General features: G+C 40.0%; 3 protein-coding genes across 6 annotated transcripts in view; 1 reads left to right on the plus strand and 2 right to left on the minus strand.

Annotated features, from left to right (window-relative positions):
• The first annotated feature begins 267 nt into the window (after positions 1 to 267).
• NFKB1 (nuclear factor kappa B subunit 1) lies at positions 268 to 58,466 on the plus strand. 2 transcript variants are annotated; one of them, XM_058025378.1, is made up of 24 exons: positions 268 to 341; positions 11,584 to 11,636; positions 12,734 to 12,818; positions 20,013 to 20,053; positions 22,370 to 22,468; positions 29,555 to 29,703; positions 31,214 to 31,377; positions 32,126 to 32,284; positions 33,898 to 34,002; positions 35,854 to 35,945; positions 36,505 to 36,643; positions 39,102 to 39,224; positions 40,163 to 40,249; positions 41,149 to 41,346; positions 44,422 to 44,563; positions 47,680 to 47,794; positions 49,774 to 49,975; positions 51,638 to 51,807; positions 52,642 to 52,744; positions 53,630 to 53,757; positions 54,571 to 54,637; positions 54,944 to 55,116; positions 55,251 to 55,428; positions 57,029 to 58,466. In XM_058025378.1, the coding sequence occupies exons 2-24, from the start codon at positions 11,592 to 11,594 to the stop codon at positions 57,214 to 57,216; spliced, it is 2,952 nt and encodes a 983-aa protein (XP_057881361.1). In that variant the 5' UTR covers positions 268 to 341; positions 11,584 to 11,591; the 3' UTR covers positions 57,217 to 58,466. The 2 variants fall into 2 exon arrangements, with proteins under 2 accessions (XP_057881361.1, XP_057881362.1); XM_058025379.1 differs by having other exon boundaries at positions 41,152 to 41,346.
• Positions 58,467 to 63,019: 4,553 nt separating this feature from the next.
• MANBA (mannosidase beta) lies at positions 63,020 to 116,912 on the minus strand. Of its 3 annotated transcripts, none has more exons than XM_058025381.1 (17): positions 115,568 to 116,912; positions 99,313 to 99,407; positions 98,716 to 98,821; positions 96,644 to 96,814; positions 93,883 to 94,006; positions 91,300 to 91,475; positions 88,572 to 88,682; positions 83,414 to 83,565; positions 82,191 to 82,308; positions 80,015 to 80,101; positions 79,350 to 79,517; positions 77,186 to 77,404; positions 75,801 to 75,965; positions 73,964 to 74,108; positions 67,493 to 67,635; positions 65,520 to 65,777; positions 63,020 to 63,313 (listed from the first exon to the last, which is right to left on the minus strand). In XM_058025381.1, the coding sequence occupies exons 2-17, from the start codon at positions 99,378 to 99,380 to the stop codon at positions 63,089 to 63,091; spliced, it is 2,436 nt and encodes an 811-aa protein (XP_057881364.1). In that variant the 5' UTR covers positions 99,381 to 99,407; positions 115,568 to 116,912; the 3' UTR covers positions 63,020 to 63,088. The 3 variants fall into 3 exon arrangements, with proteins under 3 accessions (XP_057881364.1, XP_057881363.1, XP_057881365.1); XM_058025380.1 differs by lacking the exon at positions 115,568 to 116,912 and adding an exon at positions 109,319 to 109,514; XM_058025382.1 differs by lacking the exon at positions 115,568 to 116,912 and adding an exon at positions 109,029 to 109,095.
• Positions 116,913 to 121,788: 4,876 nt separating this feature from the next.
• The window catches only part of UBE2D3 (ubiquitin conjugating enzyme E2 D3), a 22,646-nt gene continuing 255 nt past the window's right edge, over positions 121,789 to 144,179 (minus strand). The window contains exons 1-7 of the mRNA XM_058024513.1: positions 144,028 to 144,179; positions 129,879 to 129,942; positions 129,763 to 129,794; positions 127,247 to 127,324; positions 126,320 to 126,425; positions 124,885 to 124,978; positions 121,789 to 123,303 (exon numbers count right to left, since the gene is read on the minus strand). The exon at positions 144,028 to 144,179 is cut by the window's right edge and continues 255 nt beyond it. Of these exons, the coding sequence (XP_057880496.1) occupies positions 123,258 to 123,303; positions 124,885 to 124,978; positions 126,320 to 126,425; positions 127,247 to 127,324; positions 129,763 to 129,794; positions 129,879 to 129,942; positions 144,028 to 144,051 (444 nt within the window). The 5' untranslated portion in view covers positions 144,052 to 144,179 and the 3' untranslated portion in view covers positions 121,789 to 123,257. The remainder of the gene's footprint in view (positions 123,304 to 124,884; positions 124,979 to 126,319; positions 126,426 to 127,246; positions 127,325 to 129,762; positions 129,795 to 129,878; positions 129,943 to 144,027) is intronic.

The raw sequence follows: 144,179 nt of genomic DNA on the forward strand, positions 1-144,179 counted from the left end.
CGGCAGGAGCTCCCCGGCTCCTTCTCCGCCGCGGCCGCGCCTCCTCCAGCCCCGGCGGCCGCCGCTGCCGCCCGGCCCCGCCCGCGCGGCCCTCGGCGCTGCCGGAGCGTCAGCGGGAATTTCCAGCCAGGAAGTGCGGCGGGCCGGGGGCAGGGGCGGAGGCTGCGCAGGCCGGTGCCGGGCGGGTGCCCTCGCCGGTGGGGCGGGCGGGAGGGAAGGAAGGAGGGGGAAAGTCCGCGCGGAGCCGGGAGGCGGGCGGCACGCTGTGTTACATGGCGCGGCGCTGAGGGACCGCCGGCGGCACAGCGCGACGAGGAGGAGGCGCCGCCAGCTCTGCCCCGGTGAGCCCCAGGCGGCCCCTGGCCCGCCGCTCGCTGCCTTCTTTCTCCCCTGTCTCCGCGTCCTCACCGCCTGGCTGCGCTCCCTCTGTCCCGCATAAGCGGGGCGGGACCCGGCATTTCGCTGGGCTGGGCACCCCCGGAGCTCCGGTGTGCCGCGGGAGGCTGTGCCCGCTCCAGCCCCGCGCCTGTGCCCTCGGCGCCGGCAGGGATTGCCGCGGCTGTCGCCTGCAGCCAGCCCGGGGAGCGGGCGGGATGCCGGCTGTGCTGCTGCTGTGTTACCGGGGTCTTCCTGGCCAGGGAAGGGGTGTCCCTGACAGCAAAGTGAACGAAATTTGCAAGCCCAGCCTGTGGCGTTCGCACAGCGGGTACTCGTAGGCAAAGGAGGTGCTGCTTTTGTCGCTTTTGGTTTCGAAGGTGACACACACGTACGTGCTGAGCCCGGGACGCGGCCGGGGCCGGCAGTGCGGGTGGTCACCACGAAAACGCGGGTTGGTACCGGCAGCTCTGGGTGACCTGGCCTCGGGTGCTGCCCGAGAGTGCCGCAGAGTGTGTTAAAAGGTACGAAATAGTGAGGGTTTAAAGGTAATTTAGTTGCAAGTGGTGAAACCGAAAAGTTCTCGTCGCGACGGGGAGTATTATTGCACTGATTTATCGGTTACATTTGACCTTGAAACCCAAGAATATCGAACTTCTCATCTTCACAATTATTTTTTTTTTCATATATTGGTGCTTTCTGCTTTGATGGTAACTTTGGTGAAGGAGCGCTATTGACTTATTTTCCGTGAATGTGAATCGGAGTATTGTTTCTGTGACATGAGGTATGTGCTCTTGGGCCATTATCATCATGTGTGTACGGCTGCGTATTTTCAAAATAAGTACATCTCAGTGCCTGTGAGCATTTGGGGAATAAGACTTTGGATGCAAGGGATCATCTGCTGCATTTCAACTTCCTGTCTTAAAATGCTCAAAATCTTTGCTTAAGAATAACGTTGTAAAGGAAATACAGATTATTGTTATCATGATTTTTTTAAAGGGTTTTAAAGTGCTGATTACATTTGGCATGCTTTGTGCTTCAGAAGTCCTCTTTTCACTTACTCTGTTCACAGAGAAAAGTGGATGAATTCTTTATTCTATCGCCTTGTGCCTTACGTGCTGCAGGGTGCTGCCACCAGAGCTGTCAAGCTCACGGAACAGGGTTGAAAATAGAGCACTTCGATTTTATTGACCTCTGGAGTCTCTCTGCTATGTTCTGTGCGGTATCAACTTTTGAAGTAGTATTTCAGTCAAAGCATTTCTGTTCTTTCATGAAAGAAAGTAGCTGCCCGTTCTAGGAAAGCGTTAACCAAGACGTCATTCTAAGACAGCATCCTGTCTGCAATGTTTTGTAATCTACAGAAATTACTACAGTTTATGAGAAAATGAAAGAGAAAAAATAGCCTGCAACTGTCCAGAAACAGATGCTCTGTTCCGTAATTTTCCCTGGCCCGAGGATTTAGCTAACAGTTACGCTGAAATACTGTTGTCAGGATGTGCCACAGTGCGGAGATTTCAGAGAATCTCAGGGCTGAAATCTGTGCAAGATATGTTAAAGAACTTAATTTGAAATACGAAACAGAAGGGAAAAAGCTTTTTTTCATTCCATCCTTTGTCCCCTTTATAAAGAAAGGTCAGTCAGTGGCAGAGTCATCAGTTTCTCATGCAAGATATGAATACATTTTGAGTTAAGATTATAAAACAGAACAGCTTTATATCACTTTGCATTGTGTTGTATGCTTTTAAAAAACAGTGTTGTAACAGATTAACTTCCTATCTGTATTTACTTTGTTCCGGCAACACCTTGGTAATGTTTTTGTAGTATTTATTTTTAAATCAGAAGAGTTTGCTGGATATAAGTGCTGGGACAGAGAAAAGGAGTAAGAGGGAGAGAGAGTGGTGTTTCATTTATGTGCACATTTGAAGATATCCTGCTTCATTTGTTGAAAAATAGCAGTTTTGGTTGTTTCTCTGTTACCGTGTATTTTACTTTTGAAAATTAATTTAAATAATAAATGTAAGTTTATTTTAAAATTTTACTTCCAAAAATTCAATGATAAATTTAATTTACTTTTTCCTTGAGGTGGCATTATGTGACTTCAATAATAGATACTTACAAATAAATATTATTGACATAAATTTATTAATTAATAGATTTTTGAGTTTCCTTTTCATTGCTGCCTTTTCCAAAACCTTCCCATGCCATTTTCTCAATGAACACGTGCAAACTCCAGAAATATGTTCAGTTAGCAATTCATATTATTGTGCATATTGCTGACTCTGGAAGGACAGGAACTAAGTTTGAAGGCCTCTGAGTCTTTACTATAGAAGGTGCTTGTAACACAAAGTAGATGTTCATTTTTGAAGTTGCAAAGATACAGTGAAAGACAATATATCTTTTACTGACTTACAGTTGGCTTTTTGATATAGCTAGTGCTGAGAAAATTCACCTGGGAAAATTCAGAGATGTTGGTTAATTCTCCTGTGTTTTCATAGATTGCTTCAAACTGTGCTTGCTAAAATACTTCCACCTTTCAGTGCTGTGTGTGTTTGCCAACTCTAAGTTCAAAAGTGTCAGTCATAAAGAAAGTTGTTACTTGTTTATGTAAGCAACTAATGAAAACTCTACAGATAGTTAAAAATCCTTTTCTTTCAACATACTGATAGCTTTCTTTTGGTTCTCTGACAAAATAACACAGCTATTATAAAACAAAGAGAAGATAATGAATGTTTCAGGCAGGTAATGAAAAAGCAATTCCAGGGTTTGGTCACTTTTAGCTCTGACAGGTATTTTAGAAGTGGAAGTTGTAATTTGATGTCCTTTAAATAAGCTGTGAACCTTTTATGAAGTTCTGTGTTGATAAGATCGTAATTATGGTTGTCATTAACTGTGCCCTTAGGTCAGTCAGGCACTAAGTTTGCATCTAACTTTGAGCATAGAAATAATTCGGTGAATCTTCTTCAGTGCTTTCATTTGAACGTGTATTTTGATGAAGCACCGTTGACAGTTTCAAAAGTAAGGCCTTAAAAGTTGTTTCAAGTTATTATGGTCTCAAGGTAAAATCCTTTGTTTAGCACTTAGGTGGAGCTGACAGATCACGTGCAGGGAGGAAGCTTCTGCTCCAAGCATTATTTCAGCCTTTCAACTCCTGTGTTCTTCTGAAAAGCAGGGGCAGGTAGATACACTTTTTTCCCCCCTTCATTTCAAATAAAATAAAAAAAAACCTGAAATACCCCCACGTTTCATTGTGTCCTCCAAGCAAACTGTCAGCAGATCAAGAGCAAAGTAGGACTGAGTTGTGTGGTTTGGGTTTGTTTGGTTTTTTTTTTTTTTTTTGCTTGGGTTTGGCTTTATTTTTTTGTTTCTTCTAGAGGTCGTGTTTCCATCCGCTTAGACTCGGGCAGATTTTAGCGCACAAATAAAGTATAAACAAAGGAAGCAGGTGGGTTTTTGGTCTTATTAGTTTAATCCAAGTGAGTTTTGTTGTGTCATTGGTTACTGTACAACACTGGGACTGCAGGAGTTTTGCAATTTCTTTGGAAAAAGCAAAAAACTAAACATTAGTTACCCACTCTGCATCTGTAATTTGTAAGCCGGGTATGACTGTGATTGTGCTGGACTCAGCTCTCCCTGTTTGGTTCCCCTTACTGGTGCTGTTTAAGCAGTTGATTCTGACACATTACGATTGCAGTGGCTGTTCAGAACCAAAAGGACGCTGAGAATCCCTTAGTTCACCTTTGTGATTGCAGTGGAAGCAGCCCTGGCTATTTTCTGCTTATTAAGCGAGGGACTGTGTCTTCAGTGGGCGCCCAGAGCCCGTGTGACTGTACCTGGTGAGACAGCAAACTTTGTGTGAGATGCACTTCTGCAGCTGGGGGTTACGTGTGCTTGGCTTCTCAGAAACACTGTTCTTCCCGTGCCCCCTCTGCCCCTGCCAGAAGGGAAAAAAAAAATATAGGGACAGGTTTGCAGCCTAATATTAATGATTCATTACACTTCAGGCTTATTAAATGGGTGTGTATGGCTTCTTAAGTTAAAATTTGACTTTGATGAACAGCTTTTAGAGGAGCTAGAGCTATTTGCAAAGAACATTCAGTGATTGATTTTAATCTGGGGGTTAAAAGTACCAGCATTTTAACATCATATTCAGGAGTTCAAGTAACATTAGCACCCCACATGGCTAAAGTACAATGTAGTTACTACAGCTGTTTTTCTGTGTTGAACCCTCAGTATTTTTACATCTACTTAGCATTATACATGTACCAGAATATGTTTGCCATATGTTTGAATACTGTTTATCCCTTTGGTTTAAGTTGCTTTGAATGTGTTTTAACAAAAACATTCTAACTTTATTCCAACAATATCATGGAAAAACAGTTTGTATGTTTATGGCATTTTAGTATTTCCTCTTGACATATTAATTCACTACTTTGATACTTGGGAAAGGAATAAAACAAAAATTCTGTTTGCAAACATAGCTAATGGAATATCTTTTAGGTAGTCCAGTTACTCTTTGACAAGGAATTTTTCTTACACTGTGATTTTTTTTTTCTTCAGATTTAGTTGATACATGCTATAATAAATTTGGTTCTAGGTTTCATAAAATAATTATGCACCCAACAATTCTGATTTAGAGCACCACACTTGTGAAATCTCAAGTACTTGTGATTTATTTAATTTCCAAAATATTCTGTACTTTTTGTGCTGTTTTCAAGTAATGCATCTGCTCATGACTGAAAATACTTGAAAATTTTAACTTCAGCAATTAAAAAAATTCTAAAATACATAAACACAACTGCCAGGTCCCACCCAACAGGAAATAATAAGCAAGCTTAATTAGTCACAAGAGGAGGCAATTTGGGTTGTTATATTAGAAAAACAAACAGTGTCATTTAGGGTTATGTAGTGTTATTGCAGCTGCAACAGTGTGTGGATGACAAAAACTCTGCAGAGGAAATTAGAATCTTTGATCAAAATGTCTCTCTGAACAAACATTGCACTTGTATATGAGAAATTGCACTCAAATCTTTGTTGAGAGATTACACATCTTTGAAGTACCAGAAGGAATGTGAAAAATACAACTTCCTTATGCCACTTTTGTGAAAATTGAGTGTTGTTTCCTTAAAACAGCTCCCTACACCCCCCAGGTATTGAAGTCCTAGCTGGGAGAAGAAATAGTAGTAAACATTTTGACATTTGAAGGCAAATTTCAAATCTATTTCATTACTGACTTTAATCCCTTCAAAATAACATAATAGATGTGGCTTTGTCAACATGAGCAAGTTAACAACAATTTCTTGTGTTTTTGAACGTATTTTTCTTTAATGTTTGTCCTGAAAACATCTATGCCAATATTGTGGGTGAAAGTATGCATGATGTTCCCCTTAATATTTGGGTTCTGTTTACTTTGTATAATACAGAATACATTAGCTCTTTCTCATCTCTTACTTTGAATTCAGGGTTTTGTGCTCTGGAGCTGAATAACTGGGTTCCAAGGGAAAGGAAGGGCTGGTTGGAGTGCAGAGGTGGCCAGAAGCGAGGTGAAAGGGGTGGCAGCATCCTGGCTGGCTTCGAGGGGACTGCAGTGGTGAAAGGTTGAAAGTGAACAGCGTGGATCCTGTCTGTGCTTTGTCAGAGCAGATCCTGCTCTGGCCTCCAGCCAAAATCATCTCAGCAGCTCTTGTCCTGCTGCCAGCCCTGACCCAGCAACCCAGAGAGTCTATTGCACAATACCTTTTCCCAGCATCTCTGTTTGGGAAATGCAAATCTCTGAAACAATTGTCCCTATACAGATACAGATTATGTTTTGCAAAGGATGGAAGACTGAGGCTCAAGGATGGATAGTTGCCGCCTAAAGTTAAGGAAGCAACAGCAGGTTAAACTCATTGTCCTGTCTGTACAATACAGCACTTACTGTTTCTACCTCAGTACTTCATAGTTGGTACAGGAATTCTGAAAACTTGGTGGTGTTCCTAAAAATACAGTTCTCTATAATGAGATCATCCACCACACTTCATAGCCCTGATGTAGTAAAAATATACTTACAATATATGAAAGAGACACATCTTTGCTTCATTTTCATCCTTATTCCTCTCTATTTTTAGTAAGCAAAATAAACAGGCTAAGAGTATAACCACACTGAATTTAATTCATTTCATTCAGTGTCCTGTTAAAGAAGTTTATTTTTAACAGGTAAATTCCAGTGAAAGCCAGGCTAAAGAGAAAAAGCACGCTGCTAGAAAACTTTCAGGAAAAATTGTTCTTTCAGTTTATCAAGCTGGTTGAGGTGTAGTAGTTGAGTTTCCTATTGTGAGGCTTGCATTCTGAATCCCAGTCTTGAAAGGTGAGAACAGGATGATGTAAAACATGTCATGAACTAAGAGATGGTTTAAATAAATTTCCTTATGGAAGAACATCCATCACGCTAATTTCAGTTCTCAAGTGCAATGAAGTGGGTGATAAAGATCATGTTTGTCTGTAGAAAGGGAGAAGTCACATTCCAAGTTTTTAGGGATTGGACTGGATGCTGGTGTCAAAAAGAAGAAGGGTTCACCTCATGCTTAAAATTCAGGCTGAAAGTTGAAGAGAAGTAAAGGGAAGGATCTGTACCCTTGAAAAATCAGGGGGGCTGAAAACAGTTGAATAGGGAAATTTGATTTTTAAAAGGTAAACAGACACAGTGAATGTGGGAGAATAACAGGGAAGAGCTCTGAAATCAAATGATTGAGATAAGAGAAATGAGAATTCTTGTTCGTGGATTACAGCATTCCTACATTAATTATGTTGTTTTCATTCTAAATGGCTGCTCCTTTTGAAGCTTTAGAACAAATACTTATAATACAATAAATCATGTTCTTCCAGCTGTGCCACTTGTACCTTGTATCATTTGGTTGTTAAGGAGGAGCAGTGGTGCAAAGTACCTGCCATTAGGTTTGCTTGGTTGTTTGGTGCAACAGAGTCATCTCCTGTATGTGTATACATGACTTCCTAGGTTTTTTCTCTTTTTCTTTCTATTTAAACCGTTTTCACAATGGCAATTGACCTGCTGTGAAGGGGAAGGAATATGTATGCACATGCACACACATCCCACACTTATTCTCAGAAGGTGTAATTGTGTGGGTTTGGGCAAGTTTAGCTGGATTTTATGTTTTCCTGTTGCACTAGGAGCTACATGAAGTTTCTTCACTGACCTTTGAATTTTCACACTTATAAATACTGTGAATTTAAATGTCTAGCTTCCTGTGCCCCATTATCTGAAAAACTTTAGACAATCTCCAGGGTGGAGACTGCTGTGATTAATTGTGGTCTGCAGTTGTTGGGGTATTTTTTATTGTAGATTCTAGTTTGCAGTACAATTTGTAGGAATTGGAGGAATATGCAGGAAGCAGGCATCTATAATAACATGAACTTCCACAAAGCAGCTTTGTTCCAGTCATCTTCAAATGAGAGAGGTGGCAATCTCTTACCCATAAAACAGCTCATGTAATGAGAGAATGAGCAGAGCTGCTCGAGGTAGATGCTAATCTTACCACCTGATGCAAATGGGAAAGGTGCTTAGAAACTGGAGCAGTAAGGGAAGAGGCCAATTAGAGGTCACACAGGTAGTGCTAGGATCTATTTTTCTGTGTCTTTTTGGGGTTTTGATCATGTGACTTTGTGGATTTGCATCAATTTTCATGTAAGAGGAAGTGTATGGATTTGTGAACTTAATAAATCCTAAGGACACAAGTGGTTATTTGAAGGTAGGGCTCCCAGAACACTTTTGCTATCTGTTTGGCTTTGGAGAGGGCAAAACATAGTGAAACTGTCATTTAGAATGTTTTCAGCGTTTCATAGTGTTTTCACTCATGTGGAAGGGTTATTTTAAACAGCTGGGTTAATCTTTGTCTAAGCCCTGATAAGGCAATTAAGTGTGAGTTTACATACACAAAGGTGTATGTTTGCACATCTAAATTATAATCTGTTCATAATAAACTGGCTTAACATTCAGGCCAGAGAAATGTCTGTAACCCCTCCCTCAAGCAGTGGAGCTGATCTGAACGTGAAAGATCTCAAGTTAAGAGGCATCTGCACTTATGATGTGAGAGAGGTTGTGTTTAGTACCTGGTTAGGCATTCATTAGTACCTAGCTACTACAGCTGACTGGGTGCTATGTCAGTAGTTACCTTGCTGCTTCCAAGGGTCATGTTCATGGAATAATGAAGTAGTTTGGGTTGGAAGGGACCTCAAAGATCATCTAGTCCCAACCCCCCCAAATTCCCTGGGTGGAGACACCTTCTGCTACCATAAATTTTCCAAATTGCTCCAAGCCCCATCCAACCTGACCCTTCTAGGCATAGGGCAGCCACAGCTTGTCTGGGCCACCCTCACAGTGGAGGATTTCTTCCTTATATCCAATCTAATTCCACCCTCTGTCAGTTTAAAGTCATTCCCCCTCATCCTGTCCTTGTGAAAAGTCCCTCTCCAGCTTTCCTGGAGGCCCTCCTCAGGTACTGGAAGGTGCTTTAAGGTTTCCCTGAAGCCTTTTCTTCTCCAGGCTGAACAGCCCAGCTCTCCCAGCCTGTCTGCAGGAGAGGTGCTCCAGCACTCTGAGCATCTTCATGGCCTCCTCTGGACAGACTCCAGCAGGTCCCTGTGTTCCTGGTGCTGAATAGCCCAGAGCTGAACATAGCACTGCAGGGGGAACATCTTTAAAGGCTGTTGTTTTGGTGTCACTATGTTCACTGCATCAGCCAAAAAGCCAGAAATTACCGTTTTTAAAAGGTGAAACTGAAGGGCTGATTCAGATGGATGTAGGGTTTTTTTTTTTCCTAAATAAATTCTAATTTTTACATCAAAATACTTTAAGTGAAAAGTTTTCAGAAGTAATGCCTCTGCGCTGTTTTTCCACTTTTGGAAAGTCACGTATTGTAGAAATGTAGGTGTGACCAGAAGTGTGGCAGGTGTGAGGACACTGCCCCCAGAGTTCTGCTGGAGGGAGAGAGGTGCAGCCTGAGGAGCTAGAATAGGGCAAAGAAAATAGAGCCTACTATTATATTTATCCTGTGGCTTGCAGAAGAAGCTGTGAGATGCTTTGTTTGAAAGTTTGGCAAAGTATATGTATATATAAAAGAAAAAAAAAAAAATATATATAGCGAACAGGCAAGTGGGCAGATACCATTCATGTTAGCTCCTCAGAATATTTTGTTTTTCTGAACAAGCATGTTTACCATGTCATCTGGTACCTTCAAGATTTTGGAACACAATTTTGCATATGTGACTGATGAAATTTTAAGTATTTAAATATGGGACATCACAAAACAAGATTTTTAGGACTAATTTTTATTCTGTTTATGCCGAAGAAATTTGGCATTTGCACTCAGTTACCTAATCAGGGTGTAACAAGAGGGTGGGTATTTTCTGACACTTTGTAAGAAAAAGCTGGCTATTGAGGTCTTCAGATTGTTTTCTGTAATAGCTACACCTTTCAGTAAGAAGTTTTTGACAAAATATCTTACAAGCTATTTCAGTGATTTAAGTAACTTGTCAGTTGGTGATAATGTTATTTATATTTTTCTATGGAACAGAAGGCAAATAAAAACATCTTAGTAAATTTCATTGTATCCTGAAGGTTTTATCACGCTATGTATTTTGACTTTTTCCATAAAGTTGAATAATAACAATGGCGAAAGGTTGATGAAAATAATGCTTTGTGGAATGTGCCTATGAGCTAATGCGATTGACTGGTGTTTTTTATCTTGCTGAAATCCTGTTGTATTAGGTGATGAAGTACAGCATGGGTGACATTGGCTGCTTGTTATATCTGTTATTAATTTTTTACTGAAATCTTATGATCAGTTATTTGATATTTGAACAAAAACTATGAATAAATATTGCCCTGTAAATATTTCTAAAATCGATTTACAGTCAGGTGGGTACTTTATTTTCTAGTCTGAAAAGCAGTTGTACCCACATAAACATCTTTTTCATTGAAGTCATCTGTGCATTAAGTGTCTCCTATTTCTCCATTTTATTTTTATTTACATTTTCTACTTTGTGGGGTGACTTGTCTTTGGAGATTGCTAACAAGCAGAGTTGAGCCTCCATCAAGGTGAAGTGCCCAAGTATTCCAATTTTCCTTCTGATAATTGCCTTTCTCGTTCCTGTAGGAGGTACATGGTGACTCAGTTTTTCTTTGATGACTTACTGATCTCTTGCACCTCTCTTTGGTAGTGCAGTAGTTTTCACAGTTCTCTTTGCTGGAAAACATGGCTCGTGTTCACTGTGGTGGAATATGAGGGCCAGTGACCTGTTTCTGTCTTCTGTTAGTTATTAACCTTATTTAGTGCCTGTTGAATGCAGACATGACTCTCTTGAAATAGCCCTACTGTTATTTTCAGATACTCCCTTGGAGAGCCTTATTTAGTGAGCTCAGCATAGGTGAAATTGTAAATTCTTTTAGTAACATCTACATGAAAGGAAGTAACACTAATAGTAATATCTTCTAACAGACCTAATAAATTCCTCAGAAAATTCACAGGTTCTGCTACTGGCCCACTACTGGTCCCAGTAAAACTAACCAAGCTAAACTTTTCCAGTGTCCAGAATTCACATGTAGACCTGTGAGAAAGAGTTGTGATGGATGCTGTGCATTGTCATTGTCAGCACAGAGTTGTTGTGTATGCTAAGCACTTGTGGAACCCTGGAAATAAAGGTGTCCAAAATTAGTCAATAATAGAATCCTGGTTTTATTTTTTTTTTTATACTATATGTTCTTTCTTGGGCATCTTTATTTGCATTTAGTAATACTTCATAAGAAAACTGTTAGAGTTCATTCATGAATGCTCATAATGTTAATTTTATTGTGTACAAATGAAGAGTTCTGCTATTTCTATGGTAATGATGTTGCCTAAAGTCTAATGGCAGAATAGTCTGAGCAAGGACAGAACCAGTTCCTGATATTAAGAAATTTTGACTTCTGGACTTTGACTGTAATTTTTAATTTCTTGGCAATAGGCATGGAATATCCTAGCTGTAGCCTATCTTGTCCTTACATTGCCTCTTCCAAATAATGAGGAATTTTAGAAGTATTTTAGAAATCATTAATTTTATGAGTAAAATAAAAAGTGTCAGAGATTGGGCATTCAACTCTGAATGCTTTCCAGGCTTCTCTATTGCTCTACATTGGGAAAAAAAATGGGAGTTCTAATCATGTTTTTTGTGTTTCAGGACTTAAAATGGCAGCAGAAGATTCCTATATTATGGGAGTAAATGATCCCCAAGTAAGTGAATTTCTGTGTTTTCAGTATCCCTGTATCCTCTCCTAGCTGTCTGTTTAGGCCTTCTCTCCTATTGTCTTGTCATTTTCTAGACTTTATGTGGACATGGAAAATCATTCTGCATTGGCAGAAATCAGGGCTTTTTTCCCTAAGGTGGTTTTTATGTGACCTGTAAAGTGCCTTCACTAGTTAAAATGGCTGAAATGGGAAGGAAATTTAGGCCTGCTGAATTGATCAATTGAAAAAAAAACCCCTTATTTTTATGCCCTGCATGCCTGTGACACTTGCTCTGGAATTTCTTCTGTGGTCGACATTGGAGTATTTCTGAAAATAAAACCCCTTCTGTCCTAAATGGCCCTTTTGTTTAAATTTTTGTGATGTTGGCATTGACAGTGATCACTAAAATGTTCCTTCACTCACACAGATCCACAGGCCTAGCTCTTCAGGAGCTCTTCCTGATCTTCTTAGATCATTCCATAAATTACTTGGACTGTGAGGAAGGTGTGTGGGTGAAAAGTTTAAGTGAAGAACAGGTCATTTCTATTCACCTTAATTTTCAAAAAGCAACTGTTTTCTCCTTTATGCTTGCTTCACTTTGGAAAAAGATAGATTTATACCTGACAACAATTACAGTAAGTTAAGACATATCAGAGTTAAAAAAAAAAACAAACAACAAAAACACACTTGCATTAGAGCTTGTCAATATATTTACATAATGAATGTAGTCTGGTGGGGTTTAATCAGAGAAATGGAAATGAAAACTCACAGGTTCTTAGCAAGGCCTTGGGCAATATTTTCAGAATTTACTGCATAAGCTCTTTAGGATTTATAGCTGTTAGTGCAGGTAAGCAAAATGGGTGCTTAGAAACTGTGCTGAGGTTGGTGTGGTCTCGTGATTCTGGTGAAACTTGGGTCAGTGCTGTCAACTCTGCTTGCAGTGCTGTTGCCAGCAAAACTAAAATTGCTATAAAATGTTTGTGTAATTCAGCAAGGTGTTTGCAGTCTCAATATTTGCAAAGAACTTTAAAGTGCTTTGCTGAGAGATGTTTTATGCAACTGTGTATATATGTAATGATGAAGAGTACTTTCTTTCAATATAGATGTTTGCAGTGGATCAGTTCATGGGAATGAATGCTTTATTTAACAGTACCAATTACATCACTGCAGACTTACCACTACGAACAGGTAGGAACCCTTAATATTTGATGGTGCCATTGTCCTGCTGATTCTTCTGCTTTGTTTTCTTTCGAGGAGTTCTTTTCAGAGCCTTTTTTGTTTACCAACTTGTGTGTCATACTAGTAGATTACAAGTTGTCAACTAGTTTTTTTATTACATTTTTTTGCATCTTTCTTCCCCTCGCAAAACTTTCAGCAGTGAGACAAATCTGATTTTCTTGTGGCTTGTACAGAAACTGAAAGTTTCAGCAGTTTCCCAGGTGAAACCAGGACAGTGACCAAAAAGCTTTGAGTGACCCAATTTTATAAGTTTCTTTGTTGAGGCTTTTTTCTGAATTTGAACCTTCAACAAGTTGCATGTTGCTATTGCCAGTTTGCTGACTGCACCATGTGCTTCTTTTCCTTTTGAATGCTGTTGCATTAGTTGTAGTAGTTCTTAAGGTGCTTGTTTTTCAGTAATAAAATGCAGAGAATATTAACTTCCTGTACCATTCAAATGGTACGACTTCTCTGTTTCCTGTGAAATGGCAGTGTGGTATTAGAAGCACCTGACAATTTCCTGAACAATAACACTAGTTTGAAAGCTCAGACAAATTTTGCAACAAACCACTGAAAATAAGCAAATAGTATTCTGCAAAGGTCTGATTGATAAGCAGCTCTTACAGTATGCTTCCAGAACAGTAAGAACAATTGCAAGTTTTTTATAGCTCAGTTAGTATCAGCTGCTTGATCAACCTTGGTCTGGTTTTGCTTATTAAAGTTCTTTATGAATATTACTTCTTGCATGAATTTGGAAAACTCTTTTCTCCTGCTTAGTCTGTTAGAACAACTGATACAAAAGGAAGAAGGAAATAAATTTTAATTTAAAATTAGGAATTTTTTCTCAAAATACAGCTCCAGTATAGCCGTTCAAGTCTTTTACCATCATAACTTTCTCTTATCTGTTTGACTGTTGTATTAGGATGTAGCTGGTGCCTCATGTATTGCAAATTACTCTCTTTGGTTGAAAGTGCAAACCACTTCTGATTGCAGTGTTTGATACACTTCACAGCAGTGAAGGTGTTAAGGGTAGAATGATACAAGCATTTAACGTTTTCCTTCACCGGTAAAATTCCATCCTAAAGTAACAATAAAGGCTGCTTATAGAATAAAAAATAAAGCAGGCTAACTGTTCTAGTGTTTTCTTAAAAGAGTAGTAGCAAGAAAGGATCAAAAGATAATTTTGTTTCAAGAGAAAATGTTCTCATGAGCAAAGCTCGTGATAAATAGGGAAAAACATCCAGCAAATGAATGTTGCAATCATTTGTTTACAGTGTATTTTTATTAAGGCAGATAAGATTATTCAGTAAGGTTCATCTGTGTTGTATTAAAGGGCTTGTGCATTATAGACCAAGGGATTTTTTCTCCCAGCTTCTTTTGAACAAATAAGGTTGTTGAAATTTCCCTGTAATGAGCTCTTTTACCTGCACCTTTTGAGCTTACTCTGTATTCTTCATGGCAGACTCATTCCATACAAATTATCAGATATATAAAGCTAATTTTCAGATAACTATAATCTAAAGTAGAAAACAGCTGTTTTCAAAAACATGTCAGGGAGTCAAGGATTCACTGAGTTCTGCAGCCACAGAAAACTCTTACTGGGCTAAGTATGGCTTTGTCCTTAATTTGAAAAATTGCTTCAAAAAAGGCTTTTTTATTTATAAGTTCAACTGCTCTTGTCTACTGCTGCAGTATAGGTGGCAAGTTCCTTGTGCACAAAATGGGATTCAGTAACAGATCATGGATTTCATGTTACCGCAAACAAAAAGTTAATGAAAAAAAATTCAGAAAGGGTTGGTCATTTCAGCTGCTTCTCATGATGCTACAGTTGGTTTGTTTGTTTCTTGAACAGTATCCCAATAATGTTTATTTCCTCCCCTTCTTGAAAATATGCTGCATTGTTACTGTGGACTGGCCCTTCAGTTAAAAGATAATATAATAATTTTTATATTCTACTTTAGTGGTTTTCAGGCAGAGACTAATTATTTCTTTCTACTCAGCAAAGTCAGTTTAAAAAGTCATGTGGGGTTTTCCAGAAGTACTTCCAATTGAGATATGGAGAGAGTGAAATAAAAGGATTTTTCTCAAGGACAGATGGATGATTAAGGCAGGAAGAAGAAAAAGGCATGAATTGTTCCTCATGATCTGGCTATGGTGCCTATATCTTTCAGTCTGTGCATCCATAAAGGCCAATGTCAGACCCATTACATGGGAGACAGGTTTAATGTGTAACCGTGGATTGCTGTGTCGTGCCAGCGGGGCTGAATCAACAAGCAGCTGGGGAATTTGGGGACTTTCTGGTGATAGATGTTCTGCTGCCACATTAATGTTTACAGTAATAGTAGGAAACCTTTGAGATGGTGGGGCACTGATTTTCTCAACATCATTGTCAATGCTCGAGTGTCTTTGCTTCTTTTCCTCTCTCGTATGTCTGTTTTGAATAAAAATTAGGTTTTTTTGTTACTTTGGCTCTAAAGTTACAGTAGTTATGTGGATCAAGGTTTACCAGCAGAAAAGGCAGTACCTCGTGAAACCAGCCTCTTCTTTGGCTTGCTGGCAAGTATCCTGCCTTTGATTAGGTAGGTTAGGTACTGACCCTTAGTGGCATTGGGGATGGAGGGAGCATTAAGCACAGCATGTATTTACATAGACTAAAAGCAGATGCACAGCAGTGGCACGTCCACTGTGTAGTAGAGAAACAGAGATGCCTTTGGATAGGAAGGAGAGGAAATGGGCAGAGCTCTGAGCTAAGGGGTTTGTAATTTTGGATGTTCTGTACTCCCTCGTGATGATCCAAGGCCATCTACAGCCATGTAACATGCCCCAGTTAGAGGTGGGTTTGGGAATTGTGTAGTTGTTCTGGCTTTGAGAGGCTCTGGTCTAACTAGCTCTTGGCATTAAGGTGGTGTGTTTTTAAAACTTTGAAGTTGAAGCAGAGTTATTAGGAGCTGAGCAGTATTGCCTGGAGGCTGCTAAAATTAATTTTCTGCTGTTTCTTTAACCTCCTTTGTCCAACTCTCTGTGACACTTGCTGTGAAAAATGAGGTTTTAGAGGGAAAAAGAAGGCACTTATATTTTTCTTTCATATTTTTTTAAAGAGAGATAATGTTGGAGGTTCAAGGAAACTAGACCACCACCAAAAATGAGATGAGTGTTCATTTTCCCTGTTCCACAGTAGTGGCCGTAGTCCTCAGGAGCTTGGGCAGACTTCCATACAGTTTCTGGTGTTTTTCTAGAACCCCTGTGCTCATGTTTGGAAGAGTGAACCAAGGGAAGATGTTAAACAAAGTTTCATGTGCCATTTGCTTTAAACATCATGCTTTGAACACCGAAGAGTTGGGATTCAAGAGAGTATACCTGTGCAAGGGAATCCCTCAGGGGTAGGACATGTAAATGCTACAAGAGGCCTTCAGGAAGGATAAGGCACTAGGTCTCCAGTCTGAGCTTTTAGCAGCAAGGTACCACTGCCAGGATGGGCACAAGAGAGTTTATGTGGGACTTAACAATCCATACCTACAGGCTATGAGCATATCCATCCACATCCACAGAGAAAACAGCAATTACAAGGGTGAGATGCCTGTTCTGGTGGCCCACCAGCAGAGAGGATGTGAGGGATGATGCTTGTTCACAGGTTGTTGCAGGTTACATTGAATGGTTTTAGGTACTCAGAAAGCTGTTAGACACAGGATCCCACTAGTCTAAGAGAGTTGCCAGGCCTGCAGAGATATCCCACCAACCTCAGAGACCTCTTTTTCCTTGAGTTTGCTATGGTGGGAAGAAGGAATCAAGGGAGAGCCTAGGATGGGTGCTCCTTTGGAAGTGTGTGTGTAGGGTGAGGCCTGTCAAGAGGAAGAAAGAATGCAAGTGGTGGGAGTGTCAAGGGGCAGGAGGGCCTCTGACTCAGGCAGGAAGGAAAATGAAGAAACTTGGCAGTTGAGAAGACGTGGGGAAGTGGGACTGTGACTCAGAGTGGAGTGGGATGCGAATCGCTCTGTGGCAAGCGAGGCAAGAAGACAGAAAAAGAAGCCCTGAAGCCTGGCCAGGATGTGGCAAAACCCCTCCAGGCTGGAGGACTGCATGTTGTGGTTCTTGGCCTCCCAGCTGCAGCAGTGCCAGGCAAAGCACCAGGGAAACTCCTGTCAAAACCTGGCTCTTGGCAGCCGTGAGAGCCCTGCCTGTGTTAGCGCCAGCTCCATGATCGTGTCCTTCAGCCTCTCTGTAGGGCAAAAGTAGAACATAAGCTATGCATTAAGTAATGTTCCTTCTTGTGGCTGTTCAACATTTAACAGGGGGTTGCTCCTTAAACAAGAACTTAAAGCAAGCACCTTCCAGGCTGGAGCAAAGGATCATCACAAATCTCATCATTTTTAGTTCCCCTTACAAGGTGTTCATCTTCAGGTTCCTGCTTTTTGTCTGTTGAGACAAAGACAGGCCTACTGATAGAAACAAAATATTAGAAACTGCTGTGTGCAAAACACTAAACGTGTTTTCTTTTCCCCATGGGAGAGGATGACAGAAAGAAGGAATCACACATAGCCAGTGTTTGGCTGTGTAATGTGCCTCTGGAAAGTATTCAGAGTTCAGTGAAAACAGCTATATGAGACCTTTCACTAATAAAATCCTTTTTATAATCAAAACAATATGCCATTTATGCATGGATCTTTCCTTGAACATTGCTGGTTTATTTTTAAGTAGCATTTCAGATATTATGAGGTGCTTTGCATTAGAATGCCTTCTCTGTACTGTTATTTGTGTCTGGTTCAGATGCTATACCAGAGAATTACTTAGCCACTGTTAAAAAAAAAAGGAAAATCTTTAGTCATGGAACCCAAAGGTTAAAATAAGACCTCACAAAACTGTTTTAAGTACATTGCTATGTTATTTGCATAATGTGGCTTAATGATAACAGACATCTGATTTGGCTTTGTACATTTACACTGCTTCTTTTTTGCACTTTTCTAGTGCTGGTATATAAAGCATGATTTTTTTAATCAGCATATTTGTATGCTTTTTAAAACCTTTTTTTCCAAGAGGTCAGAATAACCACAGTCCTAAGTTTTCAATTTTCCTGAGTTTTCACAAGGAAAACCATTTCAGTGGTATGAAGCATTTTTCTTTAGTTTTCCAATGTGCCAAGATAGTGTATATGCCTCTCTTAGGAGTTTGAATTTCCTTATTCTGAGGAAAAGCTGTAACTTGAGTGTGATGTGTCCTGGGAGACTTCTGCAGCCATTTAGCCATTGGATAAAGACACTTCTTTTCTGGCTAATGTTTGAGAGAAAGCAATAGTATTTTGTGCTAACCCAACAGGTATGTCTTGAAAATGAATTCCTAAGAGGAGAAGAGCCAAAGAACAATTACTTGGCAGATCATGTCCTGGAGGCTTGGTTGAAAGTTGAACTACACACTGTTGTATTTTAGGTGCATTATTTCTGCCAATGCCCGGAAAATACATGGCTTCTGGATTGTTAAAATATAACTTTACCGGTGCCTAAAGCATGAAGAGAGTTAGAGGGCTGTGAAAAGAGGTTTTAAATTTAAGTGCTGATACATTGCTTAAACCTAACTCAGCTAATTTTGACTCTGTTACAGACAAAAATTGAAACACAAGGCCAAAGCTAAATATTACTCTGCATCTTTTAAAGTTCCTGAGGTCCAAACTGTTTTTCCTGCTTTGTAATGCAGGATTATGTGTATATGGTCTTGAGGCATTTGTTTTCCACGACTTCAGGAAGCACCGTTTACTTTTTCAAAGCAAAGTACAATTGATGCACTTGAGAATGAATTTATCTTTAAATGTGCATTTGTTGTGACTGCTAATATTTGCAATATAACTTTGACATGAAGTTAGTTCAGTTGCTGAGTCAGCTAACTGCTGTAGCAGAATACTAATTTCATCTATTGTGTATTTTTTCAAACTTTCATGTTGAGAGAAGCTTGTTCAGTAAAGATCTGTGCTTGACTCCTTGGCATTAATACCTTTAGCAGAGTAGAACTGATAATACAGAAATCCAACAGGAATATGGCTGGAAAAATATTACTTAGTTATTCCCAGTGAAGCTGTCATTTGGGGTCTACTTTGAAAACAGGTATTTTAGCATTGAAATACAAATCATCTTGACTGCTTAGCAAGAGAGAGGAAAGTAATCATAGCTCTTGGAACTGTTGTTTTGAGACTCATCAGTGGCTTGCATTTTAAGAGGTGTTTAACAGCCATCCACACAGAGAACTTTCCTTCTTGATGTAAATAATCTAAATTATCAGAGTTGATCATTGATCAGGTGATGAGTGCTTAACTCTGGTGGCACTGAATTCTCATTGGATTTAGGGCCTACTCAAAAGCTATATAAACTGGTGAATTTTGCATGAGGTTTATAGTAGGAAGTTAACCTCTGTATGAGAATGAAAGTTGTTTAATGAAGCCTTCTTTAAAAGACATAAATAGAATTTTAGTAGGACATAATCCTATGTATTGGCACCATGCTCAATCAAAAGAGAGTCTGTATTTGTAGTCAAATTGAGTGTATTCAGTGTTTTTAGAGGCCCAGCAGAACACTCTATTTAAAAGTGTATCTGAAATTATTAAAAGAATGTAAATTGTTTAGTCTTCTCAATTCCAGGATTTTTTTTAAAGCAGTTCTGACTGTTCGGGGCGTGTTGAGACAGCTTGAATTCCTCCTGTATTCCCATGCCTCAGAGCTTCCCATTGGCTGTCTCCTGACTTTCAAAAGCCCCTATTGTGTAGGAAGCCCTGGGGCCAAAAGCTGGTGAGTGTAGTCTCTAGAGCCCAAGGGGTTTAAATACAGAAGTTAACCTTAGCTCAAGAAGCCAGGCTGCTGTCAGTGGCAAGGGAACGATCCTATTCTTATTCACCATTGCAAGTTTTAACTGAGTGATCAGTTGTCCATTTAGGCTCTCTGAGTAAAATTAACTTTTTTTACTTAATCTTCCTCTTCTTATACTACTGATCTTTAGTTGGGAGTAACAGACTGACACACAATTAAATAATTTATTGAAATTTAAGTTCAGAAGAGACTTAGACGTTTTCAAAATTTTTATCTCAAGTAATTCAAGGACAGTATCTTACCCCTACAACCTATATATTCATTATAGCAATGGAAATATAATTTCTATTAATACTTTTCTTTCTTTCTTTTATTTTAGCAGATGGACCGTATCTTCAAATCATAGAACAGCCAAAACAGGTAAGAACAAGACTACATTTTGAAAATGTCCAAGGTAGCTGTATTACTACATTCAGCTTTGAATAAACTTATGACTTAAGTAAAAAAGAGTACAGAAAAGTCTGAGCTCTCAGAACAAATGTGGCACTTGAAATGAGGAGTTTTAACTCTTACTTTTGTAGTTAAAGCATTTCCTGTTTTGTTCTGTGTTCTTTATCTCTTTCTGGAAGTGTCATAATACAAAAAACCAATCCTAAGTGTTTTAAAAATATGCCTTGCTAAGTATAGATTCTTCATCTTAGAAGTGGCTGTTTCAGTACCCCAGTATTTGGAAACATAAACTAGTAGATCAAACACAGAAGATTTTTAGGATTTATTTCATAGTTTTTGAAATACAAGAAGTTAAAAATAAAAACACTTAATTCCCAAGTTGCAGGAACTTCTGACTTGTGTTTTGTTGTTGTAAAGAAATGCAGTTGTCCTTTGAGATTATTTTTGTTATGGTTGTCTGTTTTGAATAATCAAAGAAAAATGAAGATAAGTACTCCAATGAAACTTTTTTTTCTGTTAGGTAGCAAACAGTGACCTATGCTCCTCTAACTGCAGAGAAATCATTTCAATGCACTGGTTAGTTTTCATGCAACTGATGTGCAACTAATTGCTGGGTGAAGATTGCCCTGAAGTGTGCCTGGGTATAGTTCCCCTTTGGCTGGTGGCACCAGCTATTGCAAGGATTCCTCCTGAAGCTGTTATAGTATGGAGGTGCCTTTTCTGTCTGTCCCAGTGAATTCACCAAAATCCTCCCTTATAGAGCCGTTCAGTAAATAGGGGAATACAGTGGCTAAAAGCTGTCCCATCCTCCTCTTGGTCTTCTGCAGAACCATATTGCAATCCATTCTTCCTGGCAGGAGGCAGTGGAGAACACTGGTTTCAATCACACACCAAAGACATTTTTGTGCTGGAGCGTCCCTCCAGGAATAGGGCTCTTCATCACAGCACTGAGTGGAACAGCAGTGTACTGTGAACTCTTGGAAGAATATGCTGCATCTTCCTCATTGTTTTGAGTTCATCCCAAATCAGGCCATGCCTGCAGTGCACAGTCCATAAGGAGAAACCTTTGTTCCCACGTGTGACTTGTCAGCAAGGGGCTCCTCTCGTGGGGTACCCATATGGGAAGCTGGGCAGGGGCTTATAGCAGGGTGGTGAGGGTGATCCATCAGCAGAGTGATGGGTGCTGACTGCAGAGGGTGATCTGCCTTTCACAGAGGTTGCTTTGCCTTTTGATCAACACACAGAACTCTGGGTCACTCAGTTCACCGTAGAAAGACAATTGGTTAGGTCTGAATAAAAGTCATAAAAGTTTACATTTGCTTGGTAAACAAGTTCTTAGCTTTAGTGAGATAGGTACTGAAGCTTCTGCTTATGGAGTAATTTTAAGGCATGTTGTTCACTTTCAGCTAATACAGACTTTGAATTCAGAGTGGTCTACTACTAGAAAGAAGCTGAATGGTTCTTGGAAAAGGCTACAACATTAACTGGTGCTATTTGGACACTGGGACCCCTATATAAGATGGAAATTTTGCCAGAACTTGTAGGCTTGGAGAGTAGATCTGAAAGCAAAATTGAGGAATACATTAAATATATTGTTAAGTAGAATTAGTTACCAGACACCTTCACTTAAGAGTTGCATCTTTCATGGTTTATTGATTGCCATGTAAAATAAAGGGGATATTCAACAATGGAGTTGATGGAGAGCTGTGTTCTGGACTGGTTTTCAATATCCTGCAGTTCTCTAAAGTATATTCAGATATCTATTTATAGACATCTGTAGCTGAGATGAAAAACAGCCAGAGTCCCCTGAAGCTTTCGTGCTGTTTCTGGATTTCACTCAGAGATTCGGCTTTCATATGTTTTTCCCAGCAGGAGGAAGTGTTTCTGTTTCATCCCTGTACTTTCATTTATGGTACTTGGGCTTCCTTATTATTTGTTTCGATTTTGTCTACTTAGCAGTCTTGGGAGAGAGTATCTGGTCTTGCATTCTCTACATGTGAATTTTTATCCTATTTTAAGAGTATAAGTAGTTCTCTGTTTCAAAGTATCTTCACTTAACCAAAAGAAAAATATGAGGTTGCTGCTGAGCGTTAAAATGAAAATAGAAGAGGTTCTCGAGGGCTGCAGTTCAGCGATGCTTTGTTAACCAGCATTTCATGAATGAACAATTGTAACTTTTCCATTTGGGCAAGCCTTGTTTGTGGGTGTGTTCATCTCTGTGTGTGCTGTTTCTCTTTTGGCTCTGTTTCTGTACAGCTTTCAAGTTTCTTTTCCTTCGTTCCACAGAGGGGATTTCGTTTCCGATACGTGTGTGAAGGGCCTTCGCACGGTGGACTTCCTGGTGCTTCTAGTGAAAAGAACAAAAAATCATACCCTCAGGTCAAAGTAAGGACATAAAACATTAATGCTGCAAAGTCAATGCCAGTGTCGTCATATGCGTGTGTATAGGGCCTTATTGCATAGCAACATACATTTGTATGAAGTTGCTCAAGACAGACTACATTTCAATCCCGACGTTCACATTTGATTTTGACAATAAAGTTGTCCTAAGATGTGTGGGTTTGTTTTGGCACTGTTTTAATCTGCCAGCAGTTGAACAGTAAGTTATCTGCACCTACTACCTCACTGCCATTGTGCAGACTAATGGAGCTCTTCCTTAAGGTACAGTTTTAGCAAGGCTTGAGCTGCTCTGTTGCTCCATTTCCATTGCAAAGCATGAGTCTGTTTAGTTATTCCATTTCACTCTAGGATGCTATATGCCAAGTTTTCCTTTTTTTCCTGTTCATGTTACTCCTTATTCAATATCAATATCTAACATATCAACTCCTTATTCCTTTCTTAGGAACTTAATTCCTTTAAAGTAACGTAGAACCTCTGATTTTAATAGGAACAATGTTATGTTCAGGTGTTCACTGAACTTTTTTGTGGGTTTGTTTTTTTCCCTCTGGAAAAGAAAAATTAAAATATGTTAATCAAAGAAATGTTCTATGGAGGCTTAGTATGAAGATTAGAAAAGTGATTAATCTTTCTGGGACTGGAGGATTGTATTTGCCTATGTTTCTTGCAGGCAAATTTTTTTTCTGTGGAAGTGTGGAAGACCTACACTGTGTCTTTTCAGTATTTTTAACTTAAAAGCAAGCCTTGGTCTTCTTAGTACATTACATATTTGAACTGATGCACTACAAATTCTCATGAGGAGCAGGGTTAATGTATTCTAATACTGGTGTTATTTCTTAATATATTCTAATCCTGGTGCTCTCTTATGCCTTTATGGGGAAAGAAGGGGAGGGAAGAGTGGTAAGCAATAAACCTCTGCCTTGGTGTGTGCCACTCCTGGTTGTTCTCCTCAGTGTGTGTGTGTAGTTTGTCTGCAGTTCGTGGGAAAGGCTGGAGTTTGGAACAGTTGCATCTCCTAATGAACCAGTGTAAGCATAACATCATGGAAAATAATCAGCACTGGCTGAGGTAGCCTAGGCTGATAGTTTTGTGAATTGAGAAGAAGCTGGGAAAGCTGATTTCATATAGCCTTGCAAAACTCTTAGGAAAAATTACTAGCCCAGGCAAATTATCTACTTGCTTTTTTCTTTCCTGTTTTGACAGTAATGATGAACCAATGAATGTAATTTCACTGGAATGTTCAGATATAAAATCATTTACTTCAGTTGAGCCAGATCTTTGGATTCTGATCCAATCTGCAATGATAATAATACAAGTGATACTTTATAAAGGTGTGGTAGGTCACACAATAGCATGACAAGGAGTTAAACGGGAAATGGAATTTCTCCTTGAGTAAACTAGAAAGCAAAATGTTCTTTGGCTTTCCATCAAACCTTCTAATTTCATTGATCATCACTTTTTAATTTCATCTATAGCTTACACACACACACACAGATCCCTTCCCTTCCCTCCCATCCCACTGTGTGCATCTGGGTTTTTTTCCCCAGTACAAATCCCCACATGGCAACACCTGCTGGGAGAGGCTGGCAAGGGAACACAAGTAAATTCCTCAAGGCCATGGCTTGTTAGTGCCTGTTCTTGATTCAAGTGGTGCCAGGAAAGACAGAAGTGTTTCACACCTTTTCCTGTAAGTCTTTTCTGTGTTTTGTCAGAATGTACTCACTTTGGCTTAAATGAGCAGAGCACAATTGAAAATTGCAATTTTTTTGTTGCGTTTGGGTTTTTTGTTTTGGTTTGGTTTTATAAATTTTATTTTTATTTTTTGGTGGTTTTTTTTTACTCTCATGCCAATGTTTTCACTATAAGACGACAGTAGTTGATCACAGTGCAGTGAAAGGACAGTAGCATGAGCTTTGGCTGTACTGTAAAAAAAGGAAGTTTTGTGACAGATCTTTAAACCCTTGGCCATGGTGTGGTCAGCGCAGCTCACACTGGGATCTGCTTTGTGAGAGTTTGGCCAACTCTCTCAAAATTACTAGTACCTACCATGGATGTCCTGAAAATAGACATCCTCTGCGGGCAAAAAACCATTGCAGTCTCCCTGCTCTGTTTTCATAGGATCATGGATTGGAGGCCAAAACGAAAACACATTTATGGGATGTGACCTCTTGCATAATGTGGACTGTTCAATTTCACCCTTTTTTTTTTTCCTCCCTGCACTGTCACTAACTCGTAACTAAGCTGGAACACATCAAGACATATCTCTCACATAAAGGCTAGCGTTTTGAAGACTTTGCTATGTCTCTAAGCAAGGTATTTTGGTATTTAATTGCATGTTTAACCTCTCCCTCTGCAGTATATTAGTAGATGGTGTAGGTCAGGAGTTAATGTAGCAGTTCTGCAATGCCAGTCTTTACACTTGAAACAAATTTGCACTGGTCAGCAAGGTGGAATTGGAGTAAAACCTCTTGTTTAATGGAACAGTCCTGACTAATGGAGTCTAGATAACATCAAAATCTAGATCCCATAATATCAAAAATGAGATTCATTTATCTTAATGATTTGTGGACTTACATTCCGTTGCTTAGCCCTGTCTTTGCTAAGAGTAATCCTAATATGTAGAAAACATCTTGCATATTCAGAGGATTCTATATAACTTTGTGTGTTATTATGGAGAGCAGAGAAGTTGTAGATAATAAAGATGTTACAATGAAGTTATGTTTCATGATTGCAACTTAAAATTCTTCATTTAAATTTCATTTTCACTCACTTAGTGTAAGTAACACAGCACTGGAAAATTCTACTGTCTAGAACAGTTGAAACCAAAGCTTATTCATGAACTGCTTATTAATCATTACTATTTTATCCAGAGGAAAAAGCAATCAGTAGTATAAAAAGAAAGGATAAACCAGCAAAGTCTAATATTATCACCAGCATACTTAACTATCTAAAGTATTTTTATTTATAATTTGCTTGGGTTTCATATATTTGAAAAAATGTCAGAAAACTCATGCAGAAAATTTCCACTGTCCTTCCACATTCATCATGTGTGCCCTGATCTTGCATGCTGCTGTTAGTCTGGGCAGTTCCATGATTTACACTGAAGTGCTTGTTCCACTTCTAGGTGTGACAAGAACTTGCTGAAAACAGCAGAGTGAAGGAAATGTCCTGAATTTTCATCTCCTCGGGGGCAAATCTACGTGGGTGGCTGCAGTCTGTAGTTCAGTGTTCTTTGTGAGCTGGATGTAAATGAGCTCCAGCCCGGAGTTCAGAGGTGTGCCTGAGCTAAAGAACACCATCTCTCTGCACTAGAGTTTGGGCACAGAGCTCTTTGGCTTGTGAACTGGAGCTGCACACCACTTAGGCAGCCCTGGACCCAGGCACACCAACAGAACTGCCCAGCCAGTCTGTCCTGGGGCTATTCCAAATTATACCTCAGTCTGGAGATAAGAGTTCTTCTTAAAATCTGGGATTTCAGCACGTTTACTTCGAGTTCAGGAGGAGAATTTATGGAAAATTACTTTGCTGATGAGCCTTGGTGACAAAAGGAGCATATTTATTTGCTTTTCCCCCTGTCTCCAATAGGAATTAAATGTAAAGTGATATAGACTGCTGATTACAAGTCCAAAAAATCACCCAACAACTGAAATAAGGAAAAAACATGAGACAAGAATAAGCAGACTCTTTGGTATAAATCTTTACCCCTCTTAAAAAGCTACTGAATCAAATTCAGTGAGATTTGAGCTTTTTACTGGTAAGGCTGATTTAGCTAAATATGAGGCACTGAATCACTTTAGAAGCTCCGTATTTTTGCCATTAGAGTGACCTCAGAGTCAGAGGATCAGATCTTCAGCTCCCATTGGTTTAAATTACTCTACATGGCTTTTTCTTAAGCCTTTTAAATAAGTACTCAGCTGCCTACATGATTTGTACCACATCTGAATATTTTGTGTTTAATTAGCAACTGAAAAAAGAGAGATACTGCTCTGTAAAAACAAGCTGTTCATAAAGAGTGAGTGATTCCTCATCTTTGGAACACTTCTTGTACAAGGCTACGTGCCTAGGACAGCAGTAGTGACACTCTGAAGGACAGGCAGGGCTGGAGCTGCAGTTTTTCAACAAAAGGATTGGAAGGAGAAATAGGTGCTTTTGTAATGCTGGTGTTGTAGGTTTAATGTGGCTTTTTCCATCATTTGCTCCTGTTGTTGACCAATTAGTTTCGTTTCTTGCTTGTAAGAGTAACTGGAAAAAAACATCTTTGAAGTATGAAAATGTTCTTATAAAGTTGTTGTAAAGTTTTGGAACCTATAAAAATTGGCTGGGATCTGGATTGCAGGAGGACATGAAATAACTGAAAAAAACTTTCTACTCTTGTTTTGAAACTGACTCAATTTCGAGTTCACAGGATCCTGTTAATCTTTCAGACAAATCTCTCAAACAGAAAGAGCTGATAAATGTAAGCCTGCAGCCTTTTAACTTTATCAGATCAATTGAATGCTGCTTCAGATACAGGATGTAATCAAGTATTACAGCTATACTCTACCCAGGAACTCCTTCTTTTATTTTTTCCCTTCACCTTTAATTTTAAGTTCAATAGCTGTTTTCTGGATCACAGCTCTGATTTTGAGCCATACAGCATCCCCATGCTATCTCCTCCTCATGCTGAGTCTGTTTTTGTGTCAAAACCATAATCCCTCTTCAGCATTGTAACATACCTTCTACCTTTTCAGGCCTTTGACAGGGTTTCATAAGTGCAAACCTGGTAGTTACTTTTATGCCTTAGTGCCAGAATTGATTTAAAATTATTCTGAAATTATGGCGTGATTCAAGGACATTGAAAAGTTATTTCAGACTTAATTTATGGTACATAAGGATATTTAACCACTCAGACTATTTTCCTGGGCACCAAGTTTACCCCAAGTGACTCAAAATCAAGAAGGAAAGTCTGTCTATAAGAAATAAAGTTAGGAGATGTTCAGAGACATTATGTCCCCTTTGCAGCATTGGGCATCAGACTGGATGACAAAAATAGTCCTTTCTTGCCTTATGACCTACATAAGGTATTACGTTTTAGGAGCCCTTTTGTTTTTCCCCTGGGAGGGAGAGACTGCAAAGATCATGCTGAGCTGAGTAACAGGGCAGATTGCAATCTGGTTACCACTGCAGTTCTGTGCTGAGCTTTCAGGGGCTGGAAAGTCCTTGTGTGCAGCAGTCCTGCCTCCAGTTTCACTGTGGTTTCTACAGCTGATGGAGGATTGTCTTGAACTTTTCTGATGTGACACCAGAGCATCGATGTTATTCATAGTGAATATAGCACTGCAGATGTGCTGGGAGCTTTGTAGTAGGGAAAGGCTTATTGAGTGAGAAGTAAAATGAAAAGAATTATTTTAAAGCTACCTTTTTGAAAAGTTAATTGTAGCAGTGGTGGTGACATACTGTAACACTGAATGCGTGGTTTTTATTTTCAGATGACGTTGTGAAAGGTACATAAATATTTTCTCCCTGCTGGTAAATGACAGAAATAGTCCAGCAGTGATTATCCTGCATCTCTGTACTGTTTCAGTCCAGATTTCAATGTGGAAACAGGAGGGAAGCATCAGCCCTCTGTCTTGTATTTTAGAAACTGCCACTTGTAAAATGCACATTACTGCAGCATTATACAGTTAACTAGCAGGAGTGGGTAATGAGAGGGCTTTTGCACACCTGCTCCTCCTGGAACTACTTTTTCATAGTTGGGATTTTTTTTTTTTGCTTTCAGCAGTGAATAGGAAGGCAGGGAGGGCACGAACTGTACATATGCAAAGTGTTTCAGCTGTGATGGAATGGGTTCAAGAGAGGGGTTAACTGGAGTGAAGGAAGCTAGTAGGACTCAGTAATGGGTGAAATCGAGGCAATCCCTCGCTATCAGCATTTTATCAACAATATAACCTTAAATATTCAGTTCATCACTGATTCATCACTTTAATGTTTATCGTGATCCTTTAATGCCTTGGTTGATTAGATCTATATGCTGCTATAATACAAAGAACTTGGCCTAAGGCAAATTAGAAGAAAAATTAGAGGAGGAGGGGGAAAAGCCCAACATTGATAAAAGGGTTAATTAAGTGAATTGGAAGGGAAGGTAATGTTTGCTTTTTAAAAAGTGGGGTAATTTTATGTTCAGCATAATTTGAAAGTGGTGCATAACCCACAACAGCCTTGGAGTATTACTGCCTTGGAGTGAGGAAAGAAAATAAAGTTCTAAATAATATATGTAAAGCAAATAACTTACCAGTATGGTATGTTATTAGTAATTTTAGATGTGTTTTTGAGGCATTGTTTTTTATTAAAAGCTGTTTAAAATGTATGGTGATTAGAAACTGTGCAAAGGGAAAAAAAAAGCTTTGTAGGCTTTCAGAGTTGGGTATATGCTAGAAAGCACACAGTTTATCATGGTTCTAGTCCAGCAAAATCCTAGGTTGGAATTTATGGCATATCCTTGTGTACACTTAAGGGAGATATTTACTGGACTGAGTAATACGTCTTGATGAAGTACATGAGCTAACAAAATGCCTGTTAATATAGAATTTATTCAGTGTAAAATCTACCTGAGGAGTCCAATATTGTAATGCGGCCAAAATGTTTTCTAACAATCATAATGTTTAAAAGTAATTTTCAAAGTCTTTCTGAATTGGGCAAAACAGTGCAGGGTTTTTAGTTTCATTTTCTATATGCTTCTGAATGGGTAACAATACTTATTGTGAATTCAATGTACTGATTGAAACTTAAGGAGAGCAGTGTGGACTAAATGGCCAGAATGTAAAAGTGAGATTCATGTTTTAAGAAACAGATGAGTCTTTCCTTTAACTTTTTTGGTCAGTACTTCTGCCAATTGCATATCAAGTTCAATTGCAAAAGAGATGATCTGGTACAGTTAGTTTGCCATTTGTATTTCATGAGGAAATGCATACACATTTCTCCCATGTAAACTTGATTGTACTTAACTGACAGAAAATGCTCACCTGGAATCATCACTTGTTTCATTTTAAAAAAACAGTAAGCAAACCATCCCACTTTCTTCATATTTATTTACAGATCTGCAATTATGTTGGACCTGCAAAAGTAATTGTCCAGTTAGTAACTAACGGGAAATATGTCCACTTGCACGCTCACAGCCTGGTGGGTAAATTCTGTGAAGATGGAGTGTGCACGGTTCTCGCAGGACCCAAGGACATGGTTGTTGGGTAAGTCTGGGAGCTCCTCTGCAAACCTCAGCTCTGGGGGGAGCATGAGGACTCTAAAAAGCAATACAGAAATACTCCTGAGAGGCAGCTCTGGGGAGCACTCGTCTCCACGCTCTGATCTCTGGGTTTTTTTATATCATAAAAAAGAAAATTCAATGGGGTTTTTGTTCACCTTTTTAGAATTTTCCCTAAGCAAGCTAAATTTATTTAAGTAACTAATTTTTTACTTAGAATTTTTATAGTTTTAATCTCTTGGTGTGCAGTCTAAATTTGTCTTGTAAGTCCATTCTTTAAAATGCAAGGAGGTTTGATCAGAGAAGAGACTAAAATTAGTGTTATCATTTTGTCACCTCTTTGGTCAATATTTTACTTCTATTGAAACCTGTCAATAGAAATGTGATGGAAAGCATTAAGAAAATAGGATTAGTAAATTTGAAATTAATGCAGGACGGGTATAAACATGAAAATACTGCATAAGTCAAAATTGTAAAGTTTAAAGCAGAAAGATTATAGTGAAATTGCAGTTGGCCTGTTCTTGTTTAATTTGAAAGAATAATTGTTTATATCAGTAAATGGAGGTGAAGCTCCCAACCGTGTTTTGAGGCTTAGATCAGGTTTCATGCTGGCTGTGAGTTTTAGTTCTGTGATCTCAAGAATGTCTTTGTTGGTGAAGATGATGAAGTTTAAAAAGCTGAGAAGGTTGGGAGAGAGAGATTCTTTTAAACTGTAACTTTTGATGTCCAAGCCCAGTGCACTGACTTTACCGTGCACAACAATTTAAATAGCTTTATTTCAAATGCTCCTTTTCATCTTGAAAAGTTTGGCTCATTTTCTAACCTGTCTTGTTTTTCATCAGATGTTTAGAACCAGCTTTCCTGTCCTCACTTGACCCCCATGAAAATTGAGTTATTGTCTTGTTTTCATACTTCCAAATCTAATTGATTTTTCAATATGCCAGCAGATTTTTACAAAAACACACCTTGTATTTTGGATATTTTTATTCAAATAGATACCCAAACTATCTTGCAGAATGACCAGAGCCTTCCTTAAAACATTTTATTTGTAAAATACCGCACTGTTTTCAGCTTCTTAGCTTGCTCTCCAAACCATTTTCAACAGATGGAGCATACTCTGAGCAGTTGCTCTGCTTAACAGACACATAGAATGACATATTAATGTCATTGCCAACACACAGCAAACAAAGTGTGACTACCAGATTTTCCAACATTTTGTAAGTTGCTTTCCCAGTGGAAGTCTGAAACCTGACAGATTACTGTTTATGCCATAGGAAAGTGCACCTACATGATTGCTGTCATAGAATGGTGCACATTTTACATGTTTTGTCATCTCGGCTGAATTTTTCTGGATGGAAAATTCTCCTTCAAACACTAATAGGGTCTAAGTAAACCTGTAGAGTCCTTCTGTAGACTTGGGTTGTGTAATTGCCTCTGGTAAGAGAAAGGCTGCCTGTAAGTCTGGCCTAAAGCATTCCCCAATCAAAATTTGGCAGGTTTGCAAATCTTGGAATACTTCATGTCACGAAGAAGAAAGTGTTTGAAACTCTGGAAACACGCATGATAGATGCTTGCAAGAAGGGATACAACCCAGGACTCCTGGTGCATCCAGAACTCAGCTATCTTCAGGCAGAAGGCTGTGAAGACAGGCAGCTAACTGGTATGTGACAATGATGGCCTGGTTTTAATTGGTGTTTTATTAAAAACAGGCTGAGCTTCTGAAAACACAGATTCCTAGCTGGAAAAAGACCTTGTGTAGGACAACAGCCAATGTCTATGTGCATTGTTGCTGTGTTTTAGGGAATCTGAAAGGAGTCTGCTGTCAATGCATGCATGAGAATGGAGAAACTTCCTTCCACAGCTGCCTGTACCAACCTCTGCACCTGTATTCCATTGCTATTCTGTTGAAGAAGCTCTTAAATAGAGTAATTTTGCATTATTGTAGCAAGACATGATATCCTTAATTAACTTAGGGACCTCCTTTTGAGAGCACTGTTTCATTCCACTGCATTTCACCCATATTGCTCTAAAACCTGTGGTCTGCATTGCTTTCAGGCACTGCATAGAGGGGCCAGCTGTCTTTCCATCACTCTTAACACCAGGAATTCAGGTGTCCTTAGGGGTGGCTTCCTCCCTTTTCACAACCTTTATAAACTGAGAGCAGAAAGTAGTAATTTTCTGGCTTTTAATTATATAACTTAAGTAAGATCTGAAGCACAAACTGCCAGATGAACGCAGTACAATTTGAATAGCTGCTCCACGCTACTTAGAAAGGGAAAACCCAATGGATGCTAAACGTAAAGGAAGACATTTCCTCCCTATCCATGCCTTTGGAGGTTTGTTTCTTCTCTCTGTTTTGTTAAGGATGCCCTACCCCTTGTGTTAACTCCTCTGTCTGTGAATTCCAGAACGGGAGAGGGAAATCATCCGCCAGGCAGCCATCCAGCAGACCAAGGAGATGGATCTCAGCGTGGTGCGGCTCATGTTCACGGCCTTCCTTCCCGACAGCAACGGCAGCTTCACGCGCAAGCTGGATCCCGTCATATCCGATGCAATATATGACAGCAGTAAGTATATTTGGCTTTAATCACTTCTTTAATCAGGGGCAGGCTCTTGTACACACAGAAATGACAGGTAGATATTGCTGTACATAGACTCATCCAGCCCTGCCTGCCTGGTATTTGATGAAAAACAAGTAAGTAGCCCATGGATAATTAGCCCCATGTCTGTCGATGTACATACAGTGTCATGCTGGTTTTAATAGACGGTGATGCAAGCTATAGAGGAAGATTTTATTTTGCTGTTAGCATGTTTAATCCTGCCACTTTTATTATGAGGATTTTGTAAGTTCTTTTTATATCCATAAGAAGGGCTTGAATTTTACAGAGTTTTCAGTTGCTTTCTGTGACAAAGCGTTATTACACGAGATGTGAGGAAAACAATCACTTTGCTTCTATCTTTGTTGAGAATTTGACGCCTTTCAGTTTTGCAGACCATCTGCTTGTCCATATTTTAAAAGGTAGTGCAACCATTTCCTTTAGATCTGTCAGTATTTTTAGAGCATTCCTCTATTTGTCTTTTTTCTAAGAGAATTTTTTCACTTCATGTTTTCCCCTATGCTGTTAAATTATAGTGACTCATCTTACTTGAACCCTTTCTGCTGCCTGAATTTTCCTTCCTGAGGCTGTGGCATCCCATGTTCTTGATAGTAATTCTGTAATGACTCAGGAAAAGTACCTTTTTTTTCCTTTGTGCATCAGTCATGTCTATATTATTGCTTTTTAAGGACAAAGTCTAGATCAAAATGTACTAAATGCAACTCTTCTGCTATAGTCTGTGCCTTGCTGTTAATTGGGCAATGTAGGTCAAAAATCTTGTCCTAAACTAAGGAGATAAACAAAGGTGACATTTTGTATGCATGTTTCTGCTGTTGTAAGTTGCCACACAGAGGTCAGTTACTAGTTTCAGATCTCCCGAGGTGAATTCTTGATTGCTAATTTCAGAAGATCTTTCTTGGGTTTTGTTTGGGGTTTTTTTTGGATACTTCATTGATATTGACCATTCAAGTCTTCACAGAACAGACATAACCTATGGTAGCATAACTTGCCTGTCACAACTGCTTTCACTTATCAGATGATATTTCTGTCTTGAGGACCAACAGTTGTCTGTAGATGCCTCTACTAGGATCTGTGGAGGTGGGCTTTTTTATCACTGTCCAGTACACTGGCCAAAACCTGGCATGCTTTCGAGTAAGCCACAGTGTCAAGCAAAGCACTGTAGATAGCAAGAAGCAGCTCTCAGGAGTGTCACTCTGTCAGAAAGCAGGGAGGAAAAAGTTGCATTCTCTTGTACGGCCCTGCTGTCAGAAAATGACTACTACTGCAGGGTGCTGGATGCAGGTCACTGCTGGGTTACCTTGCTAGTGCAGTAATTGTGCTGCAGTGGCTGGGACCTTATTTTGTAGTTCACAGTTCAGTCAAAGCTTAGGAGATACGAGATTGTCTTTCATATGGAAAGCCCTTGATTTATTAATATTTAAAAAAACACAGACAAATTCAGGTAGGTTGTATTGGAAGCTTGTCTTTCTATTGCATTTCTGTGTGTTGTGCTTGGTTGTGTTTTTTGAAGTCTAAATCTGTTACAAAAGTAAGCAGGTTTTTTTCATCTTCCCTTTCAACAGAAGCTCCCAATGCCTCCAACCTAAAAATTGTAAGAATGGACAGAACAGCAGGGTGTGTGACAGGAGGGGAAGAGATTTACCTGCTCTGTGACAAGGTTCAGAAAGGTAAGAGTCATGAGTGAGGCACACCAGAGTCATTGTGAGGCACACCAGAGTGCATCTGGAGTGCACTAAAGCCTCCTGTGCTCTCTTTAGTGTTGTCCCACTCCAATAGTGCAGCGGGATTTGTAAGCACTCAGCCTTTCTGGAAGTCAACGCAGCAGTCCAGAGATTTAATAAATCAAAAAAGTCTATTGCAAAGCAAATTCAGTTTTTCTTGATCATCTCTGTTCTTCTCAAGTTTCTGCCCTTGCATGTGTTTTGGAATTTTGAGGGGTGGTGGGTGCTGGGTGTGATGTTCAACTCCATTAACTCACACCTGCTCTGAATTATTCTAAAGGTCCTGATTTATTATTAAGTTCCTGATTGTGAAGAGTAAGTATGAGTATTCTCATGGATGGGAGCTGAAGGTGTTCAGTACTGCTACTAATAACTTCATTTTTATGTACACACTTATGGTAGAGGTTACTCAGTGTAAACAGATACTTCTGACAGGTTCATTTTCAGTCTCTGCTCATGTGAGACTGTGAGAATTCAGCAGTGTGGAAGCAGTGTGGACACTTTGGTTTTTATTGGAAGATAATGGTTAAATGTGGTTTGTTATATTTGGGCTAAGTAAAAAAGAAAAAAATATGGGAGTGAGGGAGATCCTTTGTATTTTTCAGCTAGAAGTAGTACTTGGGACACCCTGGTGTAGATTACATGGTAGAGTGGGTGCCTTCTTCTCATCTACTTGGAAACAGTCCCTGCTCATATTGTTAAAACCACTTTGACATTTTGCATTGGTGCAAGCTGTCGTTTTCCATCTCTCTTTCTTCTAAATGCCCTTCTACCATTTAGGGAAGAGGGAAAGCTTTGGGGGCTTTTAGGGACTTTGAAAGAACTATTTTCCTTTAATAGTGCATCTCCCCTCTGCCATTGGGAGGACTGAGATAAAACGCAACTCTTACGCACAAAATAAATAAATAAATGTCTGACTCAGTGGAAGCCCTGAGGTGGGGTTTCCCCTCAGCCAGACTGGGGTTTCCCCTGACCTCACTGCCTTCAGAAACCTCCTGCCTGAAGGAACTTGAGCATGCAGGACAGCGGGACTGGAAGTGGTGGTTCACAGTCTTGAGACTAGCAGGTGGGGCACCTGCAGGGGAAGCAGTGTGTCTGCTGCAGAAGCCTGTCCTGCATCAGTCACCCTAAGAGACAATAGGCTTTTTCTGGCTTTTTCTCATGGGAGTGCTGTGGAAGGAATTTACTGGTGAGATGCTTTTCCTAAAAACATAAATAAATAAATAGAAAGAGAATGAAAGAAGAGTTGTTCAGAGGAGCAGAAGCCAAATGCCATGTTTCTGGCCTGTGCTGTTGGAGGGTGAAGGATCCCCGCTGCCGGCTCACACCTCCCCAGTCTCTGAGCTGCAGCTCCACCGTGGCACTCTGCCAGCAGCAAGCGGAACTTGAACTGTGGCACTTCAGGTTTTGCTACAGTTTTTTGAACTGAAACTGTTGGAGGAGAGAGGGTGGTTTCTACATTTCATGCTTCAAGTTCTCCCCTCCTTACATGTTTGTTCCAAATAAGGCTCCTCTGGAATGTTTTATAACCCTAGAATAGGAAGATGATGTGAACCTAGTTCTCTTTTTACAGCTCAGTAAATAGCAACTAGAGTGAAGTCATTAGGATTAGGCTGATGTAAATTTGATGTTAAAAATGTGTTTTTTCTGCTGTTTTCATAAAACAGATAAAGATAATTGATGTATTGTGTAGTATTTTCATCCAAGAAGTAAGCATTTTGATACTTATCTGAAATAACCATAGCCAAAGGTTAAACAAATGCACAAACATCCCAGTGTTACTTTCATTCTTTGCAGATGATATTCAGATACGTTTCTATGAAGAGGATGAGAATGGTGGTATGTGGGAAGGCTTTGGAGATTTCTCTCCTACAGATGTACATAGACAGGTAAGTAACAGAGCGTTTGTCCTTTGTTAATGATTCTCCTACCTCTGTAAGCTAGGATTATATTATAGTTTGTAAATTATGTAAAAGCATCTGTATCCCATACTGACCTCCTCTTTGAGTCATTGCTTTCTAACAAAAAGACATCTGTTAGATGACTGAGACTACAGTGCAAGGATATTAGGAGAAAGGCCCATTGCTTTAACATGCACCCCCTGTAAAATGGGATAAGACATATAAACAGCTCTGAGAACTCCTGTGAACACGCTGAGAAAGCCACAGAAGAGATGCTAAAGGATGAGGGGGCAAACAGTGTAGTACTGACATATGGGATGTGGCAGCACTTAGCATGGCAGTTCTGTCTTTCCCAAAAGGCTTTAGGAGTCAATCTCAGAAGTGAAACTGAAAGCTAAAATGGAATGTTATTGTTGTAACAGCCCTTTGCTCTGAGCTTTGCCTCCTGAGCCGTAAACCAACGCCTTCAAAATAGTGCAGATGCAAAAGCCAAGTTGTCAAAAGCCATGCTGTGTGACAGATATGCTTGTCTTTGTTTCCTTCACAGTTTGCTATTGTGTTCAAAACACCCAAATACCGAGATGTCAATATCACAAAGCCAGCATCTGTATTTGTACAACTGCGTAGGAAATCTGATCTAGAAACAAGCGAACCAAAGCCTTTTCTCTACTATCCAGAAATCAAAGGTAACTCATTAAACCCGTTCTACAGATTGGGAAGGGAAACTGTAGGGTCCCTAGGAATGCTTTTAATAAGATAGAACTGGTTGGGTGAGGAATTTTTGGTTTTAGCTGTTATTTTTAGAAAATGTATTTGCCTCCTTGTTTTGGACAGAGTCAATATGCAGTGTGGTAGGTTTATAATGTGTTTTGTAGGTGGTGGTGTAGGACTGGTAGGCAGTAAATCCGTGCATATTTTCCGAGTGAGGCTTGTTCCTTGCAGATTCCCTATATGCACTCATGCCTGTCCATACAGTAGATGGCACTCTTCCTCTGAGTTTCTGCCAAATAATACCTGAAGAGATTTTACTGTCAGTACTCTCAGTTGAAACCTGAAACCACAACCTGTTTGGTGTCTGGTGGAAAAGGCACATATTTTATAGTTCTCACCCTTTACCATCATGCCAATGTCACTGATGTTTCTGTATTGTTCAATTGCCTGTACTAGTTTAGTAAGCCCTAGATATTTCTTGTGCAAGCAGGGAAAATGCTATTTCAATCTCTTGTTTAAAATTTTAGTTGCTTAGAAGAAGTAGAAGAATTGGTATTGGATCTGCTTCCTAAATTAGTAGTTAAAAGAAGTTTAATCAGTAGATCTGTGCTCTTTGAAGTCTGTATTTCAAGTGTTGGGAATGACATTGGTAGTCAAGCTTTTAAATATCAATAATGTTGATGATATGGAAATGCCTTGAGGCCCAAGTCATAATTGGTGTTTCATTGTATTAAGATTATCTTTCTGCTTAGGAGTTACCTGCCTGCAGGTTACACTACTGAATTCTAACCTTGAATGTTTTCTGTGCCTAAAGTAGAGCTGTGTTGAAATAAATTCCCTGTCAGAGTGTCTAAAATAAATGTGCATTAGTGGTGAGAGACTCAGGACAGCTGAGGTGGGCGTGGTGGTGGTCCAAGTGAGTCTACTTCACAACTCACAGAATAAAGTAGCACAAAGCATGAATTCACAAAAGCTTCCAGAGTTGCCAGAGGATTTCTTCTTGGTAATGATTTCAGGAACCTCTCGCACAAGTGTTAAGGGAAGTGAAGTGTTCAGCTGCAGAGCAAAATTGCCAGACTTGAAGCAAACCTCTTTTATGTGCCTCTTAATTGAGTAAAATTAATTCAACATTGTGTGCATTTTCAGATCCCCTATACAGCCTCATCAAGAAATTACCATTTAGGAACCATTTATATAACCCTTGTTGCAAATGTTCCCACAAACTTAGACCCATGTATGTTGATTTTTTTGTGTTTCTCTGACTAGATTGCTCTCTAGGGTTTTCTCTTCCCGTCAGTGTGAGTATGCCTGATGTGTGCATGCATACATACTTACACATCATGTGTACCTGGAAACAATGCACGTGGCTTTGTCAGTGTACTGGCTCATGTGTTCAGCTGTCTCATCTGATGCACTGACTGGTGTCATGCATTTCATGCCATAACTGTGCATGAAATTTCTTTTTGTCATATGGCTGTTGAAAACTACTAGATGGTTTAATGAGCAAATGATATTTTGTTCTTTTCTCAACATTTCTACTGGATTTTAACCCATGTAATGTTTGCATCCCTATTTTTGTAGCTCTTCATGACATTTTCACTTTCCCCAGTCACTGGGATAGTCCTTTTAAACTTTGTGGTTTGTTTTCCAGAGGTACTAAGTCTTATTTTGTATTTACACTATAAAATAAGTTTAGGCTTTTCTTTTCTCCTGCTGCTCAGCATGGTTTGACAGTAATATGTCTCTGCCTGAAAATAAGTTGTCTTTGTTCTAGTGGCTGTTACGGTATTTTAAGTAAATTATTTCAAGCAAGCAGAGTTTTCACCATTTCTTGCCATCCCTTAAACAAAAGTTGAAAAGGCACTGCAGGTACTCTGCACTGTTGAAACTCAAAAGTGCCTTGTGATCCTCTGATAAGGCTCCATTTCTGAAGCAGATTTGCTTGGAAGAAGAGCCTGTGCTTATATTCCCCAAAGGCAAATTTTCTTCAACAAATTTGGTGTTTGGAGCACTTGCTGATTCATGACTTGGCTTAGACACTGAAGAATTTTGGGGCCACTGATCTGCAGGGCTCTCAGTACATGAGACACTTTTGAAGGAAGCTCTGAGCCCCTCAAGACATCCCCATATGTGTCCCCTGAGTCTGAGCACAAGGCAGTGACGTGGCTGAAGAGACCAAGCCAGGCCCAAGCTGTGCTGCTGGTCCGACTGTGGACTTGGCACTGGCTTGTTCTCAGAAGAATTCTCTCTGCTCCAGTATGTACAAAGATTTTGTGCTGTTTGGAGCTTGAGGAAGGTTGACTCTTCTACCACACTCTGCATTGTCCTTAGTCCTAGTAACTGTAGTGATGCTTTCTGTATGCACACCCTGTGTGTGCTGTGCCTGCCACCAGCAGGACTGACTCCCTGTTCTCTCTGTTCCTTCCATCCCAGATAAAGAAGAAGTGCAAAGGAAACGGCAGAAGCTCATGCCCAACTTCTCCGATGGCTATGGTGGGGGCAGTGGCACTGGAGGTGGTGGCATGTATGGAGGGGCAGGTGGTGGTGCTGGCTCTGGTAAGGCAGCAGTTTTGGGCAAAGAGGGAAAAGGGCTCTCCTTTGAGAGCAGGACAGATGTTTATGCTGACTTTTAAGATGTAAAGAGGATTTTGTCTCCTAGGTGTATTAGACCTGACTGTTGCCTTTATTGTCTTCACTGTTACTCAGTTCAGTCAAGCATCTCCTTATTCTAAACACTTCATCATCCTGTTTGCCTTCCCACTTTGGGAGCTTTGTGGCATCCTAGGGCCTTGGAGGTGCTGAAATTCATGAGACAGCTCAGTTCACTATCATTGTGGGTGTCTAAACTTAAACAGGTTTTGAACTGTTTCTTGGACCTCAATTGGAATTCGGCAAATTAATTCAGTACAAAGAACTGTTAAAAAATTGGAGATGCTCTTTAGTAAATTTTCTACTGTGCTTTATCTGTTGAAGTCAGAGTATATCTCATATGCAGGATTGTGAGAGCATTGCTTTAGTTCTTGCAGCTGAGCATTAAAAATTTTTAGGTCAGCAAATGTCACCTGAACCACAACCCTTTTTTTAGAGCAGGGAGTAGAGCAGCATTTTTCAAATTGCTACATGTGTTGCTGGCAGCACATGTGTAGCATAACACCAGAATACAAATATGTTGTAATCACAAAGATTCAAAAGCACAGAGGCAGCTTGTGATGTCTCTGTTGCGTTTCAGAGGAAAGACATAGCAATACTACATTTGTGTGGTGTTGTGGATGTTGGGGTAGACAGTGTCACTAGCAAACCACCTAGAATTTCTTTAGATTTTTGAAGGGGTAGGGGAAAGCTCATCTTTAGCCTGGAAAATTAATTGCATGGAATAAAGCAGAAGGTACAAAGAAAACAAAAATTCAGTTCTTTAGGTTCATTGTTCTTTTTGATGGATGTAATCATTTTTAGGATGTAATTCTATTGATTCTTAATCTTTCTCCATTCTCTAGGGTTCAGTTTTCCTTCATATGGATACTCTGCTTTTGGAGGGATGCATTTCCCTGGCGCAACCAAGTCCAATGCTGGCATGAAACATGGTAACAGCATAAATGCCTTTTTTCCAACAGTTGAATTGAGTTTGACCTGTATTTTTTTCTACAGTATGATCCAAAGTGTCAGGCAGGTCTAGCAAAGTGTGCTGGAGAGGGCCTCTTCTCAAACCTCTGACAGCAGAGGGGTTTGTGTAGCTTATACTGCCCTGCTTCTCCTTTTTCCTCTCCAAGTGTAGTTTCTTTTTACTGTGCAGTCCTGAGAAGCAGTGACCAAAACCCCTCCACGTGCTTCTGTATTCGGTGTATTGTTTCAAGCAGCAGCCCTCTTGCTTGCTTGAATGTGCTAATTACAAATGACCCAAGGACTAGACCACAGAAAATGTATCTTCCTGTGTTGCCACAGTCTGGTATTACCGTGTAGCCCAGAGAAATCAATAGAAAAGATTAAGTTAATAATAAGGATACTCTTGGCTTCCTAAAATAGGAAGGTAATTTCAGATGTACGTGTTGATTACTCTGTAGATATTTCCAGAGTCTCGGGTATGAATTTGCTGTTAGAAAAAAAAATATGTCTGAATAATTCCACTGGATTTTGTGTGAGTACTTCAGTACTCACAATCTTGTACCATGAAAAGAGAGGTAGATCTGTTGTAATATATAAAAGTTTATTTCTAAATTAGAGGCTGTCAAAGACTTAACATCACTTTAGGGCAGTCACATCACTGTGTCTGTCCATGTGTGTTGGCATCTGGAATATCATTATTCATGAGTTTAGTGATAAGTTTTAGATTGAAGTAAAGATTGAAGTAAAGATTGAAGTAAAGTGAAGATTGAAGTAAACTTTTGTGTTCATTTTTCAGGGTTTGGTTTTGTCTAGTTGAGTTTTACCATTTGTATTAAAAAAAGCAATGGTACTGAACATTAATTATTCTACTTTTTATTAGAAGGTCTATCAAATTGCACAGCTGAACAAGACAGAAAGAGCTGTGATAAACAAAATGACCAATGGGGCATGAAATGTGATGTGAAGATGGAAGCTGTGGAGAGCACTGAGAGCAGAACATCTGCTGTTCATAAGAAAAAGGAGGATTCTGGTTTTTCCTGTAAGACTGAAGTGAGCGAAGCAGATTGCAGGTGGCAGGGTAAGTGAGCAAATAAATCTGTTTAGGGTAAATCAAACTGAAGTACTGCAAAGCAATCAGTAAAGGTTTGGAAACTCCAAAAATGTCTGTTCTCAGAACATGAAAATTCCCCAAGATCTAAGGTCCATCCCTATACCTAGTTCTGTAGATAACCTTCCACCTTTCTATTGCCACTGGACACTTAAGCTTCTGCTGGTCATGCAAGGAGATGAGACAGCTTTGCCTGCTGGACATGTTAACACTGCCTTTGAATAAACTTGTGTGAGGAAGGAAGCTGCAAGCAGTGAAGGCACAGGGAATATAATTCAGCAGTTGATATTTGGCTTTTGATATTTGAGAGACTTTAGTGGATGAGTTAATGGATGTTAGCGACTTGCAGTAGGTCTTCCCTGCAACACTGTTGAACTGTGTGCAAAGTATCATTATTGGTTTGAATTTAAAATGTAAAGGTACCTGTTTACATTTGGCAAGTACACAGTGAAATAACTGCAGTAGCAAAGTGTTATACATCAAACTAATGCCTAAAAATTTTTGCTTTTTATGTATTTTTCATATATTTGTAGCTTTGTAGACCATTAATATGTGGTTTTACAGTCCCTGGTATTTCTCCTACCCTTTCTCTTAGATTTTAGAGGAATAAGCTAACCTTCTAACACACTTCTGAAGTACTGTTTAGTCTTATTTTCAAGTAGAGGGCCTACAGAAAGAACATTTTGTTTTCCAATCAGAATCTTAGAAGACATAAAAGAAGTGGGGTAAAGAAGCCCTGGACCAACTCCACTGGTGCAGTACCTGGGGGAAAAACTTCCTAAGCAACTGCTCTCCTAATTGGACAATGTTTGTTATATAGGATAATTTGTTAAACTTAAAAAAACTGTAGAAATCTGTTCCTGGGTGTGCCCATAGCCCATAACTATGCACACACCTGGAAGCTTCTAATAAAGAACTGTTTTTTTTATCTTACCATTTTAATACTGTTGTAAGGGGGTTTGTCTTTTTATTTCAGGCAACAAAGTGAAAGGAGGAGGAAGGGAAGGGTAGTCATCAGAACTGGTTTAGCAGCAGAGTTCTAAAATATATAAAGACTGCAAATCACCCTTTCCCAGACAGCAAGATGTGCATTTCCTGGATTGTTTTGTTGTTTTTGGTTTTTTTTGAACAGTTGATGGACATTTTTGAAGGATTTGAGTAATCATGTTTAGCATTAAAAAAAAATAGTAGTTGGACTAGAGAGACACGGTATAGGTAAGAATTGAGCACAAAGGAATTTCTTGGTTCTGGTTTTTACCAAGTGCAATATGATCTAGACCACTTTTGTTATTCCCTGGATCAGGGAGGGAGCACATTTCCTTGTGTGTGTCAGCCCTGACTGACACTTGCTATTAACAGCTCTAGAAACTTGTGCCTTGAGAATCCAGAGGAGTGGCACAGGAGATGGGCTGTAGTTGTAAACACCTCCAAGGTGGAGCTTCTTGTGGTCTGAGAACAGATGATGCTGAAGCAACCTGCTGTTTGTAGTTTTGGTTGTGATAAGTCCTGTGACTGGTTCAGAGAACAAAATCTTGTGCTGATAAGAAGTAGCAGCAATGTACATTTAGCTGTCATGAGGGAGGGATCTGAATTGTTTACTTGTTTTCCAAACAATTGAGATTGTAGGCAGGAAGCTGACCTTTTTTTTAATCCATTGTAATGGAATGAAAGGAGGCAATTTCTAGCTCCAGATTATACAAAGAATTGGTGCAGAAGAACAGGCTCCATAAAATAGCTACTGCAGGCTAGATTATTTGGTTATTAGACTAAAAGGTACATATAATATTTTGAAGGCTATCTTTCCTGTGTGTTTAATATGGAAAACCAGGGAATTTGAACATGCAGTTCTTAGATCTTTGAAAATACGTATAATGAGAAAAGACTGAACTGCTTAACACCCTTTAACCTGAATATGTATCCTGAATATAATACATTTAGTGTTAAGAAGTAAATAGCAAATATAAATCCATCAGCCCAGGCAAATAGTGCAGGAGCCACAGGGATGTACTGGCCAGAAAAATAAGCACCATGGACAGCTGAGTAAGTCTTTGCCTTACAGCAGTGATGTGTTCCTGTTTATCAGGGACACACTTCTGACCTGGTTAAATGCCTGGTTTTGTGTAGCTGGAAATCCTGGCTATTGTCTCACATGGGGATGTGTGCTTTAAATGACACAGTCTGTTGTACTTGTTTGCACTTTGTAATTCCCAGCCTTACAAGGTTTTATGGAAGAATGAAACTGTTTAAAATACCGGCTGGTTTCAGATGATACTGTCTCTCAGAATGACGCTGTAGTTTCAGAGCTCATCTGTTTCATTTTCACTAGTTTCTTGCTGATACAGAACCACAGAAGTATTGACAGAGCAGCTAGAGTTGCTTTTATCCGCAAATGAGTTTCTTTTCTCCCATTTCTCCCTTTTGCCTCCCCACCATGACAACTTCTCTTTTTGAAATCTCAGTGGGGGCTGCCCATTTTATAATTCTAAAATCAGGAAACAAGTACTAACCATTGCAAAAAGTGAAATGTCTTAAACAGAAGAACACACTCTCTGTGTTACTGCTGTGCAGGCTATACTGCATGATTTGAGTTGGAGAAGGAGTGCAAAGCCCTGCATTTATTCCATAGCTTTTCTCTGAGCTTCTCTGCATTGTTTGATGGGTCACTTAGGCTTCCCGTGCCTCAGCTTCCTCAAGGAAAAATGACTGAGACTTGCAAGTTCCAGATCCAATTTCTGCTCCTTTTGTCTCATTTCACACAACTGCACATCAGTGCTGTTAATTCAGTGCCAGTCAAACCAGAGGGAACTTCCAGATTTGACTGTTCTCAGGGTTCCTGCTGCCTGAATGTTCAGCATGCACCTAGTTTTGCTTCCCAGGCATTTGTTCTCTCTGTCCTTACCTCTCAGAAGTAATTAGCAACCATCTCAGTGAAGCAGTGAATAATGCTTGGTGCTGTATTTCTGTGACAGCACAAGTGCCTGTCAAAAGTAGGTGGTGTTCCAAGGAAAAGAAGTGAGCTGATGAAGAGGAAACTTTGTGTTGCAGATGCCCTGTTCCTGGAGAAGGCCCTGCAGCTTGCCAGGCGCCACTGCAACGCTCTCTTCGATTACGCCGTAACCGGAGACGTGAAGATGCTGCTGGCGGCTCAGCGCCATCTCACCGCTGTCCAGGATGACAACGGGGACAAGTGAGTTGGCCCCACTGCACTTGCTGGGTTGAAACCAATGGGTTTGGGGGCAGAATGGTGCAGTCAATTTGTTCTGTCCCTCGTGGGTGCCAATCGCTGATGGCGCCACTTCTCCTTTCTGCTCTTTGGGAGAGGTACAGCTGTGATTTAGACACTTTTGTTTCATTTGCAAAGAAGTCATGTACACCATAAATGTCATTGATCAGTACCTATCAGAAAATAATCTGGTCATTGAGGGTATGTTGAGCATGCTGTGAGTTTGAGTTTCTTTGCCCTTTTTTACTTAAAATCTTGACTGAGCATGAGTTGCTGTGCTTGCAGTGAGTTTATGGGGATCCTCAGCTTGGTGCTGAAGGAGAGGGCCCTGCTTTTTATTCCATGCAAGTCCCTAAGTCTTCATAGGATGCTTCAAGTAAGAGATGCACCAGGAGAAACTATAGCTGGAGGGTCCATACTGCATTTCTCCTACTGACATCAAGTTCTTTCCAGAGGACATTATTTTGCTCTTGCTTATGTCTGTACTGTACTGTTGTCTTCCAAGGGATTGCACAGATGCTTGTGGCAGACTCAGCTGCTAATATTTGCAGATAAGTCTTTTAATAATGTGAACTGGACTGGAAATTCGCTTTGTTACTTAACAGCCATGAAGGTTCTGTGGAACTCAGAGTGAAGTACTGCGAGGAACTAATGATCAGTAGTTATTTAAAATGAAATTCAGCAAAAGGGCTCTGAACAAATGCAAAGATAATCTCTTGCATAAGCAAAGTGACACTATCACATCCTTACTTTTCAGCTGGCAGGCCCTGTGCAATCACCTACATGTCCTTAAATTGTAGTGTTTTGACCAGTAGAAGCCAGATAAGGCTCAAGGTGTCTAGCTAGAAGGAAAATTTCAAGTGACTGAGACCTGTATCCCACTGTTCAATTACTCTGAGAAAGGCTACCACTTTCACTCCATTTTCAGTGAAAACAGGCTTCAGATTACAGAGAGAGGACTGCACAATCAGAGAGAGCTACTTTACAAGCTTTGCTTTCCAACTGAAAACCTACTGTCTGCTTTGAGATAAGCAGGAATATGAAGGAGGTGGGACCTAGCAACAAAATCTACAAGTGCTATGGACAGTACAGCTTCTGTGTTTAAGCAAAAAAAGGGGGGACTTAGAGGAGTATTGAGCAAGTAGGCCCTGCATTTAAATACCAAAAAGGTGCTCCTCCAATTGCAGGGCATTTTACCTAAGTTAAAATACTTTTTAGAATTATAATAAATAGTTGTTTTCTTGCTGAATCAAGAAATACCTGCAAGTATGTGAGGCTCAAGTTCACATTGCCTTTCTCCTGAGATGGATTTATTCTGTGAGCATAATACATATCTGTATTACTTCACAACTTTTTGATAAAGCAAAGCTTTGGTGATTGTCTTCCAGCTCTCTTGGGGGAGAAGAAAAAGGTCAAAATTAATTAATAAATTGCCCTGGTTTGCACTTTAATAATTAAAATTATATGGCAACTAGAAAGTTTTTGATTAAGCCTTTCAGAAAACTTGGCTGTCAACAATTTATGGCCTTGAGACAGAACCCAGAAATCTGTGATTAGTGTATATTTACAGTGGACACTCAGTAACACTGGCTGTGACTGTATTTATACCAGTACCATTGCTCTGTAGATATCTGATGGCTCTGCAGTGGTGCTCAAATGCATCTTTTCATGCAGGAATGTTTAAGAAATGGAACTGACCTTTTGTGGTCTAGTCAGCAGCATCACACATAATGGTAGGGTAAAATTAAAATATTTGCTGCTGAAATGAGAACAAAAGTAGAAGAACAAATGTGTTTGGAGATCTGGAAATAAAATGTCAGCATGGTACAGAGCAGGATGAAAAGCATCTGTCAGAGCAGAGGAACAGCACTTTTCCAGTAATGGTGAGACTGTTTGTAGATCACAGGGGAGCTGAAGGAGGGAAGGTGCCATGATACTTCCAGCAGCAGTATATAGAATCAGCAAAAAATGCCCTTTAAGGATGAATTTGGTTTGTAAATTTCTTTTCCTGTTTTAAAGGAAAAATTTAAATTTCTTTTCCTATTTTAAAAAATATCTTCTGGTTTTGACTGCTCTCTGTCTCAATTTCTGGATGACTCCTTGCCCTGAATGGCATGGAACTTCCTTTTTATTTTTCTGACAAAAGTGTAAATCTGAGACTGTTCAGGTGTTTCTGGAGTGGCATAACAGACACACCACATGTCCTGTGCTGATATTTTGTGTCAGCAGCAACTTACTCAAAGATGAGTCTAGAAGGTGTGCCAACGAAGGGCTTGGCAGGGTATGTTCCAAAACAAAGGGCATGATTTTCAAATGAAGTCCTGAGGTAGCAAGGCAAATGGAGTTCTGTGGGCCAGGAGTCATGGATTCATAACCTGCTCTTTCCTGGTGCCATGTAGCTTGTCCAGCCCTCACTGGTGGTGAGGGACCTGCCTTTGGAGAAGAAGGGCCATTGCATTAACCCAGTAGAAGTAAAGTGACTTGCTGTGCAGTCACTCATGTCTCAAAACAGGTGCTTATTTGGCATGATGCCTCTGGCCACTGTTGCAGATCCTGTGGTTGTTAGTCACTGGGCCTGAGTCCTTAGTCATTTTTCGGTTTGAAAACAAAATAAAGAAAAACCCACAGATCTGGGGAAACCCGTAAGGGAAAATCTGCTTTGGTAGCAGAAAGGCTTGTGGAAATTCTGCAGGAAGGTTTTCACAGTAAAAAGTGTTTATCTGCTGCATAATTCAAAATATGAAAAAAACAGTAAACCAGCAGAGAATCTGAGGATTTCTGAAATAATTCTTTTGTGACACACATTTTGTATATTAGCCTAGTAGTTAAGTAATGCTGAGGGCCAGCAAAAGCCATCCTGAGTTTGCTTTGGTGATCGAGGGGTTAAACAGTTACCTCCTGACCTTTTTGTTTGTGTTGGGATTCATTTTAGGTCTTGATAGGTAGTGTTGGAATCATTATTTCTAATAGTCAAGTGTTTATATCAGAATGCATTCAGATCTACAGCAAAGCCTGGAAACTTTTGTAATGAGTTTGAAAACAGTGTAAATTTGTTAATCTGTTTTTTGGTTTTGTTTCAGTGTCCTTCATTTAGCAATTATCCACCTTCACACTGAGCTGGTGAAAAACCTCTTGGAAGTGATGCCCCGTTTGAATTACAATAACATCATTAACATGAGAAATGACCTCTATCAGGTGAGCAGTTGTGGGGGTATAAGTGTTGCTGATTGTTTAGCCAGTAAAAAAGAAACTGCACAACTTGCTGTCGGTGGGAAGAGATCAGACTGATGCAAACAAGTTTAGAAAGAAGAATATACTGGGAGGTTGAGGAGGAAAGAGAGCATGTTGTCACTGGTTTAGTCCATAATTCTCTTGATATTTCTGGTAACAGAAATGTCTCCATGGGCTAACTGTGGAACAGGCCAAAAAGAGTGAATTCTTCAGTTCATGGCTTCACTATCTGGCTTCTCTGTCACTAAACCAGAGATGTGGATTACAGTGTGCCAGCTCTGGACTCCTCTAACCTTTCTGACACTGCTTAACTTGGGATCATGAGTCAGTTCCTGCATCATCAGTTATCTGTAGGCACATGTGGAAGCCATAATAACCTCTGCCATTCCTACAGCCCAGATTGTATTTGTGCCCATCACATGAGCACCAAGATTTCCCTTTCATTTCTGCAGTAACTGAGAAAAGCCCATCCTCTTGTCTTTAACCTAGGAGGAAAAGAACTGGCAGGCACAGTTCTGTCTCCTCAGCTATAGTCTGGCCCGTTTGCATTGTAATTCAAGTTCTGAAAAGAGCTGTGGGAACTTGCCTGGAAAAGAATCTCTTATAAAGAGATTGTGCATGCCATTGAGCAGCACTCTGACACTTGTGTCATTTGCTTCGCTGTGAACAGTAAAGGCAGGTTTTAATTCCGTATAGGTAGTCCCAGGAGGTTTATTTTGACTTGGTTTCCTTCACATTTTTATGTTCTTATAAAGTAAGTTTGAAATGTGGAGGCTGCTGATAGTAAGCAGAAGATTCTGAATTGAATTCTGTGCCCTGTGCTTAACAGAAACAGGAAGCAAAGCTGGGCTCTACACCGTAAATAAATCCCTGACCTGATCCCTAATAAATACAGAACCTCTGCAGCTCTCCCTTCCTTCAACTCAAACCTTAAGCCATTGACAGAAGAGAATGTAGGCTTGGGCTAGAATTTCCCTTCTCTGCAGACATTCTGAAAGCTGACATATACCTTACAGATGCAGTAATTAATTGCAAATGTGTTGATAGATGTATTGACAAACACAAGCTTATTGTGCAGAGCTGGAATTAGTCTTTATTTTTGAAGTCCTCTGTCAAGATAATCTAGATATGGAATCTTACTCAATTTTTAAATTATTTTAGTATTGGAATTACCATTTTCCAGACCTCATTAGAATGCTTACTGTTTAAATACATGCATACGTATGTTCAGTGTGATACTGCTCAGAACTGACAAGAATGCAGTATGCAACCAACCTCTGGAAGGTCCCAAAACCTCTCAGCCTGAGCACTGCTCAGTGCTGCAGGTGCACAGAAATGGGGAATGTGCAGATGGGATCAGCTACTTCAACACACATGGCATAAATGCACAATTGTTCTGCAGCTTGACAAGTGCACAGAACCTGCAGGATGTTCTTCTATTCTGTGCAGCCATAAGGAACTCCTATGCCCATGGCTGCAAATCTCTGATTCAGGAGCAAAATGAAAGCATGGTTCATTACTAAAGGATTTGAGTAGCGCCTGGAAAGCACGTGTGCTCCCACTGTGGCATGAACTTGGTGATGGGGCAGCCATAGAAGCAGGCTTGCAGTGTGTGGGGGGCACAGGGATGATCTCATTTCCCAGGTCCCTTGCACTGCAATGCTCAAATAGCCAGGTCAGTGCCCTGGCTTACAGAGCAGGCAGCATCTTTGTTCCTCCCGAAGTCCAGCGGCTGACACTGGCATGGCAGCTTTTATTTCCAGTACGTAGAAACCCTATTTGTAGTATTCAGTAGAAAAGAAGCTACACCACTCCAAAGCCAACTAAAATCTTGCATATGCGTACAATCTTCTCACACTAGGAGCTTTTATGGGTTTCAGAGATTTCTGTACAAGTGATATAGCTTTGTTTATCTTCTCATGGCTTCCTTCTGTCACTTGCAGACCCCCCTGCACCTGGCAGTAATCACAAAGCAGGCAAAGGTGGTGGAAGACTTGCTGAAGGCTGGAGCAGATGTCAGCCTTCTGGATCGCCATGGCAATTCTGTCTTACATTTAGCTGCTACTGAAGGAGATGACAAGATTTTGAGTCTACTCCTCAGGCACGAGAAGGTATCTCCCATGGTCAACCTCCCCAATGCTGAAGGTATGGAAAGATAATGGCTTATGTTATACCCTTCCCTACTAGACAAACACACCACAATTCCTGCCAACACTGTGCTGCTACATAGGTAGATACAGACCCTGAAAATAACATCTTTCCCCATTTTGCATATGCTGCCCTTGGCACAGATGAGAGAACACAGGCGAGTCAGTTTTCTGGTTATACAGAACAGGAAGATTGGTAATGGTCACATGACACAGCATGGATTTGATTTTTGTCCCTGTACATTCTCTTCAATATCACAGAACCTCAAGCACTTGTGTTCCATCTTGTTCCTTATGCCACCCTTGGTTTTTTTAAAAAATCCCCCTGGAAGAAAATGTTTCCTCCTGCCCGGTGAATGAAATCCCCTTAGAAATAGTTTCTGCACTAGTATTGAGTTTCATATCTGGAACTTTGTGACCATCCAGAATTAGAGCCTGTAAAATAACCACAAAGAGACAGTTCTCCCATTTTTCAGTGTGCAGGGGACTTCAATCCAGTACTCCTGATCTAATAGATTGTAAAACGTCTGACCTAAAAATGTCGTCATGAATTCAAAAAACTGTGTTCAGTTCTTCAGGAAGAGAGGTTTTTTGGTTGAGTGTTGGTTGGGTTTTTAAAAAAAGGCTTTATTATTATCTTTCTGGTGCAGGTATTCTTGAGGTGTCAGGTCACTGTGACCTTACAGGAGGATGATACTAAAATATACCAGTTACTCTCCAAACCATTTTCTAGAAGAGATGTTCAGTGGCAGATGGGGCCAATGTGGGGTACCTACTTGTTTGACACCAAGATGCAGATTTTCTTTTTAAGGCTATTTTCTTGAGGCAAAAAGATGCTCTAGGTGAGCTCTGTAGTTCCTGCCTTCTGTTCCACCTTGTAATTTGATTTTTTTTCCTTCCATGGTTTTGACTCTCCAAGTTCCAATTTATGCACAAAGAATGTATTTATTGACACCATCAACTTCATCCTGAGCCTCCACCTGGAGTACTTCCTTAGGGTCTGGGGCCCCCAACATAAATAAGAAGGACATGGGCTTGTTGGAGCAGGGCCAGAGGAGGGCATGAAGATGTTCACAGGTCTGTAACACCTCTCCTCTGCAGACAGGCTGGAAGAGCTGAGAATGGACAAGAAAAGGCTCCAAGGAGACCTTACAGCACCTTCCAGTACCTAAAGGGGACCTACAGGAAAGCTGGAGAGAGGTGTTTTATGAGGATGCGTAGGGATGGCACAAGGGAAAGTGGCTTTAAGCTGACAGAGGGTGGGTTTAGATTAGATCTAAGACAGAAATGCCTCACTGTGAGGATGGAACTGTGAGGATGGTGAGACACTAGAACAGGTTGCCCAGAGAAGTTGTGGATGCCTCATTCCTGAAAGTAGGTTCAAGGCCGGGATGGGTCTTTGAGCAGCTTGGTCTGGTGGAGGGTGTCCCTGCCCACAGCAGGAGTGGGGTGGAACTAGATGATCTTTGAAGTCCTTTCCAACCCTAAAAATTCTATGATTCGGTCATCTTTTATTGTATAAGCAGGCAAAATATGTTACTTCTGCTCAGATAAGTACAGTAAGTCATTTTACAGTTTTCTCACTTTGAAACTCATTACTCTGACATTTCTGAATTTTACAATATTAATGTAGATGAGGGATGGGTTTTGTTTTGTGTAGGTCTCAGTGCAATTCACATGGTGGTGATGGCAAATAGCATGTCCTGCCTCAAACAGCTGATTGCTGCTGGAGTTAACGTCAATGCTCAGGAACAAAAATCTGGACGAACTGCATTGCATTTGGCTGTTGAACAAGAGAACATCCCCTTGGCAGGCTGCCTTTTGCTTGAGGTAAAGGCAGAATTTCTTTCTTCCAGGTCTTTTCAATTACATGTTTAAAAGCTGTTGACAATCCCAGAATGCTTCAGAATGACAGAAGTAAGGGGGGAGGGTCCTGTTTATTGACCAGATTACTTGAACTGATATAGTGGCAAAGTTACTGATAATGTTACTGTTTTGTTCAGCACTGCTGGTGAAGCTTTTGCCCAAGTTGAGGAATTTAGAGTTTGTGACCCTAACCTGACTGCATATGCCATGTATAATTTGCACTGAGTAAGGCTGGCAGGCACTGAAGTTACCATGAACAAGTTCATCCCTTCTTCTGTCTAAAGTAGAACAGGTATAGAGTTGTGCAGAGAAATGTAGTTGTGTAATCTGTAAATATTTATCTTATCATAACACCTTGATCCTGGTATCTTAATTCTACACACCCCAGCTGGCTGTGTAGCTTTCCTCTGTGCTCATGCATGGATGTACCACCAGCCTGGCTGTTCTGATGAGCAGCAGGAGGGCAGGATTCTCTGCACACCACTCCCACCCCAAAGGCCATGGGCAAGCAGATGGCAGAAGTTTTACAGGGGATGCAAAGTGGCTTTTATCTACCTGACCTATTTGGAGATATACCCTGTGCCTCCTGCTCTATCACTGGAGCACACTACCACTCTATGCATGTAGACAGTTGTGGTTCCTTTCTAACTCCTTCTTTTCAGGCAACAGTTAGAGTTTTTATGCTACCACACACAGAATGGTGCTTACTTGCACAGTAGCAGTGTTAATGCTGACATGAGCCTCTGCAGCTGTACGGTACAGATTTTTTTTCTTTTTTGCCATTCAACAAAATCTTAGGGTGATGCAGATGTGGACAGCACTACATATGATGGGACAACTCCACTTCACATCGCAGCTGGAAGGGGCTCCACAAAATTGGCAGCAGTTCTCAAAGCAGCAGGTATGGAAATAGATCTTTGCTGGAGACTTCTCTTTCACAGTGACAATTCAAGTTAAAAGGCTGCAAAGCAGAATGAATTTGTTTAAATGTGTGGAGGAAGTCAGATGTTAAAGCAAGAAGGTCTGAATTTCCTCAGAAAGTCCTGCTCTGAGGTGCTGTACTAATCACTCTTCAGCACCATCTAATGGCTGGAAAGGCAAACTATGTTGGTCCAAAAAATTCTCGAGAGGACTTTGGGAAGTTTCTTGAGTATCTTTTGTAGCTTTTATAGCTGAAGAAGCAGAGAACAGATCTTTTTATGTATCTGGGATAAGTGTTGGACTGCTTTAGAAAGAAAAAGCCAAAAAAAATTACCATCACTGAAGCATGAGCTTGTAGTGTCTCCTACTGCTGTCGCTTGGGAAGAATTAGGTTGGAGTATTTACTGGAACATTTTATCAATTGTACTTAAACCTAGTTTTTCTCCTTTGAAACAGAAACCCAAGCCTCCCATTGCTGAGACTGCCTGCTTGGTCTTTTAAAAAACACCCTCACTTTCTCTGACACTAAAAAGCAGCACCACACCATCCCTTCATCACATACATGCTGTGCTGTGTGAGGCAACATGGGACTGGGAGTCAGCTGATACAACCAGAGCTCTTTCTCTGGGCCCTAAGGCTCAGCTTATCAGTTTTTTTCCCTCTTTATAATGGAGAGTAGCATTGTACAGAGATGTGACAGCATTTAAATGTAACTGAAAAAAAGAGCCACTTGCTAGCTTAATATAAAGTATCAGTCACCTGGAGTAAATTAGCTGATTTGCCATTCAGTACATAGAAAACATATTTTAAATATTATTGAGAAGCAACTTGAAGCCCTTTTCCCACCCCCCTCCTTGTTTTTCAGGTGCCAATCCTCACATTGAGAACTTTGAGCCATTGTTTGATCTAGACTCTGTGAAAGATGATGATGATGATGATGATGAAGGGATTGTGCCTGGAACAACACCACTGGATATGGCAGCCACGTCTGAGGTATGTGGTCTGTTTTCTCTTTTAGCTTTTTGTTGTTTTTTTTCTAATTATAAAGGATAGGTCAGCTCTCTCAGACAGCTCCTTTCATTGCATCCAAAATTACTGCAATTAATTCGATGAATTTGCCATCAAAAATTAAGCTAATTCAGCCATACAACTCCCCTGATGAAACAGCATTGGAAGAAAGCTCCACTGAACTAAGGCAGCTGAACAGAAATGACCAGGCAGTTCTTGAAGCAGTTGCTCTAGAGTCTTCAGTGGGAAAGTATTTACCTGGGTGGGCAGCTTGTGTTTGAAGGCCCATTCTCCAAGGGGTTTCTTTGCTGAGTGTTCTTCAGAACTGCAGCCTGTGTGAGGTGGGAAAATGCACTTCTGTGTTCTACCCCAACAGTGACTGAGCTGATTATTGTGCATGTGGCTTGGTGTGAATGTAAAGGATAAGCAGTCAGCATCTCTGCTCATCTGGAGCTGGGGAGTGGTACCAAGCTTAGGTGAAAATCTAACCCAGGCTGTTTTAAATGACTGGTTGCAGCAGCAGGCAGCTGCTCCTTGCCTAGTCTCTGCTACTGCCAAGACTTCCTCTGTGTCTTGAAAATAGTTGCCAGATGACCCAGCTTAAAATAAAGGGAGATTAACTTCTCAAGATTTCTCCCTAAAGTTTAGCACAGGTTTTTGTACAGTATCCTTAGTCATACTGAGCCTGGGAGAGAAAAAGAATGCTGATTTACAGATGGAATTTTATAGAAGACTGCTGAGACTTAATGGACACTAACCAGATTTCTGCTAAATACTGACTTTATTGTATTCTCTTAGGTGTATGACATATTAAATGGCAAACCCTATGAGTCAGCAGAGGTTTTGGAGGACTTACTCACACAAGGTAACACCTATAAAGACTTGACAATATCCCTCTAGTAGTTGAGTACTGAAAGAGTAGTGGCAGAAGACATTGCCCTGCTTGTAACTGAGCTGCTGAGAGAGATGATGTGCCCTCCCACCCCCTGACTCATACAATGAGCATGATCCCCTTAACATGTCTCAAGGACAAGGAGTACATTTGCAGTATTGCAGCAATACATTTGTAAATGCTGGGATTGAACTCTCAGTTTGGCTTTGTTTCTGCTTAAAAATGAACTGGTGCATGTTTTGTATAAATAATAAACTAACGTATTTCTCTGTTCCCCAGGACATTTGAGAGAGCTGAATGAGAATTCCAAGATGCAGCTTTACAAACTATTGGAATTGCCTGATCCAACCAAAAACTGGTCCATCCTAGCACAAAAACTGGGTCTTGGCATACTTAATAATGCCTTCAGGTTGAGCCCTTCCCCATCGAAGACCCTGCTGGATAACTATGAGGTAATGTGCTGTAACAGGTTATAAAGAACATTGATACACGTAGAGAGCCTTGTTCTCCTGCACAGTGAGACAGTGCAGCCCTGCAGTTTTAGCCAGCCTGGATCATGCTGAGTGTCTGATGTCTGCTCTTTCAGGTGTCTGGTGGTACAGTTCAAGAGCTGATCGCTGCTTTGAGACAGATGGATCACACAGAAGCCATAGAAATAATTCAGGAAGCACTGTCCATCTCACACAGACCGCCTCCCCTGGAGGACAGCACAGCAAAATCTCTTCCATTATCATCACCACTCACCTTTGCAAATGGAGAGACAGGTAAAACTGACAGCAAAATATGAACAGCTTTATTTAAGATTTTTTTCAGTTTTCCCTCTCCACTCTATCTAGGACTGTTAGGATTGCACACCTTCTTGCACACACTGCTTCACCTACTTACTGGTTCCAGAAATATTTTACTGCAGTGTGACTCCTGTCATCATAGATATCTGCTAGACATAGAAGAGAGAGGAAAAATTAATCACTTGAATCAGCATGCCTGCATGACAGCATTCATTCTACTGCTGCCCTTTGCTAAAACCAGACACCTGCCATTTGCTAATGGTAATGCCTTGGATGTACTGGGAATATAGGCAATTATCTCTGCTTTTGACTTCCCCCCCCCGCCGGATAAACAAAAATGTTTTGGGCTCCTAAACTTTTTGGCAAGACTTCAGTATTAAATTTCTCCTTCCACAATGTGTAGCACTCCAAAATGGCCCAGTGTTCTGTAGGCAAAGAAACTGGGGATGGCTTAGGTTACACAGGACCTCAAGGAGTCCTGCTGGCCAACTATCTGCTCAGAGCAGGGCCAGTGGAACATGACAAGACGTTGCCCATGTTATGTCCAGTTGAGTTCTGAGCACCTTCAATGACAGAGGTTCTACAGTGGTTTTGGGAAGGGAACTCTTCTAAGAGAGATCATGAGAAGTTTGCTATCAGGGCTGTTCAGTCATTGCCTGGCCAGGTTTAGTAACAAAAATGTTTGTTTTTTCCTGTTCAAACACTGCTAGTGCTGCCTGTAGCCAAATGTGGAAACTTACACCCTGTGTAAAAACATTGTAGGTATTTCTAGTAAGAAAAAAGAAACACCACAGTCACTCCATTCCAATCTAACATTGCCAGTTTATTCTCTATGGAAAACTGTTTGGTCAGTCATGGAATAAACCTTCACACCCACCCAAAAAAGTGCTTGTACACATACTGCCCCTTTAGATTCATCTTGAAGGGTAAGAGGGGTTCTGCTCCCTCTGCAACATAGAGGGCATCTCACAGTTTAAGATGTTTGCTTAGAAGAACAAGACTGAACTCTTAAGGTACCAGCACTGTTTTAGCCACACTGATCCCACATCGTACCTTCAGTTCCAGCTTACAGTCAGGCACTCCTTCTGTGGATCCTGCCCAGGTGATGAATGCTACTGACTTGTTCCTATTTTGGGGTCACTTACTAGATGAAAGCTCTCAAAAAGAAATCTGTAAGTTGAAATAACGTGAATTAGAAGTTTTAGGAGCCTCATCCTGGAGTTGCACACTTGCACAGAGTGTGACTCGGAGAACCAGAGAACCTTTTGCCCTGTCATCACCACAGTTGGGCAGAGTCCTGACCCAACTGCAGTGACAGAATTAGTGTCAGTAGAGCACCAGGCTTCTCATCCCATCCAACCTCCAACTGCAAGCTGATCTCTGCCAGTAGTACATCAGATCACATGCTTTGGTGGCCTGAAAACAGTCAGTACAGCTTTTCCTATTACAATACCTCATGTTAGATCTATTTTCCTATTGAAGAGCTTGACCCTGTTGCTTTATATGCCTTAGGCTTTTTTCAAAGCAACCTTGCTCAAGCCACACAAATGATGTTTTCCTTTTCTCTGTCCCTCAGGTGAGCTCTACAACAGCAGATTCCAAGACCCTGAAAGTGTGTGTGACAGTGGTGTGGAGACCTCCTTCCGCAAGCTGAGCTTCACCTACTCAGACTCTCTGAGCAGCAAGTCCTCACTAACACTTGGCAAAATGGCCCTGGGCTGTGGACATCAAAGCTCAGGGCAAAGCAATTACATAGCTGACTAGTAATCTTCAGTTGGCAAGATGCAGTTCCAGGAAGAAATGGGACATTTCAAATTACATCAGTGTCATCCTGGCCAGAGGGAAGGGAGCTCACAACCAAAAGTACACTGGAAGAATCTCACCTGAACAAATGGCAACTGCAGCATGTGACTCCTAGCCACTGCTTCCCTCCTCAAGTACATTTAATTGTGTTCATTTACAAGCCATTTACAACAACCAGGGCTCCACTGCTGCAATAATACACAGGTCTGGATGCTGTCAAAGACTTACTGAACTTCCCTGGTCTGTGAGGATTTTCTTTTACAGATGAAAAAGAAGTTGTTAATGCATAATACAAACTTACTAAAGAGGTTAAGCCAGGAGCAATCAGAGGATACAGGTTCTAGCTGCTCTCTTCATAATTTTTGCAGCACAGTTGCATGCAAACAGCTTATAAAATAGCTGGCAAAGAAAAATCATTACTTTAATCACAACAGAGACAACTTAGCGAAAAAAGAGAATCCTAAAAGAATCTTGTATATTTCAAATAATGTATTTAAACTTAACTTTGGTGCCTCCTATTCAAAAATTTTTCAAGTTTGGCATTTTCCTACTTGTAAATAGTTTTTTTTATATCTGTTCCTTTTTGAAAAAGCGTGCTTTTTAAATGCTTATTTTTATTTTACTTTTATAATAAAACCCCAAAATTAATGCTCCTGTCTGTGCCTGCTGTGATTCTTACATTACTTTTCAAGTAGAGGTATTGAAGATTTAGCATCTCTATTTTAGGCATCGATACAAGATCATGCTGATTTCCAAGCACTAAAATGAAAGGTTGCAAGCCACCTGTCTTAAGCCTGACGTATCTTTTATGGAGGGAGAGCAGGACCATCAGCTACTGCTGAGCATCTGTACTTTGAGATTAAGGCCTCTTCTTTTAGTTCTTATTATGGCAGCAGAGAATCATTTACACTGAAACCAACTATTTAGTGTTTCAGCAAATTTCTGATGAGACAGCTCTCCTTTGGGCTATCTAGAATCTCCTGTAGTAACTGTGCTCATGAGCAGTGTTTCTTCTTGTCTGACATCAATTCTGAGATGGTGAGTGTCCTGTTATTGATGTTGGCACAACTAAACAGAACAGGCATCAGAGTTCATGATAAAAAAAAACAGGAGGGGCACTGTACCACTGTCACTTACCTCTAGCCAACTTTTTTGGCACAAAGAAGGAGCGTTGACAGGGTGGTTCTTGGCTCAGCTCAGTCTTCAGTAACCTGGGTGTCACTCCTGAGAAAATGAATCAAAATAAACCTTGAAAATGGTTATGTTTAGAGTGGTAGCTGCTGTAATCAATTAAATGATGAGTAACGAAAAAAAACTTGTGAATTTATTTTATAATCTGGCTGAATTACTGAGAATGTAAATTACTTCCAGAGAAGAAGATTAAAAGTGCCATTCATTCGTTCTTTCAGTTCTTGTATGTATAATCATCCAGGCAGTGTCTAAGGCATATAGATTTTTGTTCAATTAATGTACTTCTCCAGTGTTCTCTTTGTATTCCAGCTCTAATAGAAACAGGCAAAAGTTCTTCTATTTCCAGGAGTGGAGGGGCTTTTTGGGCCCCAGGAGAGCTGCTGTTCAAGTAAAACACACCTTCTGCTTCCAAAGAATTTCCAGCACAGCTCAGGGGGCTGGCAGAGATTTTTACTGAGGTTTCTACAATGCTGCAGGTCACTAGGGCACCCTGGCTGTTATGCACAACTTTTAGCTTTAGTTCTGACCAGCTCTGCTTTTAACCACCAGGAGACACCTGGATCTGTATTTCCTTAAAGCACTTTGTGACCAGATGTTGCATAATAGCTGTTTATCAGGTTAGTGATCATGCACAGCAGGTTCCCTAGGCCCTATGTATGGAAGTGCTTTAAATGGCAGCCTGGCAGCTTCTCAGTTTCATTGTATTTAATAAAAAAGACTTTAATCTTTTTTGGTTTTTTCCCCTTTTTTAGAGATAGAAAATTGTTGCTGAGCACATCTGTTTACACCTGGCTTATAGAGAGAAACCTCCAAACTTAATCTGTGTGTGCAGTGGAATAGAGCTTGCTCTGTTATTCTGCTACTCTGCTGCAGTAATAAACAGAAAATTGTTGAAAGCAGCAAAAGTTGTAACAACAGATCTCTTCAGATGTTCTCTGCATTTGATATGAAATGAAAGATTCAGAAAGTTCAACTGCCCTTGATTTTAGATTAGCTGCTACGGTTGTATGTTTCCTGGCATCATCTTGGCATGTATGTACAAACTTGGCAATCACTGGAAGACCTAGGCAGCATTCTGAGATTCTATGGACTGCAGGAGGATAAGAATCTTACCTACATGTAGTGGTGTATGAACTGCCTTTTCTCCCTTGCCTGGAAAGTAAAACGCTTTTTTCACACATTTAAGAAAAAAGAGCCACTCTTCTTGCTTCCCCCAAGTAAAGTGACAGGAATGCTGGTGCCCATTTGCTAGTTTATGGTCAATACTCACTCACCATCCACAGCTTCTGGTGTTTCTGGGTGATCATGCCTTGAAATAAAGCAGTTCTAGAGGCCAATGGTCAGTCCAAACTTTTGCTGGCTCCAAAAGACTCCTACAGGAAAAGACAACACAAGTTAATTACCAAGGAGTTGATTTCCTCCTTTCAGCATTATGAAGCAGCCTGATGTCCCACTTAGACCCAGGCTGGAGTATGTTTTTCCATGGCCTCATTTAAATCAAACTACTATAGAATTTTTTAGCCATCCAGTCACCCTTGCCATATGCACAATGCAGAAGAGCACTAGTTCAGGTATTACAGGTCTCTGCTGACTGACTACTTCTTACAGAGATGGCCTTTTTTCATTTAAGTTTTGGTTTTCCACACTAATTGAATTAATTGGGGGTTTTGTTTTGCTACCTTATAATATCTGACTGGAAAGCAAGGTTATGTAAACACAACTCTTGGACTGAAACCTGTCCTAAAAACTTCAAACCATGAATTCCTGGTATCCTAAGTGGGTAAGAAAGAAAACAATGATTCTGACAATAAAAAGGCTGGCTTGTAAGCTTCAAACCCCAGCTCTCCTGTACTGAAAATAAGAAACCCACTGGCCCATCTCTCTGCTCCTGACACTGGTTCAAGTTAATGAAAAGGTCTCTGCTACACATCTCCAAAACCAAAAGGGAACTAACTAACAGAAGTAAAAGTACTGAGAAAGATGTGCTTCAAGGCAGAATATTTGTCCAGACCACAAGGTATGCAAACAGCAGGTAACAAGAAAGACTAACTATGAACACTTACTTAGAGAGCAATTTTTAGATACATTTGCATGCTTCTTTCCTGGAGAAAATGCAGAACTTGAAAAAGCTTCCAAGGACACGCTCCAGTAAACTGGAGCAAAATAAGTCTTCCTTGTGTGGCAGGAAGTACAAACAGCTGCCCTCCAAAGCTCAAAACGGCCTCTGCAAGCCCAGAATGTGTTCACAGCTAAATCCCAGCCAGAGAATGGTTTTAGGACAACAGATCAGCCAACACCATACAGTGTTCTTCCCAAACCTGCCTTCAAGTTCTGTTCTGGAAGGGCATTTGTCATGGCTGTGGGGCACTCTGGCTGCTGCTTTTGCCATCAGTGGAGAACAGCCCAGAGGGGCCCAGGAGCAAACAAAGGCCATGAGCACAAGAGAATTCCCTGGTCCTTAACAAGACATTGCAAGGAAGTACCCTGAAGGAACACTGACAGGGCCAGTCCCCTCTGCTGCTGCCACCAACAATGTAATGGCACTGAGGACAAGCATCACAGCTACCAAATGCTGTCCTAAGGCTCCTGCTGCCAAACCCCCATCAGACAGAACTGGCAATACAGGTTACAGCTGCTGCAGCTGTAACAACACGCAGCTGGCAAGATGGATGTGTTGACAGGAGTACAGGCTACCAGTGCTGCCTTCCTATCTCTGCCCAGATCTGAGACAAAGGCAGAACAATGTAACCAATACAGCACAGGATGGCACTGCCAAAGTAACAATGGTTAACCAAAGTACACCTTACAGCCACTGCTGCACGGTGAGAAAACAGCTTCTATAAACACACACCTACTACAACACCAGGAAACCAAAAGAACATATTAAGGATATTAAAACAATAATGGAAGTCAACCTTCCCCTTTAAATTCTGTTTTGAGTTCAAGCATTTGGCTTAAGCAATTGGTAATCTTTCACAATGGCACCTAGTGATGAATTAAAGATTTTCATTGAGAAAGAATGGACCTACTACTTAGGGAGCTCCTGACCTTCAAAAACAGCAATAATTTTTAAAATATCCCAAACCTTGCTATGTCAATCTGGTAACTGCAGAAAGCAACAGGGAAAAAAACGTAATAGAATGCTGTTATGTTTAACTGGTAGACTTTATTTGCACAGCCTTCATCACTTATTAATCATGTACCACATCATTTCTTTTCAAGATTTTGCCTAAAAATTGTGACAGGCTAGATGAGGTCACAGTTATCCAAATTAATAATTAATGAATGGGTTTTGCTTCTAGCAATCCAGAAGTTTTTCTACATATCTTAAACTTCACTCATTTGCTGAGATGAACAAATATCACTGACCTCCAGATAGGTCTCTTGATTGTCTCTAAACAAGTGATTCCTCCAAAGTTTTATTTATTTAACACTGTTAAGTGCCATTTTGAAATTCTATCTAGATGTTGCTGGAAGAGACATTTCTCCATCAATGTAAAAGAAAGACATCAACAGACTTGCCCCCTTCCTAATACACTGCAGCAGTATATATTAATCATATTTTCTCTACATTTGTTCTTTCTTACCTTATGTTGACTTTACTGCTGCTTTGATTCCACCTTGATTCCAGGACACCAAAAAAACTGAAGGATTTTTCTGGTATTGTTGGCCCATGATGCCTCTCAGAACAGCTTTTTCATTTCCTTTCTCAGCGCCTGCATTTGTTAAGTTTTACTCATGACTGTCATTTTCCCTATCTATTTTACAAAATCTATTAACATTGGCACATACACATCCTTATTTTGATTGTTTTCATGTCTTCTTTTAACTAGGACTTGTTTTGAACCAGATGCAACTGCAGTTAGTTGTTTTGGTGACCCAATAAAGCATCTGTAAGAAACTCTCATTAATCATTTCCCTTTCATCTCTAAGTTTTTCCTCTCGCTCAGGAGTATGTCAGCTTTGGTTAAGACCAAAGTATCAACATGCTCATTAAAACTGTGATCACAACTCAAACTGAGTCTGAGTTCTCCAGTGGAACACACAGCTGCTGCCCCCACACGTGCCCCAGACCCCCCACACCACCAGTGAGCAATGCCCACGTGCTGCTTTTACAACAGCGATGGACATCAGTGGCAGAGCTCCTTCAAACTCCACCTACTGCCATGCTGATTCTGCTTTGCAAGAAAATTAATATTTGCTTGGGTGGACAGAGAATCCTTGTGAAACACCAGCAAGACCCCAGCTGCATTCCAAACCAAGGCTGACAGACAAGCCAAATGTTTAGCAACCTGCCCATGGAGTGGCTGGAGGCAGTCCCAGCTTCACTCCCTATCCTTCTCCCTTGCTCTCAGCATACACCTTGCTGGTATCCTAAACTGAATTTCCACTTACAGCATAGTGAAACTAGGGAAAAAATATGGATGTGTTTTCAATACACCACATATATTATATGTAAGCTTTGCTGTTGGTATCTTTACAAAGAACCAGCAGTTACAATTCACAAGACAGGAAGACACAGTATATTCTTTAGCCAGTTCAAAGTGCACGTCACTTCAGAGAAATGAAATTGCAATGAAATTCTTCTAATTTTTATTTCTCCTCCTGTTTCACTCTTTATCTAGAATGAAATGAAGTATTCTCAGACAACATCCAGTAGAGAGGTCAAAATTAGTGAACTTTTTAGCTCTTCAACACTAGTAGGTTCCCAAGGATAAAACACAACTGTTTTCTTCTTTTCAGTCATAAGGAAACCATTATCACTAAATCTGCCTTTTATACTCCCTACATCCAAAGTAACAAAAGGAGCAATTGCAGTGGTCTGAAGAACAAATATATAAATGCCATCTTGTTGGGACACAGAGGCCTGAAAGAGAAATAAAAAATATGTATTATTAAAAAAATACATGTCAAAGAAGACTCCAGTTACACCCAAACTGGGAAAGACCTGCATACCAGTAGGCTGAACAATCACATCTCATCAAAAGTAGTATTCTTCATATCTAAGAATCATGTAAAAACTGCAAATGTCACTAGAGCCTTCCTACAGAATACTACAGACTGGAAAAATGCCAAGAAATATTATCACTTTGCCATCTTCTTATGAGAATAACTGAGTAAATGGTAATCTGAGTTCTACATAGTACTGGTATCCTGTACTTACTGCAGTGAAAGAGATTTGTCCTTTCACCAACACTTCACTCAACTTACCAGTTCACATCTGCTAAAAGAGCTTGCCTTTCAATTATATACAGAACAGAAATACACAAAAGACAAAGATGGTAAAAATCCCAGTAAGACAGAAAGACATCTCATCTTAATGCATCATGGCAGTAAAGCCCTCATACTTAATTTAGTTATATATTACAAAAAAATTGTAAAATGTAAGGTCAAGGTATAATGTTTTGTATTAAGTTCCATCAGCACTTAAATCTCAGAGAGGCCTTAAATCCCAGCCAGGATGCATTCTCATGCAGCACTCCCCATTCACCACAATGAAAGATTATGCTACATAGCTTTCAAATACCAGTTAACTATCTATAAAAAGAAGACAAATTACAGTCAGTACAGGCATCATGTTCTGCTTACAAGAAAAGCAATGCTATTCATTTTTAAGAAAAAGCACACATCCTCTACACATTTTGTTTCTTGAAGTAATACTAATGCTTCTGATGCTTTTTAAAAGCAATGCTAGGAACTGTAGCTCTTGGATTAGCAATGTACTTGAAAGCCTAGCTTTCTAGTTAGTTAATTAGTAACTAAGTATAGACATACCAGCTTCTCCCAACACAGTCATTTTTTTAATCACAGCTGCATTTCTTAAAATGACCACTTTGCATTTATCCTTGCTAGCTATCCTTATTAGTTAGTATTGCAAAGACAACACCGTTACAAGATAAAGGAATGAAATTTTCCAAAAATGCTCCAGTTGCAGAACTTTTCTTATTGATATCATCCATAAACCAAAAACCCAAACCAAAATAAACAAAAAACCTCCCCACAGCATGACTCAGACTGTAGATTGTACCACCAGATGAAAAAAAAAAAATTAAAACAGGCTGATTTCTTTTCTTTGTACACTCAGGAGGCAGGCTGTGCTGTTGTGAAAGAGATAAGAGAAAATCTGGCCCATTTTCTTTTTGTAAAGCAATTATGCTGGTCCAGGTTCAAAGAGATTAGACCTCTATTCCCTCCTTGTTCAGTTTAGCACTAAAGAGCAAAGCTGCAGTTTGAAAGCCAAATGTGAGAACACAAAGGTCCCCATCCTGCACATCTGATGATTAGGAATTTTCCAATAAGCTGTACATGCTAAGAAGTGAGGTTTAATAAAACATGTGTGCACCACACACACAGGGCATGCAAGCTCTCTATATATACAGCAAGCTTGCTAGGAGCAGAAGAAATCTAGGAAAAAAGAGCAAATTGACTAAATGACAATGTTATACAACACTAATGGGTTTTTTGCCTGTTTAGGAGACTGACACACTTGCCAGCTATTAAGAATAATCACTATTATGCAAATCAGAACCCTTACTGGAGGATAGGGATTTGAAAGAGGAGGAAAGGAGCATGCAATACTGCAATTTTGTGTGTTAGCAATGTTCCACTGATGTGACAGTGTGAGCACCTCCAGAGGAAATACTGCTGACAATAATGCACTCCATACTCAACTGAACTAGGATCACCTCATCCTGACATACAGCGCTGTCTGCAAGCCAGAATACTTGTCATGATGCTATTTGCTGTCTAGGGACAAAAAGAAAGAAAGGAGCAATGCTGCAAGGGGGAGGAAAATCTAAACAAATGAAAGGGAGATTTCATTCTTTAAAACAGAACAAAGCTCAGACAAAAAAATCATGAAAAAACAAACAACCCCCCCAGCAGTCTTATTCGGATACACATATAGTGACACCAGAAAAAAATCTGGTTTTGAACTCAACCTGGAAGCCAGAATAGCAAAAAACAAGGAGAAACAACATTCAGTGGAATCAGACACTGCACAGCCAGCAAACAACCCAAGCCAGTAGGATTAGCAAAACCAAATACAGTAATTTAGCATGATTGATGCTTACACTAAGCTGGGTCTTCTCTAATCCCACAGCATCCTTGAGTGATGAAAGGAAGTAATGGTTCCTAGGACTCTGGAGCCCATCTTCTCCCACGAGACAGAAAGTAATCACACAGCTTTCCCTGGTACAATTTCTGCATCTTCCCAGAAGGTCACAGATGGGCTCCTTGTAGATGGGGACAGCACTCTGTGCTTTAACAGTCACACCTTCTTTGGCAAGGGTGCACACGGGCTCCAAAGAGCTCCAGGCGTGCACTGTGACCTATCAAGCACATAGAGAGAGCACAAAGCTTAGAAGAAGGGCTACATTTCTGAAAACAATGCAGCATCCTAGATTTCAGATTGCTCATTACAATAGATGTTTTTCTGACAGCACCAGCTGATTTCCACCTAGCAAGAAACCACACAATAGATATAGCATATAAATAAGATCATTCTAAAATCCTAACAAGAGGTCCATTTCAAACAGTCTGGAGCTGCTCTTGATCTGCAAGACTTTTCTTTTCTCCAGGCTCCTTGAGAGGAAGAGATTGCCAATTCCTACCAAGGAAGTGCTGGAAATGGAATTATTGAGTGACTAATTTGTTGACTCTTTTTCCTCCCTTCCTGAATTAAAAAAAAACTCAGAGGATTTTTATGAGATTGCTCAGCATTATCTGATGTAACCCAACTGGGTATACTAGAATTTCTGCTTAATCACTCTTAAACAGAAGTGAGCTCCATCATCTTAAAAGGGATCATGAAGGGTATATTAATATAGCAAAATACATTCCCAAACATCTTACATGCATTATGAATAAACCCTTTTTAAAAGGGCATAATTTGGAAATTAAGTACTTAATGAGAATTAAAACATTCTGTTTCATAAATTTTTGGTTAGTTTTAGCCTTAACAGGAGTGTGCAGTCAGGAATAGATCTTAACTCCTTTCAAGAGTTCCAAATCTTCTTGAAGTGCAATACACAGTATTCATCAGAACTATTCTACTGCCAACACTTCTCTGGTGCTATCAGAAAATCTGAATTTATGTCTGTTAGAATAACTCAGACCAGAAATGAACAATTGCACTAAGTGCAGTCCTACTCCAAGAACTGACTATCCAGAAACTACAACCATATTCTGTAGCATAATTTACTCTACATAAGCAACCTTATAAATCTGAAAATTCATGGAAGCCCACCAGACAGAGCAATGATCTAGGAGCTGACACACTCATACTACTAGTGAGTCATTCCAGGTCTCAAGGTCTGTTTTTCCATCCTTCACACTGTTTTCACATGGGATATATTTTATGTCAGGAGCTGTATCTCATAGTGGAAAATGGTCCCTAAATTCATCTGGGGTCTGGCTGCCATATGATTAATAGCAACAAAATGTAACAAGCTGAAAAGGAAGACTGCTGTCTACAAGAAAACACAGCAGTCCAAATAGTGACTTAAAAATCCTATCAGTTTCTATAGCATTATCAGAGAACAGTTAAGGCATCAATTGCAAAGTGGTGCCATGCATAGGTGACCTTCCAATCAAAGATGTGCTGTTCATATTTCAGAAGATAATCCAGTCCTTTTTCCCAAAGCTGTATAGTTTGAGTACTGGTAAGCAATGGTACAATCCCTTTATTCCCCTCTACTTAATCAGGTTATCTAGTTCTAACACCAGGGAAGAGTTTTGTTAAGTAGTGAGGTACCATTTTTCACACTTTGTTCTATTTAACCATCAATCCCTTTAAGATTTCAACAGAATAGTTCATTTCAGCCTCATACCTATAGGCTATAAGCAAAGCAATTCCTTCTTCTGTGAAGCACTGCACACTACTTTAATAAAGAATAGTGTTGCCCCTAAGATTAAAGACTAGAGTTGCATCTCACAGTGTTTGAGCAGGGCCTTTCTGAAGCTTGTCTGTACAAGGACCTGCTTGTTTCAGCTTCTCACATTTCTGCAGGAGGCACACAAGAGTGGTGAGGTAGGTGCCACTTACCCTCAAAGTCACCTTGTGGTCCTCATGAAGATCTGAGACACCATAAATGTGCAACATCCCTTTGTCTTCATAGGCCACAGGCAGCAGTGGTGCAAAGAAGTTCTGGGCAAAATAATGGAGGAGTTTCCACTTACCACCATACTCTAAAAATGGTTAAAAAGAATAAAGAATGAAACTGAATCCAAGATTGCCTTGTCACACACTCCCTGTATGTGCTTTCTGGTCCTGCTATTGGCAATGCAACATCCCCCTCCATCCTTATTCATCTCTATCAAGTGCAAAGAATGACTGAAAGTACTCTTGCTTCCTTCCAGGCAAGGCTCTGCCCTGGAAAAGATCTGATGCTCTTTCAAGCTTTGAGCTTTCCCCAAAGTTTACATTTTTCTCTGTCTCTGTCCTATCACTGCTACACTGTCATTCAGTTAAAGGAAGCCTTGAACACGAGTGACAAGGCTGACACAGCATATCCCACATAAACCAAGCAGCTGGAGCATGTGTGCTGTTGAGAATCCAGACAAACACACTGGCATTGCCACAGACTATCACTACTATAAAAAGAGACAAGGTACTTATACAAAGGGCTCTCTTCCCTTTTTTCAGTCCTCCTTTCAGTTCTTCCTTAGAGGACATCAGTAACAATAAAGACAAAAATAAGTTCCCAAACCAAAGACAACTGTGAGCTTGGCAAAACAAATTTGCCAGGATCTAGAGACACCACCTCCTCCATGAAAATTAGTATTCATGACAGGCACATGACAAACAGTTCACACTGCTTCTTTTATGGAAAGCTGTACCTCATTACTTTTAATACTTTGAAAATCTGTCATTAAACTGGAAAAACCATCAAACTCTGCATCCTCTCCAAAAAAAGCACTTTTGTTTTCTTGCTTTGCAACACTGTCATGTAACCATTTTGAAAGAGAAGTTGCATCCATTTCTTCCTCTATTAACATTCCATCTAGTACCCACTATCTGCATTTTAAGTTTGCCCTTGCTCAACCATTATCCAGTCACTGAAATGGCATGAAAAAGAAGCAGCAAGTCAGCTGCACCATCTCACAAGGAAAGAAAAGTTAGATACAGGTTTCATTCTTGTTTCTGGGTGTTTATACAACAAGTTTAAAGCTGATGTATGCTTTATGATGTATGAAGAATATTTTCAGTGAAATGTGTTTGTTGTAAATCTTAGTAATCACTCTCTCAGTCAGTTTTGGTTCTTGTACAAAGCTCTTAGTCCATTCAAACATCTCCTAATTAAAGACTTATCTAGCATAGTCTTAAAAGGGTTGCTGTGGCTTTCCCAGGGGGACTTGAACAGGCTTTGTCTGCACTCCACATAGACATGAATGAACTTTGTGAAGAATAAGTGCATTAGCTCCAGTTTAGCACCTTACACATCACCTTGTTCTCAGCAAGTTCACAGCCAGCGAGCTTGGAAAACAACAAGAGAAGCTCATATCTGCCCGGAAAACCCACACAAGATTGAACTGTGCTATGAGATCAGTCTGTTGCCAGCAAAGACACCACTGGCATTCAAGTTAATTGCACTGAAGCAAACCAAAGAGATAAGCTGGAGGAAAACTTCTGGAGAAGCAGCTGCATTTCTTCAAAACAGTCAATAAACTGAACATACTCAGTATATTGGTGCTTCTCAGTATAGAACTATAGAACTATTTATGATGGAAAAGATCTCTAGGATCAAATTCAACTGTTCACCTGCCAAGTGCACCTCTGAACCACGTCCCTAAGTTCCCATGCCATACCTGTATATCTTGTAAAATACCTCTAGGGACGGTGATTCCACCACTTCCCTGGGCAGCCTGCTCCAATGTTTGACAACACCTTCAGTGAAGAATTTTTTCCTACGATCGAATTTAAACCTGCACTGGCAGAGCTTGATGCCATTTCCTCTTATCCTGTCATTTGTTAATGAAGAAAAGGGGCTGACCCCCACCTTGCTATGACCTCAATTCAGGTAGCTGGAGAAATCAATAAGGGCTGTGTGGGTGTGTGTGTGTGTGTCCCAGCCTCCTTTCCTCCAAGCTAAACACCCCCAGCTCCCTCAGCTACTTTCCACAAGCCTTCTGCTCCACACCCTTCCCCTGCTCCATTTCCCTTCTCTGGACATGCTCCAGCACCTCAATGCCATTCTTGTAGTAAGGGGCTCAGGGCTGAACACAGAATTTGAGGTGCAGCCTCAACAGGGCTGAGTACAGGGGGACAAATCCCTTCCCTACTCTTCCTGGCTGCAGACACAAGCCAGGATGCCCTTGGCCTTCCTGGCCCCCTGAGCACACCCTGGCCCATGTTCAGCTGCTGTCACCAGCATCCCGGGTCCTTTCCCACTGGGCAGCTCCCCAGGCACTCTGTCCCTGCCTGTGGCACTGCCTGGGGCTGCTGTGACCCAAGTGCAGGACTTGGCACCTAGCCTTGTTGAGCCTCATTCAACTGGCCTCAGCTCATTGATCCAGCCAGTCCAGATCTTCCTGCAGAGCCTTACTGCCACTCCCACCCAACTAGGTGTTGATTGCAAACTGGCTGAGGGAACAGTTGAACCCTTTGGTCAGATCCTTGATAAAGACATTAAGCAGAGCTGGCCCCAGTACTGAGCCCTGGGAAATCCCAGTAGCGACCTGCAGTCATCTGGGTGTGAATCCACTCACCACCACACCTGGCCTGGCCTTCCAGCCAGATTGTTTTCATGGTGAACAGTGCAGCCATCCATATCATGAGCAGCCAGTTTCTCCAGGAGAATGTTGTGGGAAATGGCATTCAGGCTTTATTAAAGTCTAGGCAGACAACACCACAGCCTCTCCTCATCCACCAACTGCATCAGCTTGCCATAGAGGGAGATCAGGTTGGTCAAGCGGGACCTGCCTTTCAAAAACCTGCGCTGGCTGGGTCTGATCCCCTGGTGATATGAACAAAGGCATGTTCTGGCACTCCAAGGACACTTCCTGACAGAAAACACTGGTGGTTTAAAGAATAAAAGTACCAAAAATAGGCGGTGCTAACAAATTACTCTTCAGTCATTAAACTTGAGAAGATGGGAGATTCAGACTGGGGATGGATTATCTGAAACAGAGTAAACAAGGGGGCAGTATCGGATCCAACAAACAAAAGCTATGGGCCTTGTATGAGAAATGGGCAGGGAGAGTCTGGGAGGGGTTGAAATCTCTAAAGCCCTCAGGACTGCTACAAGACTTACTGGAATTTCAATTGTCAATTAATTAAATTGCCAATGCAACAGATGTTGCTAAGTGCAGAATCCAGGCAAAGCCCACCACAAGCTTAGACAAGTTACCCAGCATGGTCTGAGGTTTCAGTGCCTGTTGACTTGAATTTTTTTCCTGAGCTTAATTGACATAATGAAAATCTAGGCTTCAGCTGTCTTATATATGGAAATGGAAAATGCAATCAATGTAGAGCAGTTTCTGCTACTTAGTGTAATAGAAAATCCTATTTCTTTTTGAATGGGTCCTTCTCAACCTCTGCTGTGCCTTGATTTCCAGCTGGATTACACAGCCACACTGCAGAGGGAAAGAGAGGAAGTTTGCTACCAAGGCAGCAGAGATCCTCAAAAACCTTTACAGTGAAGACAACACACTCAGAGTCAACATGGCATCAGACTTCCACAGGAAAACCCAAGCAAACAAAATCCCCAGCCAAGAAACAAAATCAAACAAACCACACACTTTAAAGTTTACACCATTTCAAAACCCACTCTACTACTTCAACATCCATTGTTTTGGAATGTTTCAAAACATCATTAGCCTGCTTAACTCAAATCAGCTTTGAATACTGGTACTTCCCTTTCCAAAAAATCTAGAGCCATTTTAAAAAACGAAAACTCAACTGCTGCAGTAGTTTCACACAGTAAGTGTGACTTTTCCAGCAACAGGATCTTAATATTACATTTGTCAAAGTAACTTCAGACAGCAAGGAAAACTGAAGCTAATTTAAAAGCCCGTATTTTTCAGTTCTTCTGTTGTCTTGATTTCCATAGGACCAGAAGTACATTCCTTTCTTTAAAAACAGGGAAATTGCATATCAAATACACCACGAACACACACCCAAAAATGGATGTAAAAATTTTGGAGGTCAGGAAGTTATCATGAGAAACCTCTGAGTTTAAACTTTCCTATTACAGACATGCATGCTCAAAGGCAACAGTCAAAAGTTCTTTAAAATAGCCCTGGGGTGGTTTTCTCCTCCTCCCACATTTAAAGAAATTCTTACAGAAATCCAAGTTCCTCAATTTTTCTTGACAATAACAAGGGAATTGCACTCTGTGGTATTAAACTTCAGACAGGAATTCAGAATCAGGTTTGTCATGAGACGCCAATACCCTTTTTTCTGACTCTTCCCTGACGCCTTCTACACTGATGGCAGGAGTGCAAATAAACAGATCTCCCTGAAATGATTTTAAATTAATCACTTCACACCATTAAATGCAACCTGAGAAACATGCTGCTAGTTCTTTCCTCACCTCGGCGTCATGAATTCAGATCAATTCTTCTTCACAACAGTCTGTACCAGGGCTCACCAGGGGCTCTAAATATTGAACCTGCAATAAAAGCCAGTTACCTGCTCAAGGGAATCTCAAGACTACTGAGTTGGGTACCTCACAGTGACATTTGTCTGGGAGTGTCACAGCACTCCACCAAAACACACTGCAGAGATGCTGAAGCATCCAACATGGCACAGCCAGCTTCGCAGCTAGGTGCTAACAGTCAGAACCCCGTTGTGATCAAAGCTTTTTACTTCTGAGCTGAAGCCAGAAGCACTGTGACACAAGTGCTGTGCTGTGTTTTCATTCAACCCAAGCAAGTCAAAAGGATAAACATTTGCTACCTTCTTCCTTCCCCACCACGTGCAAACGTTTCTGCTTTGTACCGGAAATTATGTAAACCCCACCATGACTTTCTGCAAAGCAACAGATTTAAATAAAAGCATTCATTGGTGATACTACTGTGCCACCTAACAAGATGCAGAAATGTGTTTTTGAAGTGCAAATAAAACTAATTTCTCCCAAGTCTTGCATAATTTCAGCCATTAGCATTTCAAAATCCCTCTACCACACTGCCTAATTAAATGAATATTAAACCTTTCCCCATCTCACTGAGGGAATACAACAAAACAAAAGGACAGCTGTATCTCTGCTGAGCTTCTTTCTTCTAAACTTCAACAACATATGAATAATTCAAGTATTTGATAAATATTCTACGGTGATGTCATTTCTGTACTCAAAAAGACATTTATGGTCTCCACAACCATTACATCTATCAATACACCTGTCTTGACAAAGGGACACTTTCCAAGCATCTTTTTCTCTTGAGGCACTTAAAACCTACGAGCATCACTTATTGCTAGAATCATAAAAGTGAACATTGTGATATTCCATTTCCTAATACAAGTCTAGAAAGTCCAGAAAGAGGAGCATCATAGCTGGACCACTGCCTTTGCATTTAAATAAATTAGCCTCTTTCTTCTACTGGTTTTTGCTTTGTTGTTGCAGCTATTTTGTTTGCACTAATCAAAAAAAGAAAAAAATAAAAAGAACAGAAAGGGAGAGGGACAAACATCTCCCAGAAAAAGAGAGGGAGGATGGTGTGGGCTAATTTTTTCCCAAAACCAGGTCAAATTGCATTTTATTCCAAGGGCACACCAAGACTGTCCATTGACAGTCTTTTTTTTTTCTTATCTTTTTCTAGTTTGTTCGTATTTTTTTACACATGAAATGCTTAAATAAAAATTTTCAAAACCAAAATATGTGAGAAATAACTAAAGTTGAAAGAGAATCCACCCAAGTCCTATACAGCTGCCACAGGACACCTCCATTTCAAAACAACTCCTAGACAAAATGTTTGGAACATAAAACACAGCCACTTCCCTCATGCCACACTTGCCTCATTCCTCCCCTATTTCTTACTGTCTATGTGATTGATATCTTTTTACGTATGATTAGTTTTGTGTTCTAAGAGGAAAAAAATATGTGTAAATAGCATATTAACATATATGCTATTTATGTGTTAATATGCTATTTACACATATTTAATAACTTAGTCATGAGGAGTGATTCACCTCACCTGACACTAAGTTAGACATCAAATCTCAGCCAGCTCTATAAAAAGCTCCTCAGAAGCTACGCTGGGTGAGCGGTATCTTATGAAGTTCTATGAAAATCAAATTCATCATGGAGAAGATAATTCACCCCAGTTCTGAGACAGTTAAGGACAATGAATCACACTTGGAGATATCCATCTCTCCCCCAGCTGACTAGAGAAGAAATCTAGATGTTCCATTTTTACATCATAAATCCCATCTGTAATACATTTCTAAAGGATGGACAAAAATATGATCAAAGTGCCCAAGAGACAGAGCAGAGCTGTATTTCCTATTCTGATACTTCCAGATGAGGAAAACACAACTGGCAGCTGGTGCTTTTTACCAGACTGCCACAAAACTTACCCAAGGAAGCCCACGAAGGTGCCTGCCAAATGTCATTGAGTTGCCAGTACAGAGCTCCCATGGTGTGTCCTTCTCCATTGATTATTTCACTCTGACTAAAACGATAGAATTCAGTTTCTGTCTTTATACACTGAGCCTGCATCACCTTGGTCAACAAAGAGATAAAAATTATTTTTGGCATATTGGATTTTACTTTTTTTTCAAAACATGTGTGAATATATTGATACACAACAGAGACTTCACAGCAACAGCACAAAACTTTAAACTTGAGCCCTGAGGAGTATCCACCTGCACTGCAGGAACACTGCTGAAAAGAGATCTATTCCTAGCAGCTCCCAACAGCTTTGCAAGCAGTTACCTTCAAGAATCTCATGTGGGGCTACTTCCATACAGTGAGAATGGTCTTTGAAAGGCAAATCAAAGACAAGGAAAATAATATGAAATTTAAAATAAGTATTTTTTTAAACATTAATTTAAATAGCCCCCTCCTGAGTTGCAAAATGATGTTAAGCTGCATTTCCTTCAGTATACATTACCTTTGTGTCTAAATCCCTACATTCTCAACTCACATTCTCACTATACAGTCAAAACTGTGCATCAGAAAAGCAACCTTTTTACAGTTGCACTCCCACTCCTTTTCTCCTTCTTCATGACATCTAAAAACCACTTTTCAGAATTTTTCATTGGCCAAGTTCTCAATGGGTGCTAAACAGATTGATATGTTCTTCACACAGTTTATTATTAGGCTGGGGAAATATAAAGAAATTATTAAAATAAAGTTAAAGCCTTAAAGGTAAAGATATTACTTCTAGTTAACCACTAAAGCAAGTTTGCTTTCTTTATCCTTTTTGCTATCCTTATTTTGGTATTAAATTGTTTCACCTGTTAATAAGGCCTTGACAGACTTGGCCTTACAGAAACTCTCCAAGCTTTTTTTGAGTCCAGACCTCATGGTGAAAGCTTTACCCCTAGTTTCAATTTCACAGCATCATCTATCCTTTTTCCCTTGTCAAGAGTGCCAGAAATGCTCAAGCAATTTTGCTTTTATATAAAACCTGCTGACAGCAGCTCTCAAACATTAGAAACTTAGTGAGTGTGCAGTTACTTCTATCACGAGTGTTTCTAAAATTCTGGAAACACACCAAAAATTAACAGCACTTTCAATTTGCATAATAGCATTAGAAAGTTACTTAGCATCTTTTAAAAATTGCACAGAATAAAGAAGCAAGCATGATGTTGAATTACTCTGAATGAAAAGCAAAATACATGCTTCTGATTTGAAAAAAACTCAAAATATATTTACTAAAATATCAATATTTGAGTCCATAACAAAGTAAAATTCTCTGGTTAATAGAGAACTACATTCTTTGGAAAAAATACTGCTTCCAAAGCTTATGTTTTCCATGTGGGAAGAATCAAAGCAGTGAGCCTACAAGGGCCACATGAAGAGCAAAACATCCCCACCCTGGAAAAGGGAGTAACATGCAGCACTGGGAATAATCTTGTACCATGGAAGCCCAGCACACCCCTGCATCCTCCCCAGCTACGTGAGCCCAGCTGGGGAGAAGGACCAAGGCAGCACATACTTTCAGACACTTTCTCCCAGTTTCTGGGTAATTCCCTGATTATTTCAGCCCTTCTATCATGGGAACTGGAGTCTCTCTACAATTAAAGAGAGACAAGCTAGCTCCAAACCAAACTGGACTCTCCAGTTCTTCAGAATGGAAACTTTCTGTATGATGGAACACTCCTGAAGGGACCAGGCCCAGCTCTAACAGCTGACAGAATTTAATGGAACAAGTACTGACAGCTACTTCTACGGAAGAATCACTATTACCTGAGTGAGGTAAATCATATCCTTGAACTGCTTTACAGGATCTGGGCACTGGGGAAGTTTGAAATGACGGCCAATCTCTTGAAGCATCTGAATATTGCCACCTTCATGGTGCTGCCGATGGACAGAAAAATTGCTTGTGTAGGACCAATCCTCAGGGGAGGAAACCTTTAAAAAACACAAAAATAAGGTATCTGTATGAAAAGGTAGAATATACATTTAATGACAGCCAGGATATTGAGGAAAGGATATCCATTACAGCCTACTGATATCATCCAAAACCTTAACACTGGTAGTATATTTCTACAGTGCCTCATGCAGTCATGCAAAGATTTTTAATCACTAACACCCTTTGCTTACATTCCTTGTACAAATAAATGAAAACACACATTGCCATTCAACTCAGAAGAGCAACTTTTGGCATTTAACTGTCCTAAGGTTTGGGTTGGCCAAGGGACCTCAGAGTTTTGCTTGCATTCATAGTAAATCAGAAACACCCAACATTAATATGGAAGAATGTAATCTAGTCAAACACATTGAGGTATAAAAGTTATGTAAGTCAGTAGGGGTATAAATTCTAATAATACGTCTATACATTTTCAAAACTTGCCTCTGATAACAAATTATCATAAACCAGCTTTTTTCAACTACAGACAACAACAAGCATAACTCATTAAGTTATTATTGCCAAGTTTTCATTGTAATTACTCTCTCTAAACAATCTTATCTAAATTTGTTTCTTTTTAGGCTGGATTGAATAATTTTTATTGTTATTCATATAGATGAATGTTCTGATAATGCTTCAGATAATAGGCTTTGCCCAGCAAATTGAAAGAAACATTGTGAACTCCTTTTGCTTGCATGCATGAATATCAACATCTCTCCCTGGACAAACGGACAAACATCATGGTATGTCTCTGCTCCACTTTGACAAATAAGACAGAACATAGAATACCTAAATTTAATGGAGACAAAACCAAATCTTCTTACATGCAATACATTAAGAAAAAGATTATTTAAATGAAAGAAACTGGTAAATACATAGAAATCAAAACATTTTAAAATCCAGCACAATTCACCTTTTGTCATATCTCTCCTCTCCTCTATACATTAAACAGAATTACTACCAGAAATAACAGTTTCATAATAGTCTCTCATCCAAACCAAGTCCCTCTTGCAACATCAAGGTAAGTATATTGAACACCAAGGAGGGAAACAGAATGGTTCCATCCCCGTCCTCCCCAGGCACACACCTCTATCCCACTTATGCCATACCATGCCTAACAACACATTACTATGGTTTGGATGCAGAAGTTTTTGGGAAGAGACTCATTGCCCTCACTAAATGAGAGCAAAGGGGACAGCAAGGTGTGGAAGCCCAGCCTTACCTTTTCAATGGTACTGAAGGAAGGCCAGGACTGAAATCCATACTCTGAAGCAAAACGAGTTTTAGGATACATTGTCCAGTTCCAGCAGTCACGACTGTAGTCATAGAAGTGTGTGTCACCATAATGGGTGTCGTAAGGATTCCGGGAGAGCCAGCCTTCTTTGACTGACTCCAAGCCATTGGTGGGACTGGATGTCACAAAAGGACGACTCTTATCTTCCTGGGATATAAAAAAAACAAAACAAAACAAAAATACAACCCCTTTACAAAGTGACTGACGTTTACCATCTGAATGCATAGACTATTTTTTGAAAAGAGGGGCTTGGGGGCACAGAGACCATATTTTTTCCAAATTTCTGAGTCACCACCTAGGGAACATTCCCTTTTTATGTCCTAACATTCATCATCTTTACTTACTTAATTAGCTTCTTACTTATGTTCTTGGAGGACAGCTGGGCATGATTCTGCTTGCTCTGCTCTTCTGAGGGATTCTCTCCTCACATCAAGAGATTTTCTATCTTTATATGCCTCTAAATTTTTAATGAAGGCTATTTAAAGTGTGCCTTGTGAAATATATACTCAAGGAACATTAATATTGGAATACTATGACTTCTTTATGGAAAATTATTACTTTTGCAGTGTTTTTACAGGAAAAAGGCCATGATTTTCTCCTTTCTTATTAAACAGTCACCTAATTTTAGTCCTAACAAATCCAAGGTGTTCTGCTTTTAATGCTTGCATGGTATCATTACAGGTTATTGTCATTTTAGCCGGCTCTGCATGCTAAGATAGATGAGATTACAATAAGGGTTACATTTTAGATTGTTCAGAGCTGCCTTTATTTACAGTCTCAGAAGCCTTAGAATACTAAATCTTTTAACAATAGTCGGCAAAGTACTGAAGGAATCCTTTTGCAGGTATAATTCATTCAACACCCTACTTCTAGTAAGACAGAGGCTTAAGCGTAGTTACCAGTAACAAGTTACTGCAATTGACTGGAACACAGCAATGCACTCAGACATTTGCCCCATTTTAAGAAACAATCCTGTTTCCCACATCATCTTTCTTTTTTTCTTGGTGTGAGTAATTAATAATTAACTGAAACAATTTACTGTAGGAAATCCTGGATTCCCTGAAGTCTTTAGCTCAAAGGTAGAAGTCTTCAAGTTACCAAGTCCACCACTACTGGTAGTTACAGGTTTCCTCAGCTGGCTTGTATTATGCAGGACCTGAAGTTATCTCCCTCTATGGTTCCTTTTTGCACTCAGAATAGCTATTCTATAGATTTAAAATAAAAATGGGTCCATCTTGGATGGCAATGCTGCACAAGTACGAAGCCAGAACACCTCACTTTGTTGCACATACACATACCCAACTCATGTAGCTAATCACAAAAACACCACAGCACACCTTTACACACAGCTCAGTACAGAAATCTAGAATCTCCTCTTCTAAGAGGATAAATAAACCTTTAAAAACCTGTGCAAAATCACACTAGACTTCATTAAGGATGCCAGGTGTTTGTGGACTGCATACTTGCAGTTAAAATTTTATATCAAAAGATTTTTCTTTGCCTTCATATTCTGTAGAATAGCAATATTTTGTTTGCAAAATCAATACAATGACTACACAGCATGAGTTCAACGCTTAGCATCACTTTTGCTTTACCTGCTTAGAACAAAAAATATTCGGTCACATACTGAAGAAGTAACATCTTTATCGATTTTTTTCAACTGCTATTAAAAGATCTGAGGGCTGTTGAATGCTTTTCACAGTATTCTTCAACAAAATTAGATAAAGAAAATCTGAGCATTGAGATTAATTAATTAATGGGCAAGCTGATTTTTGTCCACTAGAAGTGAAGGCATCCATGGACATACTAAAAGCAGGAAGGAAAAAAGAAATAAGATCTACTACACTTTCAGGTCTTACTTTACACATCATAAAATGTTAAAGACAGGTAATTTTTAAAATATTTTTTTTTATTTGGAGAATAACTTTTGAGTTTAGACAGTTATTTAGAAGAGCTTGGAAAGAGCAATTTTTCAAAATGCTCTTCCTCATCTCTTAAAAGGATTAAAAGAAAAAAGGGAAATCCCAGCTTGCTCAAACATTAAAACCTTTTTCCAAACCATATCCTCCTGGAGTTTCTTGAGATTACTTACACGAAGAACTATTTCACGTATGTTCTTCACATAAAGGGTCACATAGTCTTTGATATAGACTCCTATGTCAGGATAAGGTATGGAGAACCAGTTGCTTGCAATTGCTGCTTCATTTTCATTGTTACCACTCCACAGAATAATTGATGGATGAGATTTTAAACGTCGCATCTGAAATACAACTTACAGTTTCAGAAGTCAAGTAAAACTATTTATCTTAACAATGAACTTTTTTAAAATAATCACTTTACTACTAGTTGAATTACAAGTCCACATGTATATTATATTACACACACTAAGCTTACAATTCCCTTTTATTGCCACATGGTTCACTATTCCCTCCGTTTGCCACCAGCCTCAAAGTTTTGTAATATACACTTTCAGAAGGGAAAATTTCTAATATGCTGGCATACATCTGTCTTATGCACGTATGTACCATGGACCTCTACTCAGCCATGTGTGCAGGATAAATTCTGTGTAGTCTTCTTGACTGAACTCATGCAAGCAGTCAGAGGAGTTCAATAAGATTTAGCAATGTTACATTTTGTGTCTGCTGCATAAAGGTACACTAACAAAAACATCAAAACAACTATTTTTGGAAATCTAACTTACACAGTCAATGAAAAATAGATAATGTGAAATAGAGCTTTGACACATGGATAAAATACCTGATGAGTAACTTCTGCTCTTACGGATTCTAAAAAATTCTGGCTGGTTGGATATAGTGCACACGCGAACATGAAATCCTGCCAAATCTACAAGGGAAAGGAAAGATTAAAAAAAACTGTCAGCAAGTTACTTTACATACTTGAAAAATATATGGCTATTGGGATGCACTGTCCTTTGTTCAGACAGAAAACAAATCACATTGACCATGGGGCTCAACTATGTGCATACTCCACTGTGGTTATCCTCAATATCAGGGTTACAAAATATTTACCCTTAGGAATCAGCTCCTGACAGCCTACATTGAGGAGAGGAATATTGCTCAGTAGATGAAGTTCTGTGAGTTTCAACAGAATAATCAGATATTGAACATGTAGCAATTTGCAGCTGAACAGAACAATTTCATATTTATTTACTATTCTCACAGGTGTAACACCAAATCCCCACTACTTAATGAGAAGAGACAATAATTCTTCTTATGTGGCACTGAGCACACTTAACAGACCTTAATGTGTACTTGTTGAGAAAACATCTCCATACAAAATTATCTAAAAACCAGCAAATCTTACCCAGTAAGAGGGGCAGAAACAAGCTAGATGTTCTAAAAACACAGTGATCTTTCTCTTCAAAGAAAGATCAAGTAGATACTACTAGAGAACAGCAAGCCTTTCAATTCAAGAAGAATAAACTCCATTTGTACCTTGCAGCAGAATTACAAAAATGGGAACGGAAGCCCAATGAGATGGATAAGATTTCTTGTTTACTGTTTTGTTTTTTAAATTGCCTTTTTAATAACCTTGAGGCTCCTTCTAGTCTGTCTAAAATATTAAGGAAAAGAGCTCTAGGAAGGAGCACTTTAACCCAAAGGGGTCTGTAGGAGACTCCACTTTTCTAACACTGTGTTACATATTGAGAGACAGAGACCAGCTCCTCATAGAATTTCATTTTCATTGCAGTGAGAATATGCTTTTCCAAGGCTCTTTTCAGCACACATTCCCTAAGGAAACTGAAGATAAAGAATAGGACAGTGGGGGATAATGGAACCATTAATAATTGTTACAATCCTAACACTGTACAGAAAAAGCAAAGCTATTGCTGCAGAATCACTCATAATCCTTTAGTGACTGTTGGTGTCAAAACTCTCTATTGAAAGAAACTTTCTCACTATTTCTGTCAGTGAGCTATCACTGGTTTTCCTTAAGCACAGTTTGACTCCAATGGACTTTCAAGCCTTTACAAGATCATCAGAAGAAACAAAACCAAAAGCATCCCCCACCGCCCCTCCTGAAAAAGAGTCTGATTTTCTGCATTTACTTGCTATTTTGGCTGTTAAATAGGATCTAAATCTTGCACTGAGCACTGTACAGACACAGATCTATGTGGCCTACTTAAGGAGCGTAGTGTTAAAAATTGAAGAACTGTAAGTGCTCAGAAGCCTTGAAAATCAGGACACTCATTCAGATCACTAAAATAGATGCAACTTTTTTTTTTTGCAAGCACACCCATCTGAAAGCAGCAAGGTATGAATTCTGTTTCCCTGCTTCTTATGGTGTAGACTAAGACCAAACACACTTGTCAGGATTTTTAATACCAGATGCAACTTGGCCTTCATTCATCTAGTCACTACTTCATAAAAACTTATTAATACATGCTTATATAATCAAAGGTACTCATCCAGGATTAGTGATTGCAGCAGGTGTTCACCTTACAGCTACATTTATATTCAATTATAGTTTGTTCAAAATGGCCCCTTGGATAATGCCTTCCATGTTTGTCCTTGGACCAAATGAGAAGTTTGAACCAAAACTGCCCAACCCTTTTCAGCTATTGCTAAAAAGAAGAAAATGCTTTTAAAAGAAATAAAATCCTTTTCCAAAACTGAGATGAGCATAGCCACCCTCTTCCTAATGGTGACCTTCTACAATAAAGTCTCCAAAATATCACTTCCAGATTCAGTCTCTGTAATCAGAAACCATTAAAATTACAAAGAACTTAAAGAAGCCCAATGAGTCAACCAAAAAATCAGGTTAATCTGACCTCGTGTTGATACTCTATAGTGTCCTTTGGAAAGATGGTTAGAACTTACGTATTAATTCTCTTTTTTTAAATTTGAAGTGGATTTTCATTTACAAGTTCTTGTCAGTTTTTAAATAATTATTCTGTGTTTATTATTTTTACCATTATTCCTATTTCATCACAAATATCGTAAAATTCATCTTGTTCATATACTCCTCCTCCCCAAACCCGAAGGGCATTCATGTTAGCATCTGCTGCAGACTTCAAGAGTAGCCTTAGTCTGTCAAATACAAAAAGGAGATATACAAGTTTTGTGAAGTTCTATTAGTTAAGAATTTCTAAGGTTATACAAAAAACGAAGAAATTAATGCCCCTATCAAAAAAACCACCCAAATCTACATCATTAGCAGGCAATCTATGACTTATAACTCTAACAAAAAATAGCAAAATACTCTGGTTTCTAAACTTGCATGTCTGGACAGAGCTCTCAAAAAGCAATTTTTTGCATAGAAAAATCACTTGATCCTGTTAACACTTAGAAAATAGATGGAGTGACACATGTGTAAGTGCTTTTACAGAAGTTTTGGCAGGACCAAATTTAGAAATACTATGTTTTATTAATCATGTTAGTCTTTTCTCCTCTGATATTACTTGCTTTGTATGTAAATTCCTTGAATTCAAATTCTCTTTAAACACAATCAGGAATGTATATCCTCTTCCTGAGTTCCATAATGCATAGAGAGAATAGGGGAGTGAGAGGGTAAGGAGAAATACTGAGACTGGGAATCTCATTTTAAGGGTTTTAGGCTTCATTTTTCCTTAAATCATACTGGTAGCCTCTAAACTGCATGTGAATGCATGCAGCAGCATGCCCTGTTGAGCTGGCTCCCCAATATCCCAGAGTAAAGCTTAGACCAAGTACAGGACAGCCCCATCCCACCTGAATCTCTGTGGTGCTGAGCACTGAAATCCAAGTAGCCTAGATGAGATCAGGAGAAGGGGAGAGGCTGCCATGCACCTACATAACCCTGCATGATATGGGTTAGAACATGGATGAAGTGCACATCCTCTGACTACCAATGGATGTGTCCAGACAGGGTCAAACAGCCTGAGGATCATCCCTAAAAATACCCAAAAGGCCAGTAACTATGAACTGCAAGCAAACACATTCCCATCAGCAATTGCACCTACATGCCTTGAACATCACTCATATCTGTTCATGTTAATTAACCCTAATTCTGTAGCCTCTCCTCCCACCCACAACAATTAGTGTTCTACTTTGAAAGTTTTACCCACCAAAGCCAACCTTTGATAAAGGGTGTAGAGAGAATCAGGAGGAGGAAAACATTATCCTTTATCCTTAGAGAACATCAAATGTGGCTTACGTGTCAGAGGTCACTCTGTCCTGGAAAGAATCTGCTGGAATCCAGTTTGAGCCCTTAATAAAAATGGGTCGGCCATTGATTCTGAAGTAGAAACTCAGGCCTGGTGAGCCAGGAATAGGCTCCTGAATAAGTTCTACTGTCCGAAAATAGACCTGTGAAGACATGAAACTTAGATTTAAAGCTGACAAAAAAGGAATTAAAACTACATAAAGAAAATCATTACAAAAGGGATGTACAACTGAACAGTAACAGCTCAGAATTTGTCAAGGAGTCAAAAGACACGGACTCATCTCTAAATTCCTGCTTGCTGAAAACACTCTGTAACAGTACTAGAAAGCATTCTTTCAATAAGCCTGTTCACTTTTTAAAGTTGCTAGCATATTAAGAGAGAGAAAGAGAAAGCATGAGCAAACAACAGTACATGTGCAGACATGTATGTAAGAGACAGGTGAAGTTTGGTTTTTGCAGAGTTCAGTCAAAAGTCCAGCAAGAGGAATGCAGGGGTTCCACCAGATCAGAAGCATCATGTGATCTGCAATTTTCTCTACCAGGAGACTGCAGCAGCTCAGTTTTAAGTCTTGTCCCTGAATAGCCAGAATGAGATTCACATAGTACAAGCAAGATCTTCTTTTACTTCTCTGAAATGACACTTTTTAAATAGATATAACACTTACAGAGAAAAAAACACCCATGCAAACACAAATGCCACTTTGCAAGTGAAAGGCCCTCTGGCCATCACAGCTGTGTAGGAACAGCATGATCAGCAATAATGACTCAGAGTGACCAGTTCAGCTAAATAAACACTTACTGTGAGTAAAGTATTAAAGATAAAGCACATCTCAAGTAGAAGCCGAGGCCAAACTTTTACAGCTGCTCTTTCAGCCTAATACATGGCATTGTGACGCTGAAACAAGAAAACCTTCCTTTCTCCTGATGCAGATGGAATTAAAGCTCCCAGGAAATAGTTCCAGACGATTTCTAGGACTTCACTACAAGCAACAATACTGCTCTGAGGGGTATCCTGACTGCACTGACACAAACAGCCATGAGGGAGCAGTTAATGCACTGCAACAGCACTGACCCCTTATTTGTGCAGTGCTTTCCCCGCCCGCCATATCAGCTCCTGCACACCTCCAAACTCTTCCAGAAAACAGCTCTTTCAGGGACACTTTAAACATCTTCTCCTGTACCCCTGTTCCAGTTCAATTTCCTTAAGTCAGGAAGAAAACACATTTTCTTTATTGCACCCGTTGCTCATTATCATAGGGAGAAAACTGGAAAATTAAATAAAGGGAAGGAAAGCTCACAGTAAATTTTAGCCAAAACAGGCTTGAGTCAGAAGGGCAGGAAACAAATTTTTTCTAAACTACTCCTAAGATAGCAACCACTCCTCTCTCAGATGACTATTTGCTTTACCTTTTCAAAAGGTCAGTTTGTAGAGTACAGCCTGTTCTCCCTCAGCTTCAGCTGAGGCAAGTATATGTCACTAAACCAGGCTAAAATTAACCTAGTTAAGTGCAAATGATACACCTGTCTTTAATACAAAATGCAACTCTCTATTTCACACACCAGACATGGTTGTTATTCAAAAGGGAAATGATTAATCCCACTACGGGACTGCATTTTCTGAACATTCAGCTTTTCAAAAGTCACACATATAGACAGAAAACTATTTCTAACAGTAGGGAGGAAAAAGGAAATCACCACTTTTTGATTCCCTTTTGGTGCCTCTAAGTTAAGTGGACAATTATTAATCAAACACCTGGACAGAGACAATGCATGTGACAAACCAGATGCATTAGCAGAGGTGACAGATCACTAAGCTCAACCTAAACAGCTCTGCATCATGGCAGCAACCATTCCTAGATTTTTGCAGACCTAGTTTAACAGGAGAAGTTGAATTTAAACAATAACCAAAGTTTCATGCAATTTTCACAGTTACTCTAACTCCTGAAGGCTACAGGAGAGAAACTACAGTATGTGAAAAAGTTCTGACCTTCCTACACTGAATTCAACTACTTGGAGAAAAACTCCTCAGTCTCCATTGTGGCTCTATTTTTACGGCACGTTGCAGTTGGAGCTGCCAAAGTATTTGGGATGTCATCTTAAGGAATCTGATCAGGCAGGTAGGGACTATCTCAGAGTGCATTTGTAATGGAGCATTTATATTACTAACAGAAGTAATGAGACATTGCTTTATTCCTGCTCAAGTGAACTGATGCAAGTGGCCAAGGCAACCTGACAGGCTGAAACACTCAGCCAGGACCACCCAGACAGCAGGAGCAAGAGAAAAAGCTCCTTAGCCTCAGCTCACATTCCCAGGCCCCCAAGATTCAGCACAACTCCACTGCTCCCCCGGGGCCCAGCTGGTAACAGCACATCTTCCTGTTCCTAATACAGCTTCCTTCTGCCTTGGGGAGGTGAAAGAAGGGCAGTGGGAGACAACCAGCATCTGGCAAGCTTGGTTACGTGCCCTCCTGGCTACCAAGACCTTGGCCACCCTTAAATCTGTCTGATAGAGCTTGCTGCCTGAGGGCTGAGCATTTCTCTCAGCCTTGGGGCACACACGAGGAGCTCTCGAGCCACCACAGACCAATCAGCTAGTTCTGAGCATAATTATGAAACAGATACCTACCTTTTTAAAGCACATACAAAGGCTTTGTACACAGTTAAGTGACCTTTGGATCACATTTGGCATTCCCATATTTAGCAGTAGGAAAAGTAATAAGGATGAAGATGCCTAGAGCTGAACTAAGATCACAGAACAACCCAGCGACCTAACAAATTAGAACACAGCATGAAAGTGGTGTGAAAACTACAAAGCCAGAAAGAAAAGACTTCTGGAAGTCATGCTAAAATGCCTGAGGGGAAAAGAGTGTGTAAAGGGATGGAGGGAAAGACTGTCGGAGGCCAAGATTTTAAAAGTACAAAAATAGCCTTAAAAACCAAAAACCTCCGTGTAAAATGCTGGAGAAATGAGCACACAGAAAGATGGGGAAATAGAACTGAAAAGCAAACAAATGCTTCATGGGGCAATGAAAGAGGTAATAATTGTGGGGATGGCAAGAAATAAGCAACTTATCAATAGCAAACAGGACCCTCCATCAAGAAAACCAATGTCACTGTGAGATATGACTTTGCTTCATGTTATCCTGAGAAACAAACTCTAGAACAAAATATTCAAATGGAAAACCAAGCCAAAACCAAACCACATCCTATCCCAGATGCTGGCTTTTATTCTGCTTTGGTTTTCTGCTGCTCCGAACAGGAATGAGTAAGTACTTCTCTGAGCCAAAGAGATTCCCAGCACTGCTGGCTAGAGCTCTATAGAGCTCCTGCAAGTACATACTGGAAGGCCACCCAGAAACATTCCCAAAGGATTGGTTAAAGTTTTGAAGACTACTCTAGCATGTCAGAACCCAGAAAGTAGTTCAACTTTGGAGTAGCCAAATCTGACATAAGATCAAGCTGTGCTTTCTCACATGTACAGTTCTCATGCTTCAGTTTTTTCCTGTCCAAAGTTAAGTAGATACTCATAGGGACACAAACCACTTGTGAAATGCCTCACCTCTGCTTTTTTTCTGGGGGGGGGGAATATGCTAGTAGGAAATTTATTCTTCCTGAATACAGTCAGTACAACATGGACAACAGAACTGACAACAAAACAACTTTCAGGAACATTAATCCCTGATTGTATCTCCTGAACTACTCAAAGTTCTTATTAAGCTATATGAATGTTGCTGTTCAGTCCTGCTGACATGAGAGAAAATTATGCTACAACATGAAAAAACTGCATACAGAGCCTTTTTCCACTCATACAGCTCTGACTGGGGGTGATGGTGTGTGTGTACACGTGTGTCTGTCAGAAACCAAGACAGAGATTCACAGAACATGGGAAGGATGACCAGACTTCACACTGTAAGCTGTAAAGGCTTCATATGCTGGTTAATTCACTATGCCCCCTATGTGGTGCATTTGGGGATTTTTCCCCCCCTCTTTCCCCTTAAGGAAAAAAAACAAAGAGGCTTCTGTTGTAGACCGCAAAGTCCCCATGATCTCATGCCACAGAGCTCTATGAAATATTCTGACACAAGCACCCAAATGGAAATTATTAGCTTTCCTATCATTGTGTAATTTTCACATAGTAACAGAATTTTCCTTTTTAGAGGGTTTATAGTTGTATTTCCTACCACCAGTTTTTCCAAGCAACACATGCTGTGTTTACTTGGTGTGGGTTTTTTAATTGTTTCAAAATTAGAACACTAATCATAGCAAATTATTATTATGACTTCATAATCAAACTAGGGGCTAGTCCTATAAAGATACAACACCAGAAGCTACTAGTTTTCCTAAGTTTTTTTCACACTAACAAATGTTACAGCAAATAGCAGTTCAGATGCCTGGTGACCAGATTAGTTTTTAATAAAGCAGTACACACCAGAAACATCTAATAAAGGCATACATTTATGTGGTTGTTAACACATGTTCATGACATAAGGAGGCCAGTCTAATCTCTAAGATTTTTATTTCTAATGGACAATTGGAAATTACCTCCTCTAGGCTCCTTAGTAAAACCAAACAGATAATTACACAGCCAGTGTGTTAGGGGAACCCTTATGCAAAAACACCCAAATATTACTTTTATGGTAGTATTTAAGACCTTATCTTTTCTTAAGCCTGAAGCACATCTAGCACATTCTAATAAATAATCGTATGTTAGGTTTTTAGGAATGTGTCCATCCCATAAATTTTTACAAACTGAAATTAGCAAAAAAAATCTCAGTAATAAACCTTTGCATAATGTTACAGAAATCTAAAAGGGTTTTTCAGTGCATGATACAAAACCAAGAGCATGGTATATGAAGTTCAGAAGTGCTGTTTTCTTTTCATAAGCTAGAAAACTTAAGAAGTGAACACGTTTTCTCTTCTGAGGTTTCTGGTTAACTGTAAACCATCTTGCAACCTCAAGTAAATGCATCCACATAAAGTGAGAGTACCAGAAAAGAGGTAGCCAACACACTGTGACATTAAAAAAAACTTCATTTCTCATTAGCATTTTCACATGCATATTACGACTGAGCATAACTTTTTGTTATGCAGAGCAGATGTCCTAACACCAACAGTGCAATGCCAGATGCAATTAAACTTTAGGGCTCACCTTTGAAAACTTCTCAATCTGGCATCCTGCCTCCATCATGAAAGTTGTTGTCATGTTGTATCCAGTTTGCTTTCCATGTCCATTTGGCCACCAAGCCTCCACTGCAGCACTCTTGAACACACAAGGGAGAAAGCCTGAGCAATAGGTATAACAAGAGGTATCAAATGCACCTGGGCTCAGGTATCTTTGAGTGAATTACCACAAGCCTAACGAGGTTTTGTGCTTCAGCTGAGACATGCTAACACTCTCTCCAGCTGCAGCTCTGAGGTAGAAATCATTTAAAGAGAGAAGTGTGATTGTGTGATTTCTTCTGCTCAAGTCCAGGCTATCACTTCATTTTGTGTTCACAACAGGCCATGAGCACACCTGGACATGCAGGCACACATCCAGCACTCCTCAGCTGAGGTACACTGACACACTATTCCTCCAAACCCCAAATATCTGTGTCAGCAGCAGCCATTGTTCACTGAGCTCTGTATCATACACCTCCTCTCATTGATCCTTTTACCTATCCCATGCAATATTCAATATACAGCAGTAACACTTTTCAACTGTGATTTTGGTATTATATGACCATAATGACTGCTTCACTTATGTCAAGCTTTTAAGTCAAATTCTTTCATTAATTTGGTAATTTTCTGATTTGTCTCTATATGTTTCCTAATCACATCATTAGTACTCCATAATTTTTACAAACATGAAATATAATCTCTAAGATGACAGAATATTTATCTTCACTCTAGCAGCCTTCTTCTGCTGCTCATTCCTGTTGTCAGCATTTGCCAGTTAAGTACATAACACAAAAATTGTGGAAAGAAAGCAATAATGCATGCAACCAAACAATGGAGGGATCAGCACTGAATTTAGTCATGAAAGGAGTATCTCAATCTTTTCAAATAAATTGAGGCCAGAAAACAGCCCAACAATATGTTTTGCTGCGGCTATACTTGGACACAACCACGAATATATCATGAATATATCTTTCAGCTTCTCTGATAGAGAATTCTCACAGCCGCTGGTGAGGAAGTTCTGATCTCTGTGCTGCATGGATACAAACCGAAGCACAGGCTCAGAGAGAGCCTCGACAACAAGGGAGCGTTCGCAGCTGCCTGGAACGACTGGATGTCTCATTGGCCACTGATGATGTCACCCCTCTGCTCGCCACTAGCTGATAAGCAAAATGCTGTCGCGTTGGCAGCACAGCACTCTGCGTGGCAACCGCAGGAAGGCTGATACACATCTCTGCGATATGCACCACTCGAACACCTACTGACTCCACAACGTAATCTGCAATAAGCTCTTCAGTAAAAATACATTTCTGGTGAGGTCTCAGTATCTAACACGCACCACACAAGTCTGTGTACAGAGTAAGTGCTCTGTTAGCCTCACCAATACATTTCAGGGCTTCTCATAAAATCAGCTGATGTGAATTCATGCAGCAAAGCCTTTTGTGCACAAAGAATAATGAAACACTGCTGCCTCTGCTCTGAAGGAAGTGCTTCCTTCCAGACTTGCAGTTGCACTATACTAACAAATTTCTTCTGAGGCTGGGACAACTAAATAGGCAAAAATAATTTTTGAAGTTTCACTTTGCAGTGCCAGTTTAATGTAATCCGTTAAAAAGACTAAGCAGAGACTCATGGTTGCTTTAAATGAAACTGGGTATGAGTAATTGCTCATGTAACTTGCATATCAGATGACAACAGTAAAAAAACTGTATGTTTCTATACTTCTTGTGTCAAAATAAAACAAAGCACATAAGCACACAAGTCACAGAGTGTGCACACTGGAACATAAATACCCTGCTTGCTCTCTCTCCATGCAAACAGCTGACAAGTGAACTCAAGAACACACACAGACAATGCAGTCAAACAGGCAAAACAGATGCAGCATTACACAGCAGTGCAGAAAAACAGCAGAGCCAGTAAAATATAGAAGAGCTTGAGGGCAGACCCTTTAGTGCTACTAACTGCCAGTATGGTCAAAAGCCCCAAATTCCTGCTCACAGCACATCACCCACCCACAAATGTGTGTCCTGCAGCACTGAAGCTCCCGTGGAGAACTTCATCAGGTGTGGCTCCTGCTGCACCTGCCAAGGCTCCCACTCTGCCCACTGGCTGGAGCCTGATTTTTTAATTGAGTTTGCTCCTCATTAGAGCACCTTCTACCAGTCAAAAATTCCTCCTGAGATTTGCCTATCGAAAGGACTATAAGCAAATGTAAGGGGTATTATTCCACAAAAATTTTCTTTTGTTTTTATTTACCTGAAAGTAAATAAATATCTACTAAGAGGCTCGAGGAATGCTTCCTCTCTCTCCTGGGAGAATCCTATGTATTGTAGTATGTTCTGGTCCCAATCAGTCCCAGTAAACAGTAGCATGTGAGATACCTGCTGCCAGTTGAAGTGAAGTGACACAGGGTACCCAAAGGTTATTTACCAAAATAACTCAACAAAGGTCATTCAACAGTGGCCAGTGATTGTGTGACCTTTTTCTAAGGCTTTATCACCTTTTGGCAGTGAGCTACATAGCTTCACAGACATCAGATTTTAGAAAGGAAAAGAACTGCTCTCCTACCCTGTAAGGGATACAGAACTGTTGTTAAAAGTCAGGAAGACACTAAGGAATGGGAAGGAGGCCTAAAACTGGCATGGAGGCAGAAAGTCACGCTGGAAACCAGGGGGAACATTTTGCAGCTGAACTAGCTCTCCACACACACACCTCTTTACCTTGTTGATGTTTACATGCAGCACAATGCTGCCTTCTCCAGGTTGAAGCTTCACACTGAACGATTGCTGCGTTTGTAACTTGGGAATGTTCACAGTCACAAGACCTGCGATTGGCTTGGAGCTGACTACACCAAAAATAGACTCGACTTCAAGACACCACTGCTGAGCACTCTTTACTAAGAGAAGAGGGAGAAAAAAATGGGAATTTAAGAATTATGTTTATATGCCTATTAGTTAACTCTTTCATTAAAGAAAAAATTCAAAAACTAAGATTAAATTTAACAATTTTCAGGCTGTGTCTGAACCAGCTTACATGGTTAATCTGCTTATTTAGTGTATTTGACATCCGAGTCCAATGGAACAGAACAATGCAGTATGATTTTTATTTTTTAACTCTTCTTTTAATTCAAAAGCCATGCAGGCTTTTTTCAGAGCTCTGTACAAAAGTCAGAGACCTTGACTCCAGTCACTTCATTAGGAAGGAATTTTTTCCCACCAATTCCCATAGACATTGTATTTGCTTTTAGTCAGCACTCATATGAACATGGCACTCTTTGGGAAAGATTGTAATCACAAGCCAGTACAATCACTTTTGTCAATGAAACAAAAACAGTATTAACAGAAAACGAGCTGAATTCATCCCAGACTCACAGGACAAAATGAATGGAGTTACACTGGGGATGAATTGGGCCCACTGTGTCTAGACTTGACAGGCTATATCTTTATGTCCGTTCTCCCACCCATGTGTTGTGAAAGAAACAAGTTAATGACTTCCCTGAGATCTCTCTGAAGTTACCACAGAGCATCCTCTCTTTTACAGACCTTACTGAATAAGGAGAGGCAGGGTCAAGGGTACTCAAGATCTATGTGTAAATTTCCCACTAACTTCAACAGTTGAATTGCCTAGCTACTAACACAGCCTGGCTAATCCTATACTTCAAATATTGCAGATTAACATAAAAGCAAAAGCAAACAAAACAGAAAACAAGGAGAACTAGAAATAAGACACATTTTGTATACTCAAATTACTAATAACTTTGCTTTCTCTTTTCATTTATATAGTCTAGCTCTCCTTGCTTCACAAGAGAAAGAGAGCTCACTCCAAAAAACAAAGAATTGCATTCAGCCCTGGTGTGATTTTCACTGTTTTTCACAGAATGAAGAGCAATGATTGAGTTCCCAAGTTTATATTACACCCAGCATTACTCAGTGAAGACCAATTCTCTGAAATATGGAAAAGGTTTAAAAGTACCCACCCCACAAAGGTCAGACATTACAGTGCATTCTTCCTCCCTTACAAAAGCATATAGAAATTCCAACCCACTCCTAACTGCCTGAACTGTGGGGTCTAGACAGAGAAACCAAGAACAATGAATCTTTCACAGACTCAGTGGTCAAAAGGCTATGACACTAAATCTGATGAACAATAAAAGTACATATGCAGCTTAAATTCAGGTTGTTCATTTACTCTTTCTTTTTCAAATGTTATTATGTTTGAATACTAACAAGCTCCTGCTCTGGTTCCAAGCCACTCTCTGCTGAAGGAAAGAGGTTTGCTCTCTTCACTTACCCAGAGAGCAAGACTTTACCTACCAGAAGGGGGAGTTGTGGGAATGTGGGAGGGACCAGAAAAGATTTTTACTGTAACGAAATTTCAGAAAACACACAGTCTGTGCTGGGGCTTTCCATGGAAATTCCAATCACGTCAACTCTATTTAGGACCTGCAGCTATTTCAGGATGCTTTAAAAACAGCCATGGAGTGATGTCTTCCTCTTTTATTCATACACAACAAATCTATTCCCAAGAGCCAAAATTCAGCCCACTGCAGAGGACCCACGTGCTAGCCTATACTCCACTGGGTCAACAGGCAGTGAAAAAAGCATGTGGGTGGTCTCAACCAGGCATATCACCATTTGCAGAAAGTTTCAGGGGAAAATTAACTACTTCTGCACAGCTGCAATGATCTTCAGGACAAAGGAGAGGAAAATCAGAGACCACTGCAAGAGAGGAAACCGGTTTGGTAAGTTAGGTACAAGAATGCAGGAGGTTATCCTCTCCAATTGCAGCTTGAACAATTATCCTTGCCTAGCACAACTTGCTTTTTTCTCTCAGACTTCATGTTGTGTCCTGAAAACTCAGCACTCTTCGAACTCTACTCACTGTGCATTTGTCCTTCCAACACAAAACCAAATTCCCATAGCAGCTCTGCCTTTGTTTGAAATGAAAGTGAGATGAAATAAATGAGACATATTTACAGGGAGTCTTGGTGAAAACACATGCCATTAGAAAGGAATTTTTTCAAAATCAAAGAAGAGGTGCTAATCTCAATTATACTACATTTATTTCTGCAGTTATTCAGGATTTTAAGCAAAAAAATATTCTGAATTCTAACATTTTTAACAGTTATTGTTTGTATTGAAGTACTGTTTCAATACCTAATAAAGGTGTGTTCTGGAAAGAACTACACACAAAGTCATAAAAACCCATAGAACATTTCCTTCCTGACAGTTCATTTGGCTTACCAATAAAATGGTTTGTATTCTAAAGGTGAAACCAATAACAAGACAAAATAAGAGACTTACCAAAGAGAGGAGTTATAGAAAAATAAATCAGGTGATAATGGTTATAGGCCTCAATCCTAACATCTTTCCAGATTCCTTGAGTGGGAAAAGAAGGGCCCCAATCCCAACTAAATGAGCATTGCTCCTGGAAAACAGAATGATTATGTTACACATGCCTGTTGTTCACATAGACATTGATGCCCTGCCAGAAATAGACATTTGCTATCTGGGAATAAAATATTGACATGCACTGAAAGAATTTTTCCAGTTTCCATAAATCCAGAAGATCCTACAGTATTTTTTCTTACTTCATAACCAGAACTTTGCTGCTACTACCTGTATTATACAAAAAATTAAATTTTGTATTAAATGTCCAAGTATGGAGAAATTTTGTATTACCAAAAGAGCAAAACAACACTTAGTGCATGGCTAGAAAAACACCAACAAGACCCCAAACAGTAAAGATCAAAAAAACAATCCAGGAGATTATTCTCAATTCCGTTGTGAATTATCTTTGTTTGTAATGTCAGTATTTAATTGTATATACCTAAAAGACTAACAAAGCAGAAAACTGACAATTAGAAATGTTACAGTATTCTAGAAGAAAAGTATCAAATTAAAAACCATACATGAAATAGTTTATCTCCTATTTTTAGTTTTAACACCACTGAGTAACACAAGGAAAGAAATGGATATGTCTGGAGTATTTGTGTAGTTCAGTCATGTTCACTGTTTCTCCCCTTTTTATAGTTCTCTTATACAAAAACAAAGGGAACAAAAACACGGTTGAGAAGTAGCTTAGTTCTGGTACTAACATCAGAATAACTGTCAGAATTATAAAATGCTGCTCAGGCAGAGAAGTACGTACACTAATTTCCATTTAGCTGTTTTCAAACCTGGTCAGACCTCTACTTAACAAATCCCTTGACAACATCTATTCAGCTGCCCTCCAAGTTTCACACAGCCCCAGCCCCCAAAGCAAATACAATAGATCTCCTAAAGTCTTGTACAGTGACACACAGTTCTAAATTTAGAGACTAATAACTTACAGCCAAGGCATACTAATTTGGGCAAACCACATTGCACAAGCCTGGCCTATCCCTTGCACTGCCAGTCAGCCTCCCTGTCTATCAAACTGCAAAACAGCCTTCCAGGAAGCAAACACTCCACCTGCTTCAAACAGAAAACCAGGGATAACATATTCTTAGAAAACATGTCCAATTGGAAATAATTTTCCCATTATAAAAAATAAACAAATGAATCACTGACAGGTTTCACTAAAAACACTGCAGAGACTGCTATCAAAAACAGTATGTCACTAGAACAATATGCCTGTATCACTGGGGTACATTAGCAGTGACAGGTTTGTGTTCTGCCACAAATTCCTACTCAGATTTAGATAAGTTTACTGCACTTAATACTGCACCTGAAATGTGTAAATAGCTCTCCATTACTTTCAGATGGGAAGCAACCAGCTTATAGCAATGTCCTGGTATGTTTGTTTAGTTTTAGATGTGACATAGCTGCTGTTGTTGACAATACTTGGAAACTGCTCCAGAAATTTCCAGAAACATTTTGAATTCCAAGTACAATCAAAAAATTCATTTGAGGAAAAAGCACTAGGGTACTTTCTAACAAATTTAAAGGTATAGATCAGTGAGGCATAAAATCATTCCAGGTCTCTTTTGCTCTATAAATAAGACTACAGTTGTGTAAGTGCACTATTCCTTCCAAGGCTCTCCTCGCACTGGTTTCGGAGAAACACAGTGGACTCAGAAGAACTATTAAATTTTCTAAAATGTAAAGAAAATTAAAGTAGCAGCAAGCAGAAATAAATACAGCATCTTAATCCTAAAGGATCTTTCCAGGACAACATGGAGTCCATGTTTACATTAATAAATTTTAAAGGAAATTATATCCAAGTTTAAATACCAGATTTACAGAATCCTAGTCATTTTTGAGGAAACTCCAGAAGGACTTTATTAGAGAGTTTGCAAATAATTATCAAGAAAGGTATTTAAGAGAAAACAAATATGCAAAAACACCCAAAAAGAGAAATTAGAAAATAAGATCATCTAGACGTTGCCTCTATCTGCTGCAAAGCTATCAGAAATACATGAGATGCTACTCAAATGATATATTGCCCTGAGTTGTTATAACACAAAGAAGCCATATCTTAAATCAAAGTTTCTAAGTCTCATTCATTTATATTACACTGTTGTTTCCATTGAATATGTACATATAAGTCACACTTGACAACACTAATAAGATGAGAACAGGTTCCCTGTTAGGTAACACTTCTTGGGACATGCCAGAGCTGCCCAGGATAAATAGCACAGCACATAAGCAACAGCAAACACTCAAAAAGCTACTTGGATGAGATTTTTACAGCCTTGGCTATAACACACTGGTATTTGCAACAGTGATTTCTATTGTCAGCATACATTGCTAAACCCACCCAGTGGATCAAAATGGAATGACTACACATTTCCCAATGCTATCCCGCCCTCTTAGCAGCAAGTCTCCTTGCTGACTCTTTGATGAAAACAGCCTTTTAAACATTCTTATCACTTAGATATGAAGCCTGGCCTTCTCACGCCTCCTGTATTGTCAACATACAAAAGCACAGGTTTCTAGGGGGGATGGGAGAAGGAAGCTGCAATGAAAAATATGCCCTGCTTATAAAACAACATTGCAGGTTTCAGAATACAACTGTAAGGACAGCTTGTGGTGCATTCCTCTTTCCCAGCCTGAAGCCAGAGACAGACAATTCTGCCCGTACCTTTCTGATGAAATTAACGTGGCACTCTCCTTTCTGCACAGGTGGAGGGCACGCCGGGGGGATGCTGTGTCCTTTGTGACATCTGCTCTGCTCCGCTGCGTACGAAACAGCTGACAAGAAACGGACCTCAACGCAATTGACCTCCTGGATCACACTGCTAATATCAAAGCTCTAGGACAAAACACAGAACAAAACCATTACAGTGCTGACATTTATCTATGAGATTTATAATCACTATTACATGGGGATTTTAATACCATACATATATTATTCAAAAGCTTTTGAAATACAGTCTCAGCATGCTCTGGTTTTGAAAGAAAAGATGTTTCTGGGCAAACTGCTTTCTTCACATCAAGCTCTCATCGCAAGCTGCAGCACTTTGCTTGCACAGAGAAGTACTTGAAGGACAAGGACAGCAAGAGAATCTTTACCCTCATTCCTCATCCAGAACCCATCTGCATCTTTGGAAAGACACCTTATTCCAACTCAGAGAGCTGCTCCATACAGGAGTGCTTCCAGCTCACACTGTGCTGCCAGCTCAACCACCACAAGGCACTGACCTGCCTAGTCCATGAATGCTGCAAAGCTGTAGCTCATTCCCCAAAATGGAATGAGTTGCATTCTAATCCCCCAAATGCAAGACACACATTCTACATCAGCACCAAAGGAAGCATTTGGGGGCTTCCTCGCCAGGTCACAAAATCCCCTTCAGTGTGGCTGGAGAACAGAAGAAATGTTCCATTTCAGAATTATCCTCTGCTATCACGACAATGTGGTTCCAATGGCTAATACCCATTTATTCCTCAGAGTGCACATTTGTGAAAAGCCAAGTCTTGGCTATTTTTCTTTAATTTGGGAGCAACCCAGCTAGAATCACTTATTCCTGTAGCATACAGCAGGACATCAGAAAGCAAATAGCATTCCCCAGTCCAGAGCCTTCAGAGAGTCCTTCCTGAAGATGTTGTTGCCATGTGGAACAGGTGAACAAGGCACAAGCCTGGGTCACAGTAACCCCGGACTCAATTTAATGCAGTATATGATGGTTTTACAGTGAAGGCCATTCCATGAATTGTTACAATCTGATACAAAATGAAGTTGCAGAAATATGGACAAAATAATACCACTTTTCTGACTTTCAGAGCCTGCTACTGACAAGCCTTTAGATACTCTCCAAACAGTAAATAATTACAATTTCATAAAAACTGTATGAAATTTTTGATTTCACTGATGGTAAAAGTAAGACAAAGAGAAACTAAGTGGTTTGTCCTAGGTTACACAGACCCAGGTGGCAGAATGCCTTATGTCTCAGTCCAGTGCTTCTGCAATAAAACTTGCCAGAATGGTAAATGCTGAGATATGGAGACACCAGATTTCATGTGTAATTCAGTTATTCCACTATCAATCTTCCTTTAACTCTTCAGATTTTTTGATTAAGATAAAAGCAAGAAATGTTCCTTTTGTTATTACCAGAATAATTTTGTATTTTAAAGCTATAAAATTAGTTTGAATGTTTTTGCCACTCTCAAGATCATTCCATACTGAATACTCTCATGCTGACATAAGCAAAGCTCAAAAACCCAAGACAAGGTTACCCAAAGTACCATATTCAAAATAAACCACCCTCTTTAAAAGCCAAAAGCATGAAACATATACACAGGCTTTACAGCACATGCATTTTCATTGCAGTATTTACATGTAAACCATTCTAATACCAATTTGTAAGCAGATTTACAGCTAATAAAACAGATTTAAGATTATGTTTTCTTGAAGCTGGGACAGATCCCAAGAAGCAAGACATATTATATTATTAGCTGAATTGATCCTCTTGCATTGGTCCTCTCATTTAGGACAAGGCACATTCACCTCTAGATATGACCCAGTTGCTAGTGAAAAGGTAAGTACACTTCCCTTCCTCACATTTACCTGATTACACATGCAGTCCTCAAGTCAACAGTTTCTGCATCCAAGCACTTACTTTTATGGGTAGGTGAATGCACTGGAAGTGCTCAGAACAAAAGGGCTTTGAAGAAAGCAGAGAAGCAGAAATAAACAGAAACAAACACATTACTTACGTATCTGGTGAACATGTTGTCTGTTCTCCCGAGAGTGACATTGTTGAGCAGGATCTGTGCTACTGTATCTACTCCCTCAAAAACCAAATTCACTTTCTGCCACTTTCTACAAAAGAAAACATACATGTGAAAAACTGTCAGAGTACCTAGAGTTAAAAACAAACAGGGCACAGACAATGTAAAAATGTGTATCACTATTATACCAGCAGTTGCTTCAGCTACTTTTGACTCAGTGTAGCTACACTGTACCTTTAAATAGTCAAACTAAGATGATAGCTGAAGTAGCTCAAATCAGCATGTTCAAGCACACATCAGGTTCACACACCCACCAGATATTAGATGGGATAGCTTTCAATTAGCCTAAGTACTATCTTTTTTTCAGCTGACAATTCATAAGTAAATTTTAACAATCAATTTAAACAAAAAAAAGAAAAAAGCAACAATTGAAATGTTCTGTAGCAACAGCTTTGCAGCTGCATATGATTGCATAATTTAACAGATACAAAAGTATTAAGCAGATTTTGAGTGGATGGATTAACTTGCAATTCTGCATGAAAGATGGCACAGAACTATTTTAGACATATCTTTACTGCATACCTGATGTCAAAAGGAGTTTTGAACGTCCTGCTGTAAGTCCAGTTATCTAGTGAGATCCATCTGTACATCACATCATTAAATCTGTAGTATGGATCCTAGTAACAGACCAACAAAAAGAAAATTACATTATTTATTTAGTTATAGTGTTACTACATTAAAAGCATCACAATATCCATTAGATGAACACTTATTTCAGTCAGTCTGCAAATGCAAAATCAGGACCTCATTTAGTCCTGATACTCCTTTTCATCCTTAAAATTTACTGTAAAAGCAAAGCTTTAGTAATATTTGACTTTATTTATATAGCTCAAAACCCTGTCTGCTATAATCACTCAAACTACAAGTAGCAGGATTTGTTTTTACAGAAGAAATTACTGGTCTGGAAATTAACCAATAAATCCAGAGAGCCTGTGACTTAATGAGAGGAGAAGAAATATGATCACCCTCATAATTATGGAGAAAGTAAGACTAATAGGATTTTAAAAGGCAGAGAAACAGCATTTTAGGCCTCTAGGGACAGCAGCAAACAAATCTCTAGTTTAAAGTTATTGCAAATAATCCAGTTGTTCCTTGTCAGCTGGACTCGCTGTGGTAAGGATAAATTAAATTCTTGTGTGTAGAGGGGTGGAGAAAGAGAAGAAGGAGAAGCAACACCATTCTGATTTTGGTAAAAATTAGTACTTTTGAGAATAGTATTGCATTTACACCAAAGGTGTCCTTCTCCCTTTAACCACACTACCTAGTAACAACAGAAGCACAGTAGGTCTGAGCTACGTCCTCAGCCTTTCTGGTTTCATGCTGTATTTATTACCTTACAGTGGGTCACCATGTCCCTCACCCAGCTTAAAGGACCTGACACCCCACAGCCTCACACCTCACACAAAGGCAGCAAAAAGGTCCCATCCCTGTCACAGAGCACACAGGCAGTGTCCCATCCCTGTCAGAGAGCACACAGGCAGTGTCCCATCCCTGTCACAGAGCACACAGGCAGTGTCCCATCCCTGTCACACAGCACACAGGCAGTGTCCCATCCCTGTCAGTGCACACAGGCAGCATCCCATCCCTGTCACACAGCACACAGGCAGTGTCCCATCCCTGTCGCAGAGCACACAGGCAGTGTCCCATCCCTGTCACACAGCACACAGGCAGTGTCCCATCCCTGTCAGTGCACACAGGCAGCATCCCATCCCTGTCACAGAGCACACAGGCAGTGTCCCATCCCTGTCACACAGCACACAGACAGTGTCCCATCCCTGTCGCAGAGCACACAGGCAGTGTCCCATCCCTGTCACAGAGCACACAGACAGTGTCCCATCCCTGTCAGAGCACACAGACAGTGTCCCATCCCTGTCACAGAGCACACAGGCAGTGTCCCATCCCTGTCAGAGAGCACACAGGCAGTGTCCCATCCCTGTCACACAGCACACAGGCAGTGTCCCATCCCTGTCACAGAGCACACAGACAGTGTCCCATCCCTGTCAGAGAGCACACAGGCAGTGTCCCATCCCTGTCACACAGCACACAGGCAGTGTCCCATCCCTGTCAGAGCACACAGGCAGTGTCCCATCCCTGTCACACAGCACACAGGCAGTGTCCCATCCCTGTCACACAGCACACAGACAGTGTCCCATCCCTGTCACAGAGCACACAGGCAGTGTCCCATCCCCTGTCACACAGCACACAGGCAGTGTCCCATCCCTGTCACACAGCACACAGGCAGTGTCCCATCCCTGTCACACAGCACACAGGCAGTGTCCCATCCCCTGTCAGAGCACACAGACAGTGTCCCATCCCTGTCAGAGCACACAGGCAGTGTCCCATCCCTGTCAGAGCACACAGGCAGTGTCCCATCCCTGTCACACAGCACACAGGCAGTGTCCCATCCCTGTCACAGAGCACACAGGCAGTGTCCCATCCCCTGTCACACAGCACACAGGCAGTGTCCCATCCCTGTCACAGAGCACACAGGCAGTGTCCCATTCCTGTCACACAGCACACAGGCAGTGTCCCATCCCTGTCACACAGCACACAGGCAGTGTCCCATCCCTGTCACACAGCACACAGGCAGTGTCCCATCCCCTGTCAGAGCACACAGACAGTGTCCCATCCCTGTCAGAGCACACAGGCAGTGTCCCATCCCTGTCAGAGCACACAGGCAGTGTCCCATCCCTGTCACAGAGCACACAGACAGTGTCCCATCCCTGTCACACAGCACACAGGCAGTGTCCCATCCCTGTCACAGAGCACACAGGCAGTGTCCCATCCCTGTCAGAGCACACAGACAGTGTCCCATCCCTGTCAGTGCACACAGGCAGTGTCCCATCCCTGTCACAGAGCACACAGGCAGTGTCCCATCCCTGTCAGTGCACACAGGCAGTGTCCCATCCCTGTCACACAGCACACAGGCAGTGTCCCATCCCCGTCACACAGCACACAGGCAGTGTCCCATCCCTGTCACAGTGCCAGTACCCGGGTCCCAGCCTGGCAGCCCCTGCAGGGCTGAGCTGCTGCCCCAGACAAAGGCCAGTCTCTTCTGGCCTGCATGACTCAACCCAGCTCAGAGAGAGGGGAGCTGTGTTAGGGTTTGCTTTGACAGGAGTGTTCTAACAGCACCAACACACTTAACTACCCACCCTGGATATTCTCAGTCACACTGAAGAAAATCTGCCCAGCTTTTTGTTTTTCTTTCCTACTTGCTGGAACTTAATTTTTCTCCCTATTTCAGGAGTCGGTATGCATAGTTACAACATTTGGAATTTGAAGTCTTCTGAAAAAAAATGGTCTTGTACCTCATATTTGTTTTACAACTAACAGGGTCAGGCTCCATAATAAACACATGAACCTATTTTCATAGCAGAACAAAATCATAACATCTAAGTGACTCTCCTCAGCAGCACAGACCCTTCTGGAGTCCTACAGGAATACAAACACCATTCCTTGAGTTTATACAGAGAGAAAGGTGTCACCCTGCTTCTACATGCCATGCTCTACCAAATTTCTTTCTACAAGGGAAGGGTCAAAAAGGAAAAGCCTTGTCACCTGAGTAAAACTGTGGCTTCTGTATTGATAATACAGTGTATTCTCTAAAAGTTGAGTCATCATGAGGTTACAGGACTATCACTGAATTTTAAGACATTTATTCCATTACTTTTGGTGAATATATCTCAGACTTTTATTGAGATGCAAAAGTTAAAGCCAAGAAATGCATATTAATATGCAAAATTTAGGCTCACAAAAGAAACTTCACTGAGATTATGGTACTGAGATAATGAGAGGCTAGCATAGAATGTCAGAGACCATGAAACCCCACAATATGTACTTTAAAAAGCACATTTTTTAACAACGGTCTTGCTTTAACATTATATACAATCTTATATATATTTACATATGCATACATATTCGTATTTAACATTACATACTATTTTATTTCACATTATGCTTGGAAAAATGTGCATGTGAAATTTCAATATTTGCCACTTGTATGTGTGAAATATTTAACAAAAGTGAGAGGAAAGTTGCAAATGCACTACCAAGAGCAGACTGTAAAGCCATTTGATTAACGGTCAAACAATCAACACCAGCGCCTCGGCAAAGATGCACAAAAGAAACCTGCACCATTTCTCCCACAAAAGCACAGATACCAAGATGCTAATGAACAAAGTCCTGACTTCTGGAAAATACAAAACTGGCTGTCTAGCAGGAGAAATGCAGGGATATTTTATGAGAGGCAGAAATCATTGCCAAATGGGCTCCTACAGGAGCTTACAGAGTGACATGATTAAATCTCAGAATATACTACAGATCCTTTTTCCTGAAGGAGCTTTCTTCTTTACTAGTCTACAGCCTTCAAACTTCAAGAAATGCACTGACTGCTAAAATAGGTGTCATAGAACTGCAAATTAGCCCTTCTGACTCACAGGCCCTTTTAGATGGAAAGCTCACAGTTCCGTGTACCTTCATGTACAAGTTAACAGTTTGCTGATATCATTGCTACCTAACCATAGCACAGCTCATATATCACATAAAAGCTGTTAAATGCTAATAGCTGGTCAGCCATTTTAACCATGACAGATGTTGAGTGTTGTAAAATCAGTTGTGGCAACGTTCAAGCAATGCTTTTAAGACAATTCTCAAGGTTCAGGAGAAATGCATGATCAAAACAAAGTCCTCTAAGAAAGCAGAATTACTTTGCCAATACACTTGTGAGGTTATTGACTTTTCCATTATTAAATACAACTGTTCTGAGTGCTGGAAGATGTAATCATGTAAGTCAAATTATTTGGATTTCTCTGAAACGGAATTTCATCCCACATTAAATCATTTCACATCAAAATGAAAGGCTTAGTTCAGAAAAGTGCATGCAAAAAAAAAATACAAATTTAAACCACTTAAAGGCACAGGAAGAAATTGAAAGATGGTAGGAAATAGGCTGCACATCTATTAAATACACTTCACATTCAATAGCTCACCAACTCAGTATGTTCCTGGAAGCAATTCATAGAGGGGTGGAGTCAACTATAGCTATTTTTAGATCCCACCAAACAAAACAGCCTTGCATTTTCCTGCTCCCTGCAATTTGGGGGAAAAATCTGAAGTACTCAAGCTGCCTGCCTGTTTGTTCCCTGCTCCCAGACTCAACGCTGCAAGCAAGCAGGAAATCACCTCCTAAGAGGAGGTTAAAAGCTCTGCTACAGAGCATCAAAAGGAAGCAATTTCCAGGTCGGCTAGCAGGACATCAGCAGGACTTCAAAGGCACTGGCAGCACTACAGTGAAGGACCTGCCAGTGCCCAGATGGAAGCTTCTCCTTGCAATGACTTTAAGGGGATATTGAAAAGCCACGGCGATGTAAGCCAAGAGCTTCTCCTGTTAAGCAGGAAATGGATGAGATATGAAAATATGAGAAGTGAGGCTCCAAGCCCAAGGGAGCGAGCAAGTGGGCATACCCTGGCTCAAAGAAAGGACATCTCCTGGTCACCCAGGAGCCAGGAGTTCTGAGGGGCATGGCACAAACACCTGAATGACACCAGCGTCAGCTGTACCCAGGTGGAAGATCTGCATGAAGTAAAACCAAATTTAATAAAGAGGAAAAAAAACAGATTCCTTTGCCTTACCCTGCTTTTGTTACGGTCTAATTTGAAGTCACCTTACATGCTCTTGTCTCATAAATTAACTCTGCTGATATTTTATCAAGGACACCATAAGAAAATTCTGATGGTGTAACTACCAGAATAAAATTTGTAAGTGATGTTTCATGATTTACAGTTTAATGATTCTGCTCTGGGCAACTTCAGATGAAAGCTAAGTAGTTCATATTTACTTATCTATACCCGTGTGCTCCTTGACATCACAAGTGATAGCAGTCAGGACATTTATATAATTTTCACAGCTTGAAGTCAGGCTGAACTAACAGCAGTGATGAATGGATCGTACTCTCGGAGCGTGAGTTTGGAAGTTCCTCCTAAAGTAACTACATTTCAGCAGCTGCTCTCAGAAAGCAATAAACTGAATGTCACTGCCAATGTTCAAGATGTGTCACAGCAGACCACTAGGCCAAATATGACTAAAGAGTTCATACAGTAATACCCACTGCTTAATATTACTTGAATACTTGGATGTATTTAACAGACCACTATAAATCTTACCTCTTAAAATCACAAGCTTTTGAAAGAAAAAATAAAATGTTCTTTAATATTTATGCTAAGTTTTACTAAGGGTTTTGAATGTTTGCACACGTGTTCTCACAGTTCAGCAGAGCACCTGTAATTCACTGAAAAATAATATAATCATCAACTATGCCAACAATGAATGCCACCTAACCTGAACAGAACCAAGGGATACCAAATGGAATTGTTACCTGGCTTGTTCCAAAAAAAAAAATCTAAGTTGTGATGAAGTGTCAGAAAATACACAACAGCATATTTTCTACAAATGCAGAAACCACACCACTTTCCAGAAATGTAGAGCTACCAGCTATTAGTACATAAACTCCTGTCTCTTCTAGTAAGTTTTGATATCCAAGTATGACCAAGAACACTGTTAGCTTCTCTATCAAGTGTATGCCCTTGTCTAACAGGCCAGAACATGCAGTGTTACCCAGCCCCTATTTCAGTACCACACTTGCAGACCTCTCATAATACTCCATACAAGTCTTAGTGACAACTAATAAAACAGAACAGCCTTATGTATAAATGCAAATGGCTGTCATATGAGAAAATCCAGCTACAACAGCCATATTCCTCAGAACTGGAAATTTACAGGAGTCACCTGCCAGCAAGAAATGGCATCGTGCAGAACCTGGACAGTATGTGGTAGAGGAGGCTTATTTGCAGCACACAGACTTAATAAGCAATTTACCTGTGGGTACATATGGCTCACCAGAACTGTGCCTGAAAGAAAATACTACACTGATGGTGGTCAAAAGCAAAACTTCCAGACAAAATGGTTTTGGCAAATCTTTTCCTGGAGCTGCAGGGTTAGTAAAAGATTCAGTGCAAGTTTGTAAAATGTCTGCATTCAAAACAAAGCCTTGCTCTAACTTTATGCAAGTGACTATTCTCATGTGCATTTCTCATGTGTTTTTTAATTTTACATGTAAATAGTAGTAAGAGCTACAGTGTCTTAATAAAATGCTATTAAAACAATCCAGCCAAACACATACTCTGATGCAATCTCCTGGCCCTGGAGCTTTTATCATAGTTAATCCAGCATTTGAACTACACTGATTGAATATGAAAGAAAATAATACTTTGGTAAGAAACTCAAGAGTCTTCCCCAAGAGCATTTTTTGAGCCACGTGCATTTGGTGCATTCAGAAAGACGTGTTTGTCCAATGTATATTTTATGAGCCAGGATAAAGATATCTCTAGAACAAATGCTAAGGGGATCCAGAGAGATGAGTAATGAACCCTCAGCATCAGAGAGATGTTTTTCAATTCAAGTGTATGGCTTGCACAGCAGATTAAAGTAAGGCTAAAGACATGCAATCAGCTAGAGCATCCCTGTGCAAAAACAGTTTGTGTGTCGACCTAAATTTGAAATGAACCACACAATGATAAATAAATTGCTTGCAGCCTAGTCTTGCAATCTAAGCCACGTTCTGAAGGCTTAATATTCATCAGCTTACCCCTGCTGCCCTCCTTCCCCTCGTTGTGAGGTGCCCACTAAGCTACATTGCTGGGGTAGGCCCTTCCAAATTCTGCTTTGAATTTCTGTTCCGGGTGCTAACCCATTGATAATCTCACAGGTACAAAAGCAAAGGATGCAGTGAGATTTGCCACTTGCAAGTGACACAGAAAAACAGCATGTAGATTTCACCAGGTCGCTGAACATAGGGGTCCTGCTATCTAGAATGATTTTGTTCTCCTATTTCCTGGTACAGCTTTTCAGATGAATCTCCACTTTTGATTACAAGCTGGGTTACTGATCTAGTGACATCTTCTGTAAGATGAATAAATATCCTATATTTCATTGCAAAGAGCAAAAAGAGCAAATGAAAAAAAAAATACCTAAGACCAAAACTTGTATTTAGGCATCTATAATAAATCTCCTGCTTCTATACTTGACACAACACCAAAAAGGGCTGATTTCCAGAGATAATGAACTCTGAAAAAGTGAAACAAATAGTGCTCTATGCCTCTACAATTAGGGCAGCGTGCATGCTTTTGTATAAATAGGAATATAGGAACATGATTTTAGGCACCTGCGCTTGAAAACCTTGGGTCACGTTCACTGCAGTGAAGAAACCTCAGGACAAACAGCTGAGTCCCCCTCTGGAGCATGAAGCCTCACACTGCAATAATGAATGATGTCACTGACTCCCTCCAAGAGTCAAACAACCCAGGCTTGCTGCTTTGTAGAACGCAAAGCATTTAACACCACCTGAAATAGATTTCAAATCTGCTAAGGTTGCTCTGCTGTTTTGGGAAGCATTGATCTGCATTCTATCTTTTAAACAAAAATGAGATTTTTAAAACAATTTAGTTATCCAAGTGCAAATTTGCATGAATGCTTCTTTCTGTAAACTGAGCTTTGCTAAAATAAGAATGGGTTTAAGCTGGCCTTGAGTTACCTGTACACAGCTATACATAGAAACAGGCTACCTCATTATTCTGAGCTTGGAACTAGCCAGACACCAGCTGGGTCCAGTCCAGAGATCAAGCAACCCCACTAGTGAACCATTTTGATTAACTCAGCACTTCAACAGCAGCATCACCAACTTGGCAACAGCTTCCAGTCCACCAGCTGTACCAGCACGTGTTTGGAGCAAGTTCTTACTTGTATTCAAGTAAACGTGTTCTAAGTGACCACAACCAACCATCATGGATTTAATTAGCCAAGCACCCACTGCTGCCCAGCTGGCTGACTAAGCTCTCATGCCTCTGTCCAGGCTTGGATTCTGCCCAGGCACATGAGAGTTCATGATCCTCATTTCCAAATATACTGCTAAATTACAGGTCAGTTTGCAGCAATGCATTTAAATTAGCAATCACATCTTCTCACTTTGTAAGTGTACTTAGTGTGAGTAGTTAAATGTGAGTCTTTCATTACATCACTGTCTTGTGTGCCTGAGTCAGTGCATTGGTCACAGTTTCTCCTGATGATTATTCACACTTCTTGCAGGAACACCTCCCAGCACAGCCAAACATGACATCCCAGATGTCCAGGTCACCTCGAGCACTTCTGCATCAGAGAAACCAGCACAGTTCCCTTCATGGATCCTCCACATAAAGTCTCCCTGCCCCCTGCACATTTGACAACTATAAAAGAGCCCTTCTGAAACCTTAATTCTCAAGGTCCAAGATGTCACATCACTTAGCACACAGATGTTAAAACAACAGGTCATCATAGCTCTGCCTATCCCTTCATAGCACAGTTCTTTTTCCAGTGTTGATGCTCTGTATCTGGCAGTGACACTCTTTGGAATCTATTATTAGTGCTGGGATTCCCAACCTGTGCCAACACAGAAAATGCTAAAATTATCCTGCCCAGATGGTGTCACTTTCTCCTTTTACCTCTCTAACTTTAATCAAAGTATAATAAGCTGAAGGATAAAACCCAAGAAATAAAAAATACAAAATGCATACATCCAGAATGTGGTTTTTAAATAAATGATGCACAAGAACTGCACAATCAGGCCCACAATAAAGGAGGGGCAATATGATATACTCACACCACACAACAGTACATTTTCCAGCATAGAACTGTATTTATCGTCTTTATAGATGACTTTGTTAACTTCACTGTGTTTTATTTCTTTGTTCCAGGTACATGATTCATTTTCCTTGTTTCCTTTTAAAAAGGCATCTTATTTCAACAATGATGCAGTTAGTGCCACGTTTCTTGTTAGGTCTGACTCACAGGCACCTTATGCTAATATTCGATTACTTCGCTACCTTATCTGCAACTATAGTTTTGAAAATTTTCCCAAGGAAGTGGTTGCTGTGTTTCTATAAATTAAAAAATCTAATAGAGACAAGTATAAACAGAAGCAGAAAAGCTTCTTCAAATAGTTAAAACAGGAGTTAGTCCTTTAAATTTAACTTGTTTCAGACTATACTTTCCTTAGGCAGAATGGGTGTGTATGACCTCAACTATTCTGATAGTCCCTACAAGTTTTACAAGGGCTTTTTAATGGCCTGAATTCCCTAAACTTACTGCATCAACTGCATTACCTTTCCATTTTTTTCAGGTACCACTATAGGTACGCATGACTTACACGCTGTGAGGGTATTGCGGGTATCTGGTGTCAGTCCCTTGGCTGCGTGTCAAAACCACAATCTCACATACTGCAAAGCTTCCATCTGTATCCTCGGCCTTATGCGGGACTGAGCACACTGCGGCCACCAAAGGAAGCCTGGCTGCTGCCCCGGCGATGCCAAGCAAGCCTGCAGTGGCCGGGCAGCCGCCGGGAGAGGGCTGTGTTTCGGAGGGCTGGGTTCTCCCCTCCGAGGCGGGCTGCCTCGGCGGGAAGGGCTGCTCCAGGGCCCGGCTCTCGGGGTACCGTACCTGGATGAGGCCCTTGCAGAGCAGCGCGGTGTGAACGCAGCCCGGCACCTCCGCTGGGAGCGACACCGAGCCGTTCCCGCTGCGGAGCTGCCAGCTCCCCCGCAGGCTGTGCACCTCCGGGCCGCCCGTGGCCACCGCCAGCGGCAGCAGCAGCACCAGCAGCGCGGCAGGACCCATGACTACAGCCGCCAGGAGCGGCGAGTGGGGGCGGTGCTCCCGAGGAAGGAAGGGAGCGAAGGGAAGGGAAGGGAAGGGAAGGGAAGGCAGGACGGCGGCGCTGCTGAGGGCGGTGCAGCGCGGCTGCGCGCGGGGCCTGCGGGCGGCCGGGGCGGCGCTGCCCCGAGGCTGATCCCCGAGCGCGCGGGACAACGGGCGGGCCGCGCTCCCGCCCCGGCTGCGGCGGCCCCAAGGCACAGCCCTGCCCCGGCACGGCGGCCAAGGGGCCGGTTGGTTTTCTTTTTTCCTCCAAGGGATAACAAACGATAACAGGAGCTCTTGTACGGTTCCGAATCGCTCAGATGCAGCAAATGCACTGGGAGCTCTAGAAAACGGCAGGGAGGCGGGGAAGGGGTGAGGAAGAGCTGTGGCAACACCGCAGTGGGTTCTCTCAATATTGGTTCGCTCGAGTCGTGAGGCTTTTATATGGCCTCAGACTTCCACATTCTTTTTTCCATAAAATTACAGAGGCATATAAAACTGTAACAAACGTCATGGACATCTCCAAGTACTGTGGTTTCCTCATAAAGCAGGGCTGTGGATTTAGTGTATAAAAATACAGTAAATTCATCTGCAAAAGTACAGAAGCATCAGCTCCTAAGAAAGAACATACAAGAAGTATCGTTTTCAAATCACACCGTAGCTTTCCTGTGTGCTCTTGCTAGGTTAATTCCCTTCATTCACAGCCCAAAAGCAGGAATTAACAAGTTTTTAAATAGCTCCGTAGAAGGCCTTAGCTACTCTCCCGGTGTAGCATCCATGGTGCTTCATGCTCTGTTCCCACCGCACCAGGGCGTGCAGGAGCTTCTAGCTCACCTCCATGAACTGGGAATGTTTCACACCAGCCCCCCCCAGACTGACAGGAACAGGAACACCCGAGTTTTGTTTTAGCTCCTGGCTTTCACACACCTATTTCAGCATCTGTAGGAATCCACCCTAAAATTTTTCTTTAAGGCATGACTGAACATGGTCAACATGCCTATATATTTTTGATGCAAATCCTTTCAAGCTGACAACCCTTTGTTTCAATGCAATATAAAAATGTCAGTCCTTCCATTCACCTTCAATAAAAAGTACACAATCCAGCCACAGGTAATTTTTTTCACCTGTGGAAGCACAAGAGGGGGTGCAATTCTGAGAAATACTGACTCAAAGAGAAAGACAGTAACTGATCTTTTTTTCTCTTAAAAATATCTGCTGCCAACTTCAAAAAGGGATAGCTGGGACCCACACTTTTAGGCAGCAGAAGGCCATGCGGAAACTTAGCTGATAGAAGAGTTTCCATGTGTGTAATTTTCAGACAGAGTAAGCCACATTCAATTTACTGACTAACTGAAATGCTGGTCCCATTTCAGTTCAACAGCCAGCTGTCTTTTAGTGAGATTGCCAAAGAAGGCTATCCTCCTAGATTGAGTTACCCCAACTGACTTTGCATGCTGTAGAATTCAATCAAAATTAGCATCTTCTCACCTTTAAGAGTCCAAACTATAAAATAATTATACATTAATAGTATAAAGCCTTACTGTGTTTCTGTCCTCATCTGTCAATGAGTAATGTTTTCAGGGCAATCAAACATTTCAGTGTTCTTTCCTTAAATTCACTGATACAACACTAAAACCATTTAAGCCTTATAGTGCTGCTTGAGAGATCTTACAGGATATAATTTCTCAAGAAGCAGATTTACAGCTGTCAAAAAAGAAACCTTTTTTTTTTTAGTAAATCTTTTCCAGCAAGTCACATGATAGGTTCCCAGTAAGAAGGAAACTGCATTTCAAGATGTTTACTGTACTTCCGTGCTTTGCCTTTTATTCTTTCTGCTTAAGACTGACTGGAGCAACACACACACCAAAAAATCTCAACCTAAAAACAATGCTGTAATTAAGTATTCTGAGAACATGCTGTTTCCTTGTTCAAGGTTTATAATTAAGTTAAATCATGTCTCATTTTCATGTCCCAGTTTTAGGGTTTGTTTTTTGTTTGTTTGAGGGTATTTTTAAACAAATGACATTTTTGCTGTTTCAAGATATGAATTTTAAAGCCTGTGGTTTAATCTTTTTAAATCTTAAGACACAAAACAAGATAAACCCAAGTACTTTCTTTTACTGTGTACTATATTAACCCTCTTTCTGAAATACCACAAATTTAGGAGGTTATTACAATTCTTATTTTGTGATACTGCAAGCAGATATTCTTTATCAACTAAGACAAAAAGCTGAAGGCAAAACCGTGCCTTTGGCTCTATTAGCATAAATTCAGAGCCATTTCCACTGTAGCTGCCCAAATTCTGCCATGTTAATCCAGAAGTCCTTTGTTTCCAAATGCTATGCAATCTCTATCATTACAACAGGCTGCTGCTATTTTCTCTTTCAAATTCATGTTCAATGAGCTCATGTAAAGGTTTTAAACAAAAAGGTTCTCACAGATTTGGATGCAGTGCTTCAAGATATTACTGCCCCCACCTGTCCACCCTGTACCATTCTTCTAGTGAAGGTAGACACCTCTGAAGCCAAACAGGACTTGTGCTCACAGCAGTCTGTGGCAGGGCATGCTCTCTCTTTTGGTAACTGTGTGCTGCTGAGGATACCACCACCACCACAGACCATTTGTCAAAGATGCAAAGGAACTAAAGGATCATCTACCTCAGGGAATTTCCTACAGATGCAGCAATATCACTTTATGAATGTTTGTATGAGTGTAAATACCTTCAGGCAGTACAGAATATTCATATAAAGCCCCACAGTTCCTCAACATAACACCAGACCTCTCTTTTCTGACTGCATCTGCAGAACACAACTACTGTGCAGAACAGTTACCCTCTGCCCTGGAGTAAAGACAATATGATGCAGGGAGTTCTCCAGCCATGGATTTCTAAAGGACATTATTCTGTACTTATGTTGCACTCCATCCAAAAGGATGTTAAAAATAAAATGAGGAAATAAGATTGCTTTTAGATGAGGATATTATTAATACATCACTAGAAGAGAATGTTGTAGTAGGTTATTATGAGCAAAATACAAAGTGACAATATAAATGGTAGGCCTGGAGTTTCTTTCATAATTACAGCAAAGTCTGTAGGCCACTGCAAGGGGATTTCCTTAGTAAACAAAATTACCCAACACTAACAATCACAAGTAATTAAAAATAAGTATGTAGAAGGGAAGCTACTGCTCCAGGCAAATGCTGTAATGGAAGGGGAAAAGCGAAAAATATGTAATAACTTTAAAATTTCAGAAGCAGAAAGACAGGTGATGCCTTCAGTACAATCGTCAACTTCATCAGGCATGCTGGGGCAAAAGCCTGTATTTGTATCTCTATATAACATCTTGCTTTGAGATGCACTTAAACCAAAGATTTAGGTGACAGGTCACCACCTTCCATAGAACAGGCGCAAAAAAGCCTGAGGATCTTCAAAGCCAGCATGGCCAGATTTCTAAAGTCATTTTATTTAGAAGGTGGCATTCCCACAGCTTTTATTCTCTTCATTTTATAAACAATTTTGAATCAATCCTAGTCTATGTGTAAATTATGTAACACTGATCATTGCTATTTACCCTTTGTTTCATAAGCAGCAAAATCATTGTCTTGCACAGTGCTGTCCAAGCTCCCCTTCAATTCTCATTAAAACGTACTTAAAGCAAACAGATTCTCTGGCACTTACAGAAAAGAAGTACCACAAATGCAGACATTATGGAACAGGTTGCTTAACCTTTCTTAGAGGCTTAAAACTAGAGTCATCTGTAACCACAGTACAATGTACAACTTGTCCCTGAATGCCTAAAATGAAATCACTCAACACATGGGGATCTGTAGGTAGCAAACTTTCCCCCATGATGGAAGTTTGAGAGGCTTCACTGAGCCCATGTGCGTGGCACTTGACCAGCTGAGAGCAGGGCATACCAGATAGGTCACACTACATATGAAGCACACATGCAGCCTACTGTTTTAATGAATGTTTTCTGTGCAGGTGAGTATGAAGAGAATATCAACAAAGGTTTCTAGCTGATAAATTGGATGAGTAAATGTAAATGGATTTGGAGTGGCTGAAACAGCTGGGAGCTTCATTTCTTTTTCTAACTTAAGTGCCTCCAACCAACCACTGGGGCAGGTCAGGACCTCTGTTTCTTAGGCCTTCAGTGTGGCTAATGCTCCTGGCTTCAGCCCTAAGACAAATCCTATCCCTTTATTTCTACCAAAATTACTCTAATGCAAACACCAGAGAATATTCAAAATAACTTTACTGAATACTGTGGGTACTTGAGAGACACTATTTTTCCCTCTTGAAATATTAATGATTATTTCATCACCGGTAATTTTTTGAATTCTTAATCAACAAAGTTCTCACCGAATCAACTCAAGCCCTGTTTAGACAACAGCATAAGCCAAGAGCATGGCTACACAGGCAAAAATATCCACTTGTCTGAATTATTCCAGTGAAAACCCTTGTATGTAATGCTGCATGCCGTGTCACTTGCTGCACTGGTACAAATGTCTCAGAAGTAACATTTACAGAAACTGACTCTTGCACATTCATGAAACAGGCCTACTTTAATATGGGCTCTATTTTTTTTTCCAAATGACTTCATGCACAAACAGCACTAAAAATACTACTTTATATATACACCCATCTGTTAAAAAAAAGCATTATGTGCTTGATTCTCATGGCAACAAAAAGGAAAAGACTACTGCAGTATACAAAGAGTACTGGAAGGATCAGAGAATATCTCAAATTGGAAAGGACTCGTAAGGATCATCAAAAGTCCAACTCCCATCTCCTTGGAGGACTGAATAAAACTAAACCATATGACTAAGAGCAACATCTACATGTTTTTTGAACTCTGTTAGGTTTGATGCTGTGACCCTTTCCCAGGGGAGCCTGTTCCAGTGCCCAACCACCCTCTCAGTAAAGAATTTTTCCTTAATGTCCAACTGGAACTTCTCTGACACACCTTCATTCAATTTCTTTGTGTTCTCTCACAGTGTCTGACTAGATCTCTTGTTTTGGTAATAGTCAGAATTTTAACATTCTGATATTTGCACTGGAAGAAGGGAAGGGAGGCAGTAGTTTTATGTCTAGAAACATTAAAAAAGAGCCTTAGAGATATGAAAAGAACCTTGTCTCTTCAGCTAAGTCCTTGGTGAGAGAAGGACCCTTTCAAGGAGTGGCCATGCTAAAATACTACTCACACATTTTGTTTACAGCAAAATTCTCAGCCCAGTGGATCCAAATAATCTTGTGCTCAAATTAGTCCCTATACTTTTGATTGCTGCTACAAATGTCACTGTTCCATTGAAGAACTCTTCTCACCACAAGGACTATAGATAAGCACAAAGGTATTAACAGCCTATAGAGAGGTTCTAAAAACCACAGGAGATCACTGCCTGGAACCAATCTTCTCCCAGATTGTTTCAGCAAGAGCAAAGATCTTCAGCTAGTCTGAACTAGTATAGATCTAATGAAAGGTCAAAAGATGCAATATAACTTCAATTAAATCTTGTATTAAACACTCAGCATACATTTGGATGTTAACAGAACATTGCACAGAAGTGCCACAATATTCTGAAGGTATTTAAAGTTTTAATTAGTGTGTTGAAGAGTGAACAGCCACCTAAGCTTTTGGCACTTTTTACCTATTAGCATAATAAACAGCATTCAGCAAACAAACATTTCCAAAGCTATGGCTTTCTCAGGAAAGGGTTTCTTCATCACAGGAAGCTATCATGACTCCAGAATGTTATTAAGCACTTAGAAGGTTCAAGATGCAATATTATCTTGAGTACTTATCTGTCAATAAAGGTTCCATTATGTTGATTCTCTCAGCATATTTTCAGTACAGTTTATCAACAGTGGTCATACTGAGAAATAGTTTTAAAGGCCTGGAAATGCCCCGAGGAATTTCAATCACATCAAAAAGATACTTAAAACTATTTTAAACACATATTTCAGGAAATCCAGTTTAATGAAGTATTTCACTATGCCTAGCAAGTTGACAAGCAACAATTTTTCCACAATAATCCCTTTGGAGTCCTCCATACCTGGTCAGATACATGAAGATTTACTTGGAGGACAGAAGGGTGCAGCTAAGCTTCTCCTGCCACCTCCAGCTCTCAGTTAGCAGTGGACAGCTTAATGCCGACATAAGAAAGTCACTCATTGTTTAGTGAACATCTTGGTGGTAGCTTGAACTTGGAGGTTTTTCAAGACCTCTTTTGTTGTGTTCTCTCATTACCAAACATGCTGATCCACTGTTTATCCTTGCAGCTTCCCGTCAATGACCCATAATCTTGTAACCACCAGCTATTACTGCTACTTCCGCCTAGCAGAACTCCGAGGACAGCTTATCAGTGTGCTGCAGCTGGCTCACCAAGTGCAGCTGGCTGCCCTCTCCTCTGTCTACACCCTAAATTATTCATGATGTGTGTGTCAGCATATGCTTCATGGGAACTTCTTTTTAAAACCTCATTGAGGCTCACAACACTGAGCTTTCACCCTTCACTCTGTCTCTGTACATTTGCACTCTAGACTCCTAATCTTAATACATACATGGTCTTTGTTTTACCTGGATTCACAGTACTTAAAAACCTAAGGAAGTTTCTTAGTCTAGGAGGGCTGATTGGTCAACTATAACCTATTTCTGGATCTGGTCTCTGCACTGGGAACTAGAGATGTAGCTTCAGTTGAACAGCAAAGTGCAACTTCTCACCTCCCTTTTCTCCTCCCCTCCCACCCCTCATAAAGCACAGCATAATGCATGTTTAAGATATTAATATGTCACACCAGTCACATTAAACAAAAAAGGGGAAAGAAAAAGGCTGTTTCAAGTGAAATTTTGCATCCAAAAATTTCAAGGTAACTGCTCAATGCTTCTCCACAAACCTGTCTTTTCATGTTTCCACTCTGAAAATTTTGAATGTTTTTGTACATCAGTTTTACCAGTATTGGAAAGAATATTATGTGTGAAGATATGATTCAGGGTTACCTGCATTTTTTCAAAGCTTTTCTTATATCATTTATAGTTAAGCCAAGAAGAATGTTTTTTTACTTCGTTCTCAGTTTAAAAAAAATAGTTAAGGCTATGAAAATTCACATCCTTTGCACCAAATGGTAATTTTGAGTGTGAAGTGCAGCACATACGAAATAGGAGAGGACAAAAAGAGCTAATTTAAGTAGCAACCATCTACCTACCTCCTCTAATTCAATTGCTTGTGATTGTGGGATGATACCTTAAAGTGCTGCTTTCAGTGAATTTTGAATGGATTCTCAGGAAACATAAATCATGCTGTAAACAAGAACTTAAGAGATATCCTCATGAAATACAATTCAAACTGTAAAAACAGCAGTTAGTACAACCAATCAATAAAACCAGGGGATCACGATTCGTTTACAAAAGAAAGTTCTACCTCTTAATGCTGGTTAGACTCTTCATCTGCACTTGTGCTCTGGCAGCTTGTTACTGAGGTTAGACCAGACATGCTTGAGAGGTGCAGTACTTTAGCCAGCACAGAGACTGAACACCACCAGTCCCAAATAGTGTATTCAATTCTTCAGCCAGCACTAATCTCTTCTAGAAAAATGTCACTGCCACGTTCCACTAGGTTTGTTACCTGAGAACTCCTACAGTCACTAACAGTGATCCTCTCCTCAATGTTGTTCTGAGTAGAGACAAAATCTAGAACCTTATGAAGAGATCTGGACCTCTTACTCCAACAAAAACATTCCAAACAGGAAAAAGAATTAAAAATTGTTATATTGAATAGATCCTTCAATTACTGGGGTATCTGTGAATTAATTTTCAACATTCACTGTCAGAGCAGGATTAACACTATGGCAAGTAATGTGCAAAGCCAGTTTTAGCAAGAGTATCCTCTCCAAAGAATTAACAGCTTCACACTGAACAGTGATCTTTGCCAGAGCTATGACAGATCTTCACTATTTACCTTCATAAATTTGCCAGGAAGAAGGGACTACAGACTCACATTAAGTTCTCTATGTAAGGCTCCAAATTGCAGTTCCTCCTTTAGATCTCAAGAGGATTAGAGCTGCACATTTAGTACAAAGTTCTGTTCTAGAACATTCTCTGGAAAACCCCACAAAGTAAAGCAAAACCAAAACAAATTAAACCAAACCACCCCCCCCCCCTTCCCTGCATGACTCATGACTGAACAGTTTCATTTTTGACTTGCATCAAAGACTGTAAGATAAGAAGTGCTGAGGCTTACCTGGCCAGAGGGGAAAAAAAACAAAACAGGCTTGACTTATAAACAAGCACAGCTTCTCCTCAGCATCCATGAAACTGCCATACTCAGTGTCTGCAAATGCTTTCTAAGAGAACATCACCTCTTAGGCAGCTCTTCAAAACACAAGTAACAGCTTAATTTTTGCATTCCCTCTAATGAAACATGAGATCATATCTGAGACTAAACTTGAGTCAGATTTCCTGATAAAACTAAAGGCATTTTGAAATTCTGTCTCCATAACCCTGGTCTGCCAAAGCAGCTGAAGCAAAGCCAGCTGCCCAGCTCTACAGCTAGCATTCCTCCCATGAGGATAACCTTGTATCACCATCTTCTAAGCAACTGTTCTTACTTTCCAGGTTAAGTCTGTGATGGGACAATGCACAGTTAATGTGAAGATTAATGAAGCTTAGGCAAAAGCCAAAATTACCTGATCTGCCAAACCTAGGGCTCCTAAGTACTCAGAGCTTGAGTATTTCTGCTTGAAGTTCCTGAAGGGGAACCAATCTCAGCAGAAACCATCTAAAGAGAGGAGCCTACTCTTCCAGAGCACAGGAACAACCCCAGAAACCAAAGATCAGTATTAAAAGCTGCTGAAAACCAAAATATTCTGTTCAACTGTGTGTCCTGATAAAGCTTTGTCCCATCATGAATTAAAATCCTTCACTGTTTAAAGAAGATACTGAAGTCTCACCAATACTTCTAATGCATAGGCAAAAATACCCCAAACAAAAATTATTTTGGGCAAACAGGGATGTTTACCAGAGAAATTTTCAAGTATAACTTTACACAGGGCTGTCTTATCAAATTCACTGTCTCACTTCTGACACCTATCACTGTGAAGATTATGCCTGTCACTTCTTCTAACCTACTCAAGGCACACAGATGCTCTAGAAATAGTTACATCCCTTACTCCTGCTTATCTGGAAGCCACTGAACTCTTCCCCCACAACTGGTTGACATTAAACCAACCCCTGCAGTACAGAAAAAAAAGACACTGACAACTTTGAACTATCCCTGCAGAAGACTGAGTGCTAAATGCACCGCAGACCAAAGTTACTGCAGAATTTACTGCTGCATTAACGAAGAATGCCAAGTCAGTTTACAGGCATCAGCTAACCTTCACAAACATCAGTTTAGGAACTGTTCTACACTACACGCACCTGTAAGAACTCTGTCTGCACTCTGAACTGGTTTTCCAGGTAAAGGTTATCCTGAATTACTATTCTCTGTTAGACTAAGATGGACACTTAAAATTGTAATTTATCAACTGTCATATTCCAGATTATTTTGAAACCAGCTGCTTTTATACTAGAATGCATGAATTGAGAGCAGACCCTTTTCACTTCACAGTAATACAGGCAGCTCTTACTTTACCTTCTGTACCTTCCCTTGACATCATGTATTTATGCATTTTCCCTGTGTTCCCATGCTTTCTCTGCATTAGTCCTTCCTGCACTGTTGCCAAAATACAAGCCCTCAGCCTTACACATGAAGTATTTTAGCCACAATTCAATCTGCCTTTTAAAATATACAATTGCTGATGATGATCTGATTCAAATTTATACCTACTTAATATTTATATTGAAGGTGCTGGGGAAAAATACCATCCATTCAATGACACCAAAAACCAGAAAGCAGATAAATCCAATCAGTACCTTATTTTTTTTCACATTTGAAGAAATTAGTATAGTCTGTGTTCTAGTAAAATAACCTTCATACCTTAAGATCTTTTACTGATCATGTATTATCTCATTCCATTCTTCCAGTGCTAATTAGTTTAATTTAACTAAAGAGGGTTTTGTATTAGTCTCATTTTCATGTATGAAACTACAAACAAATCAGAGAAAAACAACTACCTTAATGTTTTTTTGGACAACTATAAACACAGCAAGAAATCTTCAGCTAAATTCCAATTATGCTCTGAGTTTTACCAAGGATATGCAGACTAAAGACTTCTGAATCGCCAGCCACATTTGATGGACCCAAGGTATCTGCTTCAGATGATAATGCCTGTTATAACACTATTTTTTAAAGCAATGAAGAGTTTGAAATAAAATCACTAGAGAGAAAAATTGAAGGGGAGGGCATAAAAAAATTATAAAGGAGTTATTTAGAACATTTCTGGCTGTATTTAAACCCTCATGTTATCTGCTGATTAATGCAAACTTCTGCATAAACAACTATCCAATCTAACAGGACTGGTACTGTACATCTGCATATCCATGGTTGTCTTTTAATCATTTGCTAGACTTTAGTTCTATGCCTCCACAGCAACAAAAGCTTGTTGCTGTGGTCTGCTTAAAGCCAGGTTTTTCTGAAAAAGTCATAATCTGCTATCTTCATATAAAACTATGGCACAGTACAACTGAGTAGAATGTTTTTACTCAAGCATGCAAAAACGTGCATATATTAATTTTGTAACAAATACAGATGCTGTGTGCATCAGAAGACAGAAAAACCACAAAAATCCCTAGCCAATGCCACAGATCAAGTTTTTCCTGCATCCTGAAAAGACTTCTTTGTGCTTAAAACCACTCAAGGTTTTTCCAAGTGAAACGTAAAAAAAGAGATTAAAATCATGTTGTTAAATTCAAACCCCAATTAAACATAGCAGGCAATCTTAAAAAAAATACTGCAGAAAGAACACTGTAGTTTCTTTCCCCGTTATATGTCTTGGCTTGACTTTTTGTTCTCTATACTCGATCTCAAATAAGTCTTTGAAATAATTTTGTTTAATCCAAATTTTCTAGCATGAATTTGACCCCACTGAAGCTATTACAGCATTTATCGTGAGAAAATAGTATTTTACCACAGCAGAACAGGAAAACTCACATTTCCAAACCCTTCACTTTTTACATGAAGTTCAAATGGAAAATTTTGCACCCTCCCTATGTTTCAAAGGAACCAAGATCCATGATGTAGTTTTTGGACTAGCAGTGGTTTTGGTAGGTACTCACTGAGGTAATCACCAATTAAGCTTTTTTTCCCCCCATATTAGCTCCTGTCTACCAGCTCCTCCCCTTGCCCCCTGCTTGAAGAGGAAGCCCAAATGCAATTTTAGTACAAGAAGCCTGTACCTGAGAGGAGTGAGTCTGCTTCAAGGACAAAACACCTCCCATTTCCCACTTTGGACCTTCAGCATGCTTCTAGAACCTCTACAATCCATCCCCATTCTTTCATCAAACTAATTACAAAAAATTATTACCTTGGGAACATAACAGATACAAAAAAGAAACAGGTACTGGTCCAAACAAGACTTCCGTGTTCCATAAAATATTTTACTATTTTTTCCTCTTCCCTGACCCTTCATCATGCACACTTCCTTGTGTTCTCTAACACCCGGGGTCTTACACCTCACAAAACATCTTCCTAGTTGATCATGTAAGTGATTTCAGTGGCTGTGACTCCCAGGACACAGTAATAAGCATCAAATTAACACAAGTATAAAAAACAATTGAGACCAGCACATTTTTAAGCCTAAAAAATCAACTTTTACCTCAGTTGTAATGCTACTGGCAGCTGTATTCCAATTTTCCAGCAAAACGGTGTAAGCTGGTTAGCAAAGCAGAAACGAACGGCAACTTCACCAACAGATTTCAGTAAGTAATCATTGAAGCATGTATTGCTAAAGAGAGCCCAGGTTTCTAAATTCCAAGTCAACTGAACTTGAACATTTCAAGTTCACTCTCATAATTTAGAACCAGAACAAACCATGTCCAAACTACATGTTCAAATTTTTATAAAAATTAAGGTTTAACATTTATTTTACATCTAGCTTTCCACATCCATGTGGGGACAAGGAATCAGAATGTACATAACTATAAGCAGTGCAAAAGTGGTGCCAGTGAGAAGTCACAATAAAGTGATAGTACAAGACTAGAGAAAATGAAGCTATGGATGTTAAGAATGGAGACCAAAAAGATTAAACAAGGAAAAATATGAAGGAAGAGGGGAGGAAAGAGTCGGATGTTTAATAATGCCCTTGTTGCTGAAAGATAAACTAATGGCACAAGACAATGTTTCTTGTAGAACAAAAATCCAATAGCAATGAGTTTTTATTCACGTTTAGTCACCTGACATGAAAAAAGTGTCTGTTGCATTAAAATAGTCATCAATGTAAATGGCAGCATGGCTGAACAAGTCCTTTTCAATGGCAACGAACATCCCACATAGTAAAGTCACTTCAACACAGCCTCATGACAATTCCCACATCAAAACAGTACTTTATTTTATAATTTTTTGCCTCATCATTACCCCCACATTAAGATCTTTCAGTTGTCAAGTGTACAAGGTGAAGAAAAAGGTTCTCAGTCAGCAAACACAGGTGCATCAGGAAGTATCTCCACAACACACCGCTTCAGATCTGCTGGGTCCCAAGTCCATCCGTGAACGCTGGGCTCCCAGCACCAAGTGCAGCCCCCTACTACGGCTACACGACTATGTTAGCTTATTAATTCTGCATCCACCAGGCCGAGCAATGTGCCAACCTGCAACAGACTGAGCATTAGAACTGAAAATGGCAGAAGAGTCACTCTATTGAACTTTACATCATTATTTGATGTTAAACAACGAGGCAAATGCCAACAGTATATACAAAAACCAGCTTTGCTTTTACAAAAGATTTTGTTTCCCATATTGATTAATCCAGGCAGCTAACTCATTGGTTTATGCAACTTTATTGAAGAAAATAAATCAATTACTAGTAGAGCTATTAGTTGATCACTCATCCATTGACAACTTGCATCATTTATTCAGTGCTATATTAAACAGTGTTTTGGAAGACAGATTAACTAATAGCTCCAAGCCTCCTAACAAAATTTAAATGAATTACAAAAATGTTCTTAAACCCTATTCTGGAATACAAGGGATGTTTGACTTCCAATTTCCATTCTCTGTAAAACAAGAACTGGTCATTCCTTTATTGACATGCATAAGATACATCACATTTTCTGTTCTGCTGATGCTATAGATTCAGTACCAATTCTCCAGACACATCAGTTATGAGCAAAAGCATATAATAAAACCTCAATTCTCTAACACTGGAAGGTTTGGAACAAGATGGATGTTGCTACAGCAATATTACTTCTTTGATGGGAGAAAACTGAACATCCATCTCCCCTCCCCCCTTCAGGTGGTATCTTCAGTATCTGTTAGAGCAGTGAGGAATGTTTGTTTGTTTTTAATCTCATAACCAAGTTAGAATGAAGACATTGGCCACATAATACACATGCTCCATTAAAAAAAATTCTGAATCTTGGGCAATTGTTCTTGTGTAACTACTTTACAGATTCTAAAAGCAGTTATTGTCCAAAGCTGGAAGAACTAAAGTCTTCTCAGATGAGCATGTGCATGAATGGAAGGAGGTAAACAAAAAAATAAAAAAGATGAGGTCTGATAGGGGAGCAGCCGGATAAGAAAATCAAAAAAGGAACAGTAATTTAAAGTTTATTCCAGCTATAATGCAGGTTATTCTGACTTTAAGGTAGCATCACATGGCATACTTCTGAGTCCATTCCCGAGATATTCTGTTGTACCTGCAGACAAAACCAGGAACTGAATTAACATCAGCATGAAAATGACAATTTCCTAAGCAGTTTATGATTAAATATGATTTTAATCCCATCTTTCTGTTCTCTTTACACTGTGAGAAGTCTCTTTCTATACCGAGACATACCTGAACTCAAAAAATTGAACAATTTCCTCCCTACTCCAATTAGGATAGATATTCTCTAGTTTTTAGCAAAGCCTTAAAGTCAAGACAAGCAAATTTGCACGAAGTCTGTGATGAAAAAAATTACTGAAAGAGAAGAAACAGAGACTATCTAGGATGGAATAAAGGCAAATACTTCATTTGCATATTGTTCTTAGGTTAAGATTACAGTATCTATCCCATGCCATAAGTAACGATTATTTGGTTAATAATGCCAGTGGATACAAAACATCAAATTTCCAATTTTAAAGAAAAACAACACTAAGCATTTCACTGCACTGAATATTCTTTTCATACAAATATACTGCTCAAAATTTTAAGACTATTTAAAGTACACTACTTTCACAGGAACTGAGCTGACAATTAGTTAACACTCAACTCCATGCTTGTCAGTAAGTTAATTATTAACTATACAAGCAGAATATAATTCCCATATATTTCCAAGTTTATATGTGGAAGACAGACACTGCTGATTAAAGATAATTGAAATCGGGATTGTCTGAATGCACTCATGTCTATATATGAGGTCTCACTACAGGGCATCATTTTGAACCAAATTCTGACAAAATCTGGGTAAAATACTTACCAGAACAAATTGACAACGTAGCTCAGAACTCAGTAATTACTTCATACTAACTTTTTTTTTGACCATGCAAGAGTAGTATCTGTGAGAAATAGTGACTAGCCAATACATTACACACTAACCACAGATCAAGCTGTTAAATTTCCACGTTCAGTAACTGGTGCATCCATTATCTGTTAGTTAATCCAGTGCCTTAGAGCATGCAGCACCCAAGTGCTGACAAATTTCCATTTTGTTAAATGCACCATAATTTGCAAATATTCTTACCCTACAGCATAGCGTATTTCTCTGTCCACTCTCTTGCTAACCTATTGTACCTAATAGGACAAATATATTTAGCATTAATATATACAAAAAAAACCCCCAAATCTGCTTCATATAATTCTATCTGTGCAAAATAAAGAAACCTAAGGAAAATAAAGTTGTTGCAACACAGATGGGGAAAAAAAATCTGCTGGCCATTTTCAAGGGAAGAACCAAAATTTAAGGCCAAGCTGCTGCCAAATGAAGGCATCAAAATAAAAAAAAGCTGTTCAAAAAGCATTATGAAGATGTAACTAGATTTATGCATGGTAAGCAAAAAAAAAAGTCAATATATATACTGTAAAATACTTCCATGCACATGAGAAAAAGATAGTCTCTTTCACCCATAAACTTCAAAGATGCCAAGCTCCTTTGTTTTTAAATTATGCACTACTCACTTTGACACACAAGTTTTCTCCATCTCAGATCTTCACAAAAGGTTCACTGAACATAACTGCTGTCTGACAATGAACTCTTACAGTCTGTAAAAATACCAGTCTTGCACAATTCTGTACTTACTTGTCTCTGTCTGTTTTATAGATACGTGCAATCTCTGGCACTAGTGGGTCATCTGGATTTGGATCACATAACAGTGAACAAATGGATAAGAGAACTGCAAAAAAAAAAAAGCGATCTCAATAGTGAAAGAGGAATGGCAATCTCAGAAACAATGGAGCACAGATCTTTACATCAGCACAATGTTGTCACAGGACAGAACCTAGAAGTATTTTCCTGAAAAACAGCCAATATGAATTCATAACTCTTAAGTAAAAAGCCCAGACTAACTTAAAGGTTTGTAAGAACTATTTGCTTCCTATATCCCCATACTTACAGCTGTCAGCACATACACGAGAACAGCACTGCTGTGCCCTGCACTATGATGTAACATAGCAGCCAACACAAAAGCACATTATGTACTCTGATTAACAGCATATCCATGGTTCTTATCACTAAAAGTAGAAAATTCTCAGATTTAAGTTTTTCGTTTTTAAATCAGACTGAATTTTTTATTTGTTGTACTTCAGGCAAGAATATTCTGGTCTGGACTGACAAAAACTACACACATGTTGTAAAAATCTCAGTAACACTGTTGCAGGCAACTATGAGGACTTAATCTTCTACTCTCACAGATGCTTTAGAAGAAAACAGTGAAGCATTAAAATGTAGGAAATCCACATTCAAATAACAAACTGACTGTTTGGACAGACAGAAATTACAAGTTCTATAGACAAAAGGGCACTTTGAGGGATCTTTTGAAGCCACAGTGACCAGTGGCTTTGAGACAAAACAATTAGATCATCATGAAAAAATTTATTATCTGTTATTTACTGTAGTAAAATGAGGAAAGCCACAAATCTTCTCTTGCAACACAACATCAATTTATCATGAAGTATGATCAGTAAACTTAGTTCATTAAGTAATGCAATGCAATGCCAGTGCACTGTGGTAGAAAGCAGTATGTATCAATAACAGATTTATTCATCTACCACAGATATGCCAATAGAACTATGCATGTAACTCTAGACAGGATGAAAAAATTATGCAAATTTCAGTATCAAAAACTGACTTGAAATTAATCTTTCATTTAATATGCGTATGTATCTACATGGGCAGCTCCAAACAAGCAGTTTCTTAGCCTTGGCTTGAACACTCCAACAGAGGCTTAGTTCAATCCAAATACCAGCAAATTCCTTTGGGTCCAAGCTGGTAAACTCTGCTAGGAATACTGAAGCAAGTAAATGGCCAGACAAGGCCTTACATAGCCACATATGAGAAACTGTTAGAAAAAAAAATCCATTAAAAATGCAGTATCATCAAACTGGCAAAACACAGGCTTGAATGAGGAAGGTAAGTTAAGGAAAAATCAAAGAGATGGGTAAGAACTTAACACAATCAAAGCTAAAAGCACAGTATTCAGCACAAGATGGAAAAAATTCTCCTTCACAGAAGTTACCTTTAGAAATAGTTAAAGCAGGAGACCACTGTGATCTTAGAATATCAAGACAAATGCTGCCATTACTGTTAATATTTGGATGATAGATTCTTGTTGTAAATGCAACCTGCAACAAAAAACAAAGAAACGAAGAATGTGTTTGGGTCTATGACAGTAACTGCACCTGTTTTGCTCAGTCAAGCACTCAGTCAATTCCATTTACTCTAAAAGAAAAGGATTAAGCAGTTAAACTGCATGAAATTCAGGGAAACGTACCCAAACCACAAGCTCTGAGTCTCCCACTACCAGGCACTGTTTCCAACAGAGAGAGGGCAAGGATGAGTTTTAATCCCAGCTGCCTCAGATGAAGACACCCAAGAGCAGTGCCTAAACCACAGAAACACTTCTGTCACAGAGCTAAGGATCTTCCAACACTGCAGTGACCCCAAGGGTGTCATATTGACTGAAAATTGGAAGACAAAGCTAGTGGCTGATAAAGCTACCAAAAAAGAGCACATTTTGCAATTACTGCCAAACTCTTAGCAAATAACCCCTTCTCTCAATTTTAGGCACTCAGCAAGTAAATCTCTACCCACGGTGTCACATTCCTACAGACCAATCCAAACAGCCACAATAATACTTGACAGTCTCCTTGGCAAGAATTCTATTATAGTAACACAAAGCTGATGAAGCTTTCCTATCAATTCAGAAAACCAGAAATGAACCCAAATATTTTAAGACATTTGGAATTCACACACATGGATTTGCTCATAAAGAATATGCTAACACTGTGGTAATCAGAATGGGACGCACACATCTAATAGATGGTAAGAATGCCTGAAAAGAAGTGAGAACTTGACAATACTACAATACAGAGGCTGGTAATTTCTTTCCTGTACTCAGTTCTTTAAAAAGCACTAACTTCACAAATGACATGGCAATACTTACCTTAGGTGGTTTGAACGGGTAGTCTGTGGGAAAGTGAATTGTCAGGAAGAATACACCACCCTGATATGGACTGTCATTCTGTCAAAGCAAACAAAAAATTCTCCTATTATCATCTTTAGGACTAAATATCACTGAAGATCTTGTTTTTAAATAAATGGAGAGGCAATTTGTTTAAACCAAAATGTTTAACCCACCAATACAAGTGAGACATAATTAAAACTCAATCCTACTTCCTAAGCTAAGTGATACAGAACATACACACATAATTTACCATGTGGACCTCTCCAAGCTAACACATCATAAAACCCAGCAGCTCTGACAATCCACTCAGGACCAGAGGGCAGAAGCATTCAAATGCTTCTAAGATAGCTCCAAGAAGTAATGTTAACAGAGTAGGGGTCCCATCAGATTAAAAAACCTCCAGTTCTTTGTTTGGAGCTTATTTGTTGTGACCACCCAAGTTCAGAGTGGCTGCAGACTCCCATTCTCTCCTAAATTCTGTCCTTAGCTTCAGCCCTGCAGAAAACCTGTGAGTACACAGCTAGGCCTCTGCTCCTTGAAAAAAAAAAAAACAAAACAGAAAGACTCCAACAAAACATCTCACCCATCCCACCAGCACAACCAAACAGACAAAAGAATAATCATAATTCAAGTGAATTTTTCCTCTCTTTCTGTATAAGAAATTAACTGTAATCTAATATGAGAGAGTATTTCACATTTCCCTGCTTCAAGGGAAGAATTACTGGGATAATTCATTCAGGTGTCAAACTATAAGCAGTAAAGCAACATGTGGAAGTAAAAAAGATGATAGTAAGAAAAAGAAAAAACTGGAGTGACTAAATAGGGATTAAGTCAGCAGTTACAAGAAGAAAGAAGCAAAAGGCTTTTAACTCAAAATTACAACTAAATTTCTGAAATAGAGCTAACAAATATCATTGTTGAACCTGAAGAATACTTTGCTGTTAATTCTGGACTCGGGGCTGGGGAAAATGAATGTAAGGCATACACAGTACACTTCTACATTATTTGTTAATATAATTCTCATCTTAATTGCAAAAACAGTTCACCAATGTAAGGAAGTAACTACGTATTACTTAAATACCAAAGAATGAAAATCTACACCACAAGACAGGGGACTCAGACCCTCAACATGCAGATTATACCCTCTGCTGTCTCTGATGAAATCTAGTGATAAAGATAGAACCTCTTGTATTTGGTCAACAGATACCATATGAGGCCTTAAGGAGCCAAAAAATACCAGCCCTTTCACTGGACATATTGTGGGGATACATTTTATCAATTACAGAAACTCCTCTCTAAAATGTGTTAAACCAAACTCTCATACACCCAGGAAGATCAAAATATCCTATTGCAGAGGTGAAGATCAGATGACTGGTTCCACAATCCCTGTCTGTTATTAAAGGCAGCAGCACTAGAACTACTAACACCACACTGACACACTTCTGTCAGGGTACTGCCAATCTGGAAACAGGAACGCAGACCTTCTGACACCACGAAAACCACATGGGGGAAAAAAGGAGCTGTACATTATTACACCACCAGGGAAAACTAAAAATAATAATCCCAAATTAAATTCAACCAGTGCTTAATACCTCATGACCATGCACACACCAGCCACGTAGAATCATCATATCCAGTGGAGTGCAAAACACTCCTTGCTATTTAAGCACAAATATAGCTATTGAACAATTCTATCTTCTTGAGGTAATGATGAGCAGGTACTTTGGGATGAAGAAACATCTTTCAGTCCAGTGAACCTCTAATAGCCACATCCTAGTAACACACTTGTAGCTATATATAAAGCCACTGTAATACAGCATCACTGACATTCAATGCCTGCTCTGTAGCCTCACCAAAGGCTTGTCCTCACAGGTTACAGGTTTTGTCTTTTAAATACAGGTAACCAGAAAACTCCAGATGTGAAATGCTTCCAGGTTGTTTTCAACAAAAGCAAACATTTGGCTTCCTTAATGAGGAAAAAGTCCCATTCAGGTTTCAGATGCTTACTGAACATTCAACACTGACATTTTTCTCCAGTCATATTTAAACCTCACATTTCAGTGATTATTCTCTCTTCTATTCTTTCAAATATTCAAGATCTCAGCATTACACCAGACCAAATATGGATTCCCTTTTAAGATCCACACAAAAAGATCCCAACTAATTCCTGACAGTAGAACCAGGTCCTGGTACAAAGTTCATGCTAGATTAAAACTTTAGAAGAAGTTAAATGCAAACAAAATTTCCAGATATTTAGTAATAATACCTAAGATTGTTCTAGAGATGATTTCAGCTGAAATACATGTCCTTGTAAAAACACCACAACAACAAAATAACTGGTGGGTTTTTTCCCCTCCCTCATTTTCCTTTACTGTAATGAAGATCTCTAGAACTTGGATAAGAGGAGCTAACAAAAGTAAACCAAAACCCCCAGAGTTTTCTCCTCAGTAGGAACTACTCATTTAATATTACATCACAAGAATCAGAATACTTACAGGTCCCATAATTGTGGCTTGCCAATGAAACACTACAAAAGAAAAACTCCGCATTATTATCTAGGCATGATACGCTTTGAGTCAGCAAACAAAACATTAAATTTAAAGTCACTTACTGTCATCTCCAACAGGACCTGCTGAACACTGTGCTGGAGGATCACGGGCTAAGTCACTAAGTTCCTTTAGGAAAACAAAAACAAATGAAAATACTTAATTCTCACTTCATGTCTAGCAAAACCCTTTAACAGTTTTTCCATATACAAACACAGAAAAATGTGCAATTAACAACTCTAAGAACCACTAGATCAGTATCAAAAATGTTTATAACAGACAAAGAAGGACCAAAACCACCTGTAACTACAGTGACTATGCCTTTACAAATACATGTATGTCACTACTGTGGAAACACTCCTGCTGAAAAAAGAAGCAGGACACAAAGCCTTAAGCTGGCAAAGTCTAATCACTTTTTGATTGAGAGTTACAAAGATTCAAGTCTAGAGAAGCCTGAAGTGGAACCAGAGAAATCAGCGGATAAGTCTTCATGAAACAGGAAAAACTCTGTATGTAACATCTGACATTAGAATTAAGAAAAGAAGAAAAAACCCCACAGAAACTTGGTTTCACTTCACCCACCACCTGCATTAGGGATGTACCTCACAGAGATTGAAACAGGAAAATTCAAGAGGCTCACAAGTGCTGTAATCAGGCAAAATATACGTATTTTTTATTTTAAACTTTGCATTTCAGACAATTATGCCTTTAAAATTAAAAATTACTGAACTGCAGGAATAGTTTTCTCCCTCCCCCACTACAGAGGAATGGAACCAGACAGTGCAGATGGAGGATTCCTTGGGCAGTAACAATACTGTTGTGAGGAAACAAAGAAGCTCTCCATTAAATTGCTTTAATGGCACACAACTCATTTGTTTGGACAGTGTCTTAAAATTAAATTTACACTTTCAGTTAAAGCATGTAACAACCACCTTCTTTCTCCCCTGCTCTCCCTTGACTCTAAAAAGGGCTTCAAGAGCTTTTACAGATTAATCTGCACTTGTCAACATATCTAGAAGTCTTAAGAAAAGGCAAACTATTCGGCCCCTCTTTCATACATTAACAGTTTCACACAAGTTGGTTTTTTTCCCCTGGAAGTCCATACAAGCCATTCAACCAAGAACTTTGTCAGACATTTAAGAAAGCCAGGCATATCTACTACGCTGGAAACATACGCATAATTGGACCAGACAGCTAACTCTTGCCTGGGGAGATCCTAATGGACATCCTTAAAGTTTCACAAATTCTGCAATCCATAAAAATTTACTAAGTATAAGCCAACAGAAAATGAGGAAAGAACCCCAATTTATGTTTCTTGTAACATAAAACACGTTGTTCTTTGCTAAGATGATAGCTCCTGCAAACACAGAAAGAATAACACCACTTCAACATGTGCAAGCTCATACACTAAAAAAAAAAACCCCAATCGCAACCAACCAACCATTTCATTCCCCACCAAACAACAAAATCGCATCACCCAAAGCCCAAAACAATCCCCTTCCTTCCAAACACCAAGAAAACTTAGTCCCAAGTTTGCTCTCCCTACACACGTTAATTCTGATGCATTTTCCAGTTAATAATATTTCCATTTTGCACTGGCATCACACTGTTTTACAAAATGAAACCGTATCAGTTTGGATAAGCAATGGCACAATGAAGTTAATAATAGTGCAGCTCATTTCACTGCGGCTGTTTGTGAAATTTCTTTCCAGATCATCACAGTACACGCATTTAGAATGCATTTTGCTACACTCTCCAAATATTACTGGGAGGCCTGGTGACAGACTTCTTTCTGCCATTTCATATCACTTCTTAGTTCCATATGTTGCTCATTATCCTCCAGAAAAATTTGCTAACTTAGATTTATGTTATTCAGGTAAAGGCAAACAATAAATGTAAAAGAAGTTTCTGATAGAAAGGTTTCATTTTCAGGGCATTTTTTGCTGTTTAACAAATACAGCAGGTTTTGTTAATCAGATTTATTTCTCATCAAAATGTATTTTCCAATTCTAAGAGTGATCAATCATTTCAAAAAATCTGAGAGGAAAAAAGATATCATGTCCCATGAAGTAAGCTGTAGCAAAAAAATAAGCAGAAAGACACAAATATTATTATTTTAATGCAGTTGTACAGTTATTACTGGATTTAATAGTAGAAGTACATTTAGATCCTCAAGGTTTTTTTTTAAACTCTCACAGGGACTAAGAACTATGAAGACTCTTCATGCCATAATATGAAAATTACAAAATTAAGTAGCATGACAAGGATGAGACAAGATTAGCATAAAGTGGACTGTCAGAGATATGTGCATTAGACTAGAGAGGTCTTCAAAAGGTACAACTATCTTCAGAGAAACAAGAATTCAGTATACTCAAGATAAAAATAGGTACTTTACCACAGCAGGAAAATTAGCAATTCAACATGAATAATTCAACCAGGAAAAGTAATTGCAGATGTAAGACATAAATTAAATTTAGTAAGTTCCAGTGATACATTTGTGAAAAAAACCCCTTTGGAAATACAAAAAAAATTTAAAAGCTAAAACAAATGAGTTTCAATATTCCAGGCTCCAATCATTTCAAAATTTATGTCTGTACTCCTTTTAACTACTTGAACTGCTCAAGATAACAAGGTAGCAGTGACCTTCATTAACGAAAGGACTGAAGTTCTGTCTGGTCTAGAACAGCTCAGTAAAAAAAAAAAACACCCTAACTGTGCTAATCAAAGCAGTTCAATATACAGATAATTCTGGGAACAAATGATATACCAGTTGGCATTTCACCCACAAAGCAAGTAATTCACCCACTAAATTTGGAGGGGAAGAAGCTGAGGTGTCACACACTCTTGTATTTGCTTCTCTGGGGTACTATGCCCAGAGCAGTCTGTAGTAAAGCTGTTTGCTTCAGCCGAGTGCCAAGGGCTGTGGAGAACTTGGGCAAACATGAAGCAAACCCTGGTTCACAGTAACACCACACCTACTTCATCTCTCTCTTGAGAGACACTTCACATCTACATAAAAAGGGGAGGCTTTTTACACAAGGGAGTGGAAAGTTCTGAGTGACTTTAAAAAGCACCTCCTTCTGAAAGCTACAACTCTACCGAACACAACAAGCAAACTGGAATAACTGGAAACTGAACAAGCAGAGACACGTGGGCTGTGAGATCTGGAGTGCAGGTGAAGCATTTTATTCAAGGAAAGGAAGGGGCTTTTTTTAAAAAAGCTTCCCACTCAGCAATATAAATACAAATCTACTTTCTCAGCTTAGCAACCAAAAGTAACAATTCTGTAACAAAAAAAATATTGAATCTAGTATTTTTACATATAAGAGCTTTCTGCTTCTCCTATTCCTTCTATAGTACCTACTTCTCCAACTTTGCTTCTTTTTTTAACATGGTTTCAGTAATGCTTTCCCTTTCTCAAGGGCTATTAAGCTACATCCCAAATTTTCTTAAAAATCCTTAAAACAGAACCCACATTTTCCTGGAATCGGTTGTTACACTTTTTCACTGTAGAGGTACTTTAAAGAAAAACCAAACCAAAACTCCCAAGCAGCAAATGTGAAAGACTAGAGAAACAATAACCCAAATTTGGTGAGGAGTGTCACACCATGCACCTATCGGGACGGATTAGTCTTGAATTACAACCGTGACCAGCAGTCTCTGTCACTGCCAGAGGTTTCCGGTGCAGCTCCAGCATGTCACCGCTTCTGTGTCCCAGTTTCCAAATATAAAGTGTGATAGTTCCTACTTCTCCTCAAGGATGATTAGTCACTCAGCATTTTACAGCTAGAACACTGTTAAAAGAGTAAGCACCAATGCTTCTGTTACAGGACAACAGCAAAGTACCACAGACAAGGAGCAATATGTGTACAACTCCGCAAGACTTTTGGAAAACAGGGATCAATAGAAATAAAACAGCAGCACCCATCACTGCAACAGACAGATCTGCTCTAACACAAATTCAGCACGTGGTTCTCTGCCAGTTTCACATTAGGCTGCTAGCAAGATTCAGTTTCACTGGTGAAACAGCCCCATTTTTTATCTCCTCCCTTCTCTTTCACTATACATTTATCAGAAAGCTAACAAAAAAGCCCACAAACCAGTACTTTCAAGAAAAAATGCTTATAAAAAAGCTAACTAACCTGCTTGTGTTGCAGCAATATAATCACAACTAACATAGAAAACATGGCTTAAGCTTCAAGTAAGGATTCAAAACTTTGACACGTGAGAGCAAATGCAGGACTATGATCCTATATAATAAAACCAGAAGTACCTTTCTTTTTTTGACAGAAAAGCTGCTAAAAAAATCCCTCAAACAACTCCCCTCTACCAGCTATTTAAAAGATTACAGAAGCCATTTAAAGAATGAAGAAACTTTAAAGATTAACAAAGGCTATCTCAACCAAATATGCATGAACAAGAAAACAGAAGTTTCCAGGTCCCAGAAAATTCTGTAAGAGATGACAGCCTAGTGCCCAGCAAGCTGCCTTTTTGCAAGGTACCAAATAATGCAGCATCTGCACCAGTTTCTTCCCATTTGTCAGACTCCATACTCCCTGTGGCACTACTACATTGTTTTAGTTTAAGCTGGAAATAGTCAGCCATTCCTTTTAATGATAGTAACAGCTGACTTAAGCACAGTGACAGAAGATCACTCCAACCAGAATGACTGAAGACTGTCCTCCACAGGCCTTAATTCACAGTTACATTTAATATTGGTTCATAACACAGGTATTTGTGAAAATTACATACTGCAGTTTTCTGGTTTGCACTCAAGAAAGCATAGAGGGGCTATTTTAGAGGGGTTTGCCTTAAATTTCCAGAAAATAACTTGGAGGACATCAAAGTTGATGCAGTTAAATCAGAAGTTAAGAAAAAATAAATCAACAAACCACAACACAAAAATCCCAAACAACCCACGATGCTCACACACCCAAAAAACCCCACCCCCCAACCCAAAGAAACCCTATCCAACAAAAAAAGGACAAAGAGAAAAATGAACACTTAGGCCAATCAAAAAATCAGCATTCATTAACTTGACTGCTTGTCTAATGATGTGTCAAACAGGATATTTCAAACTCTAGGCAACCAAAAATTCATCACTGCATTAGTCTTACTCATTAGCTCACAGCTGAAAACAGCTTTAAAAAAGAAGGAAGGATTGGAAGCAGCTATAAAGGGAGGGGAAGAACATTTAAGCCTGTTTGAAGATTAAGAAGTGTCAAGCAGCAAAGAACTACTGCCTCATCCCACACACCTGCATCTGAAACACTCGTTTCGGCATGGAAATTAATTACACCTGGAAGCAGAAAATAACAGTTTGTAAGAACACTGAATGTGGATTTCTAAGCTGAGTAAGAAAGCAATGGCATAATAGACATCACAAAACAAATGTAACCAGCAGAAAATTATCTGTTTCAAACAAGCTGGCCTTCTGGTGAAAAATAAATAGATAAAAGCAACGTGTAATGGCAGTGCAAGATACAGAAAGACACAGGTTCCTCTTGATTAAAAAAGGACAACCATGCAGAGAAACACATGAAAAGCAAGCACAAAAAACAGCAAAGACAATGAGCACAGAAATGTTTTTAAGAAACCCAAAAAAACCTAGCAATGTAACAGCTGTAATTCTCCCTATTTTGGTTATTCTGCTTCTATTTTTCATGGTTCTCCCTTCAGTCCTTAGTACCGGATTTTTCAGGCTACACCTCACATACTGTTTGTACAGTGTCTCGCAGTAATACCATCATGGTATAACAAAAGACAAACATTGAAATATTCACGTTTTAAGTCTCACACTCAAGGAAGGAAATGCCAGAGTGCTGTGCCACTGTAATTAAAGCACTTGGTGTACTTGGACTGTGATATAAACTACTCAGGTGACTCCCTACTATCTCTTCAAAGAACCTAAGAACCTACCTTTCAGTACACAAGGCCTTTGTGAATGAGAGTATTGTCTACAGCTGTTCTCATCTGTTCTGGAATCTGGAAGGTGTACAATGCAGGTAATGGTTTTTGGGAAATTTCAGAGTTACTGCAACTAAAATGGCTCTCTATTCCAATGTTTTGCAGAGTAGCTGGAAAGATCCAAATGGAAAAGGAATGCAGTTACGGACTTTGCTTTCCTGGTCATTCCCTAAAGGCTTTCAGAATAAACTTTAAAAAAGGTGGCAACTACACACCTGTAGCTGTGCTTTGAACCCAAAAGTACAGTTTGTTTCCCCTAAAGTAACCAAAACCACAGAAGCTGTCTTACTCAAGATGAAGAAAATCTGACTGCTTAACACACAAATTCTGAGTTATTATAACAATTAGCATACCCTGAAAACAGCAGAGCTTATGAAAACGCTCCTGGGCTCAGTGAAGAATGAGGACTGTACACATTGGCTCAAGTACATTGAAGGGGCAAGGCTGAAGTGAAGCACTGGTTAACTACTGAGTCATTTGGTGATAGTTGAGTATTTTAATTCTGCCATCTTCAAGCTTTTGAATATCAGACACCGAAACTTAGCATGGCTTTTCCCTTGGGAGTTTTTTCTGGAAGAACCACAGTAATCTTTGGTTCTGTAACCCAGGACTAAAATGCAGCCCTCAAAGAAGAGGGTAACTGGTATAAACAAAGGCTACACAAGAAACACCAAGATGTGCCTTGCTAAATGAAACAGAATGGCTGGGAAACAAAGGGAAGGCTGAAATTCAGTACCGACAAATGTAAACTGATGCAGGTGGAAAGAAGTTTATACTCGAAGTAAGGCACTCTTTCCTGATGGCTACCTCTCAGAAATGCAATTTGGGCATCGTGCTAGACATTTTCAGACCAATGCTGGCTCATTATTCCTTAGATACTGGAGTTTGGCAGCATTGTGCAAGAGGCTCCCAACATGCTGCCCTTCAGCTTGTTGAGGGCACAGTAACTCAGAGCAGTGTTTGACACATAACCAGAAGTGGCACCTGTACACCCTGCGCTCCATGGGACAGAAGAGTCCCAGAGTTTGCCAAAACTACACAAACAAGTTTGGAGACTGGCAGTGTGCAGGACAAGTTTTTGTAGAAATGACAAGTGGCCTCAATGGGGCACAACATCAGTCAGTCTGCGCTTTCTGAAAAGCTACAACAATTATCCATATTCTAAAAAAAATGAGGACGCTGTAACAGAGTTATCACATTAGTATTCTAACAATACCATGTCTGCAATCAGCATGGTGAATTCACTGTTTAGCAACAGCTTGAGATATTATTCTGAAATTTATTAATTAACCTAATAAACTCTGAAAATCAGCTCTCCTTTTAAAAAACTGCCTTAACTTTCACCGGTCCATATTTTTTATGAATACAAAGATATATGTGAAAGTTATTACAATATACCACAGGGGTGCAGCCTATGGACACAACTATGTGGGACTGACTATACTGCCTTAGTTACACTGTCCATTACCCATCATATATCATATTATGCTATTTCTGACACTACCCTTCATAATCATTCTAAAGGCCTGTCTATAGGATCAGGTACAGTTACACACAAAATCAACTCACAGCAAGACAACTAACCAACCACTACCAAAACAAAACACAAAACTATCTGGAGTACAACTGCTCTTACAGTTGAGTTCCACCTCAGCTATCCAGAGAATAGTGATGTACAGAAAGATCTTAAAAAATAAATGTGGGAAGTTTTAAGTTTCAAAGCATCTTTATGAGCAGACTGCATCCTGAAGTAAAGGAGTAGAAGTGGGGGCTTGCTCATGTGGCAAACAGTAATTTAGGAGATCTTCCTATATTATTCAAGGCAAGAAAAAATTATAAGTAAGGCTAAAAGGAAAAACATTTTTCATTTATCTGATTTAAGAGATTTTTTTTTTGGCATTACTACTCAAATAGGCCAACAAAGGTTGAGAAGTACTGCCTGTGAGCAGTGCACTTATTTATTAGACACTCAGAAGAGCTCAAAGAGGTGATGAACACCTGGCCAACCTAACTCCAGGTCACAGAGAAAGCTGCTCACTATAAGGTAACCAAACATTTAATACAATCTTCTTACCTTCCCCATCAGAAAGACCTAAAGCACTTCAGTATCTGCACTCAGTTCAACTGGCAACTCTGGTGTCCAGATGCTTGTGGAAAGCTTTAAATGTTGGTCACCTTTGTCTACTGGGCTGCGACTTTTGCAAAGCAGTCTACAATCCTCTCATCTTGCTTTCTTAAGACCATAATAAAAACCTATCACAATTACAGTGGAAAAAACTGCAGATCTTGAAGACGTCTAGTATATCACACGTCTCAAAGGGATGATGTTCAGAACAAAGGCTTCCTTTACACAAAAATTTAATACTGAAGTTACTGTTGGTAACAATCCCCCTATCTATTTAGCTTTCAGTCCTAAATCTTGCAATGCTCTATTTTCCAGTATTAAATCTTGTTCTACATTCAAGTGTTTTACAAAGAGCTGCTAAAGGTATAAACACCAATTTAAATTTGTGAATGTAATTTTAACTTTTTTTTTTTTTGCAAAGCTTCCCCAACACAAATTTATTCAGATCTGTGTCCCATAGAAAACCAGTGAAGAGAAACTGGTTTTGTTGTGTTTTTTTTTAATTCTCCTGCATTTTTAATTTGGAGTTTAAGACATTAAATTTATATTCCGAAGTTTACAGAACTTTGTCAAGCATGTGCAACTCTACACAATTTAAGGTTTTAAGACCAAGTTGGCAAAAAGCAACCACATTTAAAAATGCACTACTGACTGCAGTTATATATACACACATTCACAGGGTTGCTTTCATTTCCTAATTTTTTTTCTGCATATTCTACCAGCAGGTTACTACATCAATCACAGCAAAGAATGCTTGTAACTCAGCCCTTCCGACATAAGCTATGGCATCTCAGCCTAAAAGCATCAACAGAAGTCAGTTTATTCTGAGAGATCAGACCTAAGGCTGAAGTGCAAACCACAAGTTCCCATCTGCCAGCTCTGATGCAAAGGGGAGGGACCTACACAAGAGCACAGAGCAGACAGTTAAAGTGGCAAAACCTTCATATTTACAACAGAAAGACTTCTCAGGGATGGTGTATCAATGCCCTAATCCAAATGACACAAAAGCTCAACCCTTTCCCACTCCACCTTTCCCAGCTGTCACTTGATATCTCAGAGAAGGTTAAGAACCTCCATCCTCTCCAGTGGATGCAGAGAACACATCCACGGCTAGGGAGGGTGTAACACCAGGCTGGAACTGGGCTCCACAAGGAACAGAGAGATGCCTTTGGCAAGAGGCAGTTCACTGCTCAGTACCCAACAGCTGCTGCTTACAGCTGTTTCCATCCTTCTCCACTCCCTTATCCACCATTTGTGAGCTCACAGCAAAGCCTCAGAACTGGTTACAGACTGGGCAGGACGTCGAAGGGAGCTCGTTCTGTAGAGTTCCACATCAGGCCTTCTGTAGAACAAACCCACACTAGGAATAACAGCAAAAGCACACTTATTTTCTAAACTAGATCTCTAAAAGCTGGAATGATCATAAAGATCATAAGAGCTGGCCACCCTTTTTACTCTGTATACATTATCCCACCTAAATGCTTGATATACTGGAGGACTCTTTTTAAAGTATGCAAGAAGTACCCATCTAATGGAATATTGATCTCTGAAGTTCTGTAAATCACTTAAGTGAGATAACAATCCCCATTCTCTTCCCACTCCAATGCACACATTTAAAGTTCTATGCTGACTGGGAACTTGTTTCACAAGCACTGGGTTCATTTAACAAGAGCAATCTTTAAGTTATCACAGTCCAAACTTTCCAGCTAAGGAAGCATAGGTTTTCCTCTCCCATAAAAAAATGGCCAGTTCTTAAAACACACCCAATACTTTATTAATAAATGCTGGCCTTCAATACCAAACCTACCCAATTAAGAAACATTATTTCCATTTTAATGATATTAATTTCATAGTAGAACTGTCACTTCTTTTTGTTTAAGCTAAATCTTAAAGAGAATTTAAGTGATGACAGCTTTCATCTAATGCTAAATATTTTATTCTGACTTTAAAAATAATTGAAGTTCCTCAATACTAGGGCCTCCCAGACTCCATTACTGCAGTATCATGATTTAAAAACCAATCACTGCCTTCTGGCTCAATGTGACCCTCTTACCACCGAGTGCAATAGTTGTGCTGAATTACACACTCAAGGCAGGGCCTTGGTCTAGCCCTGGATATTCACAATAGTTAAGTGAAATTACAGTAAAAAAGGTAATTCAATACATAGAGAGAGCATTTACAAAGGTTTAAAGCATTTCAACTAAGCTTCCATCAACTGAACTTCATTAGCTAGCTAATCTTAACTTCCTGAGCCCCTAAACACACAAATCCAGACTTATTTCTACACCTTCATTCAAAGCATGACATCCATCACGTAACTCCAACTTTGAGAAAGCCCAGTAAACAAAACCCAAGACTGCCCACAAAAGTGTTGTGGGCTTCATCCAGACAAGAAAACTTAATTCCAACCAGCTTTATTATTGATTTTTTTTTAAATTCAAACCAAGTTCAAAAGAAAAAAGTAACAGTTTAAAAATAAAAGTAAAAAGCAGGCTTTCAAACTCTTTGACCTTGGTTAAACTAATGCAGATTTCCATGCAGTCCTCACTGATGCACATTAAACCTCATCTCTGAAAATATTGTATTTCCAGGTTAGCAGCATTTCTTACTATGAGCATCTGGAGAAGGGGAGTTAAAATTGCAATTAATTATACATCTAGGAACAGTGCTGGAGGCTATAGCCTGAGGAAAATAGTTAATTCAGTCTCCATTCCACCAGTGTCAATGGAAGCCTATCTGTACTTAAATAGCAATAAATGGTTTTGCCACCTTCAGCCTTTAGCTTCCAGGATGCCAACTCCACTTAAGATTTTCTAATAAATTATTCCAATATAATGATGCTGGCTTGTGCTATGCTTAATCAAATGGCCATAAAACACAGCAGGCACAAGCTTTCTTAAGGATTACACGGACAAGACATTTCATGCATACATCTCCTGTATTAATTCTATTTTTAGCCTATCGAGATCACTTAGGCCATTTACATTACCTCACTTTAATGGGTGCGCACAGCAGTGATAAAATGGACGTGTACCAATGATGAACCATTTCCAAATTTTCCAAATTCTATGCATTCCTGATTCCCTACTCGTACATAAACGCTTCCCTGCTACCACATCATCATCATTTGAAGCGGAAGCTCCAGGATGCTGCAGCAATTACACCATGTGTTTTTAGCAGGCACCACTGACACTTCAGACCAAGACAATGTGCCACAGCATGCAGCAAGCATTTACCTACATGTTCATAAATCATTGTGAATTACTTGATAATTCTGGGAGGGGAGGGGGGATTTCATCCTCAGGAAAGAAAGCATTTAATTTTATGGTAAAAGAACTTGCTTGTTATCATAAAATAACTGCAAAGCAAGCCATATCAAGGACAGAGTTTTGCCAACTGAACACAAGCTGCCCCCAGAGCAGATGGCACTGATGCCATGACAAACTCCAGCATAACAATAATCTTTCTGGGATTGGCTGTGTACCTGACAACTACTTCAGTTTGGGGAGTGCTTTATACAGAGTGTTCCAGAAGCAGACAACCCAATACATAAATACTCATTTACTTTCGTTTTCAAATCAGAAGTAGAACTTGCCAGTTATGCCTTAAGAGTGGTTGCATTCTGAATGTGCAACAGACTTCAAATTAAAGATATACACACACACTAACAGAATCTCGCAGTCTAGTTTTCTCAGTAGAATGAAGAATGTTATTTCACTTGATATGTCAAGCCCACAAACAGGGAGCCAAATAAACAGACTGAAAATATCTTCACTGGGACATTAAGGATGTCATCCGCTGCAGGAGACAATGAATTCTAGTCCTGACAAGTAATAACACAAACTAAATCAGCTATGATGATTACAACGTTCTGAGGTCCTAGTTTCTCTTTAGCCTGTTCTCATCTACTGCCAAAGACCTACTGCAAGGAAGCAGAGAGTTCCAAGGTCTGATCTGTGATCTTACAGTTGGAAGACAGGGAATCCCAGCTTATCAGTGACAATGCCGTTCTCTCGGGGGCCTTACTGGTTGACAGGATTAAAATTACATTCACAACCATTTCGTTACAGAACTGGCCCTGCTGTTTTTTTATGTCACCATCAGCCCCTGTAAACACTTGTACTGGAAAGCAGTAGAGGAAAGAAACCAACGTGCAAAGAATGGTTTCGTTTCACAAATAAAGTTCACCTTCCAGGCTTGCAAACACAAAAATCAAAACTAAAAACTCCATGTGAATTTTGAAGTGTATCACATAGTGTGGGGTGATTAAGCTGATAAAAAAACCCAAACACACACAAAAAACCCCCAAAAAAAGGCAAAAAGAAAAACCCCTAACTCAACTATCTTCCCAATCCTAAACTCTTGTAAGAGTAAAGGAAGAGCCTTCCTACCACACAGTGCCACAGAGTGTAAAGACCAATGCAGGACAAGACTGTACACAGCAGGCCAAGACGCTGAAGTCAGAGATGACTTACTGGTTCAAGAGTCACGCTGAATCGTTTCCAGGTTCTGACCACCAGATTACTACATAAGTGGGGGTTTGTCTTGGTTTACATTTGACAATAAATTCTTACCTGCAGCGCCTGAACGTGTTTCATAAGCATGAGCTGATGACAAAGCATACCAGGGAGTATCCTAGCTGTGTTTCAACTCAAGTGATATCATCCACTAATACAGGGAAGAAGTTTTGATGGCAGATTCAAAAGGAATTGTTTTGAAATTCTTGCCAGAGCATAGCCATAATTCAAAGACAATCCATTCAGCTAGCTACCCAGAACGGAATTGAAATTTTAGAGGAAAACAGTACTATTCATTCACTAAAAATATTATAAAAAACGCTTTTTTTGTCGAAAATATGACCACAGGCACTGCGTGAAATTAAAGCGAGACTAACAGGCGGCATGAAGTTTACACACTGTCTACAAAAGGTGTTTTGTGCACTGAAATTCACCGATTTCAGGACACACTGACGTTCTGCCATCTTGGCAGGCTATGAGATGACCAAGAAACTCCTCTGAGCTCTTGAAACACGTAAATGCTCCACGTAGCTCGCGTAAGAAGGAGCACAGACCAACAGCGACTTCCCGGTTACGCCGCTGCGCTCCCCATCGCGTTTTGCCATTACATCCCAGCAATTCTCAAACCTGCCGAGAAAACCGAGACCTACTTAGGGGCTACTTCACGCCGGGAGCCTTCTTAGCCTGGGAGCGGTTTAATAAAAAACAACCACCGCCACAAACAAACAAACAAATAAAGAAAAAAAAGAGAAGAAAAAAAAAAAGAAAAAAAAAGGGAAAAAAAAAAAACCCCAAACCAACAAACTTTCATCACCTCGGCATTTTTTCCGAGTTAGCCGCCGCGAAGTTGCTCCACCCGGCTCCGATTGTGCAACGGGGGGGAGGCGGCGGCGCGCAGCGCGCTCCCGCCGGGCGCGGGGGGAAGCTATTCCCGGACGGGCGATGGATTCCCGGCTGTCCAGAGGGCCCCGGGCCGGCGGAGAGGGGCGACTGCGGGGCGAGGGCAGCGCCGCGGTGGCTGCTCCGTGTGTCCGTGCCGCGTTATTGCGGAACGCGAGGGATCCCGGAAAGCGCCCGGGCCAGGCGGACCCGCCGCCATCTTACAATGCGGGAGAGAAGTTGCACAGCAGAGGGGAGAACCCGGCCTAGGGGCCCGGCTGCTGCCCCGGGCAGCGCCTCCATCGCGCCGAAAGCCCTCGGCAGCCACACACGGGCCGGCGCCATCCGGGCCGGCTTCGGCGGAAGGGCAGCGGCAGCGACCCCGGGCCGCGCTGACATCCGAGCGGCCCCGGGAGCTGCCTCTCTCCGACACCCCCCCGGCCCCCGCCCTCAGGAAGGGGCCGGGGCCGAGCTCAGGCCCGGAGAGAGCGGCCTCGCAGCCCCAGCCGGGCCAATGCCCCGCCGGAAGGAGCCGCCGCTTCCCGGCCTCTTCAGCCTCCGCCTCTCCCCCCCCCCGCCCGTCTCCTCCAGGGGCGAGGGGGGGAGGAAGGCGATGGGGGAAGGGGAAGAAAAAATACCCAAAAAATAACAATAAAAAGAAGGGCGAAGCGGTGAAGGAGGAGGGGGGGGGACGTTGGAGGAGGAGGAGCCGCGGTGCTCACTCACCTTGTTGATGCGTTTCAGCGCCATTGTGTGTGTGCGAGTGCCGGGCCCGTCTACGCGCCGCGGTGACTCCGCGCTCCGCTCGGGGGGCCGGGAGGGAGGAGGAGGAGAAGGAGGAGGAGGAGAACGGGGAGGAAGGCGGAGAGGGGGGAGGG

The sequence above is a fragment of the Melospiza georgiana genome, chromosome 5 (assembly GCF_028018845.1).
Source record: "Melospiza georgiana isolate bMelGeo1 chromosome 5, bMelGeo1.pri, whole genome shotgun sequence".
Taxonomy (NCBI): Eukaryota; Metazoa; Chordata; class Aves; order Passeriformes; family Passerellidae; genus Melospiza; species Melospiza georgiana.

Coding starts and splice junctions, on each gene's coding strand:
- NFKB1 (XM_058025378.1), top strand. CDS start 11,592: ATGGCAGCAGAAGATTCCTATATTATGGGAGTAAATGATCCCCAA. Junction 39,225..40,162: donor AGGTGGTGGTGCTGGCTCTG/GTAAGGCAGCAG, acceptor TCCATTCTCTAG/GGTTCAGTTTTCCTTCATAT. Junction 51,808..52,641: donor CAGGCTGCCTTTTGCTTGAG/GTAAAGGCAGAA, acceptor ACAAAATCTTAG/GGTGATGCAGATGTGGACAG.
- MANBA (XM_058025380.1), bottom strand. CDS start 109,495: ATGGGTCCTGCCGCGCTGCTGGTGCTGCTGCTGCCGCTGGCGGTGGCC. Junction 83,566..88,571: donor AGATTGAGAAGTTTTCAAAG/GTGAGCCCTAAA, acceptor ATGTCTTCACAG/GTCTATTTTCGGACAGTAGA. Junction 77,405..79,349: donor TACGTGAAATAGTTCTTCGT/GTAAGTAATCTC, acceptor TTTATATCCCAG/GAAGATAAGAGTCGTCCTTT.